Here is a 144,179-nt window from a genome sequence, read left to right as displayed (position 1 = left end):
TCTTCAGAAATTGCATTATTGTGGTAAAACACAAAAATGTAATAATGAAGCTCTTGAAATCTTACAGCATTTCATTCTCCATCTGGATTCTACTCTAGCACCTTGATGGCCTTCATGATCAGCATTTACAGATCTGCTGGAATACAATACAGAAGACCTTTACATTTCATGAGGATCTGGCACAGAAGAAGTGTGTAGGAAGGAATTACAGATGCTGGTGTACTCTAAAGATAGACAACAAATGCTGGAGTAACTCAGCGAGTCAGGCAGCATCACTAGAGATGGTCCAGAGCAGGATCTGTAGAAGGGTCTCGACCCGAAAGGTCACCTATTCCTTTTCTCCTCAGATGCCGCCTGACCCATTGAGTTACTCATCATGTTGTGTCTATCTTTGGCATAGAAGAGTTGATTAGCCATACATCATTTTTGAATAGCAGGGTGGGCTTCCTCTCCTATTTTCTTATGCTTGTGTTTTTTCTGAGACATGGATCCTTTACAGACAGTAAATAAACAGCTCAACAGGTTTCACGTTTGTTTCTTTTGCTTAATAATGAGCAACTGGACAGAATGGCCACCTCTGAGATTCTGGAGCATGCAAACACAGCCTTCATTGTAGAATTGCGACTATAAACAACTTAGTCGAAGTGGACATTTCATCAGTATGGAAGACCAGTTCTGCCGTGCAGAATAGTTTCTCTATATGGAAAGCAGAGTTAGGACAGTAGAAAGGAGAGGTGTCCATACAAGTTTAGTTTAGCGACACAGCGCGGAAACAGGCCCTTCGGCCCACCGAGTCTACACCAGCCAGCGATCCCCGCACACTAACACTACCCTACACACACTAGGGACAATTTACAATTTTACCAAGCCAATTAAAACTAACACTGTGAGAAACATTGCCCACACTGGATCAAACTGGTTAATGGGACATTTTCTTGTAAAAACACTTGCAAGGAAAATGAAATTAAGGAACTTTCCACAATATAGTCTTGCAATAGAGTCATACAGCATGGAAACAGGCTCTTCATCCCAATTTACCCACGCCAACCAACATGCCCCATCTACACTAGTCCCACCTGCCTGCGTTTGGCCTATATCCTTCTAAATTTATCCACGTATCTGTCCAAAAACATCCATGAACTCCTGTAAATCTGATTTTAACAATTAATCTTTATAAACTTATCATCAGATGCCTTTTATTTTTAAACTGTTGCAACTTACTTGACCAAAAGCCAATAGGGGACAATATGTTGTGATTTTCAATGAGCCACATAATGAATGGGGCTATAAAGTAACAAGTCTTTATTCAGCACAACCAGAGAAGTGGAAGAATTTCCCTAAACTTAAAATATACTCTCTAAGAACAAAGATTGCAATAGGTAACTGAAAAAAAGATGTCACCTGGTACAATTGCGCAGTTCATAGTATATTTTCCTGAAATTACAATAAGGAACATTTTAGACTTTTAACAGCTATGTTTAAAGCCTGGATTTCCTTTTGCCTATTCTGTACAGATCTTTACTTCTTAAAACCATCCCTTCTGAAGGTCGTTTGTTCTGAAATCACCAGAGGAATTTGAGACGACTCTTGGAGATTGAAATACTTGACAGTAAACCTTTGCCATTCACTTTACCACATCATATTCATATGGGGTTAGTGTTCTATTTGACCAACCCAGCTAAATAATGGACAGCACTCTTGCTGAAGATGAACCTTGGTCTTCAGAAGGTGAGAAAATGTTTCCTATCCTTTTACATTATTTATTACTTTCATGAAAGATAAACACCTTGCAACCTTGATAATCTCTTTTTTTTCCTTATGTTATAACGGGCTGACCTGCAGTTTCTGTTGCATCAAGATTCCGAGAATGAGGTGATTTCCAACCAACCAGCCCTCAAGTGCACCTCAAGTAACACTTATCCCTCAGGTTTAAAGTTGTTTCTCGCAGTTTTCTTTTGTGTAGTTTTTAGTACTCGTAAAACAATACCAGCTATCTGAATAAACAGCTTTCGTCAATCAAATAATGCTTTCAGCTTGCATTAAAAAGAAAGACATCTGTAATTAATACTTTAAATTAATCAGTTCAAATAAATGCTCAGAATGGAAATGGAATATATTTATTCATTTCTTATGCATTTAATCTAAGTTATCACTAATGGAGCAAAGACCTGAGGTTTTGATTTTCAGTCAGTTAACTTAATGGACAGTGAATCTAAGATAATAAAAACTGGAAAAGTTGGGAAAACACTCGAAGTTCAGGCAGCATCTGTGGAAAGAGCAATGGGATCAGCATTTCAGGTTAAGGCTCTTTCATCAGAACTATGAAAGGTTAGAAAATTAGTATGTTTTAAGTTGCAGAGAGCGAATGGTGGGGAAGGAAAAAATAGAGGTAATGTTGTGACAGAGGGGAGACCAAAAAAGGCTCAATGAAACACGTAATGTTGGAGCAACTGCAGAGAGAAAACAAAACTGAATTAACGTTACAGATCAATGAACTTACAACAGAAATATCAGTTCTCAAGAGTCAAGCATGTTCAGTTGTCATATGTACCGACAATGGAATGACAAAATTCTTACGTGCAGCAGCATAACAGGCTTGCAAATACAATATGCATGGATACTAATAATAAACACAAATTCAAAAAATCAGTAACCCCAATACTCGTGCAAAAGAACTCCAAAGTCCTTAGTGCAAACAAAGATAGTTCATAGCTGAGGTTAGTGTGTAAAGTTCAAGAGTCTGATGGTTGTTGGGAAACAATCCATTCTTGAATTTTGTTGTTACAGTTTACATGGTTTCTTAAACCTTCCCAATGGCAGGAGTGAAATAAGAGCGTGGCCAGGATGGTGTGGGCCTTTCATAATACTGGCTGCATTCTGAGGCAGTGCCTCCTCTGGATTGTTTGGATGGTCAGGAAGTCAGCATCTGTGATGGACCAATGGTTCCAAAACAGACCGTGCCGCCACCAGTCGCCACCAGTCAATATGCTCTCTATCATGCCTCTGTAGAAGTTCAAGAGAGTATTTGTTAACAAGCATAAAATATACATAAAACAACAATCCATTATTAAGGCTTTAGCATCTCTAATTGGAAGCTAAGGTCCCTTTCCTTGATCAGACATTAGGCTTTGTTGGAACTGTATAGAAGGCCAAAAGCAAAGAGTTCAGAATGGAACATCATTGGAGAATTAAAGTGAGCGATGAAAACACAGGTCCACCACTGCAATAGACCAGTTCTAAACTCATGGCTCTCCACTTGTGCAGCTTAAGGGCCATGATTTCCCTGACAGTATTTCTTACTGAAATGTGAGTAACACTCGCTGTCGTTAAAGATTTGTTCATTGATGAGACTGCATTAAAAAATATATATATTTTACCAAACCTACAGAGTGAAAAAATAGTATAAAGACCATCCATCCAACTAGAATGAATCCAATCAGAACTGAGCTCTCAGGGCATTATGGCCTGAACTGCAGCGATTCACCAGATTGGCTTTGGCATTACTATTTGTCATAGTTGGAGAGATTAAACAGATGGGTCTTGATGATATTGAGAATGATGGGACAGCTTATTGATGCATAATCTTCAGCTCCTTGCCCTTTATACTGGCTCTCTCCTATCCAGTCTTTCAGCCCTGAAGAAGGGTCTCAAGCCAAAATGTCGAGTCCAATCCCACAGATGCTGCCTGATCTGCTGAGTTCCTTCAACAGTTTAAGTTTTGCTCCAGAATCTGTGGTCTTTTATACCTTCAGGTAAAATTCTTTCTAACCTGGCAGGCAGAATTGATGCTTCCCATAGTCATCAAGTCATACTGTGTAGAAACAAGTCTTTTGGCCCAACAGGCCCACACCGACCAACATGTTCCATCTACACTAGTCCCATATCCCTCTAAGCCTACCCTGTCCATGTACCTGTCGAAATGTTTCTTAAACAGTGTTTCTCCTAGCTCGAAAATCAACACAGAATGCAGAGAACTTCAAACACAAGTGAATCAAGATATGTGGGATGAGTGCATGAATGTGATACTCAAGTAAAATGTGATCTATGATCTTATTGAAGGGGAGGGGCTGAATGGCCTACGCCCACATCAGTTTCTTAGGTCATGTTCTTTTGCCTCAGATAATCCAATTTCTCTAGAGATCTTTGATTTGACCCTTTGGTTCTAATGTGCCTTCAAAATAATGGCAATTCTCCCCAGCAAAAACTGTCTAAACTTGTCAGAAAATAGCATAATTAAGTGATTAAGTCACAGTGACAAACTTCCAATTTACATAGCTGAAAGACAAGTGTTTATGTCAGTTCTGATTATTTGGCTTCAGTTAAGGTGCTGATGGAATTGAGGTGTGTCTGCACGGATTCAAACTGCATTATATATTAAATATGTTTATGATGATCGAAGATCGACCACTGCTTCCAGATGAAAATAATGATTTATTTTGTCAATGGCAATTTTCTTAAACCCTTGCAAGAAACAAACAGCAGGGATCTTGTCAATGGAATTGTCAACATTTCACTATTCATTATTTTGAGTCTGTAAAGATGTACAGTGAGAAAAACAAGTGAAGCTATGATTACTGCAAAAGGCAAGAGGAGCATTTGAGAAAAAACATTAAAGCAATGTCATAATCAGGAAGAATCAAAACATTTTTTGTTAGGTTATCCAAGATCCTCCTTTACCCGATATGTACGAAGGAACTGCGGATGCTGCTTTACACCGAAGACAAACAGGAAAAAGCTGGAGTAACTCAACACGTCAGACAGCATCTCTAGGGAAAAGGAATAGCTGATATTTAGGTGTCTAAAGAAGGGTCTCGACCCGAAACTCTTTGTGTGAAAAAGGTACCCCTCAGATTCCTATTAAATCTTCTGCCCCTCTCACCTTAAACCTATTTCATCTGGGCCTCGATTCACCTACTCTGGGCAAGAGACTCTGTGCATCTACCTGATCTATTCCTCTCATGATTTTATATACCTCTATAAGATCACCCCTCATCCTCCTGCACTCCAAGAAATAGAGTCCCAGCCGACTCAACCTCTCCCTATTGCTCACACCCTCTAGTCCTGGCAACATCCTCGTAAATCTTCTCTGTACCCTTTTCGAGCTTGACAACATTTTTCCTACAACACGGTGCTCAGAACTAAACACAATACTCTAAATGCAACTTCACCAATGTCTCATACAACTGCAACGTGATCTCTCAACTTCTATACTCAATACTCTGACTGATGAAGCCCAAATGCAAAAAGCCTTTTAGACCACCCTCTCTACCTGTGACTCCACCTTCAAGGAACCATGCAGCTGCCCTCCTAGATCCCTCCACTCTACAACACATCCCAGAGTCCTACCATTCACCGTGTAGGTCTTGCCCATGTTAGACTTCCGAAAATGCAACACCTCACATTTTTGTGTATTAAATTCCATGCAGCAACCTCACATTTCTCTGTATTATTGTTGACATTGCATTAAGGTGAAATTCTTGTGTAAGAGAACCAAGCTTACAGAATGCTATTAAAGACAAGCAACACCTTTGACGACAAGAAAGATAGAAAATATCTGGCCTTCTGTGGTATGGAGTGAAGAGATTTTACCACCAGGACTCAGTCACAGGGAGAATCAGTCTTATTCCCCAACCTGCAGGTAAATGGCTGACAGATAGGAGCAAGATGTCGGCTGGTAAATTACATTGTTGTAAGATATTCTATCATTCTAAAGTATTGCCTGTAGTTGGAGGTTTGAATTTTTGGTTGATTCAATTTATTAAGTTGCAGGCAAAACAAATAAATTAATTGCAAATGACAGCGAATATGTTTTTTAAAGTTGTAGACACTGGAAGTTCAAAATATAACAGTAAATGCTGGAAAAGCTCAGCAGACCGGGCAGCATCTGTGAAAAGAGAAATGGTTAACAGTTTAAAAGGTGTCGGTGTCAGTGTAAAAAATTTTTAAAAACACATGGAGATCTTCCAATCTCAAGCCCAGGAAATATCTGAACTATTTTTAGTTTATTTACTGATTCAGAAAGTAACATGTGTTATGTTATTTTTGACTTACTTATTGATTCATTAAGCAATATGTTGGATCAAAAGAAAATCATGTGGCCCAAAATGCTTCTATTTCAACAGTAAGCTTTGGTTCTGGGTGCAGTGCTTGAGACTCCAACCACAACTGCCCTCTATATGAAAAAGCTGCTGCCACTGAATGATGGAATAGCTGCACTTGCAGTTTCAGTCCCACATGGGCCAAGCTGTGTGTTTTACACGTTGTATAATGTCCCTCTGGTTGTCAGGCACAGGAGATGCATTTTCATATTTCACGGTAAATAAGTCTTACAATAAATCTTCCTCATGGCTCGATTGCGTAAAATTCATATGTGGCCTTTGAGAGAAAATTCAAAGGCATCAGGACCTCAGCATTTCAAATAAGTTGGGCATTGTGTGTCTTTTGACATGCATAAAACAATGTGGGTGATTGCAATGTATCCAATTTTACCATCCCTCAGGAAAATTAACATGAAGCCATAGGTAGATTTTAGAGTCATAGAGTCATACATTATGGAAATAGGCCCTTCGGCCCAACTAGTTCATGCTGACCACGATACCACATCAAGTTGCCAGCTAGTCCCATTTGCGTGTGTTTGTTTCATATCACTTATTCTAAACCTTTCCTATCCATGTACCTGTCCAAATCTCTTTTAAACATTGTCATTGTATCTACCTCAAATAGTTTATCTGGCAACTTGTTCCATTTACCCACTGCCACCTATATGGAAATGTTGTCCCTCAGGTTTCCATTAAATCTTTCCCCTCTCACCTGAAACCTATCCTCTCCAGTTCATGATTGCCCTCTCCAATGAAAAAGACTGTGCGTTTACTCTGTCTATTTCACTCATGATTTTATACACCTCTATAATGTCATCCCTCAGCTTCCTACACTCCAAGGATAAAATCGTAGACTCCGCAACCTCTCCCTATAGCTTAATCCCTCGAGTCTTGGCAACATCCTCGTAAATCTTCCCTGCATTCTTTCCAGCTTAATGTCTTTCCTATAGCAGAGTGACCAAACCTAAACCCAATACTCCAAGTGTGGCCTCACTAGCGCTTGTTTCAACTGTAACGTAATGTCCTGTAACATGATTATTTACTCAGTTCCTTGACTGCCGAAGGCCATTGTGCACAAAAGCTTCTTCACCTTCCTTTCTCCCTGCGATGCCACTTTCAGGAACATATTTACAGGCACTCCTTGACTCCTCTGCTCTACAACACTCCCCAGGGCCCTATTATTCACTATGAAGGTCTTGCCCTGGTTTGACTTCCAAAAATGCAACACCTTACACCTATCTGCATTGAACCCGATTTGCCATTCCTCAGCCTGCTTGCCAAGCTGATCAAGTCCCCACTGTAATTCTTGCTAACCATTTTCATAGTCTACATTACCACCAATGTTTGTGTCACCTGAAAACTTACTAATCATGCCTTGGAATGTCATCCAAATTGTTGATATAGGTGACAAACATCAATCAGCCCAGCACTGATCCATGAGGTGTACCTCCAGTCCCAGATCTCCAGTCCAAAAATTAACCTTCCACTACCACCCTCTGCTTCCTTCCATGAAGCCAATTCTGTATCTAGGTAGCCAGTGCCCCCTTGATTCCATGCAAGCTATCCTTCCCGTGCCACCATCCATCCGGAACCTTAACAAAGGCCTTACTGAAGTCCATATAGCCAATGTATATGGCTCTGCCTTATCAACCTCCCTTAGTTACTTCTTCAAAAACAAAAAAACTCAATCAACTTTATGAGACACGACCTCTCATGCACAAAACCATGCTGGCTATCCCTAATCATCTATCTTTCCAAATGAATGTATATCTTATCCTTCAGAAACCTCTCCAGTAACTTTCCAATCATAGATGATAGCCTTACTGGTCTATAGTTCCTGGATTTTTCTTTGCAGCTCTTCGTCAACGGAGACACAACATTAGGCAGCCTCCAATGTTCCAGCATCTCATCCGTATCTAACGATGATGCATATATCTTAGCCAGCGCTCCTGCAATTCCTTCTCCAGCTTCCCAGTGTCATTAAATATATCCGATCAAACCCATTAATCAGATATCCAGTCCTCGTGTCTTTCCTGTGCGGTAAAAACAGAGGACAATTATTAATTGAGGATCTCATGTGGTTCCATGCATAGATAACCGCTTTGGTTTCTGAGGGGTCTTATTCTCACTCCAGTCACATTTTTTTCCCCTTGATACAGTTTATCCTTCATAAAATCTCTTTAGATTCTCTTTAATCTTATCTGCATGAGCTATCTCATGCCCTCTTTCTGCCTTCCTGATTTCCTCCTTATCCCCTATAATCCTCCGATGGTACACTTGATTTCAGCTGCCTATAACTGACCCATGCCGCCTTTTTTTTCCTGATCAGAGTCACAGGTTCCCTCGTCATCCAGGGTTCTTTACTCCTACCTGTCTTGCCCCTCACTCAAACAGGAACTCTAATACTTCCTCTAAGAGTTCAATCTGACACTCTGAGAGTTCAATACCTTGAAATCTTACTATGACCCTTTTAAAAGCATCTCACTTTCTGGATGTACCTTTGCCCACAAATGACCTACTCCATTCAACAGTTGCAAGTTCCTGCACATACCATCAAAGTCATGCTCGCCTCTGTTTAGAACTGAGCAAGTTCTGTTCTGGAACTGAGCAAGTAAATTGTGGAACAGCCTTGTCCTTATCCATAACTGTTTTAAAGCAAATAAAACTGTGGTCGCTGATCTCAAAAGGCTCACAAACTGCCAATTTTATCACAAGCCCTGTCCAATTCTCCAAGAGTAGGTCAAACTTTGCCTTCTCCCTTAACTGCTTTCAGCCCATACATGCCCTTGGCACAAAGGCAGTCCCAGTCTATATTGGAAAAGATAAAATCGTCTACTATGACAGCCCTATTTGTCTTGCAACGGTCTGCAATCTCCCAGCATATTTGTTCCTCTAATTCCTATTGACTAATTGGGAGCCTGTAGTACAATCCTAACAAGATGATCACCCCCATTTTATTTCTCAGTTCTATCTATAGACCCTCACTGTACGATCCTTAAGTAATATCATCTCGGACTACTGCCATGATGTTCTCCTTAATCAATAAAGCAACTCCCTCTTCTCTTTTACCCTACCTCTTTCTCTTGCCTGCAGCACCTATATCCTGGAACATTAAGCTGTCAGTCCTATCCCTCCCTCAGTCAGGTTCACAATGGCTATAACATCCCATTCTCATGCATCTATCCAAGCCCTGAGTTAATCTGCCTTGTTTGTCAGGCCTCTAGCATGAAATAAATACAATTTAATCCAACCATCGCTCCTCACTCCCTCCCATATACCTACCTATCCCACCCACTGAACTTGCCGAGAATGACTATTGTAATGACTTTCAGCCTTCCTCGTTCCTCACAGCTGCATTGGACATACAACATGTCCCTCTATTAAACCTTGCTGAGTAGCACGAGCAAATTGCGTTCCAGGATATTACTCCCCTTCCATTTTGGTGGCAGCCTGTCCCTCTTGTACAGATCACCTCTTTCGCAGAAGTGATCCCAATAATCTAAAAATCCGAATCCCTGCTCCTGCACCAACTCCTCTGCTACATATTCACTGGTACTTAGACCTCAGCACACAATCTCTGCCACACTGTTACTCCCAAAAGGCTACTTCGCTAATGCCTGCCTTTTTTGTATACACCGCGAGAAGCAGTCACTCCAGGACACTAATGGCTGCTAAATCTACCACGCTGCTCATCCTCTCTGCTGCTCACTCAACAGTGAAACTACCTGAGCTCTCGCTAACTGTTCTTTTTAAATCTGCAGACACAGGAAACAGCAGATTCTGGAATCTTGAGCAAAACACAAAATGCTGGAGGAACTCAGTGAGTCAGGCAGCATCTAGTATGAAATGGACAGTCTACGTTCAGGTCAGGACCTTTCTTCAGGCTGATTTGAGTAAGGGGGAGGGGAAATCTGGAAAGGAGAGGTGGGGACAGGGCAGAAAGCCTGGCAACTGATAGGTGCCAATCACCCCCCCCCCCCCCCCGACTGTATCCACCTATCACTTGCCAAGCTTTGTCCCACCCCCCAACTTTCATTTTAGCTTCAATTTAAGAGCTTGCATGGAAGTTATGTTGCAGCTGTATAAAACATAGATTAGGCCACATTGGTAGTATCGTGTGCAGTCTGGTCATTGCGTGACAGAAAGAATGTGAAGACTTGGAGAGAGGGCTAAAGAGGTTCACCAGGATGCTGCCTGGATCAGAGGGTATGAGCTATAATGAGAGGTCAAAATTGGATTGTTTTCTCTGGAGCATCAGAGGTTGAAGGACGATCTGAGAGAAGTATCTCAGAAGTAGATGTGCTGCATGCATAGTGTCGTCTCTTTTTCGCAGTTTAGAAAAATAAAATAAAATAAGGCACAGCTTTAAGGTGAGAGGAGGAAAGTTCAAATGAGATTTGCAATGCAACATTTCACAGAGAGTGGTGGTGCTTGAAACATATTGCCAGGGGAAGTGAATGAAGCAGATACAAAAGTGACATTTAAGAAGCATCTAGATAGGCACACGAACAAGGCAGGGGATGGAGGGATATAGATGATATGTAGGTTAATGGGGTTGGTTTAAAATGGCATCACAGATAGCACAGGCATCGTGGGCCGAAGAGCCTGTTCCTGTGCTGTAATGTTCTTTCTAATAGATGGTGATTTCCGTCAGCAGAGCGTAATTACCTCAAGTAGTTACAGTGAATATTGATGTTCCCGTTCGTAAAAGTTAAACGTTGTGGTGTTAAGAAACATTTATATCAATAAGTAGTTAAAATATTAACACTGCAAGCTCACCTCGCACAACAGATGGACTCCCTAGATAAATTTTATGGTATACTATTAAACAAAAATTGTCCAGTCAGCACTTCAATGGTTCAGCAAGTTTATTGACTGAGACGTAGAGAGACACAGATTAAGAAGTTTGATTGCCAAGGTGAAAGAATGAGAAGCTATTGTTAAATTCAATGTCAGCACCAGGACAAGAAAAATTGCTTGGGAGTCTATCTCCTCTGTGTTATCCAATCACCATCACACTAGTGTGCCACACTATCGAGAGTATTGGCATAGACGTTAAGAAAAGTGCACATCCTTATATCCTTATCCAGCTTGGGTAGGATTGTGATAAATCAACATACACCTGATGCCACAGCCATCAGCCAGCATCAATGAATAAAAAAATATTATGCCTTCTGTCATCTGGAATTTAGAAGGACGAGAGGGGATCTTGTAGAAACATATACAATTATTAAGGGATTGGATAGGCTACATGCAGGAAAAATGTTCCAAAGTTGGGGGAGTCCAGAACCATGGGTCACAGTTTAAGAATAAGGGGTAGGCCATTTAGGAATGAGATGAGGATAAACGTTTTCACCCAGAGAGTTGTGAATCTGTGGAATTCTCTGCCACAGAAGGCAGTGGAGGCCCAATCACTGGATATATTCAAGAGAGAGTTGGATATAGCTCTTGGAGCTAACGGAATCAAGGGATATGGGGAGAAAGCAGGAACGGGGTACTGATTCTGGATGATCAGCCATGATCATATTAAATGGCGGTGCTGGTTCGAATGGCCGACTCATGCACCTATTTTCTATGTTTCTATGATCAATAATTGAACATTAATGCTCAATGGCTTACAAGGCAAAGTGGAGCAAAGGAAAAGAGATAGGTATAGAAAAGTAAACAACAGAAACCAGAAAAGAAAAGAAAGATTTGTAAAGATCTGGAGGAAAAAAGTCAAAAGATGGTTGTGGAGGTTGATTTTTTCTGATTGGATGACTTTGACCAGTGGAGTCCCACAAGAGTGGATGCAGAGTATACCGTTATTTGTTATCTGCATTAACCATTTGGATGACGGATGACTAACATTGTTAGTAAATCTGCAGATGACATTGAAATTGGTGATGTATTGGACAGTGAGGAAGGATATCTGTTTGCAATAAGATCTGGATCAGCTGGGAAGGTGGGGCAAGGAATGGCAAATCGAATTCAGCTCTGACAAGTGTGAGGTGCTGTACCATGGCATGTCAAATCTGTGCAGAACATACACAGTAAATGGTAGAGACCTGGAGTGTGTTGCAGAACAGAGAGATCTGGGAGTACAGCTGCATGGTTCATTAAATGTGGGAGTCAGGTGGACAGGGTGGTGAAAAATGCATTTGGCATGCTCACCTTCAATGAGAAAGGTATAGAGTACAAACGTTGTCACATCATGAAGCAGCTACATGAGTGGTTGGTGAGGCTGTGTGCAGTCTGCTTGTCCAACTATCCACTAGTCTGAAGAACCAAAACATCACCCATTCCTTCTCTCCAGAGATGCTGCCTGTCCCGCTGAGTTACTCCAACATTTTGTGTCTATCTTCAGTTTAAACCAGCATCTGCAGTTCCTTCCTACACATATCGGAAGGATGTCATTAATTTGCAAAAGGTACAGAGGAGAATCACCTTGATGTTACCTGGGCTTGTGGAGTTGAGATTTTAGGGAGAGTTTGCTTAGGCTGGGTCTTTTCTCTTTGGAGCATAGGGGGCTGGGTGACTTTACTGAAGGTCACCAGGGACATAGATAAAGTAAATGCTCGCAATCTTTTTTTCCAGGGTAGAGAATTCTAGAACCAGAGGATGTAAGTTAATAAGAAAGGGGAGAGATTTAAAAAGGACTTCAGAGGCAACTTTTCCACTCAGAGGGTAGTTTGGATCTGGAATGAACTGTGAGAAGATTTGATAGAAGTGGAATACTATTATGACTTCTAAAAGACACTTGGACAGATATATGGATAGGAAGGGTTTAGGAGGTTATGGGCCAAACGCAGGCACATGTGACTAACCCAGAGTTCCAACTTGGTCGGCACGGACAAAGTGTGACAAAAGCCCTGTTTCCGTGCTGTATAGCTCTCTGCTTCTATGACTCCATAAGAGATGATTATGTGTCAAACATGATACCACTGAGAGACAAAGAAGTAATACGGAGAGAAATAAATGATTAGACATAGAGGAAGCTTGGAAAGATAAAACAAGATCAAGATTGGAAACTGAGGGGGAGGCATAGGGAAACTGACGAGCAGGGCAGAACCTGTAGCCTATGAATGTGACAGAGGGAAGAGCTCGCCAAATCTGCTGTCCGCCTCATGTGCTGTGCATTGATAAGCTGATCAGATTTGTTTGTTACCTTTGTCACACCGGGAGCACAGGTCATGAATTTGCAGTCAAAAACGTTTTGGAGACTTGTTGTACAGGATTTTGTAGGTGGTATGCACTGCAGTCAATATAGGTGGAGTGAATGAAAGTAAATAATTGTAAACTGTAGACTTCTTTCTTATTGATATCCCTTGCTGGGGAAGCCATGCTGGTTGCAAGAGTACTAAAAGTAAAAGGCTGCTAATATATTTCCTCTTATGTTGGGAAATATAACCTCTTTGATATGTCCAGCATATTTCCTCTCACATTGGAAGTAGTCTTTGGTCACGAAGTTTGACAAAAGTGCTGCTTGTTATGTACAATTATTATCCTGGCCTTACTGCAATATGTTCGGCAGTGGTTGTAACTGGAGGCTGATAATCTCAACTTCTGACACAAGAATTAAGACATCTTTAAACTCTGAGTTAGATTTAGCACTTGGGGCTAAAGGTAGTTAGGTTTAGCTCTTAGGGTTAAAGGAATCAAGGGATATGGGGAGAAAGCAGGAACGAGGTACTGATTTTGGATGATCAGCCATGATCATATTGAATGGCGGTGCTGACTCGAAGGGACCGAATGGCCTAATCCTGCACCTATTTTTCTATGTTTTATGTTTCTATGTTTCTCACTATTCCATTCTTGGATCCCCACCTGATTTAAGAAGACCAATATCATCCCAGTGCCAAAGAAAGCAAGTAGCATGCCTTAGTGACTACTGTCCAGTGGTTGTGACATTCACCATCATGAAGAGCTTTGAGAGATGAGTGCTGGCACCCAGTAACTCCAGCAGCCCATGGAGCCTTGATCCACTGCAGTTTGCCTATCAACGCAACAGTTCCACAGCAGATACCGTCTCTTTGGCCCTAAATATCAACGACAGCTGTGCCAGGTTATTATTTATTGACAGTAGATCTAATAAGATCCACCTTCAACGGCATAGTCCTAACCAAATATATCTCCAAACTACTAGACATAGGAGCCAGTAGCCCCTCTGCCACTGGATCTTTGATTTTCTGAACCATAGACCATAATCAGTGAGGATAGGCAACAATACATGCAGATCTCAAACAACATTAACAAGGTGTATAAACAGGAGATAGCAAACATAATTACATAGTGTAAAGCCAGCAACCTCTTCTCTCAATGTCAGCAAAATGGTTGTGAGTTTCAAGTTCCTAAGCAGAAATATCACCAACAATTTGTCCTTGTCCAGTCACATTGAACCTACGGAAAAGAAGGCACAGCAATGCCTGTACTTCCTCGGGAGACTAAGGAAGATTGGCATATCTCCAATGATTCTTCACAACTTCTACAAATGCACCATAGAAATCACAGCTTGGTGTTAGAACAGTTCTGCCCAAGGCCACAATAAATTTTCAGTTGTGGATGTAGCTCAGACCATCACACAGATCTGACTTCCCACCGTTGATCCATCTACACTTCACACTGCCTCAAGCAAGCAGCCGACATAATCAAGATCCTATATCACCCCAGCCATTTCTCTTCTCCCCACTCCCATTGGGCAGAAGATAAAAAAGATTGAAAGCACATATAATGCCATTAGATTCTGAAAGAGCTTCTTTTATCAGACTTCTGAATGGTCCTCCCATAAACTATGGTGTAGTCTCGATCTTCCAACCTACCTCATTGTAGACATTGCACTTTTTCTCTGGACTCCAATGCTACAATGCTGAAAAACTATATTCTGCATTGCTATTTATTCTGCATTAGTATAACTATATTCTGATTGTATTCATGTATAATAACATCTGGTTTGATTGGATAACACTCAAACAAAAACTTTTCACTGTTTATCAGTGCATGTGCCAATAATAAATCAATACCAATACCAGTTGCTACAACAGCAAGCACTGCCAAAGTGTTTTTTTAAAATTATTTCTACAAGAAGAAATTTCACCCCAACTCCAACGATTTCCTGCTTGCCTCCCTTATCGCTTAAAGTGATGGATAGATTATAGAGTCATAAGTTGCAGTGCACAGAAACAGGCCCTTCGGCCCAACTCATCCATGCCAACCAAGATGCCTTATCCAAGTAGTCCTTCAACTGGTTTAAAAAGCTATTTTTATGGTGAGGATATGCTTTGGGATACACACTGATAAGAGCAGCGAGTGCAGTTTATATTCAGAACTCCTCAAATAATAAAGGAACCCCTGCCTCATGGACTGAGGTTATTACTCTCCAACAGCAAACGTCATCCTTCACATGCAGGTATAGTGTAACACCTGGTCAACATCCTGAACCGGGATTATGAGAAGTATTTGTAGGTGATAATCAACATTTAAAAAAAAGTTTTTTTAGATTTTTTTAGAGATACAGCGCAGAAACAGGCCCTTCGGCCCACCGGGTCCACGCCGCCCAGCGATCCCCGCACATTAACACTATCCTACGCCCTAGGGACAATTTTTTTTACATTTGCCCAGCCAATTAACCTACATACCTGTAAGTCTTTGGAGTGTGGGAGGAAACCGAAGATCTCAGAGAAAACCTACGCAGGTCACGGGGAGAACGTACAAACTCCGTACAGATGGCGCCCGTAGTCAGGATCGAACCTGAGTCTCCGGCGCTGCATTCGCTGTAAGGCAGCAACTCTACCCCTGCGCCACCGTGCCGCAGAACATGACCGGCATGGTGGCACAGCGGTGGAGTTGCTGCCTTAGTCCAGAGACCTGGACTATGCATGCTTGTCTGTAAGGAGAGGTACAGGTTACAGATGTAAGGTTTGTAGGTTCATTGGCTTGGTAAAATTGTAAATTACCCCGAGTGTGTGTAGGATAGTGTTAATGTGCAGAGGTCGCTGGTCGGTGCGGACTCAGTTGTCCAAAGGGCCTATTTCCGTGCTGTATCTCTAAACTAAACTAAACTAAACTAAACTAAACTAAACTAAACTAAACTAAACTAAACTAAACTAAACTAAACTAAACTAAACTAAACATAGCTAAACTAAACTAAACTAAACTAAACATAGCTAAACTAAACTAAACTAAACTAAACTAAACTAAACTAAACTAAACATAGCTAAACTAAACTAAACTAAACATAGCTAAACTAAACTAAACTAAACTAAACTAAACTAAACTAAACTAAACTAAACTAAACTAAACTAAACTAAACTAAACTAAACTAAACTAAACTAAACTAAATTAAACTAAATTAAACTAAACTAAATTAAACCAAACTAAACTAAACTAAACTAAACCAGAAGTGACCACTTCCAGAATGAGTTAAGTGCCTAACTTGGCATTTAATTCTACAACCAATCTAGAATAAAACAACTGCAAAGGCAGTTTAGAGGCAAGTTGTTCTACGACAGATTTCACATCCTGACTTTCCACGGACTTTCCATCACCCATGCAGTACACTGACTGTATGATAGAATGCTTTACATTAGCCTGGCAGGGTAAAGCTCCAACAACAATCGAGAAGCTCAGTGCCATCCTTGGCGTGGATTTGTGGCAATCTTTTGTCTGTATCATTGACTCCTCATCCTTTGGCAATCCATGCTTGCAGTATGTTCCATCTACAAGATGCATACTAAAGATTTTTCGTCATCAGTGGCGGGGAATTTTCTGGAAAAGGTTCAGAAAGACAGGGTCGATTTTGCTTGGAGAGACAGAACCATGATAAATAAAAATAGAATTAGTGCGGCATGGTGGCGCAGCGGTAGAGTTGCAGCATTACATCGCTTACAGCGCCAGAGACCCGGATTCGATTCTGACTACAGGTACTCTGTACGAAGTTTGTACGTTCTCCCCGTGATCTGCGTGGGTTTTCTCCGAGATCTTCGGTTTCCACCCATAGTCCAAAGACATACAGGTTTGTAAGTTAATTGGCTTGGTATAAATGTAAAATTGTTCCGAGTGTGTGTAGGATAGTATTAAGGTACGGGGTTTACTGGTTGGTGCGGACTCCATGGGTCGAAGGGCCTGTTACGCGCTGTATCTCTAAAACTAAAAACTAAACTAAAAAAAAATTAAGAATGGAATTGAGACACGTGTGCTTTTAATTTTAAGTTGAACATATATATTTCCAGAAGCATTAATCAGACTAAATGAACACTATCAGGATAGGTGGATAGTGTGAAGAGCATTGAACTTGAGGACTATCTCGACCATTTGCTAGTTCAGGTCTCCTTGTTGAGGCGTAAATCAGATAATCACATTTGCAGCAAGACTTAATCTAGCTCAGGTAAATGGAAAAAAAATCCTAAGCATAAAATGTCTGCAGCTTGCTGCTCTCCTCAGTAATACAACTTAATAGAATATAGACACAAAATGCTGGAGCAACTCAGTGGGTCAGGCAGCATCTCGGGAGAGAAGGAATGGGTGACGTTTCAGGTCGAGACCCTTCTTCAGTCTGAACAAGGGTCTCGACCCGAAGCATCACCCATTTCTTCTCTCCGAGATGCTGCCTGACCACTGAGTTACTCCAGCATTTGGTATCTACCTTCGATTTAAACCAGCATCTGCAGGGGTTTTTTCTTCACAACTTAATAGAATGTTGGGCTCAAATTTTTGAATGCAATAAAAATGTTGTGGCCTGAAGTTAGATGCTAAAATAAATTCTAAAACCCAGACACATATTTTCTCCTTAAAAACTGCCATCCCTTTTTAATTGGATTTAAATGGCTTCTAATACACACTTTGCAGGTAACTAAATGTCTATGTATCTGGTTCAATTTGATAGATCAATATTCTTCAAAATTGTTTTTGTTCTCAAACTCGTTTGGTGGCTGACTGCTTCATAAATCTTAATCATTTTTCCGTTATCCATTGATTTCTTATTCTGCCCCTGTCTATGGAATACTCTTTTTGAATCAAGTTCATATGATTTACTATTTCAATACCTTTGATAGTGCAGAAGAATAAAGCAGTTCACTTTTAGCAACACTAAATCAAATACTGGGACAGATTTAGCGTTTCTGCTTCAAATATAAATGCAAAAGATTACATTTATTCTAAAAGTGGACATTTTCCAGAAGTCAATCAGTAATTTCAAGCATTTGCTAATTAAATGAAAAAGCAGCAAAGTATTGATACATTATAATGAAATGTATTAGAAAGTATAAATTGAACGCTGATGAAAATTTAAAGCATTAAATGTTCTTTCCTCTCTCCACTGATGCAATGGGCGAGGAGCAAGGCCACGAGGAAAGAGGAGGGAACGGGGGTCTGTCCTACTGTGTCTTCAAGGTTGGCTGCGGGAGGCATCCCAGCGCACAAAGGTGGGTGGATGAGGAGAGGGACGTTGGTTCGCAGATCGACCCAGTGTCCATAGATGGCGATGGCTGGTGGCTTGCTTGGATCGGGCACCACTCATAAGAACTAGAGCAAGGACTGGACTTGAAACATGGCGCCAGAGACCTGGCGCCTCTTGCATGCGGGCTCAGTAGACTATTTCTGTACACTTTGCTGGTTGGAGTTGTGCTTGGGCATGGCAATGCTTTACTGGACGGTATGTAAGTAAAGAATTTCACTGTGCCTTTGCACCATTGAACCATCAAAAGCACCATTGAACCATTGGACCTTGGAACAGTAATGTTGAAGTGATGGCACTTCTTTAAGGCAGTGGTTGCCATTGTGCTTTAAGGATTATCTGGTTGTCACTACCTGATCTTTGGGAAATGCCATTTCTCTGTCAGTGCTTTGATTGAATAACACATGTTGACTCAGCAGGCTTTCAAGAAATAAATCCAGCTTGGTAAACGATGCTCTTTTTGGTAGACAGAACAAATTGACGAGAAAAAAAATAGTCTCAGATCTGAAATTAATGTACAATCATGTCAGACTAAAAAACAATTGTTTTAAAGAAAGGTCTGGGCTGGGGATAGAGGAGTGAATTCCTCCTGATCTCCTTTCTAAAGGTACATCCCTTTAATTCTGAGGCTATAGCCTCTGGTTCTAAAACATCCCCCTATTGGAAACATCCTCACCACATCCAATCTATCTAGGCCTTTCACTATTCGATAAGTTTCAATGAGGTTCCCCCTCATCTCTTACACCCCCCGCCCCCCCCCCCCCCCCCCCGTCCCCCACCATGGCCAGTTTCCCCTTTGTTTTGATGGTCCACCTCCCTCTTGATCCCTCCTCGTTTTCTGCAGCAAGGTTCCCATTGATGCCTTTAGCCTGAGGCTGATTCGGAGTCCAGGGTGGGTGAGCCGGGACTACCGGGTTGGTCCTCGGTCATTGGTCCGTGGCGGGCGTTCCTCGTTCCTCAGTAGGTGGCGGGCGAGTTCTCCATAGTCGGTCCGTGGTGGGCCAATCCTCTATCATCAGACTGCGCCGGGCAAGTCATAGAAACATAGAAAATAGGTGTAGGAATAGGCCATTCAGCTCTTCGAGCCAACACCGCCATTCAATATGATCATGGCTGATCATCCAGAATCAGTACCCTGTTCCTGCTTTCTCCCCATATCCATTGATTCCATTAGCCCTAAGAGCTATATCTAACTCTCTCTTGAATGCATCTAGTGAATTGACCTCCACTGCCTTCTGCGGCAGAGAATTCCACAGATTCACAACTCTCTGGGTAAAAACGTTTTTCCTCATCTCGGTCCTAAATGGCCTACCCCTTATTATTAAACTGTGACCCCTGGTTCTGGACTCCCCCAACATCGGGAACATTTTTCCTGCAACTAGCCTGTCCAATCCCTTAAGAATTTTACATGTTTCTATAAGATCCCCTCTCATCCTTCTAAATTCCAGTAAACATAAGCCCAGTCGATCCATTCTTTCATCATATGTCGGTCCCGCCACCCCGGGAATTAACCTGGAACCCATGCTGCATTCCCTCAATGGCAAGAATGTCCTTCCTCAAATTAGGAGACCAAAACTGCACACAATACTCCAGGTGCAGTCTCACCAGGGCCCTGTACCACTACAGTAGAATCTCCTTGCTCTCATACTTAAATCCTCTCGCTAAGAAGGCCAACATGGCATTAGCTTTCTTCACTGCCTGCTGTACCTGCATGCTTACTTTCAGTGACTGATGTACAAGGATACCCAGGTCTCCTTGCACCTCCCCTTTTCCTAATCTGACACCTTTCAGATAATAATCTGCCTTCTTGTTCTTGCCACCAAAGTGGATAACCTCACATTTATCCACATTATACTGCATCTGCCATGCATCTGCCCACTCACCCAACCTATCCAAGTCACCCTCACATTTATCCATATTATACTCCATCTGCCATACATCTGCCCACTCACCCAACCTATCCATGTCACCCTGCTGCCTTATAGCATCTTCCTCACAGGTCAGACTGCCACCTAGCTTTGTGTCATCCGCAAACTTGGAGATGTTACATTTAGTTCTCTCGGAATCTTCTGTTGTAAGACCGCGGCATCGAGCCGCACCTGCTCATTGCGAGTTTTACCGGGGCCCTGCATCTTTGAATTCACAGGGAAGACTCAGCTTCCTCTGTCTGCTCGGAGTTATAATATAGATGCTGCATGACCCGCTGAGAATCTTCAACATATTCTGTTTCCATGTTTCATTTCAGACTTCCTCAAAAATCCTTAAAATGGTGACAAATGGGCATTTTTTTATGAGCAATTGCTAGAGATGACAGCATTGAAAATATCAAATTCCCTCTATTTTCGACACATCATTTGTCATGATGCTTAAGTGTTATTGCATGCATGTTGTGTTATGTTAAATATAGTTGAATACATGAGAAAATGCTTATCTTTTCATTTTTTGGCGAAGTAATGTGCTGAATTTCAATTTCTTTACTTCCATTGAAAAAAAATCTGTGCTTCTGTATATTCTTTATACAATTGAAGTCTTCATTTTTTTGTAGATTCTCCTAATGAATGTAATATGGTTTTATATTAGGCTTGAGACCCCTTGTGTGCACTGAAATATAAACCAAATGAAGAATGATACCAAATTTCAGCCCTGTCTTTTAACTGGTGATATTGAAGTTGAAAATCTTGTTATATTGGTGCTCCGATAAACAAGGACAGAAGGGGATCAATTATATTACTTAGCTTTTGTAAATCCTTTTGGATAGTTCTAATACTTTCTCTCCCATAGTTAATATTGATGGGCTTTACCTTTGCTTGGCCCAATTGCAATAAAATGCACTACATTTAATGTAAGCCTTCAGCTCTCAAAAATGCAGGAAAATATTCTGGCATATTTTTGGATTTTGTGTGGTTTATGCTTTTATTTTCACTTTTGAATGAATAATAATGACAAGTCATTTATTTTACTGGATTTTTAAAAACTTTGATTAATGTTATCATATAGACCATAAACCTGGGCCCCCTGTTGTGTCCAATTTGATTTAGTTTTATTTATGAATTTGATTCTAACTGTTACTGGTCAGTAGTGTTTCGAGAAGGCTTTTTGGGCAACAACTTAAGCCTGAAGTAAGAAATCAAGGAGAGCATGTTATTGCAGTCCTGAGGTAGTGCTAATGCATGGCTCTGAGCTATATTGATGGCAAATGGATAGCCTTTCCTTTTTTTATTTTACAGCATCAGTCAATAGCCCTCACTTTTTTCTCTACTACCTTTTCCAATGCCAACCACGGAAAGACAACAAATTTGCCTGGAATGCCTGCATCCTGAGAATATCTTTAAAACGTGAGTTTATGTAAAGCTTCATGGTCAGTGGCCTGTAAACTCTGATAGGTAATGTCTGCCAAACATTTCCAGGCATGTCGGCAAGACCCTGTTGCAGCAAACCTTGTGTCAGCCATAAGGAATTAACATTAAACAGTCCCAGTCACTAGAGAACCATAGGCTAAGCTCTATTGTAAATGAACTGAAAGGGAATTGAACCTTGAAGGGAATTAGCAATGGAGTTGTAGACCAATATCATCCTACTAACATTTATCATCTTTCACCACTTAGAGTCATGGTCTTCCAGTAGGGGCAAAAAATGGTGCCAGAGTGTGAAGATATTTTACATGAAGTGCTGCGTAAAATGGCCTTTGATGATCATTTTTCTAATGACCTATCCAATCCAGGGCTAAGAAAGTTATTAGATTTGGCACTGCAACCCTTCTGTTAACCATCACAAAATCAAACCCTGGTCACTGGACTGTGATGCAGAAGATCCACTAACTCCAGCACTGCAGTGTAACTTCTATACTGCTCACATCTATGCTAAATCTGAATTTGAAGCTGTGAACTAGGATGTATATGAATTATTCTTAGTAATTTTATTGTAATTAGCATGTTATACTTAGAACGTTATAACCTTACAAGAAAAGTACTCTTTGATTTTCAAGATGATCATCGACAATTCCAATTTCTCTGTACATTTTGAAGAAATTAGACCTGACTGAATCCTTTTTATGAGCAACAAAAATGGACAGGGATCAATATCAAGTACTGCAAAGATGTGTGAAAGATGTTCAATTTCAAATTTAGTTTAGTTCAGTTTAGTTTAGTTTAGTTTAGTTCAGGGATACAGTGTGGAAACAGGCCCTTTGGCCCACCGAGTCCACACTGAAACAGTACACTAGTCCTATCCTGCACATACGAGGGACAATTTTTTACAGAAGCCAATTAATCTACAAACATATAACCATATAACCATATAACAACTACAGCATTGAAACAGGCCCGTTCGGCCCTACCAGTCCACGCCGACCACTCTCCCTGACCTAGTCTCATCTACCTGCACTCAGACCATAACCCTCCAATCCCCTCTTATCCATATACCTATCCAATTTACTCTTAAATAATAAAATCGAGCCTGCCTCCACCACTTCCACCGGAAGCCCATTCCATACAGCCACCACCCTCTGAGTAAAGAAGTTACTCCTCATGTTACCCCTAAACTTTTGTCCCTCAATTCTGAAGCTATGTCACCTTGTTGGAATCTTCCCCACTCTCAAAGGGAAAAGCCTACCCACGTCAACTCTGTCCGTCCCTCTCAAAATTTTAAAAACCTCTATCAAGTCCCCCCTCAACCTTCTACGCTCCAAAGAATAAAGACCCAACCTGCTCAACCTCTCTCTGTAGCTTAAGCGCTGAAACCCAGGCAACATTCTAGTAAATCTCCTCTGTACCCTCTCCATTTTGTCGACATCCTTCCTATAATTTGGCGACCAGAACTGCACACCATACTCCAGATTCGGCCTCACCAATGCCCTGTACAATTTTAACATTACATCCCAACTTCTATACTCGATGCTCTGATTTATAAAGACAAGCATACCAAACGCCTTCTTCACCACCCTATCCACATGAGATTCCACCTTCAGGGAACAATGCACAGTCATGCATGTCTTTGGAACATAGGAGGAAACCGGAGCAGCCTGAGAGGGAGAACATACAAAGGGAGAACATAGGGAGAACATACAAACTCCACTGTAAGGCAGCCACTACACTTAGTAGTTAAGGCAATGTTTCAGGAAAGTTTATTGGACTCAAAGGAATATTGCAACTGAGGCTCAAGATGGGAAAACAACCACAGACGTTCACATAAATAATCCAGAAGATGGGCTTTTCAAAGGAAGATAATGCAATGCTGCAGTGTTACATGACCAATCATTTGAATGAAATATTAATCTAGGGATGAGTCTGGCTTCTTTCTGTTCTTTTGTTCAATCAAATTCCATGAATCATTTGGAAAAGAGCAGACAGGACTGCCAGAATCCTGGGCAACATCCTTTTCAATATTATTTCATTAACGCCTGTGAGATAGTGTTATGCATAAAATAATGATCATCTTTGCCTTGATGTCAGTACAACCCACTCAAAATTAATTCTCCAGAGAATATTTTGAATAGATTCAGTGAACTGATATAATACATGCAAACCTATTTACTTTGTTAGTTGCGACCTGTCTTCATATATCAGTTCCTATCAAGAACACTAGATGGTGCCTTGGTTAACACCAGGAAATGTTTTCATTAAAAAGTGCTCAGTATTAAATGACTGAGGCACACTCTTCACAGCCCCGATTCTTCTTTTCTTATGATATTTGATGATCATTCAGTGCGTGTAGTCGTGGACGATATGGATTGTCAATGATATGTATGAATTCACTGTTTGTGACAATACTCTCATGAAAACTAAAAATTGAAAAGTCCTTGAATCCACAGGGTGAATTATTTGAAATTCCATGCCGTGTGCAAGCAGCACATTTGTCTTTTGACTTCGCACATTGCATTCCTTTCACATCTGATTTCCCAGTGGCCATTTTATGCCAGCAAACAGTGGAGATGACGGTGGTTTACGGACACCCTGGCATGCATGAGAAAATAATGTCATTTAAGCCCCAAGATAGATTCAGATGGTAGTGCATTTCTGGTTTTAAGAATTTTTGAAAATGAGTTCTCCAGATCACCAATTTCCATTGTTTCCTCTCCAAATTGAATTTTAAATTGGTAAATTTGTCGCTGTTGATGTTACGGTGTTGGCCGTTTGCAAAATTATTTGAGTGACACCAAATGATCAACCTCTGACCTCCGAGGTTTGATTTTAGAAATTGTCTTGGAGATGTGTGACAACTATTTATGCTCCATAAGTACATCATTTTCATCTATTGGACAACTTCATAACTATTCTGTTATTATCCTATTGTCAGTCAAAGGCAGGACATTGTATGCTGGGTGACTCCATTTCTGACTTCCCCAATGCCTTTCTACAATCTACAAGGCTTTCCGCAAGGCTCCTGTCAGGTGTGTGTCCGTATGATTGCAGTTCAAAAATAACCCAAGGAGTTGAAAACAAAGAGGGCAAAACAGGCTATTGATCGATTGGCATCTATTGGTAACAGTAAGCATTCTCTTTCTTAAATGCTGGTGCAGAGTGCAGAATCAGAAGACAAATTACAGCCGCACACTTCCACGACAGCACTTCCCAAGCATGACTTCTGCTGCGTAAGTGGATAAGGACAATAGTTGGAGGACAGCTGTTCACACAATTGGGCGGCACGGTGGCGCAGCGGTAGAGTTGTTGCCTTACAATGCCAGAGACTTGGGTTCGATCTGTACAGAGTTTGTACTTTCTCCCCGTGAACTGCGTGGGTTTTCCCCGGGAGATCTGATTTCCCCCCACACTCCAAAGACTTGCAGGTTTGTAGAATAATTGGCTTGGTAAAATTGTAAATTGTCCATAGTGTGTGTAGGATAGTGTTAATATGTGGGGATCGCTGGTCGGCACGGACTCGGGGGCCAAAGGGCCTGTTTCCCTGCTATATCTCTCAGCTAAACTAAAAATTGGTATTTCTATTGGACTTAAAACCTGAGGCTGTTAATGGAGCAAAAAATGTTTGCCGTAAGCAAACATTAGAGAGCAGTAACAAATGTTTCTTTAATAAATTCATTACTTTCTATAAACATATTTTACGTACACTATTTTAAAAATCGAGACTAGGGGGTAAAATGCAAATATCTTTGACCTCTCCATTCTCTGCTTCCACTTCATTTCCTCTCTCAACAAAAAAATATGCTCGTACTTCACTTCAGGTTCAAAAGATATCTTCTTTGCTTTTAAACATTATTTTTTAATTACAAGTTAACCAAACCAAAAAAAAAAGTTCTACCTTTTCAATAATCCAGAGGACCAAAACGCATGAGGTGATATGATGTTACATTTAATCTATGGAAAATTTAAGACATTGATCCATCAGTTTAATGGAGTAAATGGTGAACTCCAAATGGAACTTTTTAAATTGCCATCTACTCAAGTTATACACAAGAAATGGGTTCAAAGGATGGAGAAAGGTCAGTGGATTTCAAACACCAGGCTCAGAGAAGCTTAATCAGGCAAACCGAATAACCACATGAGAGACAGGGATAACGCAGAACGTAAATAGATTGCTTTATTGTAGCATAATAAGCCATTAGCCATTGTAAAATTGGTCTGGGGAATTAATACTTTCATGCCCTGAGTAAGCTCATTCCAGAAGAAGCACACACTATTTCCAATGTTATTTAGAAAAGGATAAGAGAACGTGCATTTATAGAGATTCCGTTATACCCTCAGAAGTTCTCAGATTGTTTCACAGCCAGAAAGGTGTGTTTTGGGGTGTAATTACTGTTGTATTGCAGGAATGTGAAGCCAATATACACATATAAGGGCACAGAAAGAATAAGATGAGAATTTTGCTTTTTGATGATCTCAACACTGTCATAATAATGTGATAATCTGATTTGGTCATGTCACCTGAGGGATAATTTTTGACCAATGCATGATGAAGAACTCTTCTGTCAGTCTTTGAAATGGTATCTTGGAATCATTCTTACACATCTGGGGGAAGAAGAAATGACATAGGTTATGAGGCATTATTTGAATGATGACACCTCTGGCACTTTAGTACTGCTCTGGCATTTTGAAATGCTGTGCTGGTATTTGTCCAAAGGTAAGAAAATGTGAGAGAAATGACAAGAATTTGCAAGCCAGGGACCATAAATCAATTTATGGAGCAACAAATTACCGTTGACTCCTGCAAGTTAGAAATTCTTTACTGCAGGAATAGAATATGAAGGAAATACTTAGACATAATTAACCTTTCAAAGTCTCATGGTTTCCAGGGTCTGTAATGCATTTGCTATATCTTTCAGTGTTGGGCCACTTCTCCATATGCACTATTTAAGTGCCATAGTTGCATTATGCTTTAGTTTAGGTTTTGAAACGGTCTTCATTTAATGCTGATAATTACACTGTAGAACTGCTGTGGAGAGCACAGTAAAAATACATTTGTCTGAGTGGCTTACCACAAATGTGGGATCCGTTGCCCACCTTAAACAGAATCTTCAGGTCTTAATAAGCCCGATGTACAATTTCAGAACAGTTGGCAGGGTCACAGAGTGCATCATGCACATTGCAGGCTTCAGACCTTTGCACAAGGTAATAAACCAATCCTTCAACTTCAACTCAGAATTGAAAGCGCAATAACAATTTGCAAGAACAATCACAATCTGGATCAATAATCATTTCAAAATGTCATAATAGTTAAAGTTAGAAAAGTTTGATGGTTCGGGAGACGGAAAACTTTGCATCTCTGTCAGTTCTATCCCTAGAATTTTATTTGCGGCACTTAAAAGGCTTGAGATATCATTTTCCATTCCGTTGGGAAAGTAAACTCATTGAATCACACGAAAGAGGACAGCAAATCTGTGCTACATGTTAAAACAACAATCACATTTGTCCCATTCCTCTGCTTTCAAGAGCTGTACCAATACGTTTTCTACTCAAACAAAATGCTGAAGTAACTTGGCAGGTAAGGCAGCATCTCCGGAGGACATGGATCGGTGACGTTTCTGGTCATTACCCTTCTTCGGACTGATTGACTAAATCGGTCAGTTCACCATGTGGAGCGGTACTGAGCTGCATGCTTGGAAAGGTCCCATGTGTAATACATAGTTAGCGCTTGTGAGGTGTAATCAGTCAGGCTGCACATGCATGTGCTAATATTAGCCTTAATGTTTTGAGCATCAGAGGAGATATTGGCAAGAGTTCCGGATTCTAAACACTGGACTGTGACTTGACGGAGATGCAAAAAATTTTCCGCATCGTATCTCCGTCCGCTCTGCAGCCTAACATTGAGGAGTTGGCAGCCTTTGCTGGAGACCGACTTTGAGAGCTCCACTGCAGGGAGCCAATGGGACTTTAACATCGCGGAGCCCACGATCCCTTTGCCAGGGATTGACCCCTGAGCACTATGGGAGCCTGCGGACTTTAACATCACGAGGCTCACGGTCTTTGGTCAGAGACCGACTTCGGGAACTCCAAACCGCAGGAGCTTCGACTGCCCCTATGCGAGAGCTTCGATCGCCCCAACGCGGGACCTTTGATCGGCCCGACGCGAGAGCTTTGATCGCACTGATGCGATGGGGTTTAAACCGCTGGATGCGGGAGCTTCGATCGCCCCGATGGATGGTTCAACAGCCCCGACTGTGGGAGAAAAATGAGGAAGATTACACTTTATTGCCTTCCATCACAGTGAGTAATGTGGGAATTCACTGTGGTGGATGTTTATGTTAACTCTTATGTAGTTGTGTGTCTTGTTGCTTTTTTAGTATGGCTGTATGGTAATTCGCATATCACTGTACCTTAATTGGTACACGTGACAATAAAAAACCTTTGAAAGCTTTGAAACCTTTGAGACCTTTGAAATCTTTTGACTAGAAAATGGATTATTGTGATGAACATAGCCTCTGCTTCACGTCCATTACAACTATAAAGCTTGCTGATGTACCAAGGTTGCACATGAAGGATGATTCAGGCTAGAAAGTATTAGACAACCGCTGTTACTAATGAATATAATACCCAAAATACAGTCGTAGATTTGAGGGTGAAATTAATATAGTTGGAGAATTTTGTTCATAATGATGTATTTATTCTGTTTTAGGGTGCATCATAAATGCACTATGTGTATGAAGGAACTGCAGTTGCTGGTTTGAATTGAAGATAGACACAAAATGCTGGAGTAACTCAATGGGACAAGAAGCATCTCTTCTTGAGAGAAGGAATAGGTGACACCTTTCTTCAGTCTGAAGAAGGGTCTCAACCCAAAATGTCACCCATTCCTTCTCTCCAGAGATGTTGCCTGCCCATTGAGTTACTCCAGCATTTTGTGTCTATCTTCAACATAAATGCATTTATTGTTCAGCAATATTCATCTTTGAACAACCCTTTATTTCTAAATTCATATGCCATTCCAGTGCTTGTAGATATGCAAGAAAGTCCATATGGCTGTTTTTGATTACCTACATTATGTTCTAATTTCATGCATTTTAAAATACTGCTGAATATATTCATAGCTTTTAAGATTAGTTGTTTTAATTAGAACTTTTAGAAAATAAATGAAGCATGAGTAGCTGATTTAAGATCAACCTATTTGCCTTATCATGACTAAGGACGTTTTAAGTTATTTGGTAATGTTGGTATGAAAATGACTCCCTGTATATCTGAACAATAGTCACTGCTGCATTAGATATGGAATTTGAATTTTACAAAACCTGAGCTGGACTTGGAGCTAAACTTAAACCAACATGTTATCCTCAATGTATACTTTGTACTGGACTATTCCTTTGCCACTTAAGCTCCAATTGAAACTTAGTAAAATAGGATGAAAATATATATTTGAGCACCTCATTACCTGTCCAATAATCAATCTGCCATCTAACTGGCTTTTCCCAATATTCCTTAATAACTTGGCCATCAAAGATCAAAAAAACGCATGCTTAATGATAACAAGGGAGCGAACATCAATTGCTATGTGCAGAAGAGTGTTCCAAATTTCTCTCATTGTCTGAATGTAAAACTGTTTCCCAATCATGTCCTTGAAAGACCTAGGGTAACCCACAGTCACAGAGTTGCCAGATAGTAACGTCTACTTCACCTAAGAGTTCCTCTTTGCTTCTTAAAATCTTCCAGAAGGTTGCTTCTTAATATTTCACATGCTGGGGATCACCATCCCAACTCTGCAGTTTGCTCTCATTACCCTTGGAGGTCAGATTTGATTCTGATGTGCATCTTCCATGGCAAGTGTAGACTTCTTATGATGCGGTTCTCTGAACTACTCACAGTTCTGGAAAAGAAATCAAATTGCAGATGAACAAACAGAGAACTGGAGGACAGATTCTAAGGAAAGGTTGTTGACCCAAAAAATCAACTGTTTTCTCTTTCTTCTGATACTGCTTGACTGGATGAGTTATTCAAACACTTCTGTTTTTGTTTCTGTTTACTGTTCTCCAGGAACAGTTTCATTAGGGCTTTGCATTCTTGCAATATTCAATCATTAATCTCTCATTGAAGACCTCAATTCAGTTCGCACTGAAATTAGACAGCGGAATTTTTTTGTTTGCTGTGAATGGCTGAGATCTTTATTCTGCTGTTGCAGTTATTGGCAGAATGAATCTAATGCAGGGAATTGCAACAACTGCCAATTATGTCAGAAAGACACAAAATGCTGGAGTAACTCAGCGGGGCAGGCAGCATCTCTGGAGAGAAGGAATGGGTGACATTTAGGGTCGATACCCTTGTTCGATCTGAGGATGTGCCAGTCACGTCGCGTCGATTTATTTTAGAAGGAAAACATCTTAGTGTGTTAGAGATCTGCAAATTTCCCCCAAGCCAATTTATCGGAGGTTGTGAGGAGGTTGTGCTTTAGTTTTGTATCATGCAGCTGTTTGCCATTGTTCGCCAAGGAACGGTGGGGCCTACGGGAAGGGAAAGCCTGCTGGAGCAGAGCGAGGTATTCTGCTCCTGATGGCAACAACTGAGGATCGTGCGGAAGCAGCACACCGCCAGATGATGCAGGCAGAAGCAGGCAGCAGCCAGTAGATTAATCACCATAGCCAGTCTGAAGAATGGAGGATGTCTGTTTCACTCCTGTCCAAATAAAGCTGTAATGAATCCCATCTGGCTTGAAGCAACATAGTGAAAAATCTATTTCAGCTACAATCTGCCAGCGTTTTTTTTTTATTTCCCACACGCATTGAGTGGGAGCTTTGTTGCTGCAGTGACAATAATACTCACAGTAATCTCATGTCGTTAGAATAAATGCCATCATCCTTTGTGCAGTCAGAACAATCAGGGTTGGTTTTATGGGTAGTGATCAGGAGCGATCAAATGATCAAACCTTGTTAATGTTAGCCGGGTCAATTAGAGTTCACTGGATCTGAGATATGTTAAAGGACAAACTGTGCAGGAAAGAAGTGCAGATGCAGGTTTAAATCAAAAGTAGACACAAAATGTTGGAGTAACTCAGCTGGACAGGCAGCATCTCTGGAGAGAAGGAATGGGCGACTTTTTGGGTCGAGACCCTTGTTCAGACCCATTCCTTCTCTCCAGAGATGTCCCATTGAGTTACTCCAGCATTTTGTGTCTATCATATGTTAAAGGACATTGGATAAGCTGAAATAATGCCTGGTAAAGGGAATAGCCCTTCACTAAGGGCAATGGGATGGACATGTTCTCATTCTTATCAGAGTGTCAAGGAAGCTGCACTGAAGTGGAAAATATGAATTATATTAATTATAGCAAAAACTATATTAAATTTAACAGCTCGGCACAGGGAGGAGGTGACTTGCTCCATCCTTCAAAATTCTGGAACATCTGTATGTCAAATAGGTAAACGAGTCTCTTGTGTATGTGACATGATTTAGTGATTCATGTAATGTAAGCATATGTAGTTTCTAGTTAGTCTTCAATAAAAAAAGTTAGCATATGTTCTGAATCTCTTGGTGTCTTCTATTGACTATTAAATGCATTAGTCATAATGGGCAGCACAGTGGCAGAGTTGCTGTGGCAGCGGTAGAGTTGCTGCAGTGACCTGGGTTTGATCCTGACTACAGGTGCTGTCTGTACAGAGTTTGCACATTCTCCCTGTGACCACATGAGCTTTCCCCAGCTGCTCCGGTTTCCTCCCACTCTCCAAAGACGTGCAGGTTTGTAGGTTAATTGGCTTCGGTAAAAATTGTAAATTGTCCCCAGTGTGTAGGATGGTGTTAGTGTACGAGGTGATCACTGGCTGGCGCAGACTTAGTGGGCTGAAGGACTTGTTTCTGCACTGTATCTCTAAAGTCTAAAGTAAAAGTCGTCCTAATAGCGGCACAAAACACCACCTCAATGTATCTCACTAGTTGCTGCTTAGCTATTAAATTGAAACTTCCATGACTGGGTGAATTATGAATTCAACTTAAGTTTTACCAGCTCACTCAGAATTGGCAAACAACATAGCAAAGGGAGTGAATTTTGAAAGAGAGCAAAGGGTATGGATTTTGTGTACGCAAATGGGATTAATTTAGATTTGAAACATGATTGGTGCTGCAAACATGACGGGCCAAAGGGCCTGATCCTTTACCATATTGTTCTACGTTCTAAAGGTCCTGTTCCTTTTGATACATTTCCCTCAGACTCCTGATGCTGATGATAGGGATATTCTCCCATGAGGCTTATGCTCTCAGTATTCTTTATGACAGTGATTTCTGGATCAATACCTTCAAGCAAAAGTGGCAATATAAAAGCATTCACCTCCACTGCCACTGAAAGTTTATTGGAGCCACTGGAACCAACTGATCACCAACAATGAGATCTTTCAGGGATAGACACAAAATGCTAGAGTAACTCAACGGGTCAGACAACATCTCTGGAGAAAAGGAATAGGTGACAGGTTGAGACCCTTCTTCAATCTCGACCCGAAACATCACCTATTATTTTTCTCCAGAGATGCTGTCTGACCCGCTGAGTTACTCCAGCTTTTTGTGTCTGTCTTCAGGTTAAACCAGCATCTGCAGTTCCTTCCGACACTACTGCTAGGACCAGTGGGGATGAGTGAGATTGCAGTGGGGAGAGCAAATGTTGGTTGTAAAGCAGAATAGGCCCTGGAATATTAGGTTAATATTAGTTTTAGGTTTATTATTATTGTCATGGTTACCCAGGTGCAGTGAACACCTGGGAACAAAGAACTGCAGATGCTGGTGAATGCAATAAAAGGACACAAAGTGCTGGAGTACCTCAGCAGCTCAGGCAGTGTACCTGGAGAACATGGATAGGTGACGTTTCAGACCGTGAGCCTTCTTTAGACTTCTTCTTGCGTTTGAGGCAGCAGATGTTATGAAGCTGCTTCTGCCTCTGCTGTCTCTGTTTGTTGTCGTTCGCCTGACTGAGGTCAGTTGACAGGGCTCACCACGGGGAGGTCGACAACGTGAGCCCCTCTTCTGACCAATTGAAGGGGGGAGCAGAAAGGTGGAAAAATGGAGAGCCAGGACAAAGCATGGTAGGTACTAGCTTGACACAAGTTTGATAGGCTGACGGTTGGAACAAAGGCGAGAGATAAGAACAGAAGGTGTTTGAAGAATTGTGGAATGTGAAGCCAGAGGGTGGAAAGTAGTAGTGGGGGTGGGGGGTGATGGAGAGAAAAATAGGTGTGAGCCTAGGTAGAGCACAGGGTGGGAAAGGGAGGAGAAATGGAGGGGGAGTGGGGAGACAAAGGGGGAGGGTTGGGGGAGGGGGGTTAGTTAGAAATTACCTGAAATTGGAGAATTCAATGGTAACAGTATTGGTTTGTAAGTTACCCAAGCGTAATATAACATCTAGTCCCTCCAGTTTGCATGTGGCCTCACTCTAGCAATGGAGGAGGCTCAGGACAAAAAGGTCAGTGTGGTAATGGGAAGGAAGGGTTGATCATCTATGCTCAATATCCTGCCTGATGAAGACCAAAGTACTGAAAGCCTTCTTGACCACTCTATTTTCCTGTGACGCTACTTTCTAGGAACTATGTACCTGCACTCCTGGATCCCACTGTTCTATAACACTCCCCAAGAGCCCTACCATTCACTGTGAAGATCGGACCGTGGTTTGACTTCCCAAAATGCAACACCTCGCACATGTCTACAATAAACTCCACTAACCATTCCTCCGCCCACTTGCCCATCTGATTAAGATCCTGCTGTAATTTCAGATAACCATCTTTGCTATCGACAATATCATCCGCTTTAGTGTCATCTGCAAATTTACTAATTATGCTTTTTACATTCTCATTCAAATTGTTGATATAAACCACAAGACCAATGAGCCCAGCACTGATCCCTGAGGCACACCACAAGTCACAGGCCTCCAGTCCGAAAAACAGCCTTCCACTATCACCCTCTTCTTCCTTCCATGAAGCCAATTCTCTATCCAGTCAGCAAGCTCCCCTGGATCCCATGCAAGCTACCCCTCCAGAACAGCCTGGCCTACAGCTTTGCCCTTTGCCAACCTTTTTGGTTACCTCATCAGAAAGCTCAATTCTCTTTCCTGGGCAACTTAATGTGGCTGATTAACCTGTTAATCCACATGTACTGGGATGTGAAAAACAGCTGGAGCACCCGCAGTAAACCCATGGAGAAAATGCAAAATTCATGCAGTCAGCACCAGTATCAAGATTAAACATGTCTCTGGAGCAACTCTACTTGGTGCACCATTCTGCCATCCCTACCAACACACTTTGTGTGCGAAGGATATAGTTGATATCTTGATATTTATGTATCTTAGTTTGCAAAAAATCTAAATTACAAGTCACAATCAAAGGCCTTATGGAGCACATGGTCCTGAATCCTTTGAAAACTGACTGCTCACAAAAATAATCATGGTCCCTTCAAAGATGCTGCTTTGAAACATCAGCAATAGCTCAATGGGCAGCACTCATACATCTCTGCCAGAAGGTTGTGGCCTCTGAGGCTCAGCCACAAAAATCTCGGCTGCAATTGCAGTCAAATAATGAGGAATACAGCAGGCTCAAGATTGATATATTTCTGGATGGTTATACATCAAGGGATATGGGTTAGTGTAGGAAACAGACACAAAGGTACAAGGTTAGCCATGATCTACTAAACAGTGCAGTGGCACTTGGGGGCCAAATGACCTACTCCTGAATCTGTTTATTATTTTCTGTTGTTGTTTTGAGTTGCCTTTCATGTGAAATATTAAAACTTAAGAACGCACAAGGCCTTATTTTGTTCTCTCAGTCAACAATTTATCCCAGGTGCCTCAGACATCATTAATCGCCCATGGAACATTATTGAAACAAATTATCTGGTTATTATCACAATGCTGTTTCTAAGTGTTTGCTGGCACAATCTGCCTATGTATTCCCTACGCTCCAAAAGTAACATCACAGCCAATTAAATACTTTTTAAATAGCGTGCAACAGACAACATGAAAGTTTTGTGAATAGTTATATTTTAGCGCATCTTACCTAGTTATTATCTCTTACTCCCAAAAAACAATTTAGAATCTGTTTACTTGCAAAACCATTAAGTTGAATTAGTGTCTCACCATCCTAACCATTTCTGTATAATTACCTGTTATTTCTTTGTTCAGACACCCCATCCCTCTGCCGTTCCTATGTTTATTACGTGAGTCTGTAAATCTATTTATTCATTGCAGCGAAGGAAGTCACATTCAACTGTTTCCTTGCACAAACATTTTTTCAGATATTAAAAGTGGAATATGAGCTGTTCTGTGCCCTCAACATTTGAAAGCCTTTTTAAGCTACAGGAAGTTCAGTTATAAAGCTTTAGCTTTCCAACATGTCAACATCAAAACTCTCAAAGTTATTCAACATTCACAGTAGCGTTAATAAATCGACTATCAAGTTCATCTAATGGCCTGAAATACCATTAAAATATTGGGCCATATGTTATCCCGATTTGATAAACAATATAGAGGCTGCAGATGCTGGAATCTTGAGTAAGAAAACAAAGTGCTAGAGGTGAAGCAGCATCTGTGGAGGGATATGGACAGATGGCGTTTTGGGTTGGGACCCTCCTTCGGGCCGAAAAACATAAGTTCATGCAGAACATAAAGTTCTTCCAACCGATAAACATGGACTTAGCTTCTATTTTTGTTTAAGTTTTATAAACGTTCTTGGTGTAAGGCCAAGCTTCACAGTGTGGAATAACACCAGGCTGAAAAGATCAGGAGAGGAGGCTGATCTAAGCATAAACATTTGCTAAACCATTTTAATTATAAGGGACTGTATGGCATTGCTACTTGATTTTTCATACTATTTGTATTTGGACACTGTTTCATGTCCAGTAATATTAGGTTAACAATGAAGCTTCAGGTTGATGTTAAATAACATAGCTTTTGTATCCTGGGCATGCTCACTTTTTAAAACAGGGCCTTTCAGCACTATGTGTAAGAAGGAACTGCAGATGCTGGTTTATATCAAAGATAGACACAAAATGCTGGAGTAACTCAGCGAGTCAGGCAGCACCTTTGGTGAAATGAAATAAGTGACGTTTCAGGTCGAGAACCTTCTTCAGACTCAAGAAGTGCCTCGTCCCAATACATCACCTATTCCTTTTCTCCAGAGATGCTGCCTGGCTCGCTGAGTTACTCCTATCAGATCTGTGGGAGACACAAAATGCTGGAGCAACTCAGCGGGTCAGGCAGCATCTCTGGAGAAAAGCAATGGGTGACTTTTCGGGTCGAGACCCTTCTTCAGACTGATGTCAGGGGAGGGGGCGGGACAAATATAGGATGTAGTAGGAGACAGGAAGACTAGTGGGAGGACTGGGAAGGGGGAGGGGAAAGAAAGGGACAGAGGAACTATCTGAACATAGAGAAGCCAATGTTCATACCGCTGGGGTGTAAACTGTCCAAGCGATCTGTGGTTGCTTTCAACAGAGAAATCCATCCTCCCATTAATTTCCCTTGCTACTTTTTCCCTCTCTCATGTCCTTCAATTTCGCTGCGATTATTTTTTCACCACCATTTTATCACCAGGGGGCAATTAATCTTTGGGCTGTGGGAGGAAACTGGAGCACCGAGCAGAAATCCACACGGTCAATGAAGTTGCATCTGTGTGTGACACCACTTATTCTGCATCTGCTTCATAATACTGTTGTACTGAGCTAATCATGCAGAATAACAATTTGCTGCCAGGTTTTATTCAAACATTTCATTTATCAAGCAAAACCTGCATAAGTAGGCTCCTGGCATGAGGCTTCACCTGTCTCAGCTGCAGCAATAGTTGTTTTCACCAGTGCTCCCTCTCAGAGAAACAACCTGCTGTCTCAATCAACTGTAAAGAACAAAAGGTGACAAGATAATGCAGCATGTTGTGAGGTATTTTCTTAAAATTAATCCAAAAAGAAACATGTCTCTTTTTCTTCAATAAATCTTCTGATTTCCATCTCTGATTCTTTTGTTCACCAGCTGGAATGATAATATTAAGAGCACTGGCAATATTAAAATAGTATTCTCAATACCATTTTCTAACCTACTCACTGCAGTATTAACATGGAGTAAATGAAACAGCAAATGAAGTATCATTGCCATACAGTTTAAAGATTCCTCAGAACAAAAACTTACAGGTAGGTAGACGAGATAAAGAAATACAATTTTAAATTGTGTAAATGTAAATTAAACAACTAAAAGCTTTATTTTCTCTCTTCAAACAGGATGAGTAACCTTATCTCTAATTCCCATCATCTGGAGTATTTTGCCTTTGTATCAATGGAGAAAGGTTGTTCAGAAAATCAAATTCAGTCTGATAAACAGTTAAGTAATTCCCTTTTTGTCTGCATGCGCTTACTTCTGAGAGAGCAGGAGGTAATTTGGTTTGTCAGGCGAGCTCTTAGCAAAACAATCCCATCAGCTCGATACGTACACTGCTTATTTCCCTGTTGCCTGTCAACTTATTGTTTTCTCAATTCCCTTCACTCTTTGTTTTTTTGGCCACTTACCTACATAAGCATTAATATATAGTTGACAATTAAACTATCAGCATGTCTTTAGGAGGAAACCGGGTGGCACAGTGACGCAGTGGTAGAGTTGCTGCCTTGCAGCACCAGGGACACCTGACTACGGGTGCTTTCTGTATGGAGTTTAAACATTCTCCCTGGGTGGGTTTTCCTCTGGGTGCTCTGGTTTCCTCCCACACTCCAAAGACTTGATGGTTTTTAGGTTAATTGGCTTTGGTAAAAAATTGTCAAATGTCCCTAGTGTGTAAGATTAGTGCTAGTGTACTGGGTGATCGGCCACAAACTCCACAAGTCCGGTTCAAACACAAGTCCTTGAAGCTGTGAGCCAGCTGCACTAACTACTCCATCAGAGTGATAGCATACTGGCCAATTTGAGCACATAATTCTTGCCAATGATTTTCTGACTCAGGAGCCACACAGTTTTTGACTCAGTACTTAATCTAGAAACCAGTCCAAGCCTTGGCATTTTACACCTCTTGCACTAAAAAAACAGTTCAGAAAAACATTAAAATGCATTCTTACTTTCAGAGCTACTTTGGAAACCTGACATTTAAGATATACTAAAGTGGATTTTAAGTGCCCCCAAAAAAATTACGTACCAATTATGCTTCTTCCTGTAAGAACGAAAAAAACCATAGTAGAAAATCAGGAGGATGAAAAGGGGACATGAACTGTCATTGGTGAACAAGATTAAGGAAAATCCCAGGGCATTTTATTCACACCTTAAAAACCAAGGGGATAACATAGGAAAGGAGAGGACCACCCAAGCACAAAGGAGGGAATGTTTGCCTGGACCACATAAAGTGGGTGAGCTATGAAAACAGTGCTTCACATTATGGCTGTTGTATCTGCTGCCACCACCTCCCCTGGAAGTGCGTTCAAGGTATCTGTGTAAAAAAAAACTTGCCATGTATATTTCCTCTAAGTTTTTCCCTTCTTGCCTTAAAGCTTGGAACTGTAGTAATTGCAACTGTATAAAACTTTGGCGAACCTACATTGGAGTATCATGTGCGGTCCTGGTCACCGCATTGCAGGAAAGATGTTGAGGCTTTGGAGATGGTGTAGAAGAGGTTCATTAGGAAGTTGCCTGGATTAGGGGGTATTAGCTAGAAAAAGAGGTTGGACAAACTAGGACCATTTACTCTGGAATGTGGCAGGCTGAGAGGCAACTTGATAGAAGTATATATAATAATAATAATAATAATAATAATAATAATAATAATAATAATAATAATAATAATAATAATAATAATAATAATAATAATAATAATAATAATAATAATAATAATAATAATAATAATAATAATAATAATAATAATAATAATAATAATAATAATAATAATAATAGTCTTTTTCCCAGAGTGGAAATTTCAAATATTAGAGCACATAGCACAAGGGAAAAAATTTGAAGGAGATTTGTGAGGTAAGTTTTGTTTACACAGAGTGATGGGTGCCTGCAATGGTGGTGCAAGCAGATATGATAACAATGTTTAAGAGACATTAGGACTTTTAGGGAATAGAGTGATATAGACCCTATGCAGGATGACGGGATTAGTTTAATTTGGCACCATTGACAACACAGATATTGGGGCTGAAGGGCCTGTTCCCGTGCTGTACTGTTCTATGTTTAGTATTTTAAAATTTAATGATAACTTCCACAGCTACCAGTGATGCCCTTCTCCGGAACACTTCTAATGCCATCATCTTTTCACTGTTGGAGGTGTTGCTTCAGAAGTGAATCGTAATATTTCTTTAAGTTCTAGTGTCAACATCTTTGACTCCCACTTTGTGTCTTTCTTGAAGCTTGGCACGGCAGTCTATCTCAGTGGATGTAAGGATATGTTTATTCCATGCTTTGATGAACTGCTATACTTAAGAAGTGTTCTATATAATTTCAGTAGCAATAACCCCGACAAAGTTCATATTTAACAACACTGTAAAATAACTTTGCTTCAGTGGCTATACATTAAGTGAGTATTTGCAGAGTTTTATTAAATCGTTTCTATTTCTTCAGAACAATCTTCCACAAGTTGATATTGTTCAAAAAGTCAGACCCTCAAATCATAATACTAATCAAAGTCATCACGCTTTGTTTTAAGCATCTGACCCATTAATCATTGACCCATGGATCTTTGTTTCATAATCCCACTTAATTCATTATTTGCTAATAACCTTATCCTTCAGGTTTATTCTTCATGTTGTCTCTTTCACTTTGTTTACCCTCTAAAAATCCATACAATTCTTAAGAAATTAGCCCAGATTTTAGACTGTAGATGAACTGCATCTGTGGGGAACCAGCTTTGATACTGGAAAAACCAAAATAAAGTTTTTTGCAAATATCACCATTTCAATTTAGGTTTCCATGAATGACAAACCCACAAAAGCTACCATCAATCAATTCTTTTACTTAGCATCCTATCTGAAGGGAGACACAATCAACCTGGTTGTTATGGAGCAGGTAGGCAGAATTTCTACATGTCTCAAAAAAAAACTGAAGTCCAATTTTTAGATTGCTCATAAAATGCAAAAAATATTAAATGCTTTTAATGAAAGCAGTAGGATGTAATTAATAGTTTCTAAAAACTACCTGGGAAGTAATTAACCATCAGTTTTTAATATAAAATGATAGCAGTGTAACTCATTAACTGCAACCACTCTCTCACAAGAAAGCCAAAGGCGGCTTCAGATAAGTCGAAAGCAAAGAAAGCACATTGCCATTGATGGCGATTCCCTCACAAGTTACCTTTCTGGATAAGGAGCAGTTGAGGTATCAACTACATTTGGGTGTGGAAGGCCTTGGTGCTCATGTTGATACAGAATATAGAACATTGTGTAGAACAGGAGCTGGTCCTTTGGCTCACAATAACCATGCCACCATAAACCTAAATTAAAATTAAATGAAGCTAAATTTAAAAAATGTGCCTGCACATGATCCATATATCTCCATTCCACACATGTTTGTGTGCCTGTCTAAATGCTTCCTAAACATCACTATCACATCTGCTTCCACCACATACCCTCTCCCGTAGCAACACCATCCAAGCACCTACCACTCTCTGTGTAAAAAATACTTGCCTTTCACATTTCCTTTAAACATCCCCTCTCTCAATTAAAGCTGTGTCTTCTGATCCTTGACATTAGGTCTAGGTTTATTATAGTCACGTGCACAGAGGCACGGTGAAACTCTTTGTTTTGCATGCTATCCAATCAGATCAGAAAATACTACACATAAATGCAAATAAGTCAAACTCAAGTACAATAGGTAGAACAAAAGGGAAGATACAGAGTGCAGAATGTAGTTCTCAGCATTGTACCGCAACATTTCCATAGAAAAGCACATTTCCATACAAAAGCACATTGCTGTCGAGCTGAACCAGGCAGTACCCGAGCTGTGGAAGGGCTATTCACAAGTCTGATAACAGAGGGGAAGAAGCTGTTCCACCCTGGAAAAAGACACTGACTATCTACACTATTTACACCTCTGATTATTAAATAGTGATGTGACCAGAGCGGGCAAAGATGATGAGCATCAATTTGACAGTCCTATAATTAATAAAAAAAGTTGGTCAAGAACAATAACCTATCCAGAGCTGCTAACATTTGAATCCATTAATTTCTGATTCCTTCACAGGTTGGGAATGGAGAATGAGAATGCAGTGATACAGCATTGGAGCATTTGTTACCTGCACTGTAAAGCAGAGGACTAACGAAAGGACAGCAATTTGACTACGGCAACACGGTACAAGAGGCCATTCAGAGTGGAGAGAGAAAAGGGAAGCACGGAAGTAGTGGGAATAGTATAATCAGTGAGATATATACTTTGTCGGCATGATCATGATTCAATAGACAATAGACAATAGACAATAGGTGCAGGAGGAGGCCATTCGGCCCTTCGAGCCAGCACCGCCATTCAATGTGATCATGGCTGATCATTCTCAATCAGTACCCCGTTCCTGCCTTCTCCCCATACCCCCTGACTCCGCTATCCTTAAGAGCTCTATCTAGCTCTCTCTTGAATGCATTCAGAGAATTGGCCTCCACTGCCTTCTGAGGCAGAGAATTCCAAAGATTCACAACTCTCTGACTGAAAATGTTTTTCCTCATCTCAGTTCTAAATGGCCTACCCCTTATTCTTAAACTGTGGCCCCTTGTTCTGGACTCCCCCAACATTGGGAACATGTTTCCTGCCTCTAACGTGTCCAACCCCTTAATAATCTTATACGTTTCGATAAGATCTCCTCTCATCCTTCTAAATTCCAGTGTATACAAGCCTAGTCGCTCCACTCTTTCAACATATGACAGTCCTGCCATTCCGGGAATTAACCTAGTAAACCTACGCTGCACGCCCTCAATAGCAAGAATATCCTTCCTCAAATTTGGAGACCAAAACTGCACACAGTATTCCAGGTGCGGTCTCACTAGGGCCCTGTACAACTGCAGAAGGACCTCTTTGCTCCTATACTCAATTCCTCTTGTTATGAAGGCCAACATTCCATTGGCTTTCTTCACTGCCTGCTGTACCTGCATGCTTCCTTTCAGTGACTGATGCACTAGGACACCCAGATCTCGTTGTACGTCCCCTGTTCCTAACTTGACACCATTCAGATAATACTCTGCCTTCCTATTCTTACCACCAAAGTGGATAACCTCACACTTAATCACATTAAACTGCATCTGCCATGCATCCGCCCACTCACACAACCTGTCCAAGTCACCCTGCAACCACATAGCATCTTCCTCACAGTTCACACTACCACCCAGATTCCAGATAGTTTGAATTGTGCTGCCTCCTCTTTTGGCTTTATTAAATCTATCTTCTTGCCAATAGAATGGGATTAAGATAATGGCTGCTGGCCACATTGTTGGAATGAGTGGGATATTTAGAAGTAGGAATTAAATTTCTGCTAAGCGTATTTAAATCGCTAAAGGCAAAATCTTGCACAGCACCCATTATCTGGGGCACATAAAACTCTTGTGGGCAAATATTATTAGAGATGAAGGTCTAATTTTAAGATTTTGGTGGGGGACAAGGTTTTTGAAACATCGACAAAGAGAATCAAAGAGTTTTCCAATAGGATGCCTAAACCCTACCCCAAAGTGCCCTGGACCTATCTCTTGCTGAATCAGTAATCTAGGTCTGCAGTTAAGACTTCAATGTAAAATGTGGTGGAGGCGGGAAGAGGAAGGTACATGCAGAGCAAGATATATGGCATTAAAGGTTGAGGTCCAATATTGGCTTGGTGCTTGAAAGTTGTGAGTGCACTTCTTGCAATTATTTGTTTGCTCAAGCACAGTATTATGGAGAATAATTGAATTAATTCTGCTGACAATCCCTTGCAAATTTGAAGTCATGTTGAGGCAGACATTGTACCAGACACTCAATTTCTTCGACCAAACTGCTGATATTGTGGTGGGTGGGGGCATTTGGAGGGAGATCGTGCAATCTTTGGTTACCTAGAGGATGCTTTTGTTTGGGGGCAAAAGAAGGAGTTGTCACTGCAGTGAATTGCAGGACTTCACTGTGGTTGCTGGTTAGTCTTAAGAACCATTCTAAAGAAGGGTTACGACGAAAAACGTCACCTATTCCTTTTTTTCCAGAGATGCTGTCTGTCCCGCTGTGTTATTCCAGCATTTTGTGTCTATCTGCAGGATCAATAATCATAATAATAATCATAATCATACTTTATTAGCCAACTATGTTTTGCAACATACGAGGAATTTCATTTGCCATACAGTCATAACAATAAAAAGCAACATAATACACAAAATACATTTTAACATGAACATCCACCACAGTGACTCCTCTGCATTCCTCACTGTGATGGAAGGTGAAAACAAGTTCAATCTCTCCCCTTCTTTGTCCTCCAGTGGTCGGGGGCCTCTAACATTCTGTTGACGGGACGATTTTACTCCCATAGCTGGTGATCCAGCCTTTCTCATCGGGGCGATCAAGCTCCTGCATTGGGGGGGAATCTCAGCTCCCCCGCACCAGGCGATCGGACCCCAGGTCGGGGCTTGTTGAACTTTGTGCGGCTTTGGAGCTTCCTGACCTCGGTCTCAACCTGAGACTGCGAGCTCCTTGATGTTAAAGGCCACGGTTGGAGCGTCGATCCCAGGCAAGGAATCACAGGCTCCGATGGTAACTCCACGTCCCCATGGGGGGGCTCATAGTCAGTCCTCGGCAAGGCCGCCAGCTCCACGATGTTAGGCCGCAGAGCGACCGGAGATACGATCCGGAAAACAACCGCACCTCTGGCAAGGTAAGAGTTTGAAACAAAATTTCCCCCGCCCACCCCCCACATAAAACAAACCAGTGAACATTAACACATACTTTTAAAACTCACTAAAAATAACAAAAAAAGACGAAAAGGACAGACAGACTTTAGGCGAGGCTGCCATCGAAGCGCCACCTGGTGTTCCTTATAACCCTTGGATGTTGTCCCCCCCCCAGAGTCAAAAGAAGTTGAGTGATTTCTGATTTCTAGATGTAGTGAAGTTCAGTACACTCGCCCCCTGCAGGACCTATACATCAGGAGGTGCAGATACATCATCAGGAGCCAGCAACATTATGGGGGACCCCTACCACCCCAGCAACGGATTGTCCCAGCTGCTACGGTCAGGCAAACGCCTCCGCTGTCACGCTGTGAAAACAGAGAGGACGAGACGGAGTTTCTTCCCACAGGCCATCAGGACTGTTAACTCTCATATCACCAGGGACTAATTTAATTTACTGTATTAATTTATTTTCTGTGTTAAACATTTTTTTTTCTATTCTGTTTGTAGTTTTAGCACAATCCGCAGGCGTTGCCACTTTCATTTCACTGCACATCTTGTATATGTATGTGACAAATAAACTTGACTTGACTTGACTTGAAAACAAACCTATCATTAAATAAACTCTCCTTGTGTCCCATGCTTCATATATCTAATACTCACCCACCAATATGTCTTTGGCAGGAAAGCAAAGCATCAAGCACAAAGCCTGGTGGTCTGGGGATAGCTTTCAAAATCCACACTGACAGAAACCAAAATTAGGTTTAAATCGGTGTACCTGGAGCTGTGAAAGATCTAAACCAGCTGCTTATGCCTCTGTACCACCCACACATCCACAGGAGAACATAATTCTTACCAACATTAATTGTCTGATGCAGAAGTCACACAAACTGGATTTGTTCTATTCATCTCTCAAATCTCACAGCTAAAGGATTCCAGTACTTAATATGCAAACTAGCATATTTCAGGCCCTGATATTTTACATCCCTTATACTAAAAACATGTTCATAAATAGTATAACTGAATACAATCCTAAATTAAGAGCTGCATTCCAAACCTGACATTTAAATGCCACTAGAGTGATTACACAATTAAAAATAATTACAGACCAATTATGTTTCTGCATCTAGTCAGATATTCCATATAAATGACAACAAAGTGGACTTTCTAGCTTAATAGCAACTCACAAAGATTCTAGTGTTTCCTTCTCTGGAACACTTCCAATACTGTCTTGTTGATGGGATGTTTCAGAAATGAATCATCGATGTTTCATTGAGTGGCATTTTCAATATATTAGACTCTCACTTCGTCTCTTTCTTGAAGGCTGACCAAATAGACAACTTTATCAATTATCAGTATATATAATGATATGTTTTCCATGTTTTGATAAAATGCTATACTTAATTACCAATCTACTCTGTAAATATTTATGTACAGTACTGATTCACATACAGTACAGTCACAGTTTCTGACCTCCCCACCATCGAATGGATCTATAGGAGTCGCTGCCTCAAAAAAGGCAGCCAGCACGATCAGAGATCCATACCACCCTGGCCACACACTCATTTCATTCCTGCCATTGGGAAGAAGGTAAAGGAGCCTGAAAACCATGATGTCCATGTTCTCAATAACCATCAGGCTGTTAAAAACTATAACTTCTAAATAAGCTCCGAACTACAAAGATTTGGCAGGCATTGTTTTTGTCTTTGCACTATTATTAATTGTATTTTTCAAAATATACTGAACTTCTTGTTTTGTTGTTTATTATAGTGTTTACAGAGTACTGTGTTTACATTTCTGTTGTGCTGATGCAAGTAAGAATTTCATAGTTCTGTTTTGGGACATATGACAGTAAAACACTCTTAACTCCCTCTTGACTCTCTATCCTTTACTTCATTGGCAACGTATTTAAATGTCTGCAAATTTTTATTGAACTGCACCCATTTCATAACATTCTGCAATCACACACGAGTTGGTGACATTCAAAAGTATCACACAAATCATAATGCTATATGCTTTGAATAGCAGTGTCCCCCACAAATAGCCCTACATGATCGTTGCTGTGTAAGTCTGGACAATTACAACTATTACACTTGCAACAATCATTTGTTTTATTACAAAAACCATAATTCATTATTCCGTTAATAATCTCAAATGTCACATTGATCCTTTAAGTTGACTATTGTACTTAGTTTGCTCTCTAATAAAACATATAGCTCAAAGAATTTAATATATAGAGTTCAATAAAAATTTGCAGCGTATTTGAGCAGGACAATGGGACTCAGGCAGCAGGGAGCATGGACAAGGTGGGAGAGCATACCGCAGTGCAGGATTACCTGGTCAAACATCATGCAGGTAGATTTCCAGCGCGTCCGGTTCCTTGTCCAAGCTGTCTACGATGCCCTACCAAGCCCAGCAAACCTCCACGTCTGGGGCAAGAGCGTGACACCTTCCTGCCCACTTTGCACTGGAAAAAGATCATTAGAACATCTCCTCAGCAGCTGCGCAAAGTCCTTAACGAAGATCGCTATCGGTGGCACCATGACCAGGTGCTCAAGGTGGTTGCTGAGAGCATAGCCACTGCCATCAGTAGCAGCAAACGCCACCATGCCCCAAAGAAATCAATCACTTTTGTCAAAGCTGGAGAGAAGACTCGACCACAACCAAAAACAAGGGCGGGCCTCCTCTACACGGCCACTGACTGGCAGCTGCATGTCGATCTGGGCAAACAGCTGAAATTTCCGCAGCACATCGCAGCAACATCACTCCGGCCAGACATGATCATCACCTCTGAAGTGACAAAGCAGTGCCCTGGGAAGAGCGTATGGGAGAAGCAAATGTGCAAAGTACCAGGAGCTGGTGGAGATGTGCCGGGACAGAGGCTGGAAGACATGCTATGAACCCATAGAGGTGGGCTGTAGAGGCTTTGCAGGACACTCACTGTGCAAAGTCCTCAACCAAATGGGCATTACGGGGCTGGCAAAGAAGAGGGCCATTCAATCCCCAAGCAATGCCGCAGAGAAAGCCACTAGATGGCTTTGGATTAAGAGGGCTGATCCGTGGGCAGTTGCTGCTGGGACGCAAGTCGGGGCCTGATCAACCCCGGCTGGGTCGCCTGGGCGAGGGTGTCTGATGTTGTGAGACCCGAAACACCCGATGACCCCAGGTCACATCACTGAGGATGCGTCCCAGTGCATCCAGAAGATGTATCTTGCACATCGGCTTAGATCTTGGCGTGGAGATGAACTACATGCATGGGGAAGCTACGTTGAGGTGGGGAAACCCAGAAGATTGAAGGCATATTACACCATTCTTAAACTGTGGACGTCCAAGAAAGGCAGAATAGCAAAAGCCACCATCAATGAATACACTCACAAACATTTACACTGAAGATTGACACAATTAACTTAATTAAATTGGAACCATGGAGTTGAGAGATCTGAATCTCTCAAAACAACAGTCTAATTTTAAGATGTTACTAAATAAAAAGCTTTCAATGAAAGCAGTGGAATCTAATTAATAGTTTCTAAAATTAAACTGGAGAGCATTTGACTGTTTTTTTTGTAAAAAAAAAAAGATAGCAATGCAAAGTAATTAGCAACACCCACTCTCTCACAAGAAAACCAACATCATGTTAAGAATAGTCAAAAACAAAGAAGGCACATTATTATTGATGAAGGTTTCCTCACAGGTCATTTTCCTAGCTATGGAGGAATTGAGGTATCAGCAATGCTTGGGAACGGGAGTCCCTGGCTGTCATGTTGATGTGGAAAAAGCTGGCAGTCCCATAAACATAAACATATTGCATCAAAAAACAGCCACCTAACCTAATTGGCTCTGATTTAGTACAAATGTGTGGAATTCATTGCCACAGGCGGCTGTAGAGGCCAAGTCCTTGGGTATTTTTAAGGCAGAGATTGACAGATTCTTGATTAGTAATGGTGTCAAGGGTTATGGGCAGAAGGCAGGAGAATGGGATGGAGAGGGAAAGACAGATCAGCCATGATTAAATGGCAGAGTAGACTTGATGGGCCGAGTGGCCTAATTCTGCTCCTATGACATACAACATATATTTACTTCCATAAATTTCAAATTCCCTCACAGTTTAGAAATGGGGATATAGATACATTCCCTGCAGATGGAGTGGGCAGAAAAAAATCAGTTCTTGTGCTTGATAAACAAACCAGAGGCACAGGTGGAACCAGAAAATAGGTGCACTAATGCTGAATTTAAATGTATCAGCTAGAAGGATCATTACCTGAGCCACAGTCAAACTGCTGTTGAGCCAGAGAGATCAAAGAACTGAAGCCACAGCTTTAAGATTTGGGTGGGAGACAAGATTTTTGAATGTGTAGGCAATCAAAGAAAATGGAACTTTTCATTCCCTGGAAGTACAGAGTTGAAGCCAATCTCCTGCTCTATTAATAGTCTAGGCCTGCAGATAAGACTTCAATGTAAGTAATAGTGAGATTGGGAGGTGGAAGGGTGCAATGAGGAATACAGCAAGATATAAGGCCATAGAATAGTATAGGAATTAGCAATTTAATATGCAGACTGTGACAGGAAGAAGCACAGGCATTATGTTGGAAACCATGAACTATGCTGTTAATGGGAGAGTCTCACATTAGCTTATCTCAGTGAAGGAAGTTTAATGAATGCTCTTCTTACAATGAGTGGAACATTTTTTTTCTTCCTATTCAGCACAGTGAATGTGCAGGTCCTGCATAAAATAACCTGCAGTTATTGAAGGTATGGCAAGAAAATCGTAGAACAAGGCACCTGACTTTCTTAACTCGGCTGTTGATATTTTGGTAGCTCCTGGAGTGAAATCCTGCTATAAGTCATGGTCTAAGAGTCCCTCTAGGTTGCCGTGAAAAGGAAGAATTGTCAATGCAGTGATCACTAAGAACATTAGACCCTGGGTGTGGTTCCAATACCAAAGAAAATGTCATCTATATACTAAAACTCTCGTTTGTTATCTTGTTTGTGACTGAACTTCAGCCAAAACGGTACACGATAGCGTTAAAGTTTAAAAGGAGGGGAGGGGGAGGGAAGGATGGAGGAGCGAGGGAGGGGGGAAGGGGGGAGTGGGGGAGAAGGGAGAGGGGAGGGGGGGTTGAAGAGAGAGGGGAGTGGGTGAGGACAGGGTGCTGAACCAGTGCAGGAGAGGTTTGGGCCCAACGGGTCCACTTGGTCTAGTGGCTTCATAAATGTATTAAAGATTGTGATACACATCAGATCGATAATTCATCTCAACCTGTGCACCATGCACAGTTGAAGAAGGGTCTTGACCCGAAACGTCATCCATTCCTTTTCTCCAGAGATGCTGCCTGTCCCGCCGAGTTACTCCAGCATTTTGTGTCTGTCTTCGGTGTAAAACAGCATCTGCAGTTACTTCCTACACCATGCTCCATGTGTCTATCACTTCTCTAACAACAAATGAGTAGTGAAGCTGGGAGGTCATGTTGCAGTTATATAAGATGTTGGCGAGGCTACATTTAGAGTATCGTATTCAGTTCTTGGCCCCATGTTGGAACCGGCACAGAGAAGATTTACAAGGATGTTGCAAGGGGCTAAGATATAGGGTGAGGTTAGACAGGTTGTGACTCTATTCCTTGGAGTATGAGGGGTGATTATAGAGAGCTGTAGAAAATCATGAGAGGAATAGATCGGGTAGACGCAGAATCTCTTGCCCAGAGTAGGGGAATCAAGAACCAGAGGACATAGGTTTACGGTAAAGGGGAAACAATTTAAGAGGAATTTGGGGTGTAACTGTGACACTGTTGGGTGTATGCAATGAACTGCCAGAGGAGGTGGTTGAGGCAGAAACTATTGCAGCGTTTACAAAACAATTTGACAGGAACATAGGTAGCACAGGTTTAGAGGGATAAGGGCGAAACGCAGGCAGGTAGTTGGGACATGTTGGTCGGTTTGAGCAAGTGGGGTGGAAGGGCTTGTTTCCACCCAGTATGACTCCATGACTCCATGAGTCTATAACAACTTCCATCAAAAAATACTCCAACTGGGTATTCCTCTTCTTCTTCTTATGTATTCTCTACAGCTTAAGGGTTATTAATTTCTGTTCTAGTTCTCTGAGGCAGCTGAAATATCCAGTGCAGGATGTGCAGAATGTGGCATTAGTGTGGCCAGTGTAGCATGTGGCATTAGTGTAGTAGAATTCTCTGCCTCAGAAGGCAGTGATGGCCAATTCTCTGAATGCATTCAAGAGAGAGCTGGATAGAGCTCTTAAGGATAGCAGAGTCAGGGGGTATGGGGAGAAGGCAGGAACGGGGTACTGATTGAGAATGATCAGCCATGATCACATTGAATGGCGGTGCTGGCTCGAAGGGCCGAATGGCCTCCTCCTGCACCTATTGTCTATTGTCTATTGTGGCGAATAGTGCAAGATGGATCAGATTGATGGTGTCAAGATTTCTAGAAAGTACTTCAGTAAGTTTGTTTATTTAGTCTCTTCTGGAAAATACTTTAGGAGTCTTTGTGAAAGCAGTTGGTTAAATGCTTATTTCCTAAGCCTAATTTATTTTATACAGTTAAATTCCAAACTTCTGGATGTTTTACATGATTGAATGGTTTTGTATTGATACTCCAAGCACTTTTAAATCACATTGTTTTTACATTTTAAACAATGGCAAAATGAATATTTAGTTGAAAGTGGTGAGTGGTGAGTTGAAAGTGGCAGCCTTCAACTGCCTTCCCAGCCGTTGTGACGCTCCACTAGTCAGCCATCATCCTCTGCCTGTTTCACTGTTGAAGTCTATATAGAAACATAGAAACATAAAAACATACAAAAATAGGTGCAGGAGTAGGCCATTCAGCCCTTCGAGTCAGCTCTGCCATTCAATTTGATCATGGCTGATCATCTAAAATGAGTACCCCGTTCCTGCTTGTTCCCCATATCCCTTAATTCCTTAAGGATAGGCCTAAGAGCTAAACCTAACTCTCTCTTGAAAACATTCAGTGCATTGGCCTCCACTGCTTTCTGTAGCAGACAATTCCACAGATTCACAACTCTCATAGTGAAAAAGATTTTTCCTCATCTCAGTCCTAAATGACCTACCCCTTATTCTTAAACTGTGACCCCTGGTTCTGGACTCCCCCAACATCGGATCCATCTGATCAGAGTTTCACAGTTTAAGGTCAATTTTTCCAGTTCCAAATCTCAACCATGCTTACAACTAAAGAAGTATTGATGCACGTTGTCAGTGAGATGGACGTGATCATATAAACTTCTTTTGTATTTGGTGAACATCTTGCAGTTGATATATTGATTGAAATTATTTGAAAAAGTAATTGTGTGCATGGCAGTTTCAAGAAATACTCTGCCACTGCGACAAGTTTCTGAATTATTTCATGAAATTTTGCAAAATAATAAGTGTCGGAAGGAACTACAGATGCTGGTTTATACCAGAATGCTGGAGTAACTCAGCAGATCAGGCAGCATCTCTGGAGAAAACGAATAGGTGACGTTTTGGGTCAGAACCCTTCTTCAGACTGAAAGTAGAAGTGGGGGAGGGCGTGGGAATAAATTGGTGGCAAGAAAAGGTCAGAACAAAACAGGGATGGCAACTGATGACCTCAGGACTGGTGGAGCCCATAATGGCCCATTGTTGGTTGGGGAAGGTGTGATAACTCATGTTATTTTAAGTGTGGATGCTGGTAACCTGAAACAATAGCACAGTCTAACTCAATGTCAAATTCTGAAATATTATGAAATCTTTTCCCTGGAGATCCCTTTCTATAAAACCAATTAACCCTATCTCAATAGCACGATAAAATAAATGAATTTCATAAAAAATTGCTCCATGACTGTTTTAATTGTATTCCTGAGAAATAGTCATCTGGACTCCTTTGAAAATCTTTTAAATTTAAAATTATTAGCACATAGTATACTGAATGATCATTAAACATTACGTTGTTGTGCATATAAGCATATTGTTGTACATGTGTTGTGCTTTTCTTACACACGTCCCATGCCTGGTCCCATGCAATTCATCACATTCAGTCATAATAATCTTCCATGTCCAAAGCCCAAAGATTGATGATATCTTGATCAAAGTTTATATAAGTATCACTGGGATTAGCGAGTGCGAATTGTCATCTGCCACTTATTTATGTTGACAGGAAAATTGGAAATTCCTCTATATAATTATGGAGGCCATAAACATAATAATAATAATAATATATTCCTTTATTTGTCCCACACCGGGGAAATTTGCAGTGTTACAGCAGCAAAGTGGATAGCAAGAGACATTCATTATAAATTAAAAATAAAGATAAGGATAATTATCATCATTTACTGTGTTTTTCCTTTACTGTTACTGTTGACTGGTCTGTTGACTGGTCTGCTGGGAGTAGCGCTGGTTGTGTAGTCTCACAGCAGCGGGAAGGAAGGACCCCCGATATCTCTCTTTCACACACTTGGGGTGAAGGAGTCTGTCACTGAAGGAGCGACTCAGTGCAGTGACAGTGTCCTGCATGTAGATTGCTCCAGGATGTTGGGTGGAATGGGAAGGTGAGTTTCACCACTTGGTTTGTGTGATCTCTCGTCATGCTATCAGCGCTATAGTTACATCTTCAAATTGCCATTTTTTTCTTGTTAAATAGCAACTTTTCTTATTAAAACAATTTTCACAGGTGACTTACAGGTTACCAGAGATACCTGACTTTCATCATTCAGTGCGCTCAGTTACAAAATTAAACTTTCTCTGTATAGTAGTGCCCTTGGATTTAGAAACCCACTCAATGGCTCCCAATTTAGCTGTGGATGTGTCACACTTATGGAAAGTTCTAGTTTATATGAATGTATTTTTTTAATTGGAATTTCTGTGTATTTGTCTCTGCTGTTACCTCGGGACAGATCATCAAACTTTTAACTACCTGTTACATACAATAAAACTCTATTTTTCTTAACAATTTTCTTTTTGATAGAGCCTAATGATTTGCAACATCTGTGGTATTTATTCACAAAATGCTGGAGTAACTCAGCAGGTCAGGCAGCATCTCAGGAGAGAAGGAATGGGTGACGTTTCGGGTCGAGACCCTTCTTCAGACCTTCTTCAGTGCAACATCTGTGGAGTGACTTGTTTTCTTTCAAACTCTGCAGTTTGAGACACAAAGAAGTGCAGTTGCTGCGAGCTTGAGTAAAACACAAAATGCTGGAGTAACTCAGCGGGTCAGGCAGCAATGTTCTGTCCAAGTCCAGAAATCCTGCCTTTCCTGTTGAGTTACCCCAGCATTTTGTGTTTTTCTGAATGGTTTGTTTTACATTGTCTGTATTTTCTAATATGTTACTCATAAATCCAATGCTCAGATGGATGTCATTCTTAGTGGACAATGTAAATTGACTCCATTAGTTTGTAGCAGATTAAATTTGGTGTTACTATCCCGCCTTTACTAATATCATAATTCTTAATGCTTTGCATTAGTCAATCTTCCTCCTATCCAATTCAGTGCTTTGCACATACTGTGCCCAAAGATTATTAATATAAATTATTCTCAGGTTCAAACTCGAGAGTTCATTAATATGATAGTCAAGGATAAGTTATATTGAAATTGGTGAGAATGTGGAGCTCAATAACACAGTGATCAACTGAGGCAAATAACACATTGCATTAAAGGGGAGAATGGCTAAACAAATGAAATAAGAATTAAATGATACTAGATGAGGGAAGAAGAGGTGAGTCTCAGATGGAGCTTACATATCATTTGGATTGTTTGACAGTTAAAAAACGATGTTCTCTGCTGCATATTCTTGCTGGATTTTATTCTTGGTTTTCATATGTTCAATTGTCCATGATAATAAAAAAGGTGTAACAAAGTCAATAGAACTCCCCCACCCATTCCCACACTGACCTTCCGTCGGACAGAGAAGAAGGATCTCGACTCAAAACGTCACCCATTCCTTCTCTGCAAAGATCCTGCCTGTCCTGCTGAGTTACTCCAGATTTTTGTGTCTACCCGCACTGACCTTTCTGTCCTGGGCCTCCTCCATTGTCAGAGTGAGCCTCAGCACAAATTGGAGGAACAGCGCCTCATGTTTTGCTTGGGCAGCTTACACCCCAGCAGTATGAACATTGACGTCTCTAGTTTCAAGTAACCCTTGCTTTCCCTCTCTCTCCATTGCTCCTCCTTCCCAGTTCTCCGACCAGTCTGCCTTTCTCCCAATACATTTTATCTCTGATAGCTTTGATGTTACCTTCTCCCAGCTAACAATGATCTATTCTACATTTTCCTTGATCTCCATCTCCTTAGTCCGATTTTCACAACTTACACTTCCTTATCTATGTATCTCCCTCTCCCCTGATATCAGCCTTAAGAAGGGTCTCGACCCGAAACGTCATTCCTCCTCTCCAGAGATGCTGCCTATCCCGTTGAGTTACCCCAGCATTTTGTGTCTCTCTTCGATTTAAATCAGCATCTGCAGTTCCTTCCTACAGAATTCTTTAGAAACTTAATTAGTGTCCCCAATCATTCTGAGTATCATTTTATACTATTTTCTAAATCATATTCTATCTGATTTGCAAAGATTTATTTGGGAAGTTAATCTGTGATACTGAAGACAGTGCACATTTAAATCAGTACTTGGCCATGGGCCTGTAATGTTTAAAACAAGAAGCACATTGGTATTCAGTCTAATGATTTGCAACAACAGCGGCACGGTGGCGCAGCGGTAGAGCTACTGCCTTATAGCTCCAGAGACCCGGATTCGATCCAGACTACGGGTGCTGTCTGTACCGAGTTTGTACGTTCTCCCCATGACCTGCCTGGGTTTTCTCCGAGATCTTCGGTTTCCTCTCACACTCCAAAGACGTACAGGTTTGTAGGCTAATTGGCAAATGTACAAATGCAAAAAAGTTTTGTCCTTAGTGTGTGTAGGATAGTGTTAATGTGTGGGGATCGCTGGTCGGTGTGGACTCGGTGGGGTGAAGGGTCTGTTTAAACGCTGTATCTCTAAACTGAACTAAAGGGGCTTGGGATTCTGTGTGTCATTATCCATGCTACTGTGTGATTTCTCCTGGCTGTCATGAAGAGACAGGCTCACAGACCTGGTACACCATCAGTCCTGTAACATTATTAATTCAACAAAATCCCTGCAATTGCAAGCAGATTGAAGTGAAATATATCACAAGCACAGTACCTTTGTTTCCCTGTTACATTTCTAGAATCTTAATAGAAGCTTCAAGGTGCGAGTTAGTGGGGACAGAAAAATACTATATTATCACCACATTAACCTTCACCAGGAAATTTTGTTGCTCTGTTCAAAGAGTGGGTTCTCATAATTAGAGATGGGAAGGAAAAATCATAAGTGATTGTTCAAGGAGACTATCCTATGATTCTCGGCAAAGGCAAAGGAACTTATAATTGACTTCAGGAAAACCAGTGTAGAATACGACCCACTCTACATCAATGGGGTCTGTGTGGAAAGGGTACCCGCTTTCAGGTTCCTGGGTACGCACATCGCAGAGGATCTTACCTGGTCTACCAACACCATCACCACAGTGAAGAAGGCACAGCAGAGACTCCACTTCCTGAGGATCCTCAGGAAAACCAACCTGCAGGAGAAGCTCATGATGTCCTTCTATCGCTGCTCCATCGAGAGTGTGCTGGCATACTGTATAACCACATGTTATGCCAGCTGCTCAGAAAAGGACAGGAAGGCCCTTCAGAGGGTCATCACGACGGCCCAGAAGATCATCGGCTGCTCACTGCCCTCCCTGGAGCACCTGTTCAGCCTACGCTGCCTCAGTAGAGCAGGCAAAGTAATAAAAGATCCATCCCACCCCGGCCACCGTCTGTTTGTTCATCTGCCCTCTGGTCGACGTTTCAGGTCGATCAAATCCCGAACAAACAGACTTAAGAACAGTTTTTACCCCAGGGCCATACGAGAACTGAACACTACCTTCTGCACTAGGCAACACTGTTAAAAAATCTTTTGTACTTAATATAATTGTATTTATTTGTTTTTGCATTTATTGCATATATGTTTTTACGCACCGTCAGGATTGGCTATTTTTTAATTTCGTTGTACTCGTTGCAATGACAATAAATGAATATTATTATTATTATTATTATTATTATAAGTGTGTGATCTGCCCAAATTGTATTTATGAGCATATAAATCAAGAACAGAGATAGATCGTGTAAAATGAAATACCTCAAACAAATCTGAGCTGCTCCATGGTTGGTGTCTATCTCCTTTGTGTTGTCACTTTAACACCGATTACATAAGAATAGGGAGAAGGAGTAAACCAAACTGAATCTTGGGTCTGCTCTGCCATTCTGCAAAATCGTGACTTTGACACGACTTTCTCCTTGTATTGCTTGGCTCTCTTGCAATCATTTCCCCAGCTCTTTGGGATAGAATATTCCAAAGGATCACAATCCTCTATGAGAAGACATTTTGTCTTACCTCCAGCTTACATGGTTGACACCATATTTGAAGCAATATCTTCTTGTTCGAGATATTGCCCAGAAGCAGAAAAAACTTTTTAGCATTCACCCTTTTAATTCCCCTCAGAATCTTATATTTTTCAATCAGACCACCTCTCATTCTTATAAGCTAGAACAAATTCAGGCACAACCTGCTCAAACCTCTCCATATGTGAACCATTTCATCCCGGGAATCGACCTTGCGAACCTGCTTTGCAAGATCATTCTCCTTAAATATTTGAAGCAATGTTATGTGCAGTACTCCAGGTGCCGTCTCATTATGTAAACATGCATCAAAACCTCCCTACTTTTATCTTCCAGTATCAGTTACAATAAAGACCTACACTCCATTAGTTTTTATAATTACTTGCTGCGCCATTTGTGCTCAATGCACGCAAATCCTGGATTCCTCTGTAAATAAGTAACAATTTGTTTTTTAATTCTTCCCACCAAAATGGATAACTTCATATTTTCCCACATTATGCAATATCTGCCAACTTCTTGACTACTCACTTAATCTATCTGTACTACTATGCAAGCTCTTTATGGCATCTTCATTGCATTACAACCCACCTATCCTCGTATCACCAGTGAATTTGTCCTTAATGCACTCACTCATTTCATCCGATCATCAATTTAAATTATAAATACTTGGAGCCTAGCACGGATCCTTGCAGAAGGAATGCTGATTGCCAGTCTGAAAATGATCCATTTATCCCAAAACTCTGTTTTCTGTTAATTAGTTAATCTCGTATCCATGCTAATGTTTTACTCACATCTTATATACTATCGAGCAATTGCTATAACCTTTTATGAGGCACCTTATTTAATAGCTTCTGGCAATTGAATAATTACATCTCCTGGTTGCCCTTTAAAAGAAAAAAAGCATAAAAAATTAAAAGCTGGAGTATACCCCAGTCCTTCAAGCCAGCCCAGCATATGATCACGGGTGACCTGTCCCTGGTCACCTCTCCTCGTCTGCTTGTACCTCCTTGAGGAAATCTGGCAGATTTGTCAAACATGATTTCCTTTTCACAAAGCAGCGTTGACTCTGTTTGATTGTCCTGTCATTTTCTAAATGTCCTGTCGTTACCTCCTTAATAGTGGGAGTTACAAGGGATGCAGTCGGATTTACAGCTCTATCAGTGACTGCAGACTCCAGGAAGAAAAGTACAATTTAAAAGTAATTTTAACCAATGCTATAAATTGTCAATTCATTTTAGCTAAATTGAATCATAATCTTGTTATACCGCAATAGATTCCAGTGAATGCTACTAATCACTGGAAGATGGAGAGAAAGATCAATTCACATTATTGGAGGTGAAAGAGATGTTTATTGGGAAGGTGAGGAGGTCCAGTGGAAATGTTTTTGAGTCAAAAGTTTTGCCAGAGTAAGAGACTGACCGGTTAATGACATCTAGCAGAACACTCAGTCTTCTAATGCTTATCCCATGGCTAAACCAATCCAATGCTTTACCAGGGAGTGCCTGGCACTTACATGCTGAGGGATCTTTATATTGTATTACCCTCCTGCTGTGGCAATGCCTATGTGCTTTTGTTAATTGCTGTCAAGGACGTTGTGTACTGCAATAACCACATTTTGCCTCTGAGTCGGCTGCGCTTGGTGCACCAGTTCAGAAATAGGTTTACAAAGTTCTGTTCCTGACTTTGGAGTGATTGACTCATAGAATCAGAAAAGCTTACTATGCAGAATGGAGTCATTCAGCTCACCAAACCAATGCCAGCCAAAAAAATGCCCTTTATTTTTCAAGAGCTCTTAAATTTGAGATAATTTGAGGGTAAATTTGAGGGTTCCACCACTTAAAGTGGGTAAAGAGGTACATTTCAAATATGTCAGACGTCTCTTCTGCCATTACCTTTTCAGGCAGTCGGTTCCAGATCCTCACAGTTTCCTGGTTGAATGATAACTCTCGAATCCTTTCCCCCTGTTGGAGTAAAACTCCGATAATCCATCACCCATGGGACTTTGGTAGTGATGTACACGCAGATTTTCCAAACTATTGGAGTTTGCTCTTATAACATCAAATTATTTTTATTCTGCTTTCCCTTTTGTACATCAACCAGTAATTAAGTTTTCAGTGTACCCAGTAAAGGGCGGCACAGTGACACAGCGCTAGAGCTACTGCCTTACAGCGCCAGATATCCGAGTACAATGCTGACTATCGGTGTTTGTCTGTACGGAGTTTATCCTTTCTCCCAGTGACCTATGTGAGTTTTCTCCAAGATCTTCAGTTTCCGCCCACACTCCCAAAACGTACAGGCTTGTTGGTTAATTGGCTTGGTGTAATGTAAAATTGGCCCTAGTGTGTGTAAGAGCAGTGATAATGTGTGGGGATCGCTGGTCAGTGCTGACTCTGTGGGCCAAAGTGCCTGTTTCTGTGCTTTATCTCTAAACTAAAATAAACTAACTAAAGGGGAAACTGATCACTGGTGAATTTAAGGTGAGCATGGGGAACAGAACCTAATGGGTTTCACCTTGGACGACTGTTAAAGCAGGCTGAGTGCATGGCTTGAGCCAGAGCCCCAAATACTTGTGTGTTTCAGCTCCAATTACTGGCTTTGGCCTCAAAGCAACCCATGTTCCTGACCCAGTGTTCCTGACCCTGATCCGCAGTTGTACAATGCTTCTGGTTTTACATGACCAGCATTATGGATCCATGGATAGTAATTCTGCAGATGATGAGGATTAAGTGTACTAATAAACCAGCCAGATGTTGAACAATCATGATACCCAGATAATCAGGTCTCTAATGCCATTATATACTTAATGTGATGACTATAAATTTACACAAAACATTAGCAGGGCCTAAGTGAAGTCTTATACAGTTCTTTTGTCCCATCAAGTCCATTCCAACTTCCGATCAACCAATCACACTAGCTCTACATTATCCACAAAGTCAAGGGAGGACGTGCAAACTCCACACAATAGACAATAGACAATAGACAATAGACAATAGACTGAGGTCAGGATCGAACCGGGTGCTGTGAAACAGCAGCTCTACCAGCTGTGTCACTGTGCCCCTCCTTACGCCACCTGTACTCAATTTCCTGACCAATGAAGGCAAACATATCAAAAGCCTTCTTTACCACTCATTCTTTGCCACCTTTTGCTTTTATGGTCTTCAGTATCTCCCAGTGACTACACTTGCTTGTGGTGGAAGGGCAGTCATAACACATGCTTCAATCAGGACAGTTGATTGCCTGAGGGTGGCCAATCACGATGGCCCTTCCCCGCTATTCCTAACCTCGAACGATCTTTTATACAGTCTGGTGTGGCTGTTCGGGGGTTGCACCTTTAAGTTCTACTAAGATACCCCACTGCAGATGAGCAAAGACATGGTAATGGTGCTGCTCCCAATGGACCATCTCGATTTTAACACATCGAACAGATTGCAATAGTGCTCTTTCAAAACATTTTGAATACTTTCATGTTTTAAGGAGGAATGCTTAGTTCAGGGCGGCACGGTGGCGCAGCAGTACAGTTGCTGCCTTGCAGCGCCAGAAACCTGGATTCCATCCTGACTACAAGTGCTGCCTCTACGGTCTTTGTACGTTCTCTCCATGACCTGCATGGGTTTTCTCCAAGATATCCGGTTTCCTCCCACACTCCAAAGATGTACAGATTTCTATGTTAATCGGCTTGATATAATTGTAAAATTATCCCTAGTGTGTGTAGGATAGTGTTAGTGTGAGGGGATCGTTGGTCAACTCGGACTCCGTGGATCGAAGGGGCTGTATTTCAAAACCAAGCTAAACTTTTGCACGTGTAACTACAGCTTAGAACACCAATGATAGGCGAAACCCAACATCGAGGCACTGGTGTTTGGACTAGTCCCGGCACTAGTGTTTGGAGTAGCCCCGGCAAATCTGAAGTGCTGTACCCTAGTGCAGTGCTGAACTACTATCTACCTCTTTCATGCCCCTCTGACTATCCTTGACTGGAGTTTGCTGGCTTTACCTTGCATTAAACTTTATTCCCTTACCACGTATCTATGCACCGTAAATGGATTGATTGCAATCATGTATTGTCTTTCTGCTGACTGGTTAGCACACAACAAAAACTTTTCACTGACCCCTCGGTACACATGACTATAAACTAAACTGAACCATATCTATTCATCTGCACCCCTTTACCTTGAGTGAGTGCAGAAAATGCTATGCTTTAATAAGGTACTACTTTGAAAATTATTTAACATGTGTAAAGCATTAACATTGTCTCACCTGCAAGTTCATCCTTTCCTCATTTCATGCTGTGCCTGTGGTTTGCTTCATTGGATTTCGTCAAAGGAGCCGTATGTTACAATGAACACTTTTACTTTTGAGTTGACTGTGCTTAGTGCATCAATAGAGAGGCAACTTCAAACTGTGTTCCTGACCGGAGAATGTTTCATGTCGGAGAGTTGAGCACAGAGTCATAGGGCACGGAAACAGGCCCTTCAGCCAACTCATCCATGACATGCAAGGTGCCTCAACTAAACTAATCCCATTTTCACAAACTTGGTTTCCCTATCCTGGTTCAAATCTTACCTCTCTGACAGGCACCAGTTCATCTCCATTAACAACTGTAAATCCCCCACCGCTCCCCTACCCCAAGGTGTCCCCCAAGGCTCAGTCCTTGGCCCCCTCCTCTTCATCCTCTACCTGTTCCCCCTTGGTCAATTAATCCGCCGTCATGGTCTCAACTTCCATTGCTTCGTCGATGATATCCAGCTCCTCATCTCCACCAAGTCAATCTCCACCACCACACACTCTACACTGACAAACTGCATCACTGAAATAAAATCGTGGCTTCAATCAAATTTCCTCAAATTCAACTGCAACAAATCTGAAATCATCATCATTGGTCCAAAAACGCTCACCAAATCCACCCAAAACTTCATCCTCAATATTGATGGTCTCCCAGTATCCACCTCCCCTCACATCCGGAATCTTGGAATCATCTTTGATCAAACCCTCTCCTTCGACAAACACATCAAACACATCACAAAGACAGCCTTCTTCCACTTCAAAAACATTGCCCGTCTCCGTCCATCCCTCTCCTCCACAGCTGCAGAAACCCTCATCCACGCCTTCATCACCTCCCGTCTGGACTACTGCAACAGCCTCCTCTATGGCTCACCCTCAAAAATCATCAGTAAACTTCAATACATTCAAAACTCCGCTGCCCGTCTACTCACCCACTCCCCGATCCGTGACCATATCACCCCCATCCTTTACAAACTCCCCTGGCTCCCCATCCCCCAGAGAATCCAGTACAAAATCCTCCTCATGACCTACAAAGCCCTCCATAACCTGGCCCTATCCTACCTGACTGACCTCCTCCTCAGGCACACTCCCACCTGCACCCTCCGCTCTGCTGCTGCCAATCTCCTGTCCCCCCCCCCCATCCGGACCAAACTCAGATCCTGGGGGGACAGGGCTTTCTCCATCGCTGCTCCCACCCTATGGAACTCACTACCCCAATCCGTCAGAGACTCCTCCTCACTCACCACATTCAAAACATCACTGAAGTCCCACCTGTTCAGCACTGCCTTCAACCACTGAAGGTCACCTCACCTTCTGTCTCCTTTTTCTGCTTGTTTACTTATTTATCTATTTATTCACTTCTCTATGTTCTAGAAATCCCTGTAAAACGTCTTTGAGTGTTTGAAAAGCGCTATATAAATGTAATGCATTATTATTATTATTATTATTATTATAACCTAACCCTTTTTTATCCATTTACCTGTCCAAGTATCTTTTAAATGTTGTTATTTTCCATGGGACTCATAAGTTTGTGATACGTTTACTGGAGCCGTGCTCGTACATCATCATTGTCAGTAGCGTACATGGGAGTGCTTGGCACTGATACAGCAAATAAATTTTGTTCTGCATTTATTTCATGCTGTACCTGAGCTGGTGTGCTTCATTGGATCCTGTCAAGGTGTTTTTATTCTGCATTGAACACATTCTGTTTTGGGTTCTTTGTGCTTAATGTAGTACTTCAGAGCGCACTCTAAATTGAACTGCCTTGATCTGGGTTTAGTTTAGTTTACTTTAGAAATACAAGGTGGAAACCTATGTCCTCTGGTTTTTGATTCCCCTACATGAGGTAATACATTCTGTTCATTTACACCATCAATTCCTCTCATGATTTTGTACACTACTATAAGATCACTTCTTAGTCTCCTGCGCTCCAAGGACTAAAATCCTGGCTTGTCCAATCTCTCTATACCCATAGCTCAGGACCTTAAGTTCTGGCAACATCCTTACAAATCTCCCCTGCACTCTATCCAGCTAAATGACAGCATTCCTGTAGCAGGGTGACCAAAACTGAACACAATACTCCAACTGCGACCTCACTGACGTCTCGTACAATTGTAACATAAGGTCACAACTTATAATCAGCACCCTGACAGATGAAAGCCAATGTACCAAATGCCTTCTATACCAACGTATCTACCTGTGACACCAGTGTCAGAGAATGGTGTACCTGTGTTTTTAGAACTCTATGCTCTAACACAAGCAGCTGTTGGCTCAGCACCGATCCCTGAGGCACACACCTCGTCACAGGCTTCCAGTCCGAAAAGTAATCTTCCACGATCACATTCTCCTTCCTTTCATTAAAGCTAATTTTCTATCCAGGCGGCTAGCTCTCCCTGCATGCTACATGATCTAATCTTCCAGTAGCAGCCTACCATGCGGAACCTTACCAAAGACCATGTTGAAGCCCATATAAAAAACTTTTATGGCCTTGCCCTCATCAACCTTCTTGGTTTATTCTTCAAAAACTCAATGAAATTCATGAGACACAATCTCCCACATACACAAACATATAGACTATCCCTAATCAGCCTCTGTCTATCCAAATGCATATATATCTTTGCCTTTTTTTGCCTTTTTTAGGGCGATCATGGTGGCGCAGCAGTAGAGTTGCTGCCTTACAGCGAATGCAGTGCCGGAGACTCTGGTACGATCCTGACTACGGGTGCTGTCTGTACAGAGTTTGTACGTTCTCCCTTTGACCTGTATGGGTTTCTCCAAGATCTTCGGTTTCCTCCCGCACTCCAAAGACGGACAGGTTTGTAGGTTAATTAGCTTGATAAATGTTTAAAAAAATTGTCCCTAGTGGGTGTAGGATAGTGTTGGTGTGCGAGGATCGCTGGTTGGCACGGACCCAGTGGGCTGAAGGGCCTGTTTCCGCGCTGTATCTCTAAACTAAATAAATATCATCCCCCAGAATCTTCTCCAGTAACTTACCTAACACAGAAATTGATTCCACTCGTCTATAATTCGCAGGCATTTACGTGCAACCTTTCTTAATAGCAGCACAACATTAGCCACCCTCCAGTCATCTGGCACCTCGCCCATGACTAACAATGATTCATGTATCTCAGTCAGGGCTCCTGCAATTTCTTCTCTAGCTTCCTATTGCGTCCTCGAATATATGTGCTCCAGGCCCGGGAGATTCATCTTACCTTCACATGCTTTAAGACATCCAGCATCTCCTCGACTGTGGTATGGACTGTCCTCTTGGCATCTCCATTCCATGCCCAAGTTTTTTATGCTTCATGTCTTTAGCCATAGTAAAATCAGAGGAGAGATACTCATTGAAGACCCGGCTCATCATCCAGGGCTCCTCACAGGGATGATATAGATGTGATTGTGGAATTCCAGTGTGTAATTTACCAGGTTTATTATGTTTTTGGATTATTTTGGTATGAAATATGAAAGTACATATCTCAATCTACTCAGATCTCCCCTCCAATTATCTTGATAACTGTGATTAATCCCCCACATTGACTTTTGATATTTCATCCTGCACAAGAGTATGCTTTGGAACATGCCTCATTATATTCCTGACTCAACTCAACTTCATTTCGACCAAATTTCCTCTCAGGATCAAAGAGAAATATTGAAGTAAGATCTGCACAATCAGTGTCATTGAATAGTGTGGCATAATAGTTGGGCAGCGGATTAACTTATTAAGAGTAATTTTTGGATGCTCAGTTTTTTAAGCGCATGGAAGTAGATTCTAAACCAGGATTAATCGTTCAATCTGCATTTATCCTCTTTTGAGTTACATACCATGAGTAGGCACTGACTATAAGAACCAGATCCTGTGTCGTTATTGAATTAATCCTAGCTTCATCTGATATTATCTGAAAATGCAATGCGTGTGTGATCGCCTGTAAAAATGGGGGAAAAAACAAATTAATAGTGAAATATGTAATTCGACCAAAAGTCATAAAGTGCAAATGTATTCAAGTGAAATAGATGTATAACATGGCACTAGTGTTTTCCCATGACATATTCTAAAATAAAGATAAATCATCAGAGTTTTATCAGATTCTTCAAGTGAATAGTATCACAGGGAGGTGAAGGAGAAAAGGCAAATCGTCACCACACTGAATGACATTTGAAATATGTTGTTACTGTCAAGAGCATGCCTATTGTGGCCAAAAGCTCCAAGTGTCAAAGTCAGAATAAAGTGGAACGCAGTGACAATGATTAGAAAGGTGAATGATTGTGAATCTCTCGTAGAGAATTTTGTCACAGCGAGAATCTAATCAGTAGCTGCCAGTTGCATGAGGCTTGACCTGTAGTGTGGTAAGTTGATCCCTATGTAATGCTCACAAACATCTCACCTGGGAATGCTCTCACACTTTGATGTAGAGAATTTTGTAATCTGTATTCACACTGTTCTGTCCTAAGCCGTTGTGCTTCATTGAATAGAATCAAGGGAGCTGACTGCTGCAAGGAGCACATTTCTGAGTTAGCTGTGCTAACCACCAATTTTTATTGAACTTTATGCTGTGCTGAACCTTATTGTGGAATATTTAAGCAGACCCTGCAAAGGCAGATTTCACATTATCACCAAAGATGGTTGTGCCGTTGGATAAGCTTGATGATTTATTCCCTTCTTTACAGAATATTCACCAATTCCAGAGCGCCAGCTGGAAATTGCCTGAATTCACCCCCAAGTTCATTCACTTTTACTGTCTTTCACTGTCTAAAAAACAAAGCAAGCCATTGGACTAGCTGGAAATGTAAAGTAAAAACAGAAAATGCTGGAAATACTCAGAGAGATATAGAACATTTGCGGAGAGAGAAACAGTCTTAATGTTTCAGGTCTGAGACTCTTTGTCAATGCTCTGCTTTGCTATTTTAGGAATGGGATAATTAATGAGGACCATTTCCCTATGAATGTTTCCTGCGTGGCAAAAGCTCCCACATAATTCTGGGTACTATAGCGATCTGATAATGTCAACAGAGATTTGAATTCCAGTTAGGTTTTGGATGCTCTGCATTATTTCCATGGTCAAATAAAAGATGTCGCCAAACCTCTTTGTTCAACCAAAGCCGTTGGATCTAGATGAGATAATTTGGGCCTTGACATTTTCAGAATCTCTTCCTTCCTCTACCATGACCACCCATCACAACTTGGTAATTCATCCTGTCGACAGCAGCTTCTGTACCAGTTCAAGATCCAATGTCAAGAAACATCTTTGTTACTCTGAAATTGTCTACCAAATGTAAATGAATGTGATATGGGTAGAGCTTAGACATAAGAAAGGTACAAATACTTTAATGGGATTGTACTACAGGCCTCCCCCAACTGCAAGCAGAAGATGGAGGAACAGATATATAGACAGATTACTGAAAGGCGCCAAAACAACAGGTGTGTCTTAGTGGGTGACTTTAACTTCCCCAATATTGACTGGGACTTGCTCAGTGCCCGAGGTTTAGATGGGCCAATATTTGTGAGATGTATCAAGAGGGTTTCATGAAAGAGTACATGGATAGTAGGTTAATTGACTGGGTAAATGTAAAAAATTGTCCCTAGTGGGTGTAGGATAGTGTTAATGTGCGGGGATCGCTGGGCGGCGCGGACTTGGTGGGCCGAAAAGGCCTGTTTCCACGCTGTATATATATGATATGATATGATATGATAGTCCAACCCGAGAAGGGAAAACTCTGGACCTTGTGTTGGGAAATGAACATGGGTAGGTAACTGGTCAGAGAGTCATAGAATCATAGAGTGTGGAAGCAGGCCCTTCAGCCCAACTTACCCACACGTCCCAGCTACACTAGTCCCACCTGCCTATGTTTGGTCCATATCCCTCCAAACCTGTCTCACTGTTTCTTAAACGTTGGGATAGTCCCATCCTCAACTACCTCCTTTGGCAGCTTGTTCCATAGACCCACCACCCTTTGTGTGAAAAAGTCACCCCTCAGATTCCTATTAAATCTTTTCCCCTTCACCTTGAACCTATGTCCTCTGGTCCTCGACTCCCCTAGTCTGGGCAAGAGATTCTGTGCTTCTACCCGATTTATTCCTCTCATGATTTTATACAACTCAATAAGATCACCCCTCATTCTCCTGCACTACAAGTAGTAGCGTGGAAGAGCATTTTGGCGACAGTGATCACAACTCCATAAGGTTTAACATTGCTTGGAATAGGCAGAATGCTGGACCTTGCAGGAAAATATTACATTGCAGTGAGGCAAGCTACAACTTTATCAGGCAGGAACTCAGGAGGGTGCACTGGTAGCAATTGTCATTGGGTAAGTTTATATCTGACAGTTGTTTAAAGACAACTTGATCAAAGTTCAGATCTGGTATGCTCCAGGACGGCAAAGATGATCCCTAGATGAGTCAAATAGGAATAGGTGATGTTTCGGGTCGAGGGCCTTCTTCACTCAGGGGAGAGGGAAACGAGAGATACAAAAAGGCACAAAAAACTAAAGAATGAAAGGTATGAAAAGAACAAATCAAGTAAAGGTGGACCTTTACAGGATGATCAAGGAAAGGTGGATCTCACAATGGTCCATTGTTGGTGAAAAAGAGGGGGCACAAACAGTGAAGCTAAGCAGGATGACAATGAATCTGGTCGGAAGACCAGGGTGGAGGAGAGCGGAGGGAGAGGGAATGCGCAGGTCACTTAAAATTGGAGAAATCAATATCCATGCCACTGGATATTTGACTTCAGTCTGAAGAAGGGTCTCGACCCAAAACGTTGCCCATTCCTTCTCTCCTGAGATGCTGCCTGACCTGCTGAGTTACTCCAGCATTTTGAGAATAAATACCTTCCATGCCACTGGATTGTAATCTGCCCAAGCAAAATATGAGGTGGCCAAATTTGCATGTGGCCGCACTCTGACAGTGGATGAAGCCCAGGACAGAAAGGTCAGTATGGGAGTGAGAAGGGGAGATAAAGTGTTTGGCTACCGGGTGATCGCGTGGGCCAAGGTATACTGAGCGAAAGTGAGCATACTGAGGTGTCCATCGAAATGATCGCCCAGTCTACACTTGCTCCTTTCAGGTGAGGCAGAGGTTCAATTGCACCTCCTCCAACCTCATCTACCATATCCGCTGTTCTAGGTGTGGACTCTTGTATATCGGTGAGACCAGGAGCAGACTGGGCGATCCTTATCCTACACGACCTCCCGGATTGAGAGTGGCAATAGGTACCTGAGACAATATGTACCAGTGTAGGGCGATGGATGGATCTAACATCAAAAGTGTCCTGGCATGCCATATGAGGAGCTGCTGTGCAATAGTGACCTTATTTTTTTGAAAACCATGATGACCTTTTTTCTCCTCATTAATGTGGGTAGTTAATAGGCTGATATTTTGACTTTTTGGGATTAAGTAAGTTGTGTGTTTTCCATTTCACCAAATAAACAGTGTCTGAAGAAATGGAAAACAAAAAACAAATAAGGCTGGAAGGTTCACTGAGACAGAAAACATGATGCTTGGATCAGAGTGCAGATCAGTTTTACCGGCCGGCATTGAAGTAAACCAGAACAGGAAACTTCAACAATGATTTAAAGGGTAGTACAGTTTACCAGGAATCTTATGTGAGAACTTTGCTAGATTGGCAGTATAGCAAGTCGCTGCCTGGTTTCATGGGACTCATAAGTTTGTGATACGTTTACTGGAGCTGTGCTCCTATGTTAACCTTGTCAGTAGCTTACATGGGAGTGCTTGGCACATGTACAGCAAATAAATTTTGTTCTGCATTCATTTCATGCTGTACCTGAGCCAATGTGCTTCATTGGATCCTGCCATGGTGTCTTTATGCTGCATTGAACACATTCTGCTTTTGGGTTCTTTGTGCTTAATGTAGTACTTCAGAGCGCACTCTAAAGTGAACTGCCTTGATCTGGGTTTAGTTTAGTTTACTTTAGAGATACAAGGTGGAAACAGGCCCTTCAGCCCACTGAGCGTGCTGACCAGTGAAACCAGTTTTGCATCTTATACACTAGGGGCGATTTTCACGCAAAGGTTCCAAGAAGTCCAATCAGTGCTTCTACTTTCTTAGAGGTTTAAAAAGATTCAGCATGTCACCAAATATTCTAACAAACTTCCACAGATGCATTTTTGAAAATAGCCTGACTGGCTGTGGCAATAACTGACGCACAGAGTTATTCCAACACTTTGTGTCTATCTTCAACATTGGGCCATTTTGGGTTCCACCCTTCCTTGGTTATCTATAGCCAGCCCTGATTAGTTCTGGCATTTTCCTACCTTCAGTCTCCCAACACGTCCACTTTCAGTCTGAAGAAGGGTTTCGACCCGAAATGACATATCGTTTTTCTCCAGAGATGCTGCCTGACCCATTGAGTTATTCCAGCAATTTTTGTTCATCTTCAGTATTTAGCTTAGTTTAGTTTAGTTTAGAGATACAACAAGGCCCATTAAGTCCGCGCCAACCAAACGATCCTTGCACATTAACGCTATTTACACACACTAGGGACAATTTACAATTATACCATGCCAATTATTCTACAAACCATTACGTCTTTGGAGTGTGGGAGGAAACTGGAGCATCCAGAGAAAACCCACACAGGTCACGGGGAGAACATCCTACAGACAGCATCAGTTGCCAGGATCGAACCCAGGTCTCTAACGTTGTAAGGCAGCAATTCTACCACCCCCGCCACCATGCTGCTCATTGTAATACACACTGTAAATGAAGCAACAAAATTCTTACTTTCTACTGCTTTCACAGGCATATTACTCAACAACACAACAAATAATTTATTTTGTTATTGTTTACTGTATATTTAGTTTAAATAATATTAGGTAACCAGAACTGTAATGGCAATTTCAACAGAATGGAATGAAAGAGGCTGCTTTATGTAGTGGACTCAGCCCAGTCCATCAAGGGCACAACCCTATCCATCTTCGAATGCATCTACCTGAGCTGATGCCTCAAGAAGGTGGCAACTTTGTCAGCGCCCTTTATGTGGCAACTATTTGCATACCTTGGGTATGCAAGCAAAGAATTTCACTGTGACTTGTCACATGTGACAATAAAATATTAATTAATTCATTCATCAACAAGTATCCCCACCATCCACCCCATGCCCTCATGCTGTTACCATTGGGCCGGGGGTACAGAAGCCTGAAGTCACACACCACCAGGTTAAGGAACCGTTACTTTTCTCCATCCATCAGGTTCTTAAACTGACCCATTATCTCCGCTACCCTCTCTTCCCCCCCTCCTCCACCCTAATCATCCTACCTGTTTGACTGGTCGGATCCTTGTATCCCTCTTGTTATCACACCTCCCCATTCAACAATGGGCCATTCTGGGCTTCACCCTTCCTGAGGTCATCTGTTGCCGGCCCTGATTTGTTCTGGCCTTTTCTCGCCTTCAGTTTATTTTCCATAAATGACCACGAGAATGATTGAATAAATGATTTCATATTTAAATGATGGGAGGAAAGATTAGTAAGAGGCCAGTTCAGAATCTCGGTGCTGGGATCAGAGATAGGAATAACGGTAAAATGTTCAGTCATGCCCAGTGAAACTGCAGAGCAATAATGGCGACTGTCCACATCTGCAAGTAACATCTCAAGTGAAAGGAATGTGAATTCCTTTATGACATGATTGCTTCTGCTGTGCGTTTGGGTCCAGGCTTCTTTCAAGGTGCCGCCTGACCCGTTGAGTTACACCTGCAATTTGTGGTTTTTTCTTATCCAAAGAAAAATATCTACCATTACTTTGCCAAAATATGTAAGGCATCCATGGATTTTGGATGCTTGGCTGGTTATAATAGAGATTTTACACAAAGGTTTTTGGATGTAGTCCAGTTTAGTTTAGAGATACAATGTGGAAACAGGCCCTTTGACCCACCGAGTCCACACTGGCCAGCAATCCTTGCACATTAACACTATCCTACACACAATTTTTACATTTTTTTAATACCAAGTCAATTAAACTACAAACCTGTACGTCTTTGGAATGTTGGAGGAAACCGAAGATCTCAGAGAAAGCCCAGGCGGTCATGGGGAGAACGTACAAACACCTTACGGACAGCATCTGTAGTCGGAATCAAACCTGGGTCTCCAGCGTTGCAAGCGCTCTAAGGCTCCTGAAAGGCAAAGTTGTGATTTTTTCATTTTTGTAAAACGACATACTGATCACACACTGTGCTCTATTGTCATCACTTAAATTCTGTTGAGATTTTGCTGTCATCAGCTGTTCTTCATAAGGCAGAAGGTTTCCAAAAGCACTTCAGCCAGATCATGTTTATTTTTTTGATTATGCCCTGTCAAAACCTTACACCTGCCAAGTTTTATTTTAGGACTCTTTTAAACCTGATGACTATAAATATGTTTCATTTCTAGTAACACAATCTAATTATGCTGATTTTTTTCAAAAAGCTTTTTTTTTTGTTGAGCAGTTTGGTTTACTTCAAAATGGTTAGTTTGCAACACGATTTTAATATGACTTGCCTTAGATGTATCAAATACTAACCAATGAAGCGTATACTTTATCATCACAACCACACCATCTCTGCAAGGAATGTTTCAATGTTGGGAGACTGACACTTTGTACTCAAATGAATATAATTCTAGAAAATAACACAATTAAAACTGTGATGTGAAATTATTTCCTTGGTTGGAAAACCTGTAAAAAATGACTCACGTCCTGACACTTCGAAGCCTTTTCAACATCTTGAAGACACAAGATGAAACATGGTGGAACACTTCACCAACATTCAAGAAGCTCAACACCCTTCAGGGAGGCGAAGGAGCATGCATGATGAGTATCCCAGCCACCATTCTCACATATTATTCTTTGTATCACCATTAATCTGTGGCCGCATACAAAAAAAACTGCAGTTACTTAACTAAGCTGCCCAATTTCACGACCCAAACACTTAACTTCAACCACCAAGGCACAAGGCATTAAATTGCATGCAATCACCACCAATTTCAGTTTCCTCTAAGTTGCACATCTTCTTGATTTAGAAATATACTCTGTTCCTTCCTCCTTGCTGAATCTGAATCCAGGAACTCCACCTCTTCCTCACTTTGCTTGTTCCTGAAAGCCTGACTTTGTTAGCCCAGTCTGGGCTCGTCTCTAATTCCACCCTCTGTAAAACTTTAGCTCAAACAAAACTCCATCTTCATTTGCACCAAACCCTATTTCCTAGGACCTTCAGAGGTTTTGCCACTCCTTCGGTACTGGATTTTTTAATAACCCTGCCTTCAATCCTAAAAATATAAAATAACATTTTGCTTTTTGAGTATTTTGTTCGCCATTGTGACCCAGATCCATAGATCCAGGACCTTCCAACATTCATGGATATCCATCAGCCTCAGGTATAGCAATCAGGCATCAATGGTCATTTGCAGAGGAAAGTTCTTGAGGTTTCCCCCTCTGTAGGTGGACATATTTCTTAACCACTCTTGAAATATATGGCTCGAATTTTCATAACATGTTCTCTAGTCTTTGTCACCCGAGTCTAACTTCTAATTCCCCGAATCAGATATAAAAGAATTAAGTAATACTTTAATCTTTAAAAAATTCAGGAGACATAATCCTAACATTCATATTCTCCTAATTTGAATATCAGAATGCAGATTAGTTTACTTTACTTTATTAATGTCAGGTGTACCAAGGTACAGTGAAAATATATCATTACATCTATCTACCCAGCTATCAATCCAAGTCAATTCATTTCAAATGCTTCAGGTACTTGAATATGTTCTAATCAGGTCTTTGAATGGTTGTTGAATGACTACTGCAACCTTTTGTTCCATTCCTCAGCATTAAAAATTAAGTAGACAAACTAATACTTTTCATTACCAATGCATGACATATTTATGATTGGCGCATATGGATTCTAAATCTGAACATTTTGTCCTCCACCTAAAATACATCCTTATCCATTAAATGTCTAGTTGTTAAAATTAATAGAAATGCTGCTGGATTTTGTCACAACAATTGAGCCATCTTGTACAAGTTGTACAAGATATTGTTCAGGGCACATTTACAGTATTGTGTTCAGTTTTGGTCACCCTATCATAGGAAAGATGTTGTTACACTGGAATTTAGAAGGATGAGAGGGGATCTTATCGAAACATATAAGATTATTAAGGGGTTGGACACGTTAGAGGCAGGAAACATGTTCCCAATGTTGGGGGAGTCCAGAACCAGGGGCCACAGTTTAAGAATAAGGGGTAGGCCATTTAGAACGGAGATGAGGAAAAACGTTTACAGTCAGAGAGTTGTGAATCTGTGGAATTCTCTGCCTCAGAAGGCAGTGGAGGCCAATTCTCTGAATGCATTCAAGAGAGAGCTAGATAGAGCTCTTAAGGATAGCGGAGTCAGGGGGTATGGGGAGAAGGCAGGAACGGGGTACTGATTGAGAATGGTCAGCCATGATCACATTGAATGGTGGTGCTGGCTCGAAGAGCTGAATGGCCTACTCCTGCACCTATTGCCTATTGTCTATTGTCTATTGTCTAAACTGGAAATGGTGCAAAGAAGATCTACAAGGATGTTGCCAGGACTTAAGAGCCTGAGCTATAGGGGGAGGTTGAGCAGGCCAGGACTTTATTCCTTGGAATGCAAGGAGTGGAGGGCAGGGGGAGGAGGGGTGATCTTTTACAGGTGTATAAGATAATGAGGGGAATAGATAGGGTAGATGCACACAGTATTTTAGTGGGAGTAGGGGAATCAAGAACCAGAGGATATAGGTTTGAGGTGAGGGGGAAAGATTTAATACGAACCTGAGGAGCAACTTTTTTACACAATAGATCATAGGTATTTGGAACAAGCTGCCAGAGGAGGTAGTTGAGGTGGGTACTATCGCAATGTTGAAAAACTCTTGGACAGGTACGTGGATAGGACAGGTTTAGAGGGATATGGGCCAAACCAGGCAGGTGAAACTAGTGTAAATGGAGCATGTCGGTCGATGTGGGCAAGTTGGGCCAAAGGGCCTGTTTCCATGCTGTTTCACTCTGTGACTCTATGCAATATTACCTGCCTGGGTTTGGACTGCTGTTTTGTACTGTCTACAGTTCAACAGTTATTACGCTTGTCTTTTTATTCACAAGAAACTTTGCAGGCACAACTTGCTTTATATTTTTATGCGTGAGTGAGCACATCAGATCATTCAGCTAGTCTTTTGGAAAGGTGTCATCATCCCCACACTCACTTTTTCCACTTTCCACAGTCATTGCATATCGCTCCTCTTCCAGGTGCAGAATGGGTTTAAGCTGAGCTGATCAATCACAATGTTGGGTCCACAGTTCAGACATGCAGCTGCTCAACTATGCAATTAACACTGGCTGAAAGTTGCGATTATTAAAATAAGCAGGCAGATCAAAGCATGCATGGTGTCAGCAACTCAATCTGTGGATGATCATTTATCTCACATTAGGTTTGCATTTTTAGGGCTTATTAATGTTTTGTTTAGATTAGTTCAGTGATAGGGCACAGAAGCAGGCCCTTCAGCTCAACGAGTCCGCACTGACCAGCGATCCCCACTCATCAACATTATCCTAGACACACTTGGGACAATTTTCTACATTTATAACAAGCCAATGAACCTACAAACCTGTACGTCTTTGGAGTGTGGGAGGAAACCGAAGCTCTCGGAGAAAACCCACGCGGTCACGGGGAGAATATACAAACTCCGAACAGACAACACCCATAGTCAGGATCTCTGCCGTTGTAAGTGTTGTAAGGCAGCAACTCTACCGCTGCACCACCGTGCTGCCCATATGTGTTCCTGACTGTTTAGATTCTTTTCTTATTCACCTAGAAATCATAATTGTCTTTACTTGGTCTATGCCATACATTGGAGGTTAATACTGGTATCTAAATTTAAAGACAGAAATTAAGGAAATTAAGCTGAATATATTTGGGAAACAAAGTAGAAAAATAGTCTTGGAGAGAAATTAGAAAATAAACAGAAACTAAATTAAAGCTGTTAAAAATGATCCCAACTGGGAAGCTACAAAAGGAAGGTAATACAATGATTTAAAGAGAAAACACTGAATACATTTTCTGGAGGACAAACAGCTAACTGGTCTGGTTTCCCAATCGTCATTACTTTTTTGCATATTGTTCTTTTGCATTCATTGTTCTTTATCTCTCTACATCATCGTCTTTATCTCTCATTTCCCTTTTCCCTAACTAGCCTGAAGAAGGGTCTCGACCCAAAACGTCACCCATTCTTTGTGTCCAGAGATGCTGCCTGTCCTGCTGAGTTACTCCAGCTTTTTGTGTCCATCTTCTGGTGGAACAAATACAAGGGACATCAAATTGCTTCTTTCATCATGAAGGGATATGCTATTTCTGGTAATTATGCATTATTAATATGAACCTCAGTTCTTGAAGAAAATAGAGATTAGTCGCTACACGGTCATTAAAAGAAATGGAGCTTTTGAATATTCATAATGCAGCAACATAAGGTGGAATGGATCCAAAAATTATTGAATGATATGAGATGGAAACGGGTAGAGCTCGGCTAAAATATTTCACAGTCCATTAAATTGAGAGATAGGACCAAAAGATCAGAAAACAGCTTATACTGTTTCAATTTAAAAAACAATAATCTGAAGTATTCTCTCAGGAGTGTCAGACCAAGTTGCTTGAGAGTAGCATCTGAGAAAATCCTGCAATCTATTGTGAAAAGAAAAAAAGGATGTCAAAATACTAAATCCTTTCTCATCTCTCGCATGTTCAGTTTTAGCTCAGTTAACCTTTCTAATGCTCTGCAAAAGAGAGTGTTCATTCTCAGCAATGTCACTAGAAATTTGCACAGAGGACGGTGTAGTTACATAATGGTCTTTTCATTAGGGTTATCACATTTGCATCGTGAAGATTTTCTTAATTTTAGCTTAATTTATTATTGTCACATGTACGGAGGAGGTACAGTAAAAAGCTACTTTTGGTGCGTGTTGTCCAGTCTAATAAAGGACTATATTTGATTACAATCAAACCATTCAAAGTGCGCAGTTACAAGATAAAGGGCACAACAATTAGTGTAAGATAAAGTCCAATAAACTCAGGACTAGAGGATGTGAGCTTTAGGGAAAAGTTGAGTAGGCTGGGACTCAGGAGGAGGATGAGGAGTGATCTTAGAGAGGTGTATAAGATCATGAGAGGAATAGATTGGGTAGATGCACGGAGTCTTTTGTCCAGAGTAGATGAATTGAGGACCAGAGGACATAGGTTTAAGGTGAAGGGGAAAAGATTTAGTAGGAATCTGAGGGGTAACTTTTTCACACAAAAGGTGATGGATGTATGAATCAAGCTGCCAGAGGAGGTAATTGAGACAGGGACTATCCCAAAATTTAAGAAATGTTAGACAGGGCCATGGATAGGACAGATCTGGAGGGATATGGACTTAAGGAAAGCGGAGTCAGGGGGTATGGGGAGAAGGCAGGAATGGGGTACTGATTGAGAATAATCAGCCATGATCACATTGAATGGCGGTGCTGGCTCGAAGGGCCGAATGGCCTCCTCCTGCACCTATTGTCTATTGTCTATTGTAAATGCGGGCAGGTGGGACTAGTGTAGCTGGGACATGTTGGACAAAGTAGAGGACTGAGAACACATCCTTGCAGGACATCAGTGTTGAAGGTTATTGGAGAAGATGATTTTCACTTATCCTCACTGATTGTAGTCTGTTGGTCAGGAAGTCGAGGATCCAGTTGCAGAGGAGATTGCTGACTCCAAGTTCCACAAGATTGGAGATGAAAATAGTAATGTAAAAAAAAAAGACCAGAAAGCAGAGGTTGCTGCTTCAACAGAAATCAAACAAATTAGACCTGCCCTGGTCAGAACTTGCCTGTACATCCAGCTTCAAGTAATTTTAAACATCCTGCTTACTTCTGAGATATCTTCAATGAGACCACTGTACAGTTGGACAACTATGGATTGGCAAAATGTGGCAGAATGGCGGCGCTGCCCTAGCAGCTGCGGCTTACCTGCAGTCCGTTTGTCTTTTGTGTTTTTTGTTGTTTTTTTGTCTTAATTGCAGTGTTTAGATGTGATGTAGTGTTTTTTTGTGGTTGTGTACTATGTGTGGGGTGGAGGAACTCTAAAATTGTCTCTTCCGAACGGAGACACGACCTTTTTTTTCTCGGTCGTGTCTCCGTTCCCGCTACGGCCTTCCATCGGCCAGACACCTGGAGCTGGCGGCCGAGCCCGCGGACCGGACTAACCATCTGAGGAGCTGGTTGCCTTCAGAGGCTGTGGTGGCGCTGCAAGTGCAGCTACGACTCACCTTCGGGGGCTCCGGAGGCTTCGGCGCGGGCCTCGTGGATATCGGAAGCTCACAGGCCCTGCCCTGGGTGGGGGCCGATATCGGGAGCTCCGGCAGCGGTAGCGTCTTCGCCCGCCCCGAATCGCGGGGCTTGGGTCGGCCCACTGCGGACCTTTCACCGTCCGGCGCGGCCTGAAATAGACTGCGGGATTTTCTCTGCTCGGCGAGGGCTTCAATGACGGGAAGCACGACCGCCCCGATGTGCAGCGGCAGCGTCTTCGCCCGCCCTGGATCGCGGGGCTTGGGTCGGCCCGCTGCGGACCTTTAACCGTCTGGTGCGGTCTGGAACGTGGCAACTTCAACAGCCTGACCGCGGGAGAAGACGGCAGGGGAAGAGAAAAGACATTCTGGCCTTCCATCACAGTGAGGAGGTGACTGGAGGAGACTCACTGTGATGGATATTTCTTTTTTTTGTTTTGTGTTGGTTTGTGATTGTGTGTGAAATTGCTTCTTTTATTGGTCTTATTGCTGGACTGTGGGTGACAGAATCTCGTCCAAAAGACTTGTTTTTTTTGGATGATAATAAAGGTTATTCTGATTGTGATTCTGATTCTGATTAATAATGATGGACACTGAGATGTTTTATCTTTTTCTAAAAAGTTTCGGAAAATCTCTTGTAAATAGTGGAGAAATGCAGGATGACTTTGTAGCAAATCTTTGGCCTTGATGGCTTAGATCTTAGACACAACTGTTTTTTAGTGGAAAACCAACAATCAAAATGCTTTGATATCATTTCCTAGGCAACAGATATATTAAAAAGTCTGCAGATATATTAAAAAGTAGATGGATGTCAATCCGAAACTCAGCTTAATTTCTGCACAGTGCATGGAATAGAAGTATAAAGAGAATCCTGGACACAAATCATCTGTTGACAGATGATGAAATAGAGCTATATTTGCAATAATACCCACAGAGTCTTTTGCTGAAATGACAGAACAACATTTTTCAAAGCGTTATAATCCACAATAACACTCCTGGGTTATCTCATCCATAGTGGGAGGCTGAAGGAACCCAGTAAATCAAAAGAAATGGTGCATGATTATGAAAACATTTGCTGAAAAAAAGTTAAGTTATAGTAGAATTAAATTTCAGTCCACAATTATTTTTTTAGATCGCCCCGGATATTAATTATCTGATTTAGGGGAGCCAATATCGTTATATCTGTTTGCCATAATGATTAATTGAAAGTGATTATTGAGCATAATTGCAGGACCCGTTTCAGTGAAGTTTGTGTTCCCAAACAATATCTCAGAGCCACACTCTGTGAGTTAATGTTGCTGTGGAGTTATAACCCTGGATTCAAATCATCACATAGAGTATTTAATGATCATGTATTAATTTCTAGTTTCTTCAGGTATTGGGGTATACTTCTACAAATGCTTTCATGGTCATGCACAATTTCTGTTAATTTGTTGGGTTTCTTCAGACTTCAGACCATGGATGAGATAACCCCCCCCAGTTGAAGTTTACTCACACAGTCCACCCCTCCCTCTGACCACTTGCACAGAATATTTTTGATCCCGCAACTACTATCAGGAAGAATGTCGGCCTTTACTTCTTTCTTTGCTTTTAGTCAATCTCTCACTTTCACCACTTTAATACTCTTCCCTATAATCTCCTATCCACCACTTTCCAGCAACTGCATCTTGTCCAAGACACCATGGCTTGTATCCAATCCTAATTTTAATAGCATTTATCCATCACTGGTTCCTTTGGTCATTTTCTTTGGCTCCGTGCCTTCCAATGCATTAGATTTCTAATTCGTATGATCTCTGCAACATCCTCAGCCATATATCTTCTCCCAAGCTTTTAGTTCCTTGGACAACAGCCTTCTGTGCATTTGTTTCCTTCTATACTCAACTATCATTGACAATCGCCTTCAGTTAATTTCACCTTAGATCTTACTTATGTATTTAAATTATTTAACTAATTTTCAGGTTATAATAGTTGCCATATAAGAACCAGTGATCTTCAATCATTTTATCAGGTAAGCCTGCTCTTGGAGTTCCAAAAAAGGACATTGCCTGTAGGTGTTTTGTTTAGAGATACAGCTTGGAAACAACCCCTTCGGCCCACCGAATCCATGTCAACGATCAATCACCTGTTATCTATTATCTCACTCTTTGCATCCATTCCCTACTCTCCAGGGGGTAATTTACAGTGGGCAATTAACGTACAAACCTGCACATCTTTGGGATGTGGAAGGAAACTAGAGCACCTGGAGGAAACCCACGTGGTCACAGGGAGACTGTGCAAAATTCACGGAATGCAGCCCAGACCATCACGTAAATCAACCTCCCTTCCATTGACTCCATTTATACTTCACGCTGCCTCGGCAAGGCCAACAGCATAATCAAGGACGAGTCGCACCCTGACACCTCCCTCTTCTCCCCTCTCCCATTGGGCAAAAGGTATAAAAGTCTGAAAACACACACCTCTAGATTCAGGGATAGTTTCTTCCCAGCTGTTTTCAGGCAACTGAACCATCCTACCACAACCAGAGAGCAGTCCTGAACTACTATCTACCTCATTGGTGACCCTCAGGCAATCCTTGATCGGACTTTGCTGGCTTTACCTTACGCTAAATGTTATTCCCTTATCATGGGTAGACACCAAATGCTGGAGTAACTCAGCGGGATAGGCAGCATCCCTGGAGAGAAGGAATGGGTGACATTTCAGGTCGAGACCCTTCTTCAGACTGATGTCAGGGGAGTGGGCGGGACAGAGATCGAATGTAGTCGGAGACAGTAAGACTGTTGGGAGAACTGGGAAGGGGGAGGGGATGGAGAGAGAGGGAAAGCAAGGGCTATTTGAACTTCAATGTGCATCTGTCACAAACTTTAAGTAAAATTTTGTCAGTTTCTTTTGGAAACTCCATTTGACGTAGTTTCCACCACATCATGACATTAAAGTTGTTAATGAGAACAAGAACATTATATATTGGTAAATCCAATGCTCGATTTTCTTAATGCGCTACCTGGTCTTTGGAAATGCAAGAAAAGGTATAAGGGGTTGATCAGTTCTTATGGTGACATTTTTCCCCTGCAAATGTTGGTTCAAGGAGGCAATTATTTTTAACAATACAATAAAAAAAAGCTCTTGTTGTATTTGGATACTCACACCAGTAAGCCATGAATTTAATATGGAAGAAAAATTATCCATAATAAAAAAATCAAATACCAATTTAATTTTTTGCTCAAAGATAATTTACAAATTTACAAATAAATCATGATAATGATACCTTAATTTGTTGCTATCTAAGACTATCTATAACAACATGGAAATAAACTCCTCTGCATGATATTTTTTTATTTGTAATAAAGTCAACAGTTGCTCTTCTTGAAAAAAAATGGGTACTAATGGTGAAAAAGCAATAAAGTAATTTCCTGAAATGCGCACTTAAAATGTAAAACGTGTGGAACACTTAGCAGGGTAAACAGCACAGAGCCATAAAGCTGTACAGCATGGAAATGGGCCCTTCAGCCCACCATGTCCATGATGACCAAGTTGGCATTCTAGCCTTGTCCCAATTGTTTGGATTTGGCCCATAGACTTCTAAACCATTCCTATTCATGTATGAATTCAAATGTCTTTTAAAAATCATAATTGCATCCACTTATTTAGCTTTCTCCGTCTGCTCATTCTAGTAATAGGACAACCCTCTGAGTGAAACGTTACCCCTAATGTGCCACTATAACTAAATCTCTTCCCTCTCACCTTAAACATAATCTCTCTTGTTTTAAAATCCTCTGCCCTGGGAAAAGATTATAAGTGTTCACTTTATCCATGCCCTTCATAATTTGTACACCTAAGTAAGGTCACTATGCCCATGCTTCGAAGAAAAATGGTCCAGCTTATCCAACCTCTCCTTGAAACTGAAGCCCGCAAGCCCAGGTAACATTCTGGTGATTATCTTCTGCACCCTTTCTAACTTAATGATATCCTTCCTGTAGCTGGGTGACTAGAACTGTACACAGTACTCCAATAATGGTTTCACCAACAACTTGTACAGCTGCCAACATTTGTACTCAATGCCCTTCCCAATGAAGGCAGGCAAGCCAAACTCCTTCACCACACCATTCACCTGTCTCACCACAGTTTAGGATCCATGCAACCTGCACTCCCAGATCCTTTCTTCTATGCTCTCCAGGGCTCTACCATTTACAATTTTTGCATCCAGCCCTGGTTTGACATCTGTGAACAGAGCAATCACTTTAATGTTTCAGGTAAATCTTCTTTCGTGTCCTTCATTCAAATGTTACATCACTGCCATCGTCCATCCTGAAAAGAGCACAAGCTTCCAGCGACAATCAATGGGAGCCTCACTTGCACAGTAGACGATGATGGTAGCAGAATTAGCTCAGTACACTTCCAGATTCCAGCCCCGCGACGTGGATGCTTCTGCAATGGGACCTATAGGTGAATAATCTTCCATTAGAGCAGTAAATCTGCAGTTCATTTTATTTTGAGGATGATTTGAGGACATAAAACAAACTGACAACTCCCTGTTTTCTCCCACCTCCCATCAACTTCAAACCATTTTCTATTGCAGTAACTGTGTGAAGCCAATGATATCATTTGCATAAATTGTTTCTCCTGCTGATACTTATTCCGCTTCATAAGTAAGATCTCAAAAAGAAATTCCAGGGCACTTGGAGGTAGAAATTGGGTGGTGTTTTCCCTGTTCTTTCAGCACAACAATTCAGCAGTTTAAAGTGAATTCTTCAAGGCAGGCCCAGAGCAACAGCCACCCCTTTATTTGATGATATGAATAAGGAATGTGAATTTTAAAAATAAAGAAAATCGCGCAACACAGTGGCGCAGCGACAGAGTTGCTGTCTTACAGCACCAGAGACCCAGGTTTGATCCTGACTATCATATCATATCATCATATATCTACAGCCGGAAACAGGCCTTTTCGGCCCTCCAAGTCCGTGCCGCCCAGTGATCCCCGTACATCAACACTATCCTACACCCACTAGGGACAATTTTTACATTTACCCAGCCAATTAACCTACATACCTGTACGTCTTTGGAGTGTGGGAGGAAACCGAAGATCTCGGAGAAAACCCACGCAGGTCACGGGGAGAACGTACAAACTCCTTACAGTGCAGCACCCGTAGTCAGGATCGAACCTGTGTCTCCGGCACTGCATTCGCTGTAAAGCAGCAACTCTACCGCTGCGCTACCGTGCCGCCCAGACTATGGGTGCTGTCCGTACAGTGTTTGTACATTCTCCACGTGACCTGCGTGGGTTTTCTCCGGGTGCTCCAGTTTCCTCCCACAAACCAAAGATTTACAGGTTTGTTTGTGAATTGGCTTCGGTAAAATTGTAACTTTAACCTAGTCTGTAGGATAGTGCTAGTGTAGGGGGTGCTCGCTAGTCGGCATGGACTGGGTGGGCCGAAGGGCCTGTTTCCGCACTGTATCTGTAAACTGAACTAAAAACAAAGTAGTTTTTTTTCATTATTTCTATCAGAAACCAGAGTAAAGAGCTTGGAGGGGTTAAACTCTATCAAATCTTTATCTCTACAATTTAGCAACCCTGCCAAGTTCCAGATTACTGGCAATAATAGGAAGGACAGATGGCTGGGCTTTGTTGTCTGCACCCTGTTGTGTAACAGAAGTGACAATTTAAAATATGTTGAAACGAAATTGAGATATTCTAACCTTTTAAAAGCAGAACTTCCCATGGGTTTCATGGCATTTCCTCCCACATCCCAAAGAAGTGCAGATTCATAGGTTATTTGGCCATTGTATATTGTCCATAATATTTAGCAGAGTGACAGAATCTGGGAGATATTGATAGGAATACGGAGAGAATTTAAAAATGCAATTTGTGTAGTTTGGTACTTGCTGGTCAGTGCAAACTTGATGGGCTGAAGGGCCTGCTTCCATGCTGTAAGACAATGGTTCTGATTGATTCATATTTTTAATGGAAACTAGAACAAGTGTGCCCGTTGGAAGTTATGTTTTATGTTAATATATCAATAAATGTTAACACTTTAACATGTCAATGTACATCTTTTAATCACAATTTCTAAATTACCAGAATTTATAAAATTGTTACGGGTAGAATGACTTCTATGTTTTTTCCCCATTTTGTTTGCCGTCAAGCTAATCTGCTTTCCAAAGGTGAACTATGGTAAACAGGGAGTTTACTATGCACATTTTCTAAGCATCTTAATTTTCAACAGTGACTTCTTTCGAAATCCATTCAGCTGTGAATAATTTAGTTGTGCGAATTAAGTACCATTCTTTGGCAACCAGTCTGAACCGAGCACTTACAAACAGTGGCCTATTGTCATTAAGGACTTCATAAAATATTCCATTTGTGAGGAAATAGCTTTCATGCAATCTAGCACCATTTTTCCTGGAGGTGATGTGAATTGTGTAGTTTTCCAAGTGAAGTGAGTGGTGATCAGTAACTGTCAAGCAGCCCTTCCCTGCTGCATGAGCCAGTTCCGACTATAATGAATCTGGCATATCATGTGATGTTTTCATGGTGGGTTTGTTTCTTGTGCTGTCTGCTCTTTTGCGCATCTCCAGCATTTTATTTCAGAATTCAGTATCAGCAGCATTTGGCTCCCGAGTAATTTGCCATCCGATGAAAAATGCTCTGAATTAGTCTATGACTCATACCCTTGAAACATTGTATGCTTACTTCTGTGCTTATTGATTATCACATATTTCTCCATCTCGCTGTGTCCCCCAGGTAGACTGCCACTCTTGCAGGAGAAGGTGACATACAGCTGCTCCCGGCTGCAACTGTGTTCTTCATCATGTGAAAATCCTGAGCATTATTTCACCTTTATTATTGAACATAAGAATCATACTTAGAAGCTCAGACAATGGCATGATTCAAAAGTGTCTTTTACTCCGATAAGCATAAATACTAAACAGACATGTTATAATTAGGACCACAAGCTGAAGTGATATGAATTATTATCCATTTCAGACACAAGCTCACAAATGTGACTATGCTGAAAAATGTGCACGTGTACAACAATGCAAGAGGGACTCACTATTTGTGGGAACCAGTCCTGTTCCCACATAACGTTCATGGATGATTCTCATTATAATAATTGCGTTATTCTGTCAACACCAGTCATCTTGTTTTTTTTGCATTGCTGCACTTTCCCTGGGAATAATTTCAGGAGGACGAGCTGAACATAACTGAGGCTGATTGAAGTCATGGCTGCATTCTGTTAAAGAGCATTTATTTCGAGGGGGCTTGTACACAAAACAGGGATGTAATGCGGAGGTTCTATAAGCCACTGGTCAGGCCGCATTTGGAATATTGTGAGCAATTTTGGCCACCATATCTGAGGAAGGATGTGCTGGCTCTGGAGAGGGTCCAGAGGAGGTTTACAAGAATGATGCCAGGAATGAGTAGGTTAACACATGATGAGCGTTTAACGGCGCAGGGCATATACTCACTGGAATTTGGAAGAATGAGGGGGGACTTCATTGAAAGGTACAGAATAGAGAAAGGCTTGGGTAGAGTGGATGTGGAGAGGATGTTTCCACAAGTGGGGGAGTCTAGGACTAGAGGTCATAGCCTCAGAATTAAAGGACGTTCTTTTAGGAAGGAGATGAACAGGAAATTCATTAGTCAGAGGGTGGTGAATCTGTGGGAAACTGGATATATTTATGGTATAGTTAAATAGATTCTTTATTAGTACAGGTGTCAGAGGTTATGGGGAGAAGGTAGGACAATGGGGTTAGGAGGAAGAGATAATTGAGTGGCGGAGTAGACTTGATCGGCCGAATGGCCTAATTCTGGTCCTATCACTTATGATGTTCTGATCTAATGATCTTATGAAAAGCAGGAGATGAGATCTTCTCATTTCCTATAACCAGTGCTGGTAGCCATTCCAAGCATGTGGGAATTTGCTTATCAAGGCATTACTAAACCAGACAGGATGCATATGCCCCAGATCACAGACTTAGTACTCAACATCTTAGATGCAGGCTGCAGATGTAGTACAGAACATCACAGTCAAGGGCAGAAGAAAATTACAGACCAAAAATACAACATCGGTGGAATGATGCAGTTAGTGAGGACAATGTGTGCAATAATCCCTCGATGAGCTGAATATATTAGTGGAAAATATTTAGTAACTTTAGTCAAAGGCACAGAAATGTATGCAAGCAAAGTTTTCTATTTGTGTCTACGAAAGCTGCAATAATGCTTGCATCAGGATGACTGTCAACCTCATCTAGTGTCACTGGAATTCACTGCAGACCTTGCTCAGCCCATTGCTTGCAGTGGACACCATTTGCCAATGGACGCCAGAGGTTCTCCAAGGCTTTCTTGGCAGAACAAGGTAAAAGTCTTTGTCTTTCAGTCACAGACAGCACCTTAGAATCTTGATTCAGCACCTTCCAAATCCACAATCCATACCAGCTAAAAGGTCAAGGGCAGCAACAGCATGGAACACCACCGCCTGTAATTTGCCCTCCAAGCCACACGTGATCCTGACTTGGAAAAGTATCGCCGTTCCTGCACTATTGCTTGGTCAGAATCTTTGAACTCCCCTCTAATGTGGGTATACCCACTCCTCACAGACAATACCAGTTCAAGATGTCAGTTCACAACCATCTTCGCAATGGCAATTGGAAAAGAGCAAATTCAATGTTGTTTCAGCCCATGAGGCCCACATCCCACAAATTAATTTAAAAATGGAGATGCAACTGCTTGGGTATTCTAATAACTGCAAGGTTTTCTCCAACTCACACACCATCCTAACTTGAAGATACCTCTATTCAGTCCAAATGTTCAAGCTTCCCAGCTTAAAGCACTGTGGGAATTCCTTCATTTCCAGCATTGCAGCAGGTCAGGGAGCCTTCTCCTCATATCCTTACTGGCAATTTGAGATGGTCAAACAGTGCCAACCTTCCAGAGATAACTTCCATAACAGTGGCAATGAATAAATTATTCTCAGACTGAGATGATTGTACGCACTAGATGAACTGAAGAGCATCTCTTTTAGTTTTTTTAAATTTAGAGATGCAGTCTAGAAACAGGGCCTTCGTCCCACCGAGTCCACACCGAGCAGCAATCCCTGCACACTAACGCTATCCTACACACGCTAGGGACAATTTACTATTATACCAAGCCAATTTACCTGCAAACCTGTACGTCTTTAGACTGTGGAAGGAAACCGGAGATGCCAGAGAAAACCCACACAGGTCACGGGGTAAATATACAAACTCCGTATAGACAGCACCTGTAGTCAGGATCGCTCCCAGGTCTCTGGCACTGTAAGCAAGCAACTCTACCGATGTGCCACCGTTCCTAAAAAGAAATAGATGGAAAGGGGATGAGAAAGGAAAAATGGCTGAAACAACATGTTTCATTCTCAATCCCAGATACACGAGTAATATTGTAAAAAAAACGCGTGATCTCAATGGATGTATGAGCAAAGCATGTAAAAATAAGTATAAGATAAAGTTAAACAAAATGTAAACAAGAAACCAGAGAAAAATACTCATAATTTCCAAAGTTTCAATTTTTCTCTCTAATTGAAAAAAGCAAATGAAAAGATAAATAATATTGAGCAAGTGATCACAATGTAGAAACAAGGAACTGCAGATGCTGCTTTACCAAGAAAATCCATAAAAAGCTAAAGTGACTCAGCAGGTTAGGCAGCGTCCCTGGAGAACATGGATCGGCGATGTTTCGGGACGGGACCCATTTTCAACGCAAGAGGATCCGTTTCAACAAAAGTGGACTTATTGACCGTTGTCATGAAGGTAAATAATGGACAGTTAATCTTGGTGGTGAATGCTGTATTGATGAACCCAGGCAGTAGCTGGATGACCAAAACACACCAAAGACAGGTTAAAACACTATCACTTGTATCTGAACCAGATAGGAAGAAACTGGCTGGAATAAATCCCCCTGAAGGAATGTTTTGTCACTTCAAAATGGCTCGGTTTCACACAATTAAATCGATGTTTGAGAACTGTGAAGAGATTTTTAATCATAAGCTGGAAACATTGTAGGACACCCATGTCAAAACTTCTGTTTATTCCAATTTGCAGTGTGGTTCATCAAGCCAAGGGCAAAGCAATGAAACCAACATTTATTTCAGAAATTGATAGGCTACTCAGAGAGAAAAAATAATTAAATCTGTTGTGTACTCTGCAGGTGCAACTCCCAGTGTGCCAACGTTAAAGTTTGATACATGCATCAGGATCTCCAGAGATAACAAAAGATTGTTAATTGAGAAATGTCACTGGAACAGGTAGAACAGAAGGCATCCGTGTAGTTTTATCTTGAGGGCAGCAGTTCACTAATTGAATATAACTCTTATCAGGTAGTCTAAGAGGTTTCCAACTATCTAAACCCATAAGGTCTTGTCAACCACTTAGAGTTTTGACAACATTTATTTTCTTTCGGAGAACCATCAAGGAATTGTCGTGGGATGGTCAGGAGGGAGAGATAGATAAGCCATTATTGAATGGTAGAGTAGTCCTGATGGGCCAAATGGCCTAATTCTGTTCCTATCACATGACCTTATGTAGCAGACTTTGTTAACACCACTGCCCCTCTGGATACCTGGATCATCTCCAGTTTACGGGAGCCTAAAGGGACAAAGACCTTTGGAATCTGGAAGTAGTGTTGAGGAGACTGCAGAAAATAGATACATTTCTGACAACTTTAGTAATGCTATTGACTCCATTGCACCAACTATTGATAAGGATGTGACGATGAGGTAGATTGAAGCTCCAGGGAGTTTTTATGCATTTCAATGAATTGCTACAATTTGATGATGGATTAATCCACGAATAAACAGCCAGAGAGTTAATCTTACCTTGTGATTCATTACAAGATATTGATGTTTGTGCAGACATGTTGGGTGTGTTGAAGAACAGTACGGAGGATGTCACCAAGGCCTGAAGGGATTTATTCCTGTTTATTGTGAAAAGCAAGAGAGGAGATTGCTGGGGTCTTGACATAGATCTTTTGATGCTATTTAAGCAAAGACAAGGTCCAAAGTTTTTCCTTTATTTAAAGAAGGCAATAGGGACAAGCCAGTAAAATATAGGCCTTTTATCAGTAGCAGGGACATTATTGGGGAAACTCTTGGGGATAGGTTTTATTTGCATCTGGTAAAGCATTGGGAATGTTAGGGATAGTTGGCAGGGCTTTGCTTGGGAGAGATCTTTTTTTCAAATTTGATAGAGATTTTTGAGGACAAAGTGACAAAGATGATTGATATTGGACAGTGGATGTTGTGTACATGGACATTTGTAAAACATTCAACCAGATCCCTTATTTAGTAGGCTGAAGATTAACATACGACCCATGGAGTAGATCCAAAATGTGTCAGGGGAGTCAGGGGTTAGGTGGAGAAGGCAGGAGAATGGGGCTAGGAGGGAGAGATAGATAAGCCATGATTTAATGGTGGAGTAGACTTGATGGGCTAAATGCCCTAATTCTGTTCCTATCACATAACATTATGCAGCAGACTTTGTTAACACAGCTGCCACTTGTGATTTTGAGACTGATTACGGTGGCACAGCGTTAGAGTTGGTATCTTACAGCGCTTACAGTGCCAAAGACCCAAGTTTGATCTCGATTATAGGCGTAGGGAGATTGTACATTCTCCCCATGACCACGTGGGTTTTATCCGACATCTTTGGTTTTCTCCCAGACTCCAAAGACGTACAGGTTTGTAGGTTAATTAGCTTGGTATGAATGTGAATTGTCCCTAATGTGTGTAGGATAGTGTTAATGTGCGGGGATCACGTGTCGGTGCGTACTCGGTGGGCCGAAGGGCCTGTTTCCGTGCTGTATCTCTAAATTACTGTTTGAAAATGTCAATTCATTCCATGGAAGTAATCTTAAATCTGCTTTTTGCTTATATCAATATCCCCTCTAATTAAGTCTATCTACACCCTGATAGGGCTGATGATAAATTGTTTGGACACTTTGTTTGCTTGTTCTGCGCAAATCAGATTGGATAGCAAAAATATTTGTGAAACCTCAAGAGAAGTGAGGTCAGACTCCCTACCAGAGAGAATATCTCCAGTGTATTTGAAAGGTTTTGTTAGAAACCATGAGATCCTTATTTAAAAACCTGTGCTGCAGGATATTTAAAATTGAATTGGTTTGGTGGAGGGAGGATGTGGGAATTGATGGCAGATTTAGTAAGGTGTAATTAACATTTCTCCTCCACACTAACAGAGCACTATGCTCAAGTGATTATATTGACGTTACTACCTGGTGTTTAGCAAACACCAATTTTATTATGTTTCATTGGGTTGTGGTGGAGAGACGCATGCTGGCTCTGTAAACTTGCTAGCAAAAAATAAAGCTGCCAGAAGTAGTAAACACAACCTCCCATTTTGCTCAAGAAATGAACAATATCGCAATGACCAATATTCACTATTGCAACTTTTAAGAAACTATTATCGCAATGTTTAAGAAACATTTAGACAGGTACATGGATAGGATGGGTTTGGAGGGATGCGAATCAAATGCAGGCAGATGGGACTAGTTTAGATAGAACATGTTGGTCAGTGTGGGCAAGTTAGGCCAAAGGGACGGTTTCCATGAAGTCTGTTTCCATGCAGACTGTTTCCATTTCTATGACTCTGACTTTAAATGACACTATGAGTGAGTACTATAAAGAAAGTTCAAGGTTGTTTGCTGCTCTTCACCTGCAGTTGTCCACCTGGAGTTCAGTGGTGGACTTGCTGCAATCCCACAGTAACGATGTGCAGGAATATATCTCTATGCAGGAACCACAACTGCACTCACGACAGGAGAGCTCCCTCACAGCCGTTTCATTAATCATTCCTACAACAGAACCAGATTTCAAAATTAGAACACAACACACAACCACTGTAAAATTGCACATTCAATATCACTGGCCTGGGAAGAATCTTTTGTTTTTGTTTTTTTTTTCACAAAAATTCAGTTCACGCAGAATGCTTTTTTTATTGCATGTGTTTTATGTGTCTTTATGTTTCACTTTCATGTAGTTTAACATGTTTTTTAAAAATCTTTCTATGAAATTGAATAGTATTTGGCTGTTTTTTTTTAGAATTTTATAAGCATTGGGGAAATCCCAAGGCAGTCACAATCCTTGCCAAATTCAACCATTGGCTAAGCTTGGTTGTGTGGATCAGCCGACTGTAAAAGTATTTTCTTGTTGCTTCATGGGTGGGGTTAGGTTTGCCTTTCATGAAACAAGGCTTTGCTTCTGCTTCAGGCAATCTCCGCTCCACACACACCCGCCTTATAATGCCCTGGCAGACCAATTGTTTCTACCTGCTCCTGCTCCACCAAACTCATCTTCAAATACCTCGATTTTATCTTGTCCTTCCCTGTCCTGTTCCTTACATCTTACAACTGAGACACCTAAGAGTTCAAATTACTGCATAAGGTGCGTGAGTAATTCTGGGTGCCAGCAATATTGGGAAAGACTGATATGTTCCCTGGTTAATCATGTTCCACATCATAACACGACTATTAAAACAGCACAATATTATTTTTAAGCCCCAGTCTCCTACTCACGTTATAACTTATTTACGCTCCCAAGAACAACAAAGGATCTGCTTACGGTTTAAGTAAATGTTTTACAGTTTGGCTAAAGGAAATAATTATCCAATTAGAAGACAGAAGGAAGTGCAGATGCTGGTTTACTAAAAAAAAGTACAAAGTGCTGGAGTAACTCAATATGTCAGGCAGCATCTCTGGAGATCATGGATAGGCAAAGCTTCAGGTCAGGACCCTTCTTCAGATCCTTTTGAAGAAGGGCCCCAACACGAAACATCGTCCATCCATGTTTTCCAGAGATGCTGCCTGACCTGCTGAGTTATCCCAGCACTTTCAGTTTCAAATTATCTGGAAATATTTTGATTCATTTTTCAGTTAGTATTTAGCATAACCAAAGTTTTGAATAGATTTGTTCATTGCTTATTAAACTTCTGCTGAGAGTTTCAAGTGCTTTTCTGGACCAGCCAACCATGGGAAGCCTTTTTAAATGATTAACCAAAGTTATAGTTGCTGGCGCTCCAAGCACACTGTAATTAGCCCCAATAGTCTGATCTAATGTGAATAATTGGACAATTAATTCTGACGATATCATACCCACCAGTAACATGGTGATAGAAATCAGAGACCAACTGTTTTGTTCAATTATATCCTGAACAAAATTTTGAAGGGTATTTGTGACTGATAGATTTCTCTGGATATTGATAGTAATTTTCCCCAAAAGCCTCAAATCCTTGATGTGTAAGATTTGAGAAGTTTTCCCTCATTCTGCAAGCAACACCTAACCAAAGAGCTGCAGTTTGGACATTTTAAACGGGAGACTGGGGCTGATAGCGGAGAAAGGCTGCGGTCAGTTTACCAAGGGATGTCACAATCCGTGGGTCCTAAGATGGCCGCAGGACCTCGTGACCAGCCACAAAAGTAAAAACCTTACAGCCCAGTCTCTAGGTTTCTGCAAAGCCACGGCCAGAACAATGGATGGGTATTGGCCATGCAGAAACCTGCGAAACCAGGTCGAAGTCCAGACACTGGGGCGCTGACATCAGCATACTCACAATGCCCCAAGCCGACCTACACAGTTAATCTCGTTAAGGGGGCACAATAGCCCATAGAAAACTACCTGGTAGGTGATGGGAAACCAGTTAAACCCATCACCTCGCAACGAAATACCAATTAACACCGTCTGGCCATCCCCGGTACCCCCGGACATAAGCACAGATCAGAGGGAAAACTCAATACATAGGCGGGAGATAGGACGGGCCAGAATAGTATAACTGGCCACGACTTTTGGGTTTTAAACTGAAGTCAAACGGATGTAGGAGGAAGAAAAGACAGGCAAGAAGAAGCGAAGTGCAAGAGAGAGGAGCCGGCACGCAACTCGAGAAGAAATACTGCAAGAAAACCTGCAAGGAACGCAAGAAACGGAAGGAAGAAACTCAGGGGACAAGCACGACCCTCATGGAAAGCAGCGGAGAAGCAGCACGAACAGCCAGTAACCCCAGTAATAGCCCCATGGTGAGCATGTACCCCGATCCTGCATATCCTGGACATAGTTTAGTGTAGAGGGGAGAGTGGTTTGAATAAACGTGGGTGTGTAAAGGAATATGTGTTGGTCAATTTTGCGATGTGTCGTACGTTCCCCATCTTACAATCGTGTATATGTCTTGTAGAACTGTGCGTTTTAGAATTCAGAGTAAAAGGTATTCATGTATATGTCTTGTAGAACTGTGCGTTTTATGATTCATAGTCAAAAGTATTCATGTAATTCGGTATTTGTCTTATAGATATGTCTTATAGAACTGTATAAGTATTCATGGACAATAGTCCCAAGCGCTCAATAAAAGCCTTTTCCATTTAAACCCTGGTCTTCAAATCTGGTCTGGTTGAGGTTTTTTTCTGCACTATCAATGCTCCTGCATCTAAGTCCAGTGTCTAGAACCGTAGGGGGTGAGTGGGTCGAACCACTCACGGGGAACCAGTGTGCGAGGTCTGGTCGAGGGACCAGAGCAAGGCACGGGGATCTTAGGTCGGGCGAAAGCTCGGCACAGAAAACCCCTTACAGATGTTCCCCTCTATTTTAACTGATCACTAATTTTTCCTATTGACACTTTTATTCTCCCTTCAGATGCATCTTTTAATCTGCTGAATTAAATTTTTACTTACTTCAGTTGATTTCTCTCTACCACCTTTTTGCATGGATCACACTGCACAATTCTTACTCACAGTAGATATTTATTTTCAACTAGACCAAGTGGACCTGTTGGGCCCAAACCTCTCCTGCATTGGTGCAGCATCCTCTCCCACCCTCCTCCTCCCTTTCCCCCTCCCCTCCCACCACCTTCCCTCCCCCTCCCCTCCCCCTCAACCCCCATTATCCTCCTTCCTCTCCCCACCCTCCCCTTCCCTCCCCCCTCCCTCCCTCCCCTTCCCTCCCTCCCCCCCCTCCCCTTCCCTCCCCCCTCCCTCCCTCCCCTTCCCTCCCTCCCCCCCCCTAGGAGATAGATCTAAACTTGAAAATGTGAATAACTTTTAACATATAACACCGATTTCAATGAAACTTCTTCCATCAGCACCAAAGGGACGACGGTGAGTAAGGTGGACCTAAAATTGTGGCACTATCATGTACCGTTTTGGCTGTAGTTCAGGAACAAACAAACAAACAAACAAACAAGAGTTTTAGTATATAGATATTTCTTCATCTATTTGTTCAATTCACCTATGATTTCCAAATGATTTGAATTGCCTTTGTTTCTCACATGTCGAAGTAACGCAGGTAAAGCCACATTTTATTTTGATAATCACAGATTTGCCGATTGTATCTCAGCATTTTCAATGGGGTTGTTGCTCCTTCAAACATTTCTAGCTTCTAAAATTCATGGCAGTTGAATCTCAGTGCTTTTCATATAATCGACCAAAGGCCTAACAGCTCATGTAACAATAGCAGCCCCTTGAAATATGGATCAGATACTCAGGATAAAGAAGCTCATTTCTGAGTAATGATAAAAATAATTAATTTGCAACAGTATTCACTTCAGTCATTCATTGTTTGATCTGAACTAATTTTCTAACTTTTTCTGCAGTTTTATCCTGCATGATTCATTTTGTTACTGTTCCTTATATTTATTACAGACCAGACTGGGGGTGGACTCATTAGGTCCAAATCTCTCCTGCAGGCCTCTCCTGGGGCAACCCTCCCCCAACTGACGATCCTGCGGGCCCGGCAACCCTCCGCAACTGACGAAGCCCGTTGCTGGCGGGTAGTGTCCCCTGGGTCGTGGGTGGGCGAGGGGGGACAGGAAAGAGGAGAGGGTGCAACTCACCTTGGCACCGTGCCACCAGCGCTACAGCCAGAGCATTGAACTCAACCCCTTTCCTGCATTGGTTTAGCATCCTCTCCTCCCCCACTCCCCCTCCCCTCCCCCCTCCCCCCCTACTCCCCCTCCCCCCCACTCCCCCCTCTCTCTCACCACCACCCCCACTGCCCACCCTCCACACCCCCACTCCCCCCTCTCCCCACCCCCACTCCCCCACATTCTTCCCCCCCACCCCCACCCTTCCCCTCTCCCCCCACCCCCCCTCCTCCTCCCATTTGTTCCACGCACGTAAGTAAGTACTTTAAATTGACACGTAAGTATTAGATGAACGGGACCCAACTGCGCATCCCTCATTGGCCGTCACTCGGGAGGGTCCCATTGGGACATCACACGCTGAACATGGCAAGGTTGATTTAATAAGGTAATTTTTTAACTTTAAAATCTCTCTAACTTAAAAAATATAAGACCAATTTGAATGAAACTTGGATGAAAGTGTCCCCAGGACAAAGGTGGGTAATGTGGTCCTAAAATCGTCGTGCTATCGTGTGTGTGCGGGTGGAAACCACACACACAAACGGAACAAATAAGCGCACAAGAAACGCACATGAGACAAACAAGATGAGAGTTTTGTAATATATAGATAGATTACTAACTGCGGTGTTACTTTTAGCTGATTTGACCACTCCTTCTTCTTCACCAGTCATATCTGGCAATGAGTAATTGACGTCAAGTAATGAGCAGTTATCGACGAGTTATGAATATGAATAATCATTGGATTGCCAGACTATTATAGAACATTGTACTTAGTACAGTACAGCACAGGAACAGGCCCTTCTGCCCATAAAATTTGTGCCGAACATGATGCCACCTCTTATCTACCACAGTTTAAGAATAAGGGGTAGGCCATTTAGAACTGAAATGAGGACAAACTTTTTCAGTCAGAGAGTTGTGAATCTGTGGAATTCTCTGCCTCAGAAGGCAGTGGGGGCCAATTCTCTGAATGCATTCAAGAGAGAGCTAGATAGAGCTCTTAAGGATAGCGGAGTCAGGGGGTATGGGGAGAAGGCAGGAACGGGGTACTGATTGAGAATGATCAGCCATGATCACATTGAATGGCCGAATGGCCTCCTCCTGCACCTATTGTCTATTGTCTATTGTCTACCTGCACATAATCCATTCCCTGCATACCCGTATACACCTATCCAAAAGTCTCTTAAATGCCACTATCATATCTGTCTTAACCTCCATTGCCAACAGCGTGTTCCAGGCACTCAACACCCTCTGTGTAAAACAAGTACCCCCGAGCACCTCCTTTAAACTTTGCCCCTCTCACCTTAAAGCTATGCTCTCTTATATCTGATTTTTCCATCCTGGGAATAATGTTCTGACTGTTTACACTATCTATGCCTCTCATTACTTCATATATTTCTATTGGGTCTCCCCGCTACCTCCAGTGTTCCAGAGAAAACAATCCAGGTTTGTCCAACCTCCCCCTGTAGCTAATACCCCCTGAAACCAGGCATCATTTTGGTAAACCTCCTCTGCATCCTTTCCAAACCCTTTGCATCCTTCCTGTAATGGGGTGACTGGAACTACACACAATACTCCAAATGCAGCCTAACCAAAGTGCTATAGAGCTGCATCATGATTTCATTTTTTCACAATGTGTCTTTTATACTACCCACAGTAATTGAGGCCATAAAATGGCTTGTAACATTGGAATTGTGATAATCAGATGGGATGTACAATGGAAAGGCTATCTATTGCCATCCAATTTGTGCCTATTCCAAGGTTGAACTTCAGTCTTAACAAGCAGATAATTTATATTTGCAAACCCTGTTTATTTCCCTTGTGAATTTGAATTGAACCCATTAACGTCCAACTTCAACCAAATTCAGCAACAAAAAAAAAATATTTTGAATTGCAACAAGCATTTCCTAAAATACGGGTGATTTGGCAAAAAAGATCAACTAGAATTCCATTATTTTCTGACCATAAACTGGCTTTATCATCTCAATATTACTAATAATAGAGATGCTTCTCTGAGAAATCACGGCAGAGGAAAAAAAAAACGATAGAATATAATTTTAAATATAACATTTGTAGAAAAATCCAATCAGTTTGTGATGTGATTTGATTGCATCCTGAATGAAATAACTACATTACAACAAACTTTAAGAAGAACTTTGGAATCAAAAATTTAATATAGAGTGAAAATAATCCATTCTGAACTGAGGATTGGCCCTAGCATAATTTCTCCATCTACAGCTATATTTTAAGGATTTGGCAAGGCAATTAAATTATTTATTCAAAACAAGTTAGTTGATGAACCTTTCTTCAATGGAAATTTTAGATTAGATGTATACTTCAAACCACTGAGGAACCTGATTGTAATATTGTAACACTTGCTGAATAAGGAGGAGTTGGCTGCGCCTAACGGCTGCGGCTCTCTGGCAGTCTGTTTGTCTTTTTTTCTTTTTTTTTGTTTGTGTCGGTGTTGGGATGGTTTTTGTTTCTGTTTTTGGCTGTGTATGTGTGGTGGGGAGGTGGGGTGTGGGTGTGGGCTGTGGGGGTGGGGTGGGGCGGGGAAAACCTTTATTTTATTAGGTCTCTTCCCCGGGGCGCAGCTCGCCCGTGGGGCCTTCCATCGCCGGCGCGGCTCGGCTGCGGGACTTAACATCGCCAGCGCGGCTCGGCCGTGGGACGTTTCAGTGCCCGGTGCGGCTCGGCCGCTGGACTTAACATCGCCCAGTGCGGCTCGGCCGCGGGACGTTTCGGTGCCCGGCGCGGCTTGGCCGCTGGACTTAACATCGCCAGCGCGGCTCGGCCGCGGGACGTTTCAGTGCCCGGTGCGGCTCGGCCGCTGGACTTAACATCGCCCGGTGCGGCTCGGCCGCGGGACGTTTCGGTGCCCGGTGCGGCTCGGCCGCGGGACGTTTCAGTGCCCGGTACGGCTCGGCCGCTGGACTTAACATCGCCCGGTGCGGCTCGGCCGCGGGACGTTTCAGTGCCCGGTGCGGCTCGGCTGCGGGACGTTTCAGTGCCCGGCGCGGCTCGGCTGCGGGACTTAACATCGCCCGGTGCGGCTCGGCCGCAGGACGTTCCGGTGCCCGGTGCGGCTCGGCCGCGGGACGTTTCAGTGCCCGGTGCGGCTTGGCCGCTGGACTTAACATCGCCCGGTGCGGCCGTGGGACGTTTCGGTGCCCGGGGCGGCTCGGCCGCGGGGCCTTCCATCCTCTTGCGGGGGCTGTGCGTGTCGGTTGCCTCGGTAGGGGTCGAGCTGCCTGTCCGTGGGTGCGGGGGGAAGAGAGGGGAAGTTTTGTTGCCTCCATCACAGTGAGGGGGTGTTTGGAGTCACTGTGATGGATGTTTGTGTTGGGGTCGGGTGTCCTGTGTTTTTTTCTTTTTGCTGTGTTTTGTGACTGCTGAAATTTCGTTCGGTGTTGTGCCGAATGACAATAAAGTGTTGTTATGTTATGTAATGATTGCATACAGGAGGTGCAGAATGCGAGGTTTGAGCAAATTAAAAAGTATAGTGATTAAAAAGAGGCTTGGATAAAGTTAAAACCTAATGTGGCAAATGACCTAATCGTGTTGGACAGAGATTTCATGGCCACAGTCTATTGGCTGAACACTGAGAATTATTAGATCAGAGACAATATCTTCAAGTAATGAAAATAATAAATAAAGTAGGAAGCATTGTAATTGCCTATATTTTCACAGGAATTGTTTTATAAAGCTTTTAAATTTCCTATTACATTGGCTAATCCAAGTGAGAACTCTGTTGCGAACACTATTGAAATGCTTTGTAACCTGAAGATCAATAGTTTTGCAGCTGGTCAGTCAATATTTGGCTAATTACATCTTCAGGCTAAATTCACTTTCCATTACTTTAGCAACAGCAATGCTTTTCAATAGCATCCTCGGGAGTCACAGGCAGGTCAGCGCCAAGTGCCTCATCTCTAAACTCATTAGAGCCTTTTAAACCATAAAACACAAGCCAGTATGGTGGCAAGCAGTGATACAGGTAATAGAGTTGCTGCCTCGCAGCTCCAACGGGCCAAGGTTCCTGACCTACTGTATGTATTGAATCTGCACTTTCTCCCTGCGGATTTCGTCCAAGTGATTCACATTCCTCTCACATCCCAAAAATGATACGTTAACTGACCACCACAAATTGTCCCTAGTGTGTAAATGAGTGGTTGAATCTGGGGGGAGCTGATGAGAATGAAGGGTGAATAAAATGTGATTAGTGTAGAATTAGTTTAAATGAGTGCTTGATGGGTTGAAGTGGACTAGGTGGGCTGAAAGACCTGCTCAGATGCTGTGTGAAGGTAGAAACAAAATGCTGGTGTAACTCAGCGGGACAGGCAGCATCTCTGGAGAGAAGGAATGGGTGACGTTTTGCGTCGAGACCCTTCATCAGTCTGAAGAAGGGTCTCGACCCGAAACGTCACCCATTCTTTCTCTCCAGAGATGCTGCCTGTCCCGCTAAGTTACTCCAGCATTTTGCGTCTACCTTCGATTTAAACCAGCATCTGCACTTCTTTCCTCACACATGCTGTGTGACCCATGTTTTCTCTGAGGGTGTTGGAATACTTCCCATTTGTCAGCTCCAACAATCTTAACAAGATTCAAGATAAAACAGCTTGCCCGACTGAATCCAAAGGCATAACACACCATAAAAGGCTATCTATGAAATGCACAGTAGTAACTTGCCAAGACTTCCACAGTACTTACTTCTAAACTCACAACTTCTATCACCAAGAATGAAAAGGATGCATGCAAACTCCACCTCCATCTGAAACACACATCTTGTCTTGGAAACACATTGTCCTTCCTTCATCTTCACTGGGCCAAATGCAGAAGATATAAAGTAATAAAATCAGAGAAATATGGTCATAGAATAATTCAGCACAAAAGCAAGCCCTTTGTCCCATCTGAACATTAAGTATCTACATAAATCCTATTTACCAACATTTGGCCCTCATCGTTCAATGGCTTGATAACTCAAATGCTCATGGGGACATTTATTAAATATTCTGGAAGTGTCCACATCCACCACCCACTCAGGCAATGCATTCCAAATCCTTTCCACCCTCTCAATGTAAACGTTCTTCCACCGATCCTCTTTAAAACTCTTAATCATTACCCAAGTCCATGTCTTCTAGTTTTAGTGCATATGCTGTGGGGAATATTTTCCTATTACTTATCCATCAATGCCATTCATAATATTTTATACCTCCGTAAAATCCCCCCAACATCCTCCTCTGCTCCGAGGACCATAAACACAATTTATCCAGTCTCTTTCTTCTCAGCTGTTACCTTTCTTCCCAAATCTTATCTCTCTTCCCTGCTGTTATCAGCCAACTGAACCATCCTCTCATCTCTTCCTGAAGTAAATTAGAAATTTACACCGTGCGGTCCTGACCTCCTATCTCAGCCATTGAGTACCTTTGAACCATCTTTAATCAAACTTTATCAGATTTCAATGTTAAATCTTTGCACTAAATGTTGCACCCTTTATCCTTTATCTTTGCACTGTGGATAACCTGATTGTATTCATGCAATACCTTTGACTGGATAGCATCCAAACAAAAGCTTTTCACTGTATCTCGGTACACGTGACAATAATAATCTAAATTAATCAACTCCACAGGAAATACAGGAAACATCCTGGTGAATCTCCTCTGCACCTCCTTCAGTGCAATCAAGCTCTTCTTACACTGTTATGACCATAACTATACAAATATGTTGGTTGAACCGTAAAAAATATTTTATAAAGTTGTACCATAATCTCCATGTTCTTATTTTCTATGTGCATTCTAATAATGTCAAATCTCCTGTACATCAAATGCACTTTTTTCATAAGTACGTTTGTTCCCTCTGTGAAATGTGCTATCAAGATTAATCAGACAGGATCTCCCCCTTTCAAAGCTGTGTTAAGTATTTTTCATTAATCCCTGCCTTTCCAAGTGCAGATTAATCTTGTCCATCAGAATACTTTTAATTAACTTCCCTACCACTGACATTAGACTCGCTGGCCTGTAATTATCTAGTTATCCTTATTGCCCTTCATGAATAAAGATGCTGCATTTGTTGATGCCCATTCATCCGGTATCTCACCAACTGAAGTTTAAAAAATCTCTGCCAGGGTCGAGCAATTTTCTCTCAGCTCCTTGGGAGTTATCCATCTTTTGACCCACCAAGACAACTAATACATCCTCTATTTTAACAGTAAAGCTTTCTAGAATTTCACTGCACCTCATCTCAAATTTTCTAAATGCATTAGTCTTCCCTTGGATTTATGCAGATGAGAAGCACACATTTTAAGATTTCACATAAGTCCCCTGGCTCCATACAGATTGCCATTTCGGCCTCTTATAGGTGATTTAAAAAAAAAATTGTTGACCCCCTGGCCATTAATATATTTTTGGAATATTTTGGTTTGGGAAATTCCTCAACCTTGTTCACAATTACCATCTCCTTGCCCTCTATATGTACTCCCCTGTATTTCCTATACTTCTGAAAGGCCTATAACTGCCATATGTTTGCTTTTATTTTCTTCATCTAGTCCTTGACATGTAAGGTTTCTTGCACCTGCTTTGTGCATTTTCCACCATAATGGGGACATATTTGCTCTGAACCGACATTATTTCACTTTGGGAATGAGTTCCACAAGTCAGATATACCTGCATGAAACTGTTCCCAATCTACTTTTGGCAGGTCTTGTCTTATTTATCCTCCAGTTCAAGACTCTCATTCCAAAACCATCCTCTTTCCGAATATAATTTAAAAACTCACAGAGTTGTGATCACTCACTCTAAAATGCTCTGCCACTGACACTTCAAACACTTGCCCATCTTTTTCCCCTGAAATTAGGTCGACTCATGCCTCTTGTCTTGCATGATTATTGACTGTCTGGTCAAAATGCTTTCCTGGATAGAGACACAACACGAGATTCCACTGCCTCTACACCTTTCACATTAAAGTGATTCTCACTATATTGGGGACATTAAAACCCCTGATCATCATAATCCTACTACTCTTATGTCCCTGAAGATTAATACCAATCAGTATTATTAAATTATCTTCATCACAAGCATCACCAGGGCTTTGTGAAGACCACTCCTCACCACTATCTCAGAGGGCAATTAGGCATGTATTAGTTCTGACCTGGCCAGTGACATCAAAGTTCTCAGAAAGAAGAGAAATACACAATAATATAGACTTCAATTGTGAAGAGAATCCCATCCATTTACAATTGTGCCCTCTATGTTGAAAGGCTGGAGCAATTAGGCTTGTATACACTGGAATTTAGAAGGATGAGGGGGGATCTTATTGAAACATATAAGATAATTAGGGGATTGGACACATTAGAGGCAGGAAACATGTTCCCAATGTTGGGGGAGTCCAGAACAAGGGGCCACAGTTTAAGAATAAGGGGTAGGCCATTTAGAACGGAGATGAGGAAGAACTTTTTCAGTCAGAGAGTGGTGAAGGTGTGGAATTCTCTGCCTCAGAAGGTAGTGGAGGCCAGTTCGTTGGATGCTTTCAAGAGAGAGCTGGATAGAGCTCTTAAGGATAGCGGAGTGAGGGGGTATGGGGAGAAGGCAGGAACGGGGTACTGATTGAGAGTGTGGTCAGCCATGATCGCATTGAATGGCGGTGCTGGCTCGAAGGGCTGAATGGTCTACTCCTGCACCTATTGTCTATTGTCTATTGTCTATTGTCTAAATGTAACTGAACAGCCAGGTACCAGTCATCAATTGCAAAGAAGCTCCTAAAGTACACTGTATGACTCTATGGACTCTGTAATTATGACTCTATGATATTGAAGCCTGCAAAATCAAGTTGGAGTAGTTGTCGGAAAAGTAATGTGGCAGCATTCTTGGGTCATTGTAGAACAAACTGTTTCTGTGATTTCCCCATACACCCACCCCACAAAATACAGTTGTGTTTTACATCTCATTCATCACCTATTCCAATACTGGGACCTTTCCTAAACAGATATTAAAAAAGATCTATATCCTTCCTTTGTCCCACCCCCGACATCAGTCTGAAGAAGGGTCTCGACCCGAAACGTCACCCATTCCTTCTCTCTCGAGATGCTGCCTGACCTGCTGAGTTACTCCAGCATTTTTTGAATAAATTAAAAAAGATCTGACTTGTTCTGTAGCACCAGACCTCCATTATTAAAAACAATCAACTTCTTTGGAGGATGTTATGGACCCCGTGGTAAGTCATTATAATATAGAGCCAGACCTATCTCTGCATGTGACAAGGCAACAAGGGATGCCAGAGCCATTTTTATCTCATTAAAACTAGGCAGGGGAACTCCAGGCTACCAGCTAAGCGCAGTTTGATTCTTTCCTCTGAAAGTTTAGAAGTTTTTATTTCTTTCCATTATCTATGAAGAGAAGTCAGACTGAAACACACAGACTGAATGTATAGGTGTGAGAAACAGGAAGAATGAAACAATAATATCAGTTATGTGAAAATCATTTTGCATAATAATAGATGGAGTTTTCTGAAAGGCAGCCTTCTGTCAATTGCAATCTTATTATGCATTATTTCTGGCCGTGACTAAATTGGATTAAATGTCTGTCCAAGTGTCAGTCTTGGCACCATAGCCCTGTATTCATCGCTGAGTCAGAGGTTGTGCTTCAAGGCTCGCTTCAGGCACTTTAGCGCATAATCACAGCTGGCAATTTGAGAGCATTGTAACATTAAAGACAGCTGTGAAGGCCAAGCCATTGAGTATTTTTAAAGCGGGGTTCTTGATTTGTAAGCCTGTCAAAAGTAATGGGGAGAAGACAGGAGAATGGGGTTGAGAGGGAAAGATAGATCCACTATGACTAAATGGTGGAGTAGACTCAATGGGCTGAATGGCCTAATTCTGCTGCCATGACTTAAGAACTTGTGAACTTATGAACATTGCCTCTTGGATCTGAGGACCTGAGGTCTCCCTACTCTGGTAGGATAGTGGGTACTATTCAATAATGTTCTGCAGATTCCCCTCACACCCCAATGATGTGCTGATTGTTTGGCTATTTTAACTTTCCTTTAGGTATCTTTAAGTGAAAAAGAGCAGTGTTTTTACGGCACCTCGTGACAATAAACTAAACTAAACTAAGGAGAGATTAAATGGACTGGACCTTTATTCCACAGAGCAAGTGGTAATCTCATTAGAACATGCAGAATTCTTATAGAGCCTGACTGAGTAGATGCAGGAATAATATTTGCACTGTCTGGAGAATCTGGAAACAGGTGTCGCTGTGTCAAAGTAATAGGCCATTAAGCACAGAGATTTTCTTGTTACCCAAAGGGGAGAGCTTCTTTGGAATTTTCAAACTACTTGTTGCATTGCTGAACTCTTTGTATTCCCTCTTTAAGGGATTAAAGATCCCTTTAATCTATCCCAGTAATAGACTGCATTGCTCCATTTATTTAAAGCCCAGTAATAGCCCATTTGTCTGAAATATTGAATTTAAAATGGATAACTTTACTGCAGATTAATTAAATAAAATAATCTTTATGTTTCACTTTTTATGTGTGTTCTAGAAGTTTAAACCTATTACACAGTGAAACGGGAGAAACATTCAAAATGGGTACGAGCTGCTTCAAGAACAATAATTCCCTGAAATTCAAAATTATTGTGTCATTAAATGTTTAAAATTTCAGAACTAAATTTTGCCTGATTATCAAACTACATCCGCACCATTAGGAACAAAATAATAAGGATTAACAATAATATATAAGACAATATTAATAAGATTAGAAATTGAAAGATTCATTCATAATTTAGAACATAAGGAATTTTTTAACAGAAAATAATTACTATCTCGTGGAAGTATAATTAACCTCGTTCTTGCATTGAAGGAGTTAAGAACACAAAATCAGGGAGAGAGTGAAGAAGATCGTACTGCCATTTAGCTGACGTTTCCATGCAATTGCTGACAGTACATGCTTCATCTTATCTCTGGGCTCCACATTCAACAGATGTCAGGAATGAACAGGAAGATAGATGTCATCCTACTTACTTATTACACTCCAAGTCTATGCCAGTTCCCAGTGGAGTATTCCATCAGTCCCAATCCTCTTATTCCCCTGTAACCTTGGAACCTATTCTCCCTCACGTGCTCATGTACCCATATTTGTGCTCCTTTGCACTCAAAGACACTTAAAGGAAAGTTAAATTAGCCTCTCGGCACATCACTTCGAGTTGAGAGGAATCTGGAGCAAAGATACTAGAGGAACAAGATGGACCACTCCATTGAAATCGCCTGTACTGAAGTGTAGTACGCAAAGGAGCGTAACGTCCGCCATTTTAGTAGGCAAACACTCGCCTTTCGCTATGCCTCTCGCAGTGTAATCAGTGTTTTGGGGGAACATTACCTGGCGGAAACACACCTGATTACAAGGATAATGTGCAAACTGCACACATACTAAACCAGAGATCAGGATTAAACCCAGGTCGCCAGACCTGTGAAATAGTAGTACTAACTGCTGCACCACATTTTTCTTTAAATGTAAGAATACAATGGCTTGATGGACTCCATTACTGACAATGGCTAATTTTAGATTTTCATATTTATATAATTATTCAGACTTGATATTTGTAGAGACTTGAGACTTGTCACATGCAAGTTGGCACCAGAGCCTGGTGACTGTGTGTTCTGCTCCAGAAGAGGATCTTCAATTATCTACTATAATCATTCCACTCTTTTAACTGTGTATGATTGTGCTCATGTAGGGTGTGATCTGATTGGATAATACACAAAAAAGGTTCTTCACTGTATCTTAAACTAAACCAAATATCTTGGCTGCCACGATGGGTTTTGAATTCTTGCTCATGTGCTGTTTAGTTTAGTTTAGTTAAGAGATACAGCGCGGAAAAAAGGCCCTTCGGCCCACCTAGTCCACACTGACCAGCGTTTCTCACACACTAACACTATCCTACACACACTAGGGACAATTTACACTTGTACCAAGCCAATTTACCTACAAACCTGTACGTCTTTGGAGTGTGAGAGGAAACCGAATATTTTGGGGAGCATGTACAAACTCCATATAGCCAACACTCGTTGTCAGGATCGAACCCGGGTCTCCAGCGCTGTAAGGGCTGTAAGGCAGCAACTCTACTGCTGCTCCACCAGTGTTCAGTAGAGATATAGGGTTGGGTTTAACACTTTCCTTTTTAAAATTTCCATCTGCAAAACATAGCCTTTCTGATCAATCTGTTTCCTTTTCTTTTAGTTATGGAGACACCACCTATCTAAGACATTGGCCTTCATATAAGGCAGAATATTATTGTCATGCTTTCCTGTCTTAAGCACCAGCTTTCTTTATATTTAAACTCACACGGTAAAACCTCCAAAAACCCTCCGTGTGAACAGCCCCTCTGACATCTCTTACTTTCTCTACTTAATGATCACTAACTTTTTCCTCTCAAATTATAGTCATAGAGTCAAAGAGTGATTCAGTGTGGAAACAGGCCCTTCGGCCCAACTTGCCCACACCAGCCAACATGTCCCAGCTACACTAGTCCCACTTGCCTGAGCTTGGTCCATATTCCTGCAAACCTGTCCTATCCATGAGCCTGTCTACTGTTTCTTAAATGTTGGGATAGTCCCAGCCTCAACTACCTCCTCTAGCAGCTTGTTCCATGCGCCCACCATCCTTTGTGTGAAAAAGTTACCCCTCAGATTCCAGATTTGGCCTAACATCCTGTCTCTGATGTTTGATTTCTCTGGAAGATTTATTTACTGCTTCTCTGCCTTATGCATAATTATTTCATGGCAGAGGAAGAAATTTACATCCATAAGGTCCATCACAAGACCAAGCTGTGATTTAAAGATCTTTTATCTTGTCAATAGCTTAAAACCTGATGCTTCGTGTTTCCGTATTTTAAAAGCAAACTTGACCAGGTTTTACCCATTAATCCTTTGTCTTGCATTTTAAAGAAGATTTGTGGGATGACTGCATTTTTTTTACATTCTTTCCCAAGCGTAACAGAACACTTAATTCACACAATTCTACTCTAAGGTGATGGCACATTTCGATCAGACTATATCTTCAGCTCAAAATTAATTCCCAATTTCCAAGAATATACCTTACAACCATATTATAAGTAAAATGACACTTCCAAACAAATGGAAACAATATTTCATATACATATTATATGTTGAAGTTAATAGTATAATCAATATCTAAATGGAAGAATAATAAATCTTTGCCTGTCCGGGAACCTGTTTCAGTTTCATTAGAACAGAAGAGCACAAGAAATATAAGCAAGAGAAAGCTAATAAGCCCCTTATTTAATACAGTTGATCTTTTATCCAGCATTACTTTCCTACACTGACTCCTTATCCCTTGAAGCCCTTAATATCTAAAAATCTATCAATCCTGTCTTGAGTCAGCTCAGTAGCTGAGACTCTAGAGCACATTGATAACAATTCCTGCCATTTTGTCGTAAGGGGATGAGAAGTGCTGTAATGAGATGGGTGAGGACCAGGAGTGGGGGGATAGGTCAGGCAGAGAGATGGAGATGGTGAAGGGTTGGAAGTGAGGTAGTGGTGGTCTGGAACTTTACTGCAAGGTTCGACATGACAGGAAGCCTGTCAATAAATGCCAGGTTTTTGAAAAATAACAGCAAAAAAAAAAAGGTGTTTTCAAAAGCTTTCTTCTAATTCTCACAAGTCAATCACTTCCCAAGGCAAAGAAAGTATTATTTTATGCTTGTTGTTAAACAGGAGATTAAATTTCCCATAACAAAAGATATCAACGTGGGGGATAGAATCTCTGCATTGATTGTGGGCAGAGAGGGAATGTGAAATGGAGAAAGAGATTGTTGAGAAGATTGAGGATTATAGTGCAAGGTCCTTGCACTAAATGTTATTCCCTTATCATGTATCTATACACTGTTAATGGATCGATTGTAACCGTGTGTTACATAGCAAACATAGAAAAATAGGTGCAGGAGTAGGCCATTCGGCCCTTCAAGCCAACACCGCCATTCAATATGATCATGGCTGATCATCTAAAATCAGTACCCCATTCCTTGCTTTTTACCCTTATCCCTTGATTCCTTTAACCATAAGAGCTAAATCTACCTCTCTTGAAAACATCCAGTGAATTGGCCTCCACTGCCTTCTGTGGCAGAGAATTCCACAGATTCACAGCTCTCTGGGTGAGAAAGGTTTTCCTCATCTCAGTCCTAAATGGCCTACCCCTTATTCTTAAACTGAGACCCCTGGTTCTGGACTCCCCCAACATTGGGACATTTTTTTCTGCATCTAGTCTGCCCAATCCTTTAAATTTTTTATATGTTTTGATATGATCCCTTCTCATCCTTCTAAATTCCAGTGAATACAAGCCCAGTCAGCCTATTCTTTCATCATATGTCAGTCCTGCCATCCTGGGAATTAACCTGGTGAACCTATGCTGCACTCCCTCAATAGCAATAATGTCCTTCCTCAAAGTAGGAGACGGAAATTGCACACAATACTCCAGGTGCGGTCTCACGAGGGCTCTGTTCAACTGCAGTAGGACCTCCTTGCTCCAAAACTCAAATCCTGTTGCACGGAAGGCCAACATGCCATTGGCTTTCTTCACTGCCTGCTGTTCCTGCATGTCTTTTCGCTGACTTGTTAGCACGCAACAAAAAGCTTTTCACGGTACTTCGGTACACATGACAGTAGACTAAACTGAATTGAACTGAACTGGATTGAGGTTGCAGGGAAGGGATCAGGATAAATTGTGGAGCAGCTGTAAAGGAGTGCTCTGACAATTTACCAGATCAATGGGGGCAATGACAGTGCAGATGAGATGGGTCAGAGTTGAGCGGCTTTGACTGTGTGATGTCCTGGGAATTAATGCAGTTTCTGCTTCAGTCTGGGATTTTGTCGGGTAGGGGCAGTGCAAATGCTGTTTCAGCATGAAAAACCTTTAATTTATTTATAAATTAGTGAGGGATGCATCATATCTTGAAACCAACAAAACGTTTGCTTACATATTCAACCAAGAAAGAACTACAAAGTTTTAGTTTCCATCTAATTACTGATCCAGGTTACAGTTAGATAATGAATTAGCTAATGCTAATGAATCTGAATGACAGGAAAGTGCCAATTTTAGTTTTTTTGTTTTTAAAGGAAACAGGCCCTTCAGCCCACTGGGTCTGCACCAACCAGCAATCCCCACACATTAACACTACCCTACACACACTAGGGACAATTTTACACTCATACCAAGCCAATAAACCAACAAACCTATACGTCTTTGGAATGTGGGAGGAAACCGAAGATCTCGGAGAAAACCCATGCAGGTCACGGTGAGAACATACAAACTTCGTACAGACAACACTCGTAGTCGGGATGGAACCCGGGTTTCCGGCGCTGCAAGTGCCGTAAGGCAGCAATTCTACCGCTGCGCCACCATACCGCTCTATTTTCTCAGCAATTTTACAACAATATAGCCCTTCTCAAATATAAAGTGATGCACCAAAGTCCCACTTCACTGCTTAATACCAATATTGAAGATATTAAATGCAGGTTTTTTAGCCAAAATAATTTTTTCCTCTCTCTCTGTTGAGTTTTATCCCTGAATTTGCCTTGTTTTTGCTTGATAGATTGCTTGCACAGTAATACTCTTTAGTGATTTTAACTTTCCAGATCTGTTGGCACCAACAAAGAATATGGGGAGAATAAAGTAAGTTGTAGGCTTGGTGTCAACGGAAGATCGATAGTCCACTCAGATTCAGTGGGTCAAAGGGCCTGTTTCTGTGCTCTGTCTCTCTATGACTCTAAATATAAATTTGGCACTTGCTACACTAAAATAGGACCATCAACAAGATTGAAGAGATGCACAATGCAGGATTATAAAACATTTTGCCATGTTTATAAAATATTCAACAGCAGAAGCCACAGTGAGGAAATATAGATTCTTTCATTTATAGATAATAAAGGAAATTCAAGAAGCAATAATGTCTGTCAAATCGAAAGACGAATTGTGTGTGCGCACCTTTAATGCTGGCTTTGTCCACATTGGTGGGGGCTGGACTCATGACCTCCCTCAAGTGCGCTGGACAAACTCCATAAGGTGTTCAGCAGAGGCCTTGCTGACCAGTGTGCAATTGTATAGCTGGCCGCCATTACTGCCAGCTAAAGAATCAGTGAAAGGGTCTTGTGGCCTGACTTTGCTCTCAGAAAATGGAATGGGATGGAATGGGATGGAATGGAATGGAATGGAATACTTTATTTTCTAATTTAACAAGGCAGAGTAAAATTCTTTGCCTGCATACATACCCAATGTATGCAAATAGTCACCACATACAACGCTGACAAAGTTACAAAGTTACCCCGTCGGCTCCTCCTTTGTTCTCCCCCCCTCTCCTAGCGGTCCCCCCACACCGGGTCCTCCATCGTTCTTCCCCCTCCCCCTTTCATGGTGTTGAACACGGTTGACTTACTCTATTCCAATCAATCACAGCTTTCACCGATTTTCAAGAAGTGCACTTTTTTTTAACATTCCGTCATTATAAGTTTGTGAACCATCTTCACTACCTGTTTATTCTTCTGGCACAATGCATCCTCTTGCAGATGGCCGGGAGCAATTTTTGTAAATTGAGTTTGAGGTTTGCCCTTTCCTGAGAACAAGGTTATCTTAAACTTCTCTCCATTAAATTGATGAAATGGTCAAAGTGACCATATTTACGGCCAGAGAAGACCTACCTTTGCCATTTGTGCATTCATTGCCCACATCACCTGTGTCCCATTTAAATACCGATTTGAACAATTTGTTTCTTTTGAGATAGGTGAAGCCTGCACGTCCTTGTTTCATGGGCCTAGAATGCATTCCTTATTACATAGAAACATAGAAAATAGGTGCAGGAGTCGGCCATGCGGCCCTTCGAGCCAGCACTGCCATTCGCCTGTTCATCTAAAATCAGCATCCCGTTCCTGCTTTTTCCCCATATCCCTTGATTCCTTTGGCCCTAAGATCTAAGTCCAACTCTTTCTTGAAAACATCCACTGCCTTCTATGGCAGAGAATTCCACAGATTCACAACTCTCTGGGTGAAAAAGGTTTTCCTCATCTCAGTCCTAAATGGCCCATCCCTTATTCTTAAACTGTGACCCCTGGTTCTGGATTCTCCCAACATCAGGAACATTTTTTCTGCATCTAGCCTGTCCAATCCTTTAAGAATTGTATACGTTTCTATAAGATCCCCTCTCATCCTTCTAAATTCCAGTGAATATAAGCCCAGTCAACCCATTCTTTCATCCATCATATGTCAGTGCCGCCATCCCGGGAATTAACCTGGTGAACGTACTCTGCGCTCCCTCAATCGCAATAATGTCCTTCCTCAAAGTAGGAAAAAGGTTTTCCTCATCTCAGTTGTGATTTCCGTTCCAACTTGACTTCCCAGTTAAGAGGTAGTGTAGGAAAATAACTGCAGATGCTTGTACAAATCGAAGGTATCACCAAAAAATGCTGGAGTAACTCAGCAGGTCAGGCAGCATCTCAGGAGAGAAGGAATGGGTGACGTTTTGGGACGAGACTGTCTGAAGAAGGGTCTCGACCTGAAACGTCACCCATTCCATCTTTCCTGAGATGCTGCCTGTCCTGCTGAGTTACTCCAGCATTTTGTGATACCTCCCAGTTAAAAGAATGAGTTTTAGACTAATGTTGCACCCCTCAGTCCGATCACCCTGCGGTGGGCCTGCCTCGACTGAGGGTGTCTTGTGACAAAAAGGCCAAAACACCCAGTGACGTTGAGGTACACAACTGAAGATGTGTCTGAATGGTAGCAACATCGCCTAGTGGTCATCCCCTAGAACAACACCATGCAAGTCAATTGTAGTGCAAAACTTCAGGGATTGTAACAGCCAGTCCTACTAATCAATCTGCACCCCTCAGACATCGAGTTGATTGAAACAACTGCCAATTGGAAATGTTATGGCTATAATTTTGAGTGTCAGCTGCTGTTTTAGTTTTTAATTCCATGAATTATGTGATCTTCACACCATAAGCAACAGCTACTTAACAGCTCTGAAAGGGTACGCAAAATAGTTAATGCGATGTTTAGTAAGATGGCAAGATTCATTTAGAACTAATAGTTATACAGCATGTAAACATGCCCATTGGCACAACTTGCCCATCCTGACCAAGATGCTCACTCTACACTGGTCCCACCTGCCCATGTTTGACCCATATCACTCTAAACATTTCCTATCCATGTACCTGTCCTATCGTCTTTTAAATGTTGTTATAGCACCTGTCTCAACTACCTCCTATGGCAGCTCGTTCTATGCACCCACCATCCTCTGTGTGAAAAAGATGCACTCCAGGTACCTATTATATCTTTCCCCTCTCATCTTAAACCTGTGCCCTCTAGTTTTTGATTCCCCTACTCTGGGCAAAAGACATTGTACATCTACCCTATATATTCCTTTCATGATCTTATACACCTCTAAGTGATCACCCCTCATCCTCCTGCGCTGCAAGGAATGAAGTCCTAGCCTGCCCAATGCAAGCAATATCGCAGCCCCTCAAGTCCTGGCAACATCCTCGTAAATCCTCTCTGCACTCTTTGATATTATGCGCCATGGTGGATTCTGCAGAGGAAGATAAATATTAATAGCACTAATAGTATGGTTAAAAGCAAAATGAATAATTGTTCAAAAGAATAAAAGCATCATTTCCTACTCCTCTGCAAAAACAGAGGGGAAAATACCGTCAAAAATCGTGTGGGGGGAATTCAACTTGTGTGCGATTGTCAGCTATTTTATCACCACATATTGGCCAAGATGTTTACTGTCACAGGCAGCCTGCCTGCATGAACTGCTCACAAGCACCACATACTCAAACTTAGCTTAGTTGAACCATGAAGGCGGTTCTAGCTTGTCATCGAGTCGGGTGATGCATAACCGCAAGGCCTCGAATAACAACCCCTGGATGTCAAAGGATAGTGACAACAATGGTCAGGAAAAGGAAGGAAGCACATGTCAGGTAGAGGCAGCTGGGATCAAATAAATCCCTTGAGGAATTTAAAGGATGCAGGAGTTCACTTGAGAAGGAAATTAGAAGAGCAAAGTGGCTGCATGAGTTCCTTGAGTGGTTGCATTTTGACAGGGGGACAGTCATTTAACTATTCCCAAATGCTCTTTGAAACAAAATACTGCAGATACTGGAAATCTGAAATCTGTTGAATGGTTATTGATCTAAAACTTTGACAATGTACCACCTTCCTTGCGTGTTCCCCAAATGTTCAAAACTTGCTTCAAAACTTGCACTGAACTCAAAAATCTGATGAGTCTTTTTCTCATTTTCAAAAAAAACTTTGCTGAAAAGGAATTTATTTTGAGTGGAAGGGAACTTCCCCCTTCAAATGGATAATAACAAGGTTTTTTTGTGTAAGTAAACATAATAGAATGTGGCTTCAAGAATTCTTAAACAACAATATATTGGTTAAACACAATTATAAGGTTTCAAAACAGAACTCCAAAAGCAAAAATTGAAAAAACAAAAAGCAAAATACTGGAAATCTGAAATAAAAGCAGAAAATAAAGGAAATATTCAGGAAGACAGGCATGATCTGTGAAGGAGAGACAATGCTAATGGTTCAGTCCAATGATTCATTTAGAAATACAGCATGGAAAAGGCCCTCCAGTCCAACATGCCAACCCATCAATTACCCATTCATACAGGTTCTATGTTATCCCACTTTCTCATCCACTCCCTACACATTAGGGAACATTTACAGAGGCCAATTAACCTACAACCCTGCATGTCTTTATGATGTGGGAGGAAACTAGAGCACCTGGAGGAAATCCACATGGTACCAGAAGAACATGCGCACCACATACACAGCAGGTTCTTTCCGAGATAGGTTTTTTCCGAGATCTTTGGTTCCCTCCCACACTCCAAAGATGTGTAGGTTTGTAGGTTAATTGGCTTGGTATAAATGTAACTTTGTCCCTAGTGTGTGTAGGATTGTATTAAGGTGCGGGGATTGCTGGTCAGTGCGAACATGGTGGGCTGAAGGGCCCGTTTCAGCTTTGTCTAAACTAAACTAAAGCACCCGAGGTCAGGATCAAATTGGGGTCTCTGGTGCTGTGAGGCAAAACTCTACCAGCTACGCCACTGTGGAAGTGGGACAAGTTAGCTAGAATATAACAAAGGAATAAGAGGTAAGGAACCTTTGAAATAAACGATTAACAAAATATAACCACATCCAAAGGTTGGTAAATATCTGGAATTCTCTCTGCAAGAGGGCTTTGAAGGTTGGATGTTGAGCGTAATCAAGAAAGAGACTGATACTGTAGATGTTTAGATATTAAGGAACAAGGGGAAAACAAAGAACGCGCAGGAAAGAGGCGCAGAGGTAAAATTTGCCCGTGATACTATTGAAAAGCTGAACTGTCCTGAGGGGACAAATAGGCTACTCTTGATTCTACTTCTTGTGTTCTTGTGTCCACCTCCCTGTTCTGAGCATGATCATATCATGAATATAATGTCTTGACATTGGTACAAAATTTGTGAGACCAGCCTGATTAAACAGAAAGCATAATCAATATTGACTTCTTCCCTCACACTTCAGCTGCAACATCTCAGAAATTTATGACAAGTGCGGGATGTGCACTTTGAAGCAATCCTGTTTTGATGACGCGCACGTATTCCTGCAACCTCTTCCCTCACTGAGGATATATCTTGGGTACAAGGTCACTATATTCTGATTGAATTTATCCTTTTAAAGAGCTACTCCATAACTGTCAGTAATTTTCATAGAGCCAGCTGAGCTGTTGGAATGAGAAATCAAATGTAAATCAATGCTACTTTGGTCGAGATCATCCTGAACCATGTTTTATAAAGGCTGTAATAAAGATTTTTTTGTAATTTTTTTCTGTACCAATCACAAATGATTTTGGTTGTGTCAAAATGAAATACATTTTTAACTAGGTTAGATGACTGCTTTCAAGTCTGTATCCTAAGTATGTTGTCTACCATTCTTCTGCTAATATTCACAGTATTTATTATTCAGACTCTTGTCAAATGGCAATGCCATTACGTGCAATTACACATTCTGTGCATCCCCCCGTGGCTGTATAAGACTATTAGATTTCACTCATAATAATAAAACATAAAGATCCAAGAGAGACAGTATATAATAATGTTATCATATTTCTTAACTGACCAGAGGGTGGAAAATAATTCAGCCTAGGATTCTCAGCATTCAGGGAAAACTCGATTTTCGCGCTATACACGATGCCGATGGAAATAAAAGATTGCAAAGAAATTTTCCTTGGGGTTCCTGTTACCTCACTGCAATAAATTGAAAGGATATTCCATCTGAGCACATAAATAGATTTTCTGTTGAACTCCCACTCAAGTTGTGATTGTGGAGCTAAATAAATTACAAGGACACTCCAAAGACGTACAGCTATGTAGGTTAATTGGCTGGGTAAATGTAAAAATTGTCTCTAGTGGGTGTAGGATAGTGTTAATGTACGGGGATCGCTGGGCGGCACGGACTTGGGGCGCCGAAAAGGCCTGTTTCCGGCTGTATATATATGATATGATATGATATGATATGATATTTGTGCTGCATTATTTATTTTAAACCTTTACACCTGTTACTTTTTCATGGATCCACCCTATCTCCCCATTAACTTATCTCTCAAATTTTTGAATCTATATTTAGATTGGAAAACTGTGCATGTCATTCTGCTCTTTGGGAAATTTCAGGAAAGCAAACAAAACTCCCAATCCTAATTTTTGTGTTTTTTTTTTAATAGACAATAGACAATAGACAATAAGTGCAGGTGTAGGCCATTCTGCCATTTGAGCCAGCACCGCCATTCAATGTGATCATGGCTGATCATTCACAATCAGTACCCCGTTCCTGCCTTCTCCCCATACCCCCTGACTCCACTATCTGTCAGAGCTCTATCTAGCTCTCTCTCTTGAAAGCATCCAGAGAATTGGCCTCCACTGCCTTCTGAGGCAGAGAATTCCACAGATTCACAACTCTCTGACTGAAAATGTTTTTCCTCATCTCCATTCTAAATGGCCAACCCCTTATTCGAACCTGAGTCTCCGGCGCTGCATTCGCAATAAGGCAGCAACTCTACCGCTGCGCCACCATGCCGCCCTTAGTAAATGATGGGATGAAGGCAAATTTGCCCATGACACAATTGCATTTTGTAAGCAGTGCAGATTAAATCATTGAACAAATCTAACAAGTGGAATATGGTGTAGGCAAAGTAGAGTGCATCCACTTTGGATGGATTGATAGAATAGCATGCTTCATTAATAGTTAAAAACTAGTTGGGACCCAAATAGACTTCACAATCAATGTACATAAAGAGTCACCAACTAGTGCAGAAAATAATTGTGCGTTAGGGCTAGCAGGGTATCACTGACTGTCTCATAGCCATACTGTCAACAGGCTAACAAGCATAGGTTCCCACATATGGAAGTTTCATATTTAAAGACATATTTGCAGGCTGCTATTTATGTAATGGCAGGCTAGCAGTTCATGACACAGGACATGGGGTAGTTGGTGGTAACAATGGAATGCCTGATCCGTCTGACCTCCCGTATTTATTAATACACAGTAAATGGACTCCCCCACATGTGCTGGGAAGTTTTTTTCCCCCCTGGGCCTTAAATGCAGATCTGTTGGCCAGTTGAAGGAAGGATTGAGTGGAGCAGTGCAGGACTCAGCTGCTGAAGAGAAAGAGCAGATCAATCTTCATGAGGGAAAACGGGAGAATGTTAATCTGCCACGGCCACATTAGCCACAGAGCAAAATCAATATGTTTGTCTGGTATGGATTGGTCATCAATAGATCCATGCCTCTCCAATAAGTTCACTGACTGGCTGTCAATGAATCTGGGACAAGGCAGATGGGCTTCTGTCCCAGATCAGCCAAGATCTCACTGAATGCAAAATAATGTCAGGCTGGCAATCTATTCATGTTCTCTTGTTTCTGCGCTACTTCAATCTCTTAAATTCAACAAATACCTGTTAACACTATTTGTTTTGAGCCCCTGAAATCATACATGGATAGGGAAGGTTTGGAGAGATATGGGGCAGGCGTAGGCAAATGAGACCAGGTCGATTGGGCAACTTGGTCGGCATGGATGAGTGAGGCCAAAATACCTGTTTCCGTGCCGTTTATATTTAGTTTAGTTTAGTTTAGAGATAGTGCAGAAACTGGCCCTTCGGCCCACTGAGTCCACACCAACCAGCGGTCCTGCACATTAACACTATCGACACACACTAGGGAAAATTTACATTTATACCAAGCCAATTAACCTACAAACCTGTACGTCTTTGAGTGTGGGAATAAACCGAAGATCTCGGAGAAAACCCACGCAGGTCACGGGAAGAACGTACAAACTCCATACACAAAGCACCCGTGGTCAGGATCGAACCCGGAACCCGGGGCTCTAGCGCTGTAAGGCAGCCACTCTACCGCTGTGCCACCATGTTGCCCAAGTTATTTTTCTATACTCTTTAGCAATAACGGATATCAGACTAGCTGCCCTCTATTCACACACTATAGCATCTTCAGAGTCAGTTTGTATATATCTATATCTTTAGAAGTGAATAGTGGGTATCTCAATGCTATGCAGTTGTTTAAGGAAGCTGTACAGGTCAAAATCTGGATATAATTGCAGATCCACTGCAGGATTATTACAGCAATGAATACAAACATACCGCTTGATATATCTGCTCCAAATACAGATTTCAAGATTAGCCATAAAATAATGAAATAACTAAATAACATTTGTATTGTTATGCTGGCCTCGATGTTACTGGATTTCACTGCTGAGATCCTACTACACACTATTATTGCTGCATAAATTGGTGAGTACATTTGGGGATAAAGACATGCACCATGAGTTATGAATTACTGCAACTTGTTTTTTTAATGTAATGCTGTATACTTCATACAAACACTATCTTGCCTTTCGCCTCTCTCCTATTGTTAAGGACTTTTAGAATTAGATATTATCGGCCAATATATTCATGGCAGAAAGTCAGGTGTGACATTTGGAAGTACCATTCTAATGGCACAATAATTATCAATCCAATCAACCTCCCTTTCCCAGAACAATAAATATAGTTCAATCTTATTTTAATATGCAGCCCGTTGCTGTGAGATTTTAAAAAAATTAAAAAACGTGAATTATATTTGTTTTCCTTTCCTTTCTGTTCTTTTTTTCCTGTTTGTTTACCTGATAAGATTTCTTGTTTTCTTGTTATCCTGCTTCTTTCCTGATCATTAATCACCATTATTTAATGAGGAATGCTGTTTATCACCGGAAATGTTCTCTGCCCACCTCATTTCAAGATGAAGGGTACGGATACAAAGTTTAATTAATCTTGCATGTACAAAGTCTCATTTCAGCAGCACCGGGCCATATATCAGTATGCACAAATGGGGGAATGAGCTTGACTTCAAACAATTATTTTCCAGAGAACTTAGGAATCTATTGCCTATTTTTAAATTGCAAACTGACCCTAGATCAAGAATGTATTTGAAAACGAGATCAACAATTATATATGGCATGACAATGTACATTTGAGTACTAATTTTATTTTAAGGAGCTGAAGACAACTTTTCTAGAATTTCTTAATCTATGTTATTTTGGCTGCTGGGGTTGGGAGTTAATTGTGAATAACAGGATCAGAACCATCACACTACTGGGCTTCACTTTTTCTGTGCTGGCTAGACCTCTCCCCTCCTTTTCTGTATGTTCAGCACCGTACACTAGCATTAGTATGAAACACATCTGTCCACAAAAAGTACACAATGATAAGTCATAAGTTCATAAGTCACAGGAGCAGAACTAGGCCATTTGGCCCATCGAGTCACCTCTGCCATTCCATCATGGCTGATCTATCCTTTCCTCTCAACCCCTTTCCACTGCCTTCTCCCCATAACCTTTGACACCCTTTGTGGATTTCCACTTTAAAAATACCCAAAGACATGGCCTCCACAGCCATGGCTAAAGAAATCCCTCATCCCCTTTCTAAAAGTACTTCCTTTCATTCTGAGGCTGTGTTCTTGGATCCTAGACTCTCCCGATAGTGGAAACATCCTCTCCACATGCACTCTATCCAGGTCTTACATTATTTGGTCAGTTTCAAAGAGATCCTCACATCCTTCTAAACTCCACAGAGTACTGGCCCAGAGCCATGAAACATTCATCATATGTTAATCCAATCTTGCCCAGAATTATTCTCGTAAACCTCCTCAGGACACTCTAAAAAGCCAGCCTTCTGAAATATGGGGCCCAAAACTACGCACAATACTTCAAATTTTTTGGCCATTGCCTTATAAAGCCAAAGCATTAGATCCCTGATTTAATATTCTAAAGCTCTTGAAATAAATGCTAACATTGCATTTGCATTCATTACTACAGATTCAACCCTTCAAAAAACCATGCTGACTTTGGCCTACTTTATCATGTGCTTCTAAGTACTTTGAAACCTCATCCTTAATAATGCACTCCAATATCTTGCCAACTACGGAAGCCGGGCTAATTGACCTATAGCTTCCCTTAGATAGACACAAAAATCTGGAGTAACTCAGCAGCATCTCTGGGGGGAAGGAATGGGTGACGTTTCGGGTCGAGACTCTTCTTCAGGTCTGAAGAAGGTCTGTGACTCAGAAGAAGTCTCCCTGAAGAAGAGTCTCGACCCGAAATGTCACCCATTCCTTCTCTCCAGAGATGCTCCCTGTCCTGCTGAGTTACTCCAGCATTTTGTGTCTATCTTCCCTTTAGTTTCCCTTGATTTGCCTCACTCCCTTCTTGAACAGTGGAGTAACATTTGCAATTTTCCAGTCTTATGGGATCACACCTGACTCTAGTAATTCTTGAAAGATCACTACTAATGCCTCCACAATCTCTAAAGCTACCTCTTTCAGAACCCTGAGATGTAGTCTGTCTGGTCCAGGTGACATCCACCTTCAGAACTTTCAGCTTGCCAAGACCTTCTCCTTATTAATAGCAACTCCACAAACTTCCGCCCCCTGACTCTTTTGAATTTCTGGCACATTGCTGGTGTCTTCTGCTGTGAAGGCTGACTCAAAAAAAGTATTCAATTTGTCCCCCATTTTTATACTCCCCATTATTACCTCCGACGTAATTTTCCAAATGTACCAATTTTGGAAGAGCAGATCTAATGTTAATGGCACTGAGTCGGGCATGTGCACTTTTGCATGTCACACGAGAGCCTATGTTGACAGATAACTGGTTCCCTCCATGTCACAACAAGACCCACAAGCAAGTTCAGAGGTTTTCCCACTGAGTCTCGTTCAGCTTTAATTCACATATGATTGCTGTCATTGTCTGCAAATGGGTATGAAGTCTCCGCCCTTCTGCAAACACGCATGGTTTCCACAAACTTGAGTTCATCATTCTTGTTTTTGTTTGCTGAATAGATTGTGAGCAATGACTTTTAGACCGCTTTCAATTCTTGGAAGTGCTAACTATAAACTTCAATCATTTTGAGTGCTGCTCTGAGATTACCAGACTAATGAAATGATTATTATCTTTGGCACTCACCTCATGCAAAATCATCCTTTGTTTGTATTAGAATGCATGATACATCTGCATGCTACAGTTTTGGGGAGCTTTCTGCTGGTCGTGCACCGTAACTCTGCTACTTTCCTTAAGCTCGTGCATAATGATGCAACACTCCTTTTTTTCTGGTAATTGAGTGACTATATATCTATATTAGCTAGTATTCTAGTATATATCTGAAAATGAAGTAGCCTTCTCCCTTTATTACCCAAGATATTATTTCTCTTGGCAACAGGAATATGGATTTTTTTTATTTATTGAATTACTTTTACAGAGCCTAAAAGGGATGCAATATTTCTGGTAGATTTGTAGCATTGTAAATAAAGATAAAATGTCTGACACTTGTAAACGAACAAAGCAATCCTTGAGGAAAGGTTATTTGTAATCCATCTTGTAATGAAACATGCTTCAGAGAAACCCAATAATTAAATCATTTAGGTTGGGGAGAACCATAACATAAATACACTCTTCCTTCTATGGTATGTTTTTCATTTTTAAACCCATTTACCACATATATCTGGTTCTTTGCAACCACATCTGAGATGTAGTTTTCTTCAGTTTATGTTGGAAAAGGAACATTTTAAGTAAAGGAAAATATGAAGCAATCCCAGGAAGAGTCATAAACGCCTTCAATTTAAAGGCAGTGGATCAGCACACTTAATGAGCATCAAAGGAAATATGGCTGGCAGTAGGCCTTTGAGATTAGGCCAATCTTGCATATATGAATATTTTAAAATTTAGGTTCTGCCTTGGTTGGGGACTGGTTTGTCAAAATTGAACTTTGCGAACAGTCAGAGTGATTATCTTCAACCCAGCTTCCAAATTCTCAGAGAAATTGAATGGTAAGCTGAACAAATAGCGTTATTTGAAGATATTCAGGGCCTTATTTGAATCAATCTCTTGTTTGCCTTTCAAGACAATTAATTGGCTTTTTGTTTGACTGGAAAAGCTGTTCCACGTAAGTCTAAACATTTTGTGTTGTGACAATGACTGTTTTGGAACTGCTTCAGAGTATCTGTAGAACGACCTGCAAAATGGTATACTTTTTTCATCATGTTCCGGCTGCTTGTTCTGTCATCATGTGTGAACATTGAGAGGAAAAGTCAATGTGCAGCAATCAGCATCTGCTGGGAGAAGAGCATGAAGAAGGCCAGAACACATGAAGCCTCACCTCTTGCATGTCTACAGCAATAGAATACATTACTTGCACTTAATTAAGGAACAGTGCATCTACTGGCCACGCATTACCAGAGGGAACTCTGTGCAAACATTTTAACCTCTTCCAATGTCAATTGCAATGACCAAGTTTCAATGTCAAAGTGTCATTACAGATGTGAATGACAACACTAGTTAAATAAGTGATTGTCTGAAACAAAAAGCCTCGGATTTTAACAGAATAGCATCATTCCCACAGGAACGTCATATTTAGAATCTCACATTAATATATTAATAGGATGATCTTGGAACTCGCTCAATAATCAGCTGATGTCTGGTGACAGGCAGAACAATATCCGTGTCTTTTCTGATTCCACTAGCAGTTTTCTTTCCTCGTACAGAACGCTTATCCCATTTATCAGAGATATAAGAGCAGTGAGAGAATATCACCTCTTGGATTTATGAGATGCAAGAACACAAGAAAACACAAGAACACCAGGAGTTATGCACTAACCCCTACAAACCTTTCCTGCCATTCAATATATTTATGGCTAATCTATGCACATCATCTCTTTTTCTGTGCCAGTTCCCCATAACCTTCAGTTTCATGACATTTCAAATACCTATCTATATCCATCTTAAATATATCTAATGATCTGCCATCCACCACCCTTGTGGACAAGGAATCTTTGAGATTCACTACCCTCTTGGAAATGAAATGTCTCTTTACCTCAGTTTTAAACGACTGGCCTCTTATTTTGTTGCTATATTCTCTTGTTTTTGTGACTCTCCCACGAGTGAAAATATTGCCACATCTGTCCCCAGGATCTCGTACATTTGAGTAAGGTCATCCCTCATTATTCTAAACTTCAAGAAAGACAGACGTGATAGTTGTTGGAAATTAGAATGTTGGAACTATTCAATAGGTCACGGAGCTTCTGGACACTGGCCATTTTTGACACAAAGTAGAGAGGCTAATATCTGAAATTATAGTATCTCAAAGGTTGCAGATGATCTGTTTGGAAGATGTTTGGAGGAAGTAGTTGAGGCAGGGACTATCACAACATTTAAGAATCAATTAAACAAGGATAGGACAGGTTTAGAGGGATATTGGGCAAACACAGGCAAGTGGGACCAGTGTAGATGGGGCATGTTGGTCGGTGTGGGCAAGTTGGGCTGAAGCAAACATACAAGAGGAGCAAGATGAACCACTCCATCGAAATCGCCTATACTGAAGTGTAGTACGCAAAGGAACAGAGTGTCGACCATTTTAGTAAGCAAAATCCGCCATTCGCTAGGCCTCCCGCAGTATAATCAGTGTTGTGGGGGAGCAGTATGTGTGATGATACCATAATTTTGCAGAATATATCTCATCTATCAATTCACACAGATAACCTGAACGGAGGGGGTTTGTGAAACGGCTACCCATTCTGCATTTGGTTCATCCAGTTTAGAGGAAATCACATTATGAGCAATAAATAGGAAGAAGGTCAAATGAAGAGGAAGCAGATTGGACTTTATTGCCTTCCATCACAGTGAGGAATGTGGGGCATTTGCTGTGGTGGATGTTTATATTAACTTTTATGTTACCTTTTATGTAGTTGTATGTCTTGTTGCTTTTTCTTAGTGTGGCTGTATGGAAATTCGAGTTTCACTGCACCTTAATTCCTATAAACTGACAATAAACTGACCTTTGAAGCTTTGAAATATTACTAGGAAAAATGTAAGTGCATTGCTGTTTCACCTGGAGGATTTGTTAGTTCCTGGATGATGAGAAAGGAAAAGGTTAGTAGATCAGGTGTTGCAATTCTTGTGGTTTCAAAGGAATGTGTCATGAAAAGGTACGTGCTTGCTGGAAATAAGAGAGCAAAGCAGAGGGTCAAGATGGTTAACCTTGCGATATTTTATTCATCCAAAAAATAGATTTGCAACTGAAAATGTATTGGTAATTTGAAAGAAATAGTAGTATGTCATAGATTCACAGCGCTATAGAGTCTTACAGCGTGGAAACAGGCCCTTCGGCCCAACTTGCCCACACCGGCCAACTTCTCCCATCTACACCAGTCCTACCTGCCTGTGTTTGACCCATGTCCCTCTAAGCCTGTCCTATCCATGTACCTGTCTAAATGTTTCTAAAACGTTGCTATAGCACCTGCCTCAACTATCTCTTCTGGAAGTTCATTCCATACACCTACCATCCTTTGCATGAAAAAAAATGACCCCCCAGGTTCCTATTAAATCTTTTCTCACTCAGCTTAAATGTAATTAACCAATTCACAGATGATTCACTGCTATCGTCCAGTGCATGCCATTTCCTTAGGATATTTTAAACCAACCTTAAGAGAACCTAAAGAAACGTTACCCATTCCTTCTATCCAGAGAAGCTGTCTGTCCCCCTGAGTTACTCCAGCATTTTGTGTCTAACTTAAGATAATAGAATATTGGAGACTTCATAAGATGACTGTTTTAATAATAAAAATGACAATTGAAACATGTAGATGTTAAAGAATGCTTCTGGGCAGGATTCAGAGGAGTTTCTGGATTTTGCTACATTTTAACATTTTACTTAAATGATACACTGTTAAATGCACACATATTTAGGGGAGTAGACTAAATTTATCCAAATATGTAATATGCTGTTAGAAAATAATCATTTCCAATTTCAATATTAAGAAATGTGTTGAAGGAACTGCAGAGGCTGGTTTACACCAAAGATAGACACAAAATGCTGGAGTAACTCAGCGGAACAGGCAGCATCTCTCGATAGAAGGTCTCGACCCGAAAACGTCACCCATTCCTTCTATCGAGAGATGCTGCTTGTTCCGCTGAGTTACTCCAGCATTTTGTGTCTATCTTCAATATGAAGAAGTCTATCATGAAAAAGCCAGAGTGCTTTGAAGGCAGGCCCCATTGTACAGTGGCATAGGAATCCCTTTATGAAATAGTACAAAGCCATTTAGGAATTTTCTGTCACTGGCTCATAATGCATTGCTCACCTAATGAGAAAGATAAAATGAATGACATTCCTTGCTGCCTCAGCAATGTGTGCTATTTTATCAGATATGCCAGACTCACGCATTTGCAACAGTGCCTGGGTTTGTTTTGCTCTAATGAGCATTTTTGTGCCACAATACAGTGCCATCATTTTATTAAAAATGATAAATAAAAGTCAGCAGAATGTATCACCAAATAAAAGGCTATTTTACTTTAATTATTTTTTGCATCATTATTTTATGAAGGCTAAGCTCAGCTGTCAAACGAAATGTTAGATCCAAAGGGGTGATCATGAATAATGATGTTCATTGCAAGCTAAGAATATTTTCCATTTGCTCTTAGCCAATAACTGTACATAATTTCAAACAAATGTAAAATATAATCATTTAAAAATTACTTTGAGCTTATTATGGTGAAACATTACCCTCCTGAATGATTAAACACTATCATCTTTATATCTTGTTAATGATAATAGCTGCAACACATCCTGCAAAAAGCTTGGTTTATAGCTCTCATGTTCCAGATGCTTCTTGCACTTTTTGCAGACTCAATAATCCGATGCATTTTAAAATTGTGTTCAAAAGCAAATCTTAAGTATTTTGGAGGTAGATTTCCTTATTTACTGTCTGTAGGAAGAGATCCCTTGACACAGATAGAGCAGCCTGGATTTTTGTTTTTAAGATGGACACAAAAAGCGGGAGGAAAGGAATGGGTGAGGTTTTGGGTCGAGACCTTTCTTCCTTCCTGCCCACTGGATTTCTTTTTTTTTACTGGCTTCTGTTACTGCCTCTCCCAGCATTGACATGAACCTTTGAGTTATCTGATTTATCATTGTTCTCCATCAACATCAATCCCCCTCTTTTCTGGAGCAGGCGAGAATACTACTGACCCACTTAAAAACAGCCGTTAAAATGGAGGCCCAGGCAGTGGCTTATCTAGGGTATGGCAGGTATGCAATGTGCCCTGGGAGCCACTTGAAGGGGAATGCCAGTGACACAAGGGACAACTTTACATTTTATACCAAACCAATTAAACTACAAACCTGTACGAATTTGGAGTGTGGGAGGAAACCGGAGCACTCGGCGAAAACCCATGCAGGTTACGGGCAGAAAGTACGAACTCCGTGTGGACAGCGCCGGTAGTCAGGATTGTAAGGCAGTAGCTCCACCACTATGTTGCCGATAATGAGTGCTTTAGTCCAACTGACCTGCGATACCATTAACCCTTTACGCAAGTCATAGTAAAATATTAAGTGGTGCTTTGTAACTGGAGGTTTTGTTCCACTCCACGGTTATACACATATAGACTTCTCAAAGGCTAGCAGATCACCTCTGATCTAGGCTGTTGTTGGAATACAGGTCCACCACCGATATTCCGGCACCGTTGGTTCCAGAGCCTTGCAAAGTTATCCGTTTAGTCTGACCAACAGAGGTCAGGGTCTTATGGGGCCGAGATACTGGCCCACAAAGCTGGCCTCGGAGGTCAGCTAAGGGGACAGATCTACCGGCTCCGGCCGGGCCGGAGTTCCAGAGCCCCAGCTGCAGGGACCAAATTCGACCCGTCAATTGGCACTGAAGTCCTGATGAGGTCGAGATCGGCCGCCTCACCCAGCCTGGGCACAACATTTTCGAGGGGGGGTGGGAGGAGGACTTCCAGGGGGAGATTTCAAGTGCGCTCTCTGTCCGGATTAAAGTTAGGGAGGGGGGGCTGGACCACCAGTTGCCGGAAAATCGGAGGTGGACCAGTAGCACCTGTAGGACCTATGGGCGGCACAATGGCGCAGCGGTAGAGTTGCTGCCTTACAGCGAATGCAGTGCTGGAGACCCGGGTTTCGATCTCGACTACTGGTGTTTGTCTGCACGGAGTTTGTACGTTCTCCCCGTGACCTGCGTGGGTTTTCTCCGAGATCTTCGGTTTCCTCCCACACTCCAAAGATGTACAGGTATGTAGGTTAATTGGCTTGGTAAAGGTAAAAATTGTCCTCGTGGGTATAGGATAGTGTCAATGTGTGGGAATCGCTGGTCAGCGCAGACCCGGTGGGCCGAAAGGGCCTTTTTCCGCGCTGTATCGCTAAAGTATACCCCCAAACACGCACAGGAAAGGCCCTACCTGGTCCGTGTCAGATGTTTGAACAGGGGCACAATGTCAGTGCTTGCCATAGGCGCTATTTTCCGTAGATACGCCCCTGGGCCCCTGGGCCCCGGACTGGGTACATGGTGCTGTTTTTTTCCAGCCTAAAGTCTCTTAGCTCCAGGAAGGTCAGCTGAGATTAAGAAGCAGAAATGTTCCAAAGATGTCTTCATGTTCAAATACATGCTAAACTGAATAATAGATGTGAGAGTGTACCAGTTGAATGGTTTACTTTGATTCAAATGAACAACCAAATCACCAGAATAAGAAATAAATGGAGGAATACTAACAAGTCTGTCAGGGTTTGCTCCTGCTTTCTTAATGTTATCTTCACTCTTTCTTTAAAGTTATCATGAGTCACCTCCTTTAAGAGCACTTTATTTTCCTCATGGGTTCTGGTCCTTCTTATGTCCACAGACTTTCCTGCAGTAGAACAGAAGGGTTAGGCGCCTGCTTGGCAAATGTTATGTTTCAAGAAGACAAGGCTAATTGTCAATTGTGAATTGCCCCAAGTATGTCGGCAAGTGGTGGAATCTAAAGCAAAGTAAAGAGAGCTGTTGGATGAACTCAACGGGGCAGGTATCATCTGTGTAAGGAAACGGACAGTCAATGTTTTGGTTCGAGACTCTTCATCGAGACTTAACAGAGCAGAGGGGAAGCAACCAGTATAAAGCAGTGGGGCAAGAAATAGCAAGCAATAGTTGTGGAAGGGTTAATTGGTAGATACTCCCTGACCAAAGATACTAGAGGAGCAAGATGAACCACTCCGTCGAAATCGCCTATACTGAAGTGTAATACGCAAAGGAGCGTAACGTCCGCCATTTTAGTAGGCAAAACCCGCCATTCGCCATGCCTCTCTCAGTGTAATCTGTGTTTAGGGGGAACAGTATGTGTGATGATACCATAAAAATGCAGAATATATCTCATCTATCAATTCATAGATTTTTGTTATTTTTATTTTTTAATGTCTCTGCAAGTTTCTGCCTACTAAAATGACGCCATGACATACTATGGTTTTTAGGGTCGAGTGGTCTATCTTGCTCTGCTCTATTATCTTTGGTTCTAAGTTATCCCCCTATCACTTCCTCTCCCTGCAGACTAGGAGCAATTTACAGAGGCCAATTAACTGACAAACCAGTCTGCCGTTGGGATGTAGGAGGAAACTAAAGCACCCAGAGGAAATGCACATCATCACAGGGTGAACCTACAATCCTCACACGGACAGCACCAGAGGTCTGGACTGAACCCAAGTCTCTGGCAGCATGAGGCAGCAGCTCAACTCCAGAGAAGAACCATATAAGGAGGGGTGATGGCAGATGGAAAGGGGGGAGGGGGGGGGGAGGTCAGCAGTGGGGTGATATCCGATGGAGGGTGTTTATGGGTGATAGGGTAGATGGGGAGGGAGTGGGGGGAAAAAACAGAGCGATAGGAGGCTGAGTGGACTTGTGAGAAATGTGTGTGTGTGTGTGTGTGTGTGTGTGTGTGTGTGAGAGAGAGAGAGAGAGAGAGAACCGGGGTAGATTGGAGGAAAGGGAATGGGTGGGAGGTTGAGGGTCACTTGAAATTGGAGAACCCAATGTTCACACCATTGGTTTGCAGTTCACCAGATGGAATATGAGATGTTGGGAGAATCTGGGGGTAGTTGATGGAAATGTGAAGAGATTAGAAAAGATAAGAGTGGTGTAAATTGGTGCTTGATGGTCAGTGCTTTGAGCCTGTGTCTGTACTGACGATGTAATGGCTCTTTCACCCTCTGTAGTTCTATGCACAGCACAATCTGTGGCTGAATGTGGAGCCCAGACTGGATGTAATTATATGAACATATGTTCTGTGCATGCAATGAAGATTTATTCATGTGGACTTGCCAAGGAGAAACAGATGGAGATACGGCAAAAAGAGCACATTCTAATACTTCATTGATGGGATCAAAATGTTGCTGGTGAGGCCAGCGTTTATTATCCATTCCAGTCCCCCCCCCCCCCTGAAATGGTGAGAGCCTGCTAAGCTATTTTAATGGGCAGTTAACATATCAACCACATTGTTGGCTTTGAGTTGCATATGGATGCGAATCATTTGGCAACAAAGCAGATGGTGAAAGCATCCGGCACATAGTGGACGTTTGCTAGAAAAGGTTCAAAAAAACTGCACTGCACACGTAAATCACATCTGCCCATTGTGGCTCCTGGTAATATAAGAAACTAGAGGAAATATTTAATGATCAAGGGAGATTCTTTGAAAATTCTACCTGACCTTTGTATTGGGGAATGATTGGAGATGTGGGTGTGGTGGTGCTGGTGACAGTGCAGTGGATGGGATCATATGGAGATGATGGTGGGTGGGGGAGTAGGGCAGTGATTATTGGGAGGAGGTTTGGTGGTGGGTTGAGTTTCACCTTCCGTAGTTGAATTGAGTTTAGTTCATTGTCACGTGTACCGAGGAACAGTAAAATGCTTTGGTGCATGCTAACCAGTCAGTGGAAAGATAATACATGATTACAATCGAGCTACCCACAGTGTAAAGCTACATGATGAAGGGAATAATGTGAATAACGTTTAGTTTCAGATTAAGTCCAGTAAAGTCTGATTAAAGATAATCCGAGCGTCTCCAAAGAGGTAGGTAGTAACTTGGGACGGCTCTCTAGTTGTTGGTAGGTGGTGGGTATGCAAAGATGGGGAAGCTTAGGGCCTTGGCGATGGGGCAAACCCCAGGTGAAACTATAGCGCAAGGCCTGGCATAAATATCGTGTCGTGTTCCATGTCAGTGAAACAACACTAACCAGTCCGCAGAATGGAAACTCTTAATAGATATCTGCGTAACATAGTCAAGTAATTTCATGGATTGAGGCCACCAAAACCAAGCACCTTCTGGAGGGAAAGAGTGCCAGGTCTTTGGCAGGATCGGCCAGGATTGAGGCCATGATCCCAGCCAGGAATCTGGTGTATGGCGGGTCAGACGATTCAACCTTCATGCTGAGATATCTGACACTTCCCCAAACAACACTCACGTTGCACTAACCTCCTTCCTCGGTTGACAGAGCCTCTCACTGCTGCAAGTGCTGCGACCACTAAGTTTGTGATAAATAAAATAATAAACCAAATAAGCTATTGTTCCTTTCAAAAACAGTTCCTGTCGACAATACAAAATGTGTCGGCTATCCTACTTTATTAGGCTGTTGGGTGAGACAGCAAGCAGAAATAAGCACCAGGAAATATATAACTGTTCTATATGCTTCCCTTCTTGACAGAGCAATCATTGTTGGTATTATTTATACTTAAAATTAAATTGCTCTGCCTAAGGAATTATTTCCACACTGTTTATCAGTTATGATGGTTATCAGGAAAATAGGTCAGAAGACAGGAGATAGATTTGCCAAACATACCATAAAATCTACTCAACACATCCGCTAACGGGGTTTGTAGTATCAGGAACCTTACGACAATATCTCTTTTATTAAGGATTGGAGTGTCTACAAAGTTGCACACTTTAATTATGAGGTAGATTACTTCTGAATTTATGCTGTATACTTGTAATAACTAGACATTATTTGTTTCTGGCTCATATCATATTTCCATATCGATCATATTTCCTTCTGGCAAAAAAAGTATTCTGCCCCTCTGTGCTGACTCTCAGCACAATCCCATCAATGGCATTCATCTATCAATCCTCCTGAAACCCATTCACTCTCATTTATCCATCAACTTCCCACCCATCTACCCTGGGGATAGATTACAGACACTGATTACCCCACCAACCAGCATGTCTTTGGAATGTGGGAAGTAACTGGAAGACCCAGAACAAGTCCATGTGGACACAGAGAGAACATGCAAACTCCACAGAGATAGCACGAGAGATCGGTATCAGGCCCAGTTTGCTGGAGCTGTACAAAGGAGCAGCACCACCTGCTGACCACTGTACCACCACATGAGAGGTACAACTCTGGTCTTTGTAATGGATGACTGCCTCAAAAATCAGAATGGGAGGAAGTGTGGCAGTACAGCTGTATCGTAAATCTTTTATGTTCTTGGGTCATAATACAATGACTGACTTTGAAATCATTGATGAGTAAAGTTCTGTGCTTATTGACAGATAGGTTGATAAACTTGGAGCAAGTACAGGGTGCTTGACAATGGTTGATTTATATAAATGGCACTTCACAATGATAATTCTTAACTTTTCATTGAATCATTTTATGATAGGATTTTAAATTGCCCGAATATAATTAGCATCTGATATTGTTGCACGATACTGCTCTATAATTAAATATTGTTAGCTCTGTAGCGAGACACACAATGATGCCCTTGATACTAATATTTGCCACTTCCTTCCGCGAGGCAATCTGAGTTATTTGTTGCAAAAATCTCTCTTGACTGCAATAATATTTCTAATATTTAACATCACAGTGATGTTAACTGTGGATTCAAGTATGTAACTAGCTTTCCACCATAGTGGGACACAATCCTATTGTGGAATGCTTTGTAAAAAAAAGCCCAGCACTTAAAGAAATAATGTTTGCAAAGACCTTTTTATTTGCCTCTAAATATGCAATGAGATAACAAAACCCATGTCCAATTTCTAAATGTATCCACCTTTGATGAAGTTAATGCAAAATTCTAATCTTGCAAGTGTTTTCTGAAGCAGAAAGGGCATTCAACGTTGAGAGCAATTATTGGAGAACAACATATATTTTCCACGGCATTACCCCATTAAAATTCATAAGTTGTTTCAAAGCAACAAAGCAGTGTTGTTAAATTGATCTCTAAACCTTTGGACAAGTTAATATGAACAAAATTGCAGGTAAACTTCTTGGCAGTAACATAATTATGATTTAAAATATCTTTATGTTAACACCACATTATGTTAAAAGGGCGGGCACAGTGACGCAGCGGTAGAGTTGCTCCCTTACAACGTCAGAGGCCCAGGTTCAATCCTGACTACGGGTGCTGCCTGTATGGCGTTTGTATGTTCTCTCTGTGACCGCGTAGGTTTCCGTTAGATGCGTTGATTTTCTCCCTCATTCCAAAGGCATGCAGGCTTATAGATTAATTGGCTTCTGTAAAATTGTCTCTAGTCTGTAGGATAGAAATTGTGTATGGGTGATCGCTGGTCGAAGCGGACTCGGTGGGCTGAAGGGCCTGTTTCCATGCGGTATCTCTAAACTAAACTAACATCACAGCCTAAATAAAATAAATAGGTAAAAATAAAAGAATTCTGAATAATTCCCATTTTTATCAACGTGTGGATGATGGAACCATTTTCCTCTTCAGGTGCAAATAACTCACATATAGTTACAACGGGTGCAAATTAAATATGACACATTTTTTTCCAGCACAATTGTTCACATCAACCAGCTGACATTCAAATGGTTAGCAGAGGGTTTCTAGCCAGAGAAAAGTAACCAGGGATTTGGTTCTGGACATTGAAATTGTTAAGCAAATGGCTTAACAATATCCCAATATCTGGAACAGTCAGTGGGAATGTTGCCCTGAGGAGAGGACCATGGCCTCTTAGATTGCAGATAACAGCAACCTGCAAATTACCCGAGGCTGCACAACATACGTATCCATACCAGACACCTGCTGAAGAAGGGTCTCGACCCAAAACGTCACCCATTCCTTCTCTCCAGTGATGCTGCCTGTCCAGCTGAGTTATTCCAGCATTTTGCATCTACCTACTCATAGTTGTCTCCTTGATCATATCATGGTAATTCCCAGGGTTTCACATTTGTGTCGTCCACAATTGCAGTTAACATTTAACACCTTCTTTCACAAGTCTTCTTGACTGAAGCATAACTTATATCTTCATTTACAAAAAAGAAATACAGGACTGGAAAATACATTGTCATCTATCGTGCCAGCCACAAGCATCTTATAAATATCAGATCCCTTCGTACTGCTTTCATGTTTTTTTTCCCCCAGCAAATTTCCAGCAACAGTGGCACAATGGCGCAGCGGTAGAGTTGCTGCCTTACAGTGCCGGAGATCCGGGTTCAATCCTGACTACGGGTGCTGTCTGTAAGGAGTCTATACGTTCTCCCTGTGATTGTGCAAGTTTTCTCAGGGTGCTTCAATAGACAATAGACAATAGGTGCAGGAGTAGGCCATTCAGCCCTTCGAGCCAGCACCGCCATTCAATGCGATCATGGCTGATCACTCTCAATCAGTACCCCGTTCCTGCCTTCTCCCCATACCCCCTCACTCCGCTATCCTTAAGAGCTCTATCCAGCTCTCTCTTGAAAGCATCCAACGAACTGGCCTCCACTGCCTTCTGAGGCAGAGAATTCCACACCTTCACCACTCTCTGACTGAAAAAGTTCTTCCTCATCTCCGTTCTAAATGGCCTACCTCTTATTCTTAAACTGTGGCCCCTTGTTCTGGACTCCCCCAACATTGGGAACATGTTTCCTGCCTCTAATGTGTCCAATCCCCTAATTATCTTATATGTTTCAATTTCCTCTCACACTACAAAGACGTACAGATTTGTAGGTTAATTGGCTTTGGTAAGAAATGTAACTTGTCCTATGCGTGTAGGATAGTGCGGGGTGATCGCTGGTCGGTGCAAACTCAATGAGCCAAAAGGTGTGTTATCGCACTGTTTCTCCAAACTAAATCCCTAAACTAATTATGTAAATCTATATTGATTTTAGAGATACATTCACTCTAAATGACTGCATTGGAAAACTGTCTATATATTGAATCTATTTCTAATATACATTTTAATCACTCTTACCCTACCAGAACCATTGTTGCCTTTAGTATATTTCAAACCTATTAAATTTGCTAATGTTATTACTTATGCCTTATCATTAGAATAATTCCATTTTGTTATTCCTCTTATAATTTTGATGCCATTTCTGAGCAGGTGCAATCTGTGAATGCTTTCAAACGATTTATTGCTGCAAATTAGAGAAGCTAATTTATCTTTTTCATTTAAGAATGGAAAATTCAATTGGTTAGTAAATAGTTGTTCTGCAGAGTTTTTCAAATTAGAGAGCACAATCCCAACTACTCTGGCATGGAACAATATTTCTGTAACAATGGTAACTTTATAATTATTACTTTTCAAATGCATTGTGAGTCTCATTATATAAAATATCTACCGTCAATTTGTTTTGGGGGGAAAAAATCTGCTTTCAGAGTTTTAAAGAGATTGGATGTGTACATCTTTTGAATCTTGGCATCCATTTGGATGTTCTGTTTTTCATTTTGTTCACCTCACTTTACATCACCACATGTGTTGCTTCACTGCTTCTTTGTCCAACATTTTCTGACATGTTCTATTCACTTAGGTTGATAGTTCTAGATGTTCAACACCGGAAAACTGAAAAATATCTGGTTCAGACCTACGACGCCTGATTTTATCCTTGCAAGCAGAAGGAAATGCACTGAATGGGCAAGTGGCTAAATTAGTAGAGCATCCTGCTGCTTTGGCTAATGAAGATCACATTTTATCATGCAAAGTAGAGTTGGATTGTGATCAGTCTCGCTTGAGGAGTTCCTAGTTTAGGCCAACATTTTAATAGCTGCTTAACACATGGGAAAGGTTTAGAGATACAACATGGAAATAGACCCTTTGTCCCACCAGGCCCATCGATCACCAGTTCACACTAGTTCTGTTATCCCATTTTCTCATCCACTTCTTACGCACCAGGGACTATTTACAGAGGCCAATTGACCTACAGTTCCACACGTCTTTGAGATGTGGGAGGAAACTGGAGCACCTGCACATGATCATAGGGAGAACATGTGAACTCCACACACAGCATCCATGGTCAGGATCAAATCCAGGACTTGTTTTGTGGCAGCAGCTTTATAGATGTTGGGGAGAGCTCAGAGTGCTGGAGAGATGGGGATCTTTCTTTTGCTGATTTTTTCTGATCTAGTGAATGGCTCACTGTGTTGAATTACAGTCCCAGGAATGGTGGATGGTGGCATTTACGTCTATGTTGGCTTCATTATAACCCAGGGGAAATTCTGATGGTGACACGTTGAACTGGCTCACAAACAAAAAAGACACAAAGTGCTGGAGTAACTCAGTAGATCAGACAGCATCTCAGAAGAACAAGGATAGGTGATGTTTTCAGCCCTTCTTCAGACGGATTGTGGTGGAGGTGGTGAGAAAGCTGGAAGAGTGGTGGGGGCAGGGCAGAACCTGCCAAATGATAGATGGATACAAGTGATGAGGGTGGGGGGGAGGGGAGGGGGGTTGATAGGCAGATATTTGGGCAAAGGCCAGAAATGAAAAGACAAAAATGGAGAGATAGGGAATTAAGAGTGAATTGTGAGGCCACAGGAAGGAGTATAGGTGGAAGCATGGATTTCATAACCAAGTGGGACTTGTAGCTACAATTTTCTGACTCGGAGGTAATAATGCCACCAATGACTCGTGTCATCACAGGGAAAAGCTTGGCTCTGCAGTTTGAACCACCAGGAAAGAAAACAAAACTAAATACAACAAAAATATCCCCACCCCAAAAAAGACCATTTTAGGGGGAGTAGAAATTCCCACATGCCTGTCAGTAAACAAAGCTGCTTTTGCTGGGTTTCGTTAGCATGCGCACTGATATTGTGACAGATGTTCGGACAATCCTCTTGGAATACATCCCCATGAATTGATGTGCACTCATCATCATTATTTTAAATATGGCTTTAGTAGAGCCACCTCATTTTCTCGGCAAAGCATTGTAATTATAGGTTCGGCAAGCCCCTAATTCACTGTGGGCTCGGTGCAGCAGACGTGGGAGCCACTTACAGTATCGATGCAGCAATTAGAAATTTCTGTACTGTTTCCTGACAAAAGTGTAACACCTCCTGCCTGTATTTGCAGAACATTCCACCCGCCCACCACTTGAGCTTGTAACTGCTTGTGCCTACCTCATCTCAGCTAACTAGGTGGAGGTTACAATGTCGCCACTCTCCAAATATGCGGTGGAAAAACATTCTGATGCAGTTTTATCAACTTCTATAATTAGATATTTAATTTTTCAGTTTCTCTGGCAAATATTTTAAATGGCTGATGAGTATATTTCAGCAATGACAATGTCTTTATCATGTGAATGCATTGATTTTTCAACTTACTTTTGTCCAAAGGAATATTCAAAATCCTGGTTGCAGTTATATTGTATATGAATCTACATGTTCACTTTAAATGAGTAATATAAGAAGATAACTGCAGATGCTGGTACAAATCGAAGGTATTTATTCACAAAATGCTGGAGTAACTCAGCAGGTCAGGCAGCATCTCGGGAGAGAAGGAATGGGTGACGTTTCGGGTCGAGACTCTTCTTCAGACTGAAGAAGGGTCTCGACCCAAAACGTCACCCATTCCTTCTCTCCCGAGATGCTGCCTGACCTGCAGAGTTACTCCAGCATTTTGTGAATAAATACCTTAAATGAATAATATCTCAGTGAATTTTTGCTCTCCAGATTCTTAAGATGTGCACAGTTAAATGCCAAATGAAAACAAATTCCTATGCTTGTTTACATCTCTAGCTACTAACATGGACATGGTCCAACAGGAAGATTTGGTGCCTGTTACTTAATCCATTCTAGACTGCATGCCTGTTTCATGTTTGGGCAGTACAGTGACACAACTGGTAGAGCTGCTGCTTCACAGCGCCAGAGACCCGGATCAATCCTGATCTCAGGTGAGGACTGTGTGGAGCTTATAGGTTGCTCCTGTGGTTTCCTCCAGGTGATCCGGTTTCCTCTCAAATCCCAAAGTCATGCGGGTTTGTAGGATAAATGGCTTCTGTGATTATTCCCTCGTGTGCAGGGAGTGGGTGCGAGAGCGGGATAACACAGAACGAGTGTGAACGGGTGATCGATGGTTGGCATGAACTCAGTGGGCTTAAAAGCCTGTTTCCATGTTGTATCTTTCAATTCCATATTCTTTCACATTGCCTTGTTGGACTGAGTAAGATGCCACAGAGCCATCAAAAGCAAGTGCTACCTACTCACAAGTGCTACCTACACTTACAGTCCCAGATCTCCTAAAAGGCCTACTTTATGATAGAGCTAATCTTAATTTTCACCATCATTATCATGTTCCCAATAGTTGCATAATCTTCCAACATTGCCACTTACTTACCATAGCCATCCTGCATTCGGCGTGGATTCAGTGGGCCGAAGGACCTGTAACTCTAAACTAAACTAAAACATAACTTCCACAGAAATGGCCTGACCTGCTAAGTTCCTCTAGCATCTTTCTTCTTTCAGTTCTAGACATTACCACCGCTGTATTTAACAGAAGTGGAATGATGGATAGTTGCTAACCTGCAATCAGTTGCTGAGGTAATGATTTTAATATGCTGATAATGCTGTATTTATCCCTCTTTTTCCCTGTACCCTATTCCTTTACACATGCCCAGCAATTTCTCACTTATTCTTCTACCACCCACGTACATCTTAGGGTCATAAACTGTAACAAATTAACTTAACCAACTCACCCATCTGTGCGAGTAAGCAGAAATTGGCGCGCCCAAGGAAAATTCATGCAGGCGTACGGAGGTTATGTCGTCAGTATATGATGTTAGTAAGATAGACACAAAATGTTGAAGTAACTCACCAGGACAGGCAGCGTCTCCGGAGAGAAGGAATGGGTGACGTTTTGGGTTGAGACCCTTCCCCAGACTTCTCCAGACCCGAAACGGCACCCATTCTGTCTCTCCAGAGATGCTGCCTGTCCCGCTGAGTTACTCTTGCATTTTGTGTCCATCTTCTGTACAAACCAGCATCTGCAGTTCCTTCCCACACAATTGATGTCAGTAAACTGCCCTTATAATTGGCCTTCCTTCTCATGAGTTAAAACCTTCCGACCCATAACAGCCTCCATCTTTCTCAATCTATTGCCTCCACATCCCACATTACTATACCTAACCAGCCATCATCATAACAGTTTTGAACCCCCGTCTCTCTGTCCAACCAATACTTCAAATCTGCTCACTGGTCGTGATCAGTCACTTTCCTGCACTGTCTCCTCTCCTCCACTGGTTGCATGGTTGAATAGCACTTTACTGTCACGTGTACAAGATACAGTGAAATTCATTTTTGCACACTGTTCAGTCCACGTATTACCACAAATAAGCACATCTTAGACACAGTGTATAGAAATAGTACACTGAGCCACTAGATTTGGCACCATTTTCAAGTCCCAGTTGTTGCTCGTGCGGAGTTACTAAACGTGACCATTGTCTTGGCGGCAGTGCAGAGTCGGCCTGGCCAAGTGTAGCCATTGGTGTCCGCCTCTGCTTCACCGCTTTGTGCAGCTACAGGTCGCGTTCAGTCTATGCCTCCGGCCTCCATACAGGTCGCGTTCAGTCTTTGCCTCCGGCCTCCATACAGGTCACGTTCAGTCTTTGCCTCCGGCCTCCACACAGGTCGGGTTCAGTCTATGCCTCCGGCCTCCATATAGGTCGCGTTCAGTCTATGCCTGCGCCGCCCAATAGAACCGAGCCCCAGGCTGTTGCTAGGCTTCTGGCCTCCATTCCACTGTGGAGGTCCAGTGCCCTGCCTCCCACAGCCAGTTTGCTTACCAGTCCTCTGTTCTGACTGCGACTCACCCCTCTCTGGTCCTCAGGGGCGAGCAGGGGCCGGGCTCGGCGTCTTCCCTCTCCAGATCGGTTCCAGGTTCCTGGCAGGGGAGCCAGGCCTGATGTAGTGGTATGGCCGCGTTTCTGCCGCGCGGCACGCCGAGGTGTTTCTCGTCTTCCAGTGCAGACTTTCCCACATGAACAGCAGTCTATGAACAAGAGACAGAATAAAAACACATTGAACCGATCCTGCTGTTAAATTCAATAGGACGCTGTTATATAAGCATTTCTTATCTGCTCTGACTCAGTCTCTGTACTCTCCCCCTCATCCTGCTCATCTTACTGCATAATTTCCACATTTTTACTGAACAGATAAAAATAGGCAAGTAACCATAGGTAAACCACGCAAATCCTTCCTATTATTTGAAAAGATGAAAATGAACTCAGAAACCAAGTGAATTTGACATGTTATTACAAAGCACTTCTGTTCCAATTGTTCACCTGCAAACTTCGATGGAATTTTCATGGAGTTTAAATTGACAAACTTGCAATAATAGTGTTTTTTTTCAAATTCGGAGAATTTGTGATTATTATGTATTTCATTGTTAATGAATACTGTCTGTTCATTAGCCCGCTACTCTGCGAGCTCTGTGAGCTCTGTGGTGCTGACGATGGCTGCCAAGGTGTACTGCTCCTTGCTGTTTTGTATGTATTTATTTGTTTGTGTTGCTTGCGGTAATCCCACAAAGATCACTTTCACGAGAGAGGTGCTCCTTAACATCATACATACGGTACCTTCAAACATTGTTCCGGATTTCTCTCACTCGCTGGATTATTTGGACATACTCGTCGGCGATGCTGTGGCTGCGTTCAAGGTCTTGAAACGGAGGAGGACGCATGGGAAGCGCTCTGGAGCACTCACCCGACTCCGGCGACGAGGATTACACACAACACTCCCGAGTATATTCCTCGCAAATCTACGTTCTCTCGACAACAAAGTGGACGTACTGCAACTCCTGTGTCACACTAACAAGGAGTTCTCTCAAGCCGCTGCCCTGATGTTCACCGAGACCTGGCTGTGTGAGTCGACCCTGGACAGCGCGCTGCAACTGGCTGGCTTTCAACTACGCAGAGTGGACCGCGACGCAGAGGCAGCGGGAAAATCAAGAGGAGGTGGAATATGCTTCTACACTAACCAGGACTGGTGCAGCGACATCACGGTACTGTCTAACTTCTGTTCCCCCAATCTAGAATAGTTCTTTATAAACTGCAAACCCTTTTACTCTCCGAGGGAATTTACCTCCTTTATTCTCGCTGGAGTTTACATCCCCCCCCAAGCCTGCGTACGTGAAGCGCAAACGCAACTCGCTGATCAGGTATTGAGGGTAGAGAGTGACTTCCCGGACTCCAGGGTCATTGTTTTGGGGGACTTTAACAAGGCTAACCTCAGTTGTGAGCTCCCAAAGTACAGACTTCATGTTACCTGCCCCACCAGAGGGGAGAGGACACTTGATCACTGCTACTCTTCAATCAAGAACGTATATCGCTCTGTTCCCCGGGCGGCTCTGGGTCTCTCCAATCATTGTTTAGTTCACCTTATTCCGACCTACAGGCAGAAACTAAAATCTGCTAAACCTGTGGTCAGAACAACAAAAAGGTGGACAAGCGAGGGCATTGATAAACTACAGTCCTGCTTTAAGTGCACTGATTGGAATGTGTTCAGGGAAGCAACTGTGATATCTTGAGCTCAGACACAGAACAACAAGTTAACTCCCAAGGCTGCACAGCTGCACTGTGGTTTATTCAAACATTTACAATCCTTCACCAAAGGTGGTGCTATTACAACTCCTTCCACCCTAATTTAAAAAAAACCCCGGTGGACATTTTGTTTTGAATATAACCGACAGTATGAAATTATTACAATCTTGTCTGATAGTTTACTTTTATACAATCGGAATAAAATGAGGGCATCATGCCTCTATGTGGTATATACAATGATATGTACATTTCAGGCAATAACTTTACAAATTTAACCTAACCACTGGGTTTCTCCTTCTTTCTGGATATCTTCCCTGACCAAAAGTTTCTGACTGTTTTGAACCACTTGGACTCTGTTAATCCAGTCAAACCTTCCTTTTGACCTACATTCATAGATTCCAGTCCATCAGTCAATTTTGTTTGACTGTCAACCCCACTTGAACCTCCATTTTCAGGCTGATTCAAGCTCTCACTAACTTGTGTACCTTCTTGTACCATTTCTGGTTCATCTGGTACCTGTAATTGAAGGGTAACCCAATTATCTGACTTGTCTACTTTGTCTGATTTCCATCCAGTCTGTGCTTGCATAGGCATGACATGATCAATGTGTACTTTTCTCACATTACCACTTCCAAACATCTTGACCAAGTATGTCCGTGGTCCGCACTTTTTTACTACTCTTTCAGGTAACCACTTCACCCACTTGTGATGATGGTTTTTCACCTTTACCTTCTGATTTAACTCAACACTCCTTTCCTTTACTCTACTTCCGCCATGATATGCTTTTTGTTTCTGCTGTTTCTCTTCTACTGTTTGAGCCAAGTTTGGTTTCAACAGTGAAAACCTTGTTCTGGGTTTTCTTTTCAAGAACAGTTCAGCTGGTGTTTGACCAGTAGTGGTGTGAGGTGTGTTTTGGTATGTAATCAGAAAGTTAGCCAGTTTGTGAAATAACGACAACTGTCTTTTCTTTGGATTTGGATCCAGCAGTTGTTTGACTAATGTCCACTTCACAATTTGCACTGTGCGTTCTGCTGCTCCATTGGAAGCGGGATGGTATGGAGCTACTCTAGTGTGTTTTACAGCATTCCCTTTCATGAATTGTGCAAACTCTTGTGAACAGAATTGTGGTCCGTTATCAGACACAATTTCCTCTGGAAATCCATAGGACGCAAACAATCCTCGCAAAATGTATATCGTTTTTGCAGGATGTCGTTTTGTTCATCGGAAACACCTCAACCCACTTGGAGTGACTATCAATCACAATGAACAATTGTTGTCCATCCAACTCTGCAAAGTCAATGTGTAATCTTTGCCACACTCTAACCGGCCATTTCCATGGCAGTAGCGGTACTGTGGGTGGATTCTTTCCAACTGCTTGACATGTGCTACACTCTTTCACCCTTTTCTCTATGTCCTTATCTAGACCCAGCCACCACAGATAGCTTCTAGCTAGACTCTTTGTTAGACATATTCCCAAATGCTGATCATGAAGATCTTCTAGCAATTTTACTCCATATTTTTCAGGTATTACAACTCTCGCTCGCCACATGACACAACCTTGGTCTACTGAGAGTTCGTTCCTGCGAACAAAGAATGGTGTCAGTTCTCCCTCTGAATTTGGCAATTTGTTTGGCCATCCATTAATAATATATTCCTGCACTTTTGACAAAAATCTGTCAGTGCGAGTAGCCTTCCAAATGTCTCCTGATGTGATAGGTGACTCATCTACATGAGAGAAGTAAAACAAGTCCTCTCTGGTTGACATAACCTCCGATCCAAAGGTAATCTCGACATGGCATCAGCATTGCTGTGCTCTGCTGCCTTACGATACTGAATGTCATACTGGTATGCAGACAATATCAATGCCCATCTTAGCATTCTGGCTGCTGCCAGAGTTGGTATGTGTGCTTTTGGATTTAGGATCACTGTCAACGGCTGGTGATCTGTCTCGATTACAAACCTTCTACCATACAAGTATTTGCGAAACCTCCTAACGGCAAAAATCAATGCAAGAGCCTCTCGCTCTATTTGTGCATAATTTCTCTCACTGGCATTGAGTGTTCTAGATGCAAATGCTATTGGCTTTTCCTCTCCATTTTCTAACACGAGAGATCACAGCACCAACACCGTATGGTGAAGCATCACATGCTAACTTCATCGGCTTATTGACATCGTAATGAACAAGCATTGAACTCTCTGCCAACTGAGCTTTACATGACTTGAAAGCTTGATCACATTTACGTGTCCACTTCCATGGTACATCTTTTCTCAAAAGCTCATTCAAGGGATGTAAACAGGTGGACAGATTTGGCACAAACTTCCCATAGTAATGCACTAATCGTAAAAAGGATTGGATCTCAGATATGTTTCTGGGAGTGGGCGCATTTTTGATCGCATCAACCTTACCCTTGGTGGGGTGTAGACCATCCTTGTCTAACTTATGACCCAAGTACTACCGAGTTCTGAAAGAACTCACACTTCTGTGCCTTCACTCTTACACTGTGTGTTTCATGTCGTTTGAGTACCATTTCCAACCTTTCATCATGTGTCTGCCTGTCAGGGGCTGAGATGAGGATGTCATCCAGGTAACACACCACACCTTCAATTCCCTCTAGAATTTGTGTCATTACCCCTTGAAAAATCCCTGGGGCTGATGATATACCAAATGGAAGCCTAGTGAACTGAAACAATCCCAAATGCGTGTTAATAGTTAGCTTTGATTTAGATTCGTCATCTACACCTAACTGCAAGTAGGCATTTGTCAAGTCCATTTTTGTGAAGACTTGGCCGACTGTGAGGGTGCTAAACAAATCCTCTGCCGTTGGTAGAGTATCTGGTCTGCTATCTTCCAGTACCTGGTTTACGGTCACCTTATAATCCCCACAAAGTCTAACACTACCATCAGATTTAGGTACAACTACAATGGGAGTTGCCCATTCACTATATTCTACCTTACTGATAATGTTCTCAGCTTCAAGTCTTTTCAGTTCTTTCTCGACCTTGTCCTTAAGAACATATGGCTTCGCAATGTACTGGTGGTTTGCAATGTACTGGTGTCGCATCCTTCTTCACGCGTACTTTCGCCTTGTACCCCTTAATTGGCTCTCCCTGGTCACTAAACACCTTCGGATGTTGCTTGATTACGTCCTCCGGACACTTGAATTCTTCACAAACGAGGAATTTCTCGTTCCAGTTGAGCTTCAAGATCTGCAGCCAATTCCGACTTAGCAACGCAGGGTTATCCCCCTTTACAACTACGAGGGGCAACTCCGCCTGTTGCTCCTTATACCTAACTGGTACATGTACGCATCCTAACACTGGAATCTTCTCTTCAGAGTAACCACGTAGCTCAATTTTCATCGCTTCCAATGGAATTTGACTCAGCTTCAGAATCACGCTCACAGAATACACCAATTCTGAAATCATGCTCACAGATGCTCCTGTGTCGACTTCCATGCTGACATGAACTCCATTCAACTGGACTTGCACGGACACATTCTTTGTCTTCCGGGTTACTAGCTCATTGCTGCAGATGGTATATATCTCTGACACGAGTAACACTCTGCCTTGAAGAATGGACAAGACTGTGCTAGATGTGAGCCCAAACAGCGATAGCATGACTTTGCCGTCTTCTTGCTACCCTTCCATGGATAACGATTCTCTGATGTCTTTGTCAACTGTAGCTTGTTCAACTCTTCCGCTGGTTGTCGAGACATTGTCCTGACTTCTCTCAAACCCCTTTCTGTCATATCCATTGACAAAGCAGTTTTACAAGCTGTTTCAAATGTCAGGTCATACACTGTCATCAGCTTACTTCGGATCCGCTCACTTCTCAGTCCACACACGAAACGGTCTCTTAACGCCCGGTCTTGGAAATTTCCAAAATTACAATGAATTGATAACTTCTTGAGTGCCACGATAAAATTACTAATATCCTCCTCTGGAAGTTGGCATCTCATTCCAAAACGATAACTTTCAGTTATTTCTAAGGGCTTAGGGTCATAATGTTCTGTTAACTTCTTCAGAATATCCTTCAAGGGCGTGTCCTTTGGTTTGGCTGGAGTTGATAAATTCTTCACTGTAACATAAACCTCGGGACCCATTTCAGTGAGAAAAATTGCTCTTTTCCTATTTTTAATTGCTTCATTCAAATGTCTTGATTCTGCATCAAAAGCTTCTACTTCAGTGATGTTATTTGCAGCAAAAAACATCTCTAAACGTTCGATGTACACACTGAACGTTTCCCGGCTTTGCTGGAACTCACCCAATCTTCTGATATATCCACTGGGCATCGCCATTTTAGATATATATTTTTTTATCAGTCTCACAGAATTCAACTTTGTGAGCCGATTTCCAGCTTTCCTTGACACCAAAAGTTATACAACCTTCTCCGTGCCTCTGTAGAATTCCTTATCTACACAGACAAGTAAAGCTGGGGAGTCCACGATCCTACGCTCCACGCCAATTTGTGATATCTTGAGCTCAGCTGACCAACGACCTGAACGAGTTCCACTGCAGGTTCGAGAAACAGAAACATAACCCTGGGACCCCCTCCCCCCACCCCAATCACCACTTCACACGTACGCAAAGACTGACTGCAATTTGCAAAGACTGGATCCGTTCCCACCCACTCCTCCCCAAGCAGCAAAACACACCTACTCAGAGACTGACTGGAGTTTGCAAAGACTGGCCCTCCCCCCCCCCCCCCCCCTCCCCCCCCACCCGTCTGCAATCACCAATTTGCACATCCTCACAGAATGACTCCAGTTTAACAATAGAAATTGTGGAGGTGGAGAGGCTATTCAGGAAACAGAAAAGCCGGAAATCCCCAGGACCGGACAATGTTTCCCCCTCTACCCTCAAGCTCTGTGCAGAACAAATGGCACCGATCTACACAGACATTTTCAACCAGTCCCTGCAAACCTGCACTGTCCCTGCCTGCTTCAAGGTCTCCACTATTGTCCCTGTACCCAAAAAGACAAGGATCACTGGTCTTAATGACTACAGGCCTGTCGCACTTACCTCTGTAGTCATGAAGACCTTTGAAAGACTTATGCTGGCCCAGCTGAAAAACATCACAAACCCCCTGCTGGACCCCCTGCAGTTTGCATACGGGGCCAACACTGGCCATATAGTGGACGACACAGTCAATCTAGGCCTGCACTTCATCCTCCAGCACCTAGACCGCAAGGGGACCTATGCCAGGATTTTGTTTGTGGACTTTAGCTCTGCTTTTAACACCATTGTGCCAGAGCTACTACACTACAAACTCTCCCAGCTGACTGTGCCTGAACCCCTCTGTCAGTGGATCATCAACTTCCTGACGGATCGGAAGCAGCATGTGAGGCTGGGAAAGCACATCTCGGACCCACAGACCCTCAGCATAGGAGCTCCACAAGGCTGCGTACTCTCCCCTCTCCTTTACTCTCTCTACAC

The 144,179-nt window shown here is 41.8% G+C and overlaps 1 long non-coding RNA gene across 1 annotated transcript; it reads right to left on the bottom strand.

Annotated features, from left to right (window-relative positions):
• Positions 1–83,440: 83,440 nt before the first annotated feature.
• On the bottom strand, positions 83,441–137,191 carry LOC144602099 (uncharacterized). The gene is made up of 4 exons (XR_013548415.1): positions 136,989–137,191; positions 89,425–89,563; positions 85,983–86,050; positions 83,441–83,558 (listed from the first exon to the last, which is right to left on the bottom strand). It is a non-coding gene; the product is annotated as an uncharacterized LOC144602099 (long non-coding RNA).
• Between the last annotated feature and the right edge of the window lie 6,988 nt (positions 137,192–144,179).

Source organism: Rhinoraja longicauda, chromosome 18, assembly GCF_053455715.1.
Source record: "Rhinoraja longicauda isolate Sanriku21f chromosome 18, sRhiLon1.1, whole genome shotgun sequence".
In the NCBI taxonomy this organism is placed as follows: Eukaryota; Metazoa; Chordata; class Chondrichthyes; order Rajiformes; family Arhynchobatidae; genus Rhinoraja; species Rhinoraja longicauda.
Note: the sequence above shows the minus strand (reverse complement) of the source record. Positions and strands in the feature narration are given on the sequence as shown.